The sequence below is a fragment of the Amblyomma mixtum genome, chromosome 8 (assembly GCF_055824585.1).
Source record: "Amblyomma mixtum isolate Tamu chromosome 8, ASM5582458v1, whole genome shotgun sequence".
Taxonomy (NCBI): Eukaryota; Metazoa; Arthropoda; class Arachnida; order Ixodida; family Ixodidae; genus Amblyomma; species Amblyomma mixtum.
Genome location: NC_143019.1, coordinates 40,066,043 through 40,187,938, shown reverse-complemented (window position 1 = coordinate 40,187,938; position 121,896 = coordinate 40,066,043). Strand labels below are relative to the sequence as shown.

Here is a 121,896-nt window from a genome sequence, read left to right as displayed (position 1 = left end):
ACTAGGTCGCCACTGCGTTGGGAAGAGATAATCTAAAGTTAATCCATCACCAAAATTATGTCCCGCTCGTTGGCTCTGCTGTACACCTCCCGATTCTTGGCCGACCCCCAGTGTGGGTTACGTGCCGCCATAGACGAGTGGGAAAACAATCCCAAAAAAAGCAGAAAGGAAAGAAATTAAAAACTGCAGAAGCAGATTGGACGAAGATCAAGAAAATGGGAAAATAAGAAAGAAAGAAAGAAAGAAAGAAAGAAAGAAAGAAAGAAAGAAAGAAAGAAAGAAAGAAAGAAAGAAAGAAAGAAAGAAAGAAAGGGAAGTCTGCGCGGTTGCCACCCATCGATACCACATCACGGTGTCTACATGGTTGACACCAATAGATGCCACTTGACGACGGAGGCCCTCGTAATAGGAACTCCCACCATTACTCAACTCTCCAAACGCGCTCGCCCGACGTTGCGCAACCACGCCGGCAAACGTGTCCCTGTATGTTTCTGCGTTTCTGCGCCCGTGCATTCAGGATGGCCGACCGGCGAACCCGTTCCTAGGAGCACTCGAGCAAACCACCACCTGCAACACAGTTGGCCCCCCAAAGCGCTCCAACGGTGCCCGGGGCACGCAGTGGGCGAGGGGGAGGCATGCAGTGCTGCTTCCGGCCATGCCCTCCAGCAGCTAGCTCTCGCAGTGAGTGGAGTACGAGCGTCACGCGGTTTGAAGAATGCAAGCATCATCTTCCCCCTCCCCCACGACCCCTCCGCCTGGTGGTGCTGCTGATCTGGGCTGTCCCAGTGCGGAAAAAGACGCGGCGTCTGCGGCGCAGCAACCGGTTTGTTGCTTTCCTGCCCTTGTGGCCCGGCCTTGATCGGGCCAGCTGGCCGGCCGTCCACTCGGCGACGACGACAAGCAGCACTGGAAGAGGCGGCGGCGACACCCATATGCGCCCGTCACCGCCAGGGCAAGCCGACGGTCGGTGTCAAGGTCGCGGTTCATGAGGCGGAAACGCTGCACTTGCTGCGCCCGGGTTTTATATGTGAATAACACCCGTAAACACGGCTGTTGCTTGCAAGGCCCGGCCCGTTACGCAGAAAATGCGGTGTCGGCGTTGTGAGCGATAAATATGTAGGGCGGCTCGGGCAGCCACCCCCGCAGAAGCAACCTAGCTTGGCGGCCTAGGTCACGTGACCTTGTGGGTTCATCACAACGTACCCATCGGATTGTGAGCAAACTAACCACCTTGGCAGGAGAGGTTGCCCGGGGAGAGCAACTTGGGTCGCACAAGACCCCACCGGTGGCAGCACCTGCCACCGCAGGGCGGTGGCGCATCCCTTAACCGCTGCACCATTGCGCAAGGAGTGGATGTAAAGTTGATAATCCTTCTATCCTTAATATCACCTTCGCCCGTCCAATATTTCTGCCTTTTTTTCTAATTGGTTCTTCTTAAATTTTCTCTTGGGCGTTGGCCCCTTTTATTTTCACGTTCGCCTGCGATAACCTTTGGTTTGGTGCCGGCTTCCTCTCATATTTTTTATTTGTATTTTTTTGTACTTGACAGTTTTACAATAAAGGGGGGGGGGGGGAGCATAGGGGAGCATTCACACCCAGCTTCAAACAATGTGACCTAACCGCCTCTTCTGAGTTCTTTCTTTTCTTCATGGCCGAGAGCATATTTTCAGTCCTAGCCGGTAATGAAAAAAGTATCTAAAATTGAAGCGGGAAAAAAATAAACCAGACAGACGGTGGTTCGTCTGAATTCTTTATTCGCTCGGCGGGGGCGCTCTAGGGCGCTAAAGGAGTCATCACCATTATCATCATTATCATCCGATGAGGAAGAAGAGGGACTCCAGGCTTGCAGAGAGAGAGATGCGCGCTAGCCGCGAATTTCTCTTTCGTTAATTGTTTATTCTGCGAATACCGTCTTGTTTACGCTGTGGATGTTTAACGCATTGCTCAATTCGCTACCGTTCTTAACGCCTGCGCCTGTCGTCGCTCTCATGTAGCGTTCAAAGCGGTCCCATCGCTTGACTCGCGTGTTCGCGATGCTATCGTACCGCTGCCTGATCTGCGCCTCTGGAGTGTGATCTTGCTTTGTAGCCTTACTGCGTTTCCGGGATCGAGCGTCAGCTTTCAGTTCGCTCACTTCAAAAATGAAAGGAGAAAAGAAAAAAAAAACAGGCGGATTCGATCCCCGAAACGAGAGAGGCTCGGATAACGCACCCGACGGATTCGTGCTGTGCCTCCAGTGAAGATTGCTTTCGCGAACGTGCCTGCAGATGTCTTCACGGTTCTGGGAAAAACCGGCGGCGCTTCGTCGAACAGCGAGGAGCCGCGAACCCGGACAGACGAGACTCCGCGAGATTGGGCCGGTGAGTGCGTGGTCCGACGAGACTGACTCGGTGTATATCGTCTTGCTTAAATAAAGCCTGTGAGATTCGTTTTGTCAGGGACTACCTACCCCTACATTCTCTTCGGACCCCCTTCACAATATTGAGTATGCCGGTAATGCGATAGCGTTAAAGGCCCAGTTGTCTTGAAGATCCGGTGTCGGCGTTGTCGGTGTCGGCGTTGTGAGCGAAAAATCACGGGCATGACTCTGGCAGATGGTTCCCAGAGTGCAACCTAGGAGGCAGGTGGGCCACCTAGGTCACGTGACCTTGTGACGTCATCACAACCTGCCAAGCGGGTAGTGAGCACACTACCCACCATGGCAGGTGCCACTTAAATTAATTACATGTCGATCGGGAATAGCAACCTGGGTCGCACAACTGGCCCACCGCTGGGAGCACCTGCCATCGCAGGGCAGTGGCGCATCGCTTAACCGCTGCTCCAGGAGTGGTATGAGCTCTCCCAGGGAACTATGAATGCAAAGTAGAGAATGACTTTCTGCACATGCGGGAATTCACCCATTACGCTATCGCGTCTCCTCCAATTTTTTTTTCTGCATGTGTGTGCTTGACGCGTCATTCCCTTTCTCCATCTTCATCCTAGCTTCCTTAAGTCCTTTTCTACCTATCCTGCCACCGTGTACAAAACCTCGCGTAAAAGAGAAATCCCTTTAACACAAAAGCAGGTGTTTTCACCGCTGAATAAGCGAACCTAAGCGCGTTCGAGCGAGTTGTTGCGAAGCGTGGGCTGAGGCTGGGATTGAAATAGAGATGGCAGCACTGTCGGCCCGCTGAACTGGTGCACCACGGGGTCACGCAGACTCTGCCTTCACGCCGAGACCCGAGTGCACTTCTCCGTTGTCCGTGGTGCGCTGCCCGAGGCCCCTCGCCGCTTGGATATTCTCCGGCACTAGCATCCTGGACGGAACCTGCCAAGAGTGGGAACCGCGCAGCCAGTGCCTCGAGCCGGGGGGCAACGCCTTCGCGTCCCTGGTTGAGTGCCAGAGGGAGTGCGCCAGTATGTGTGCATATACATATACCTGAACTTCTCTTGGACGTCTTGCAAACATCCCGAACATCCGCAGGACGTTCAAGAGAGTTTCAGTGCCCACTATGTTTCTCACTCTCCCTTTCCAGACGGAACGCGGGGGGAGGGTGCGAAAGACCGTTGCGGCGGGCCCGTACGTAGCCGGCACTGTCGGGACGGAGACCGCCGGCTCGAGTATGTGGTCGGCTCGGGACTGACTCCGACAGGTGCCGTCGAAGGTCAGGCGTTGGCGCAGCCGCGCTGCAGACGTCTGCCGCCTGACCTGTGCGCCAGCGATGGTCGCGGGTTCGCCTCGCTCGAGGAATGCCGGGAAACCTGCTCTGCCGCAGCTGTGAGTTGGCTGCACTGCCCGAAGTTGTTCGCGACATATGAGGCTCCAGTGGAAGAGCGGCAACGCTGCATACCATATGTTATGTTAGGAACCCAGGGCCATATTGTTTAGGGGTCCAGTTGTCTATTTTCCACTTCGGATCCATTTAGTTTCCGACATTGGCCACTGGTTCGGTGACGTAGCTTCGGTTTTCAAGGGTCCGTGGGAAGAGATCGGATCTTTAACTGATTGGTGACCGAAACTCGCCATCGGCTGCATAACGCAGCCAATGGTTAACCGGTGCGTGCGTCACCTGGTTAAGGCTAACGTCGACTGGGGACACGCTACCTTATGATTTCTATGAGTGGCAGTTTGCTGCTTTGGTATGATGCTGTGTCACGCTGAAGTCACTCCAAATGAAAGAGTTTATAAATGGATATTTATTCCAAATGAATCCTTACAGAATACGGCCGCAGGGCTGTTGAAAGTGATATTGATGGTTACCTACATTGTGCCTCTTCTTAGTCAGCCCATTAATTTTAGCACTGTTCCATTTTTAATCATTGAACATGTTAGATGATTAAATAATATTTACAAATGCGCTTCAACAAGTTATCCATTGGGCCAGGTGACCCAATCCCAAACCTAAGATAATAGACCCAACTGTGTCTGTTGTCTCATTTTTGTAACAAAAAAAATTGCCGACAATTACGTAACTTCCTAATGCGGAATTAGAGCGCAGCTCACCAGCTGTTACAACTTTTTGATAGACTGAGGCAAATAATTCGATGGCGGCGACGGTAAGCTTCTGCTTCGATGGCATGCACCTCTGGATTCTGGCGGCGACGGCGCTGGGCCTCTGCTCTGGCAGCTCGTTTAGCAGCAGCGGCAGGCGAAGGACTTCTACCGGTTGCCTCGCTCATAGCTCAGAAAGAACTGGCAGAGAATAAACTATCTATATAGGCAGGCGCTTCGCAGTGGCGAACGGCGGCGGATATGCGTTTCGGTTCGGGTGGTGCACATATCGTGATCCGCCGCCACCGATCCGGCGCTGTGATTGCCGCTGCACAGGGGTGGCATTGGAGAAGGAGCGAAGAGATCAGTTAAAAGCTATCGGGAGGTAGCGGGAGATATATGTATTCAGCCACTTTGAGTATTTCATGGTCTTGTATTGTAAGCACCTGATCAGTTGTATCATTGAAAATCATCAGACCGGAATTAATTGCGCTAAAACTGGAGCCTAGAGTGTCTCCTTCGTCTCCACAACTATTAACCAGAGTTTGAAAACATTCCTGTCTATCTGCTAACATTACAATATCGTCCATGGATGGATGGATGGATGGATGGATGGATGGATGGATGGATGGATGGATGGATGGATGGATGGATGGATGGATGGATGGATGGATGGATGGATGGATGGATGGATGGATGGATGGATGGATGGATGGATGGATGGATGGATGGATGGATGGATGGATGGATGGATGGATGGATGGATGGATGGATGGATGGATGGATGGATGGATGGATGGATGGATGGATGGATGGATGGATGGATGGATGGATGGATGGATGGATGGATGGATGGATGGATGGATGGATGGATGGATGGATGGATGGATGGATGGATGGATGGATGGATGGATGGATGGATGGATGGATGGATGGATGGATGGATGGATGGATGGATGGATGGATGGATGGATGGATGGATGGATGGATGGATGGATGGATGGATGGATGGATGGATGGATGGATGGATGGATGGATGGATGGATGGATGGATGGATGGATGGATGGATGGATGGATGGATGGATGGATGGATGGATGGATGGATGGATGGATGGATGGATGGATGGATGGATGGATGGATGGATGGATGGATGGATGGATGGATGGATGGATGGATGGATGGATGGATGGATGGATGGATGGATGGATGGATGGATGGATGGATGGATGGATGGATGGATGGATGGATGGATGGATGGATGGATGGATGGATGGATGGATGGATGGATGGATGGATGGACGGACGGACGGACGGACGGACGGACGGACGGACGGACGGACGGACGGACGGACGGACGGACGGACGGACGGACGGACGGACGGACGGACGGACGGACGGACGGACGGACGGACGGACGGACGGACGGACGGACGGACGGACGGACGGACGGACGGACGGACGGACGGACGGACGGACGGACGGACGGACGGACGGACGGACGGACGGACGGACGGACGGACGGACGGACGGACGGACGGACGGACGGACGGACGGACGGACGGACGGACGGACGGACGGACGGACGGACGGACGGACGGACGGACGGACGGACGGACGGACGGACGGACGGACGGACGGACGGACGGACGGACGGACGGACGGACGGACGGACGGACGGACGGACGGACGGACGGACGGACGGACGGACGGACGGACGGACGGACGGACGGACGGACGGACGGACGGACGGACGGACGGACGGACGGACGGACGGACGGACGGACGGACGGACGGACGGACGGACGGACGGACGGACGGACGGACGGACGGACGGACGGACGGACGGACGGACGGACGGACGGACGGACGGACGGACGGACGGACGGACGGACGGACGGACGGACGGACGGACGGACGGACGGACGGACGGACGGACGGACGGACGGACGGACGGACGGACGGACGGACGGACGGACGGACGGACGGACGGACGGACGGACGGACGGACGGACGGACGGACGGACGGACGGACGGACGGACGGACGGACGGACGGACGGACGGACGGACGGACGGACGGACGGACGGACGGACGGACGGACGGACGGACGGACGGACGGACGGACGGACGGACGGACGGACGGACGGACGGACGGACGGACGGACGGACGGACGGACGGACGGACGGACGGACGGACGGACGGACGGACGGACGGACGGACGGACGGACGGACGGACGGACGGACGGACGGACGGACGGACGGACGGACGGACGGACGGACGGACGGGAGCGCCCCCTTTGAAACGGGGTGGTGGCAATTGCCACCATTCTCAGCTTTTCTTTCTTTTTGTTCAACTGTGTTGTCAATTCTCATTAAGATTCGCCATATTCTTTACCTACGGTTTTCTACACTTCTAACCTTATGTCACATCTCTGCTTTTCAGCCACCAATCCTCCAATCGCTTTTTGCTAACATCCACTGCAGATTTATTTACGTGACCATTGTTATCTTTAAACCCTAGGGCCTCAGGAAGGGTGACTGTGCCTGCATCGACATCCGGATGGACACCGTCACATTTGATTATGAGGTGTTCAATTGTTTCCACAGATCTACCACACACTGCACACGTGTCATCTTCGTTAAATTTCTTTTTGTAGCTGCGCGTTCTAAGACACCCTGACCTAGCTTCAAAAAGTAGGGCACTGCCTCTTGAGTTATCACAGAAAAATTCTTTCCTGATCTGCCTTTTCCAGTATCGATATAGTTCTACACTATGCTTATTTTCCATTGAATTAATCCGCTCCATCCGCAGGCAGCGCCGTCTAGCGGGAGCAGCATCGACCCGCGCTGCCGCCCCGGTGCCGAGGTGGGGCGCTGCGGTTGGAAGCAGCGCCGGCTTCGCTTCTACTTCGACCAGGACGAGGCCCGGTGCCTGCCCTTCATGCAGTTCTGCCTCGCCAAGGGTGGCTTCCCCGACAAGAGCAGCTGCGTCGAGCGTTGCCTGCTGGCGCCGGCCTAACACGTCCGCTTTCGTCAAAGCACGCGCTGACTGTTGCAGACACTTCGGGTATCTTCGGGGTGCATACTGCTCAGGCAGACATTTTTGTGTCGCTGAAATTGGTGCGGGGACGATTTCTGTGTGTAAAGAAGGACCATTATTGACTTTTACAGAGTGAAGCAGGTCAAACTTTCACCTACGTTACTGAAATTGGTGCGGGAATAACTGCTATATCGTTATAGCTGATATGCATGTATCACAACGCTTTAATAGTGTTCCAATCATGTTTCGTATCCAATACAGAGCGCATACATGGCCTCGTTAATTGAACTGACTATACGGACGCAGATTCTGAAGGAAATTAAACTGCACGTGGGTGACCGAGTGAATTAATGACCTCTGTGTGTGTTTTTGTCAAACATGGTCATCTGCGTCGCGTGCGTGGCTGTATTTCCTCGGCAAAACGCGTGATGGGACAGCGAATGATACTAAGCTACCATCATGGGCATGGACATAGGTTCATGTAGGTCATGTTGCGCAGCGAACGACGTTGATTTACTCGTAATTACTGCTCCTTCCCATTATCACTCATGCCAAGAGAGTCAAATGTGTCTTCTCCTAATGACATGCACAAATACACCTCATTTTTTTCTAAAGGCATTTTTTTACGAGAATTCATGCCACTCAAGACACCAATTTTTGGAGACATCTTTCATGAAGGTATTGCGAGAAGCAATCGAAGAGAAAAGCCGTGGGAAATTTGACGACAGGTGTGTTGCTTTTTCACCACAGTGGACCAGCTCACAAGACTGTCAGATAACAAGCTACTATCAGGGCCATGCAGTCCAGACCAGGCTTCCAGTGATTTTCCTAACCTGAAGAAATTTGTGCGTGGGCAAGGATTTCCTCACGCCCATGAAGTCAGAGGCGTATACAGTGTCCCGCAGCAACAAGAAGGCTTCTTCTATTGTGAGGACATCTGTTCATTGAAAGCAAAATGAAGTGTGTTGGAGGTGGATTGCATTTGAAAAGTAGAAAGTCAAAATTTCCCAGGAATTTCATCATTCGAGTTCAGATAGATAACTTATGCAACGACCCTCGTGAAATGTTATACCGCGGATCATTACTATACCTCGCCTTTGAGTCCATCTAGAGAATTCAGAGAGAAAGATGCTTATTTTTGCGCATTATCAAGGCTCAGTAAAAGCGCACTCACACCTGCGAGCCCTGTCGTTTCACGACCTATTTCGGTCGATCTATTACTCTCCCGGAACCCAAGAAAAGCAATGAGGGACCGTAATGAATCGGCCAAAGTTAGTTTCGTGTCGTCTGCGACTCGCGGATGTGAATACGCCTGAGGTCAGTGGCTCGTCGCATTAGCGCCAACTCGTCGTCCTGTTGGACCGACGCCAGCCATGCACGCCAGGAGGATGGGGATGGTTGAGGAAAGCGGGAGATACCGTGTCCCAAGCTCCCATACAGGGAAGGGCAATTAGCACTAGAAGGGTCTCACCGGAGGCGGTGTAAGCAGAGACGCATAGAAGTTGTGACTGATGATGGCGATGATGAAAACTTTATTTGAACAAGGGGGTTTTGGACACGTTGGTCCTTGGGCCCCCGCACGGCCCCACTGCACTCAAACGTTCATGTCCCGGAGGCTCATGACGCTGGCAGCCCGGCATGTGGCGATGGTTTGCTTGGCCGGGTCCTCGGAGCGCAGTAGGGTCTCCCAAGCCCCCCAAGTGGTAAGGTGCTCCAGGCCCCGCGGGGGAGGATCCGCCGGGCAGAGGAAAAGAATATGGTCGAGGGTGGCTTTGGGGTGGTGGCAGAGGGTACAGGAAGGGTTCGTGTGGACTGGGTGATATCGCGAGCGTATATAAGGGGAGGGCAAAGTCACGCTTTGAGAACATGCAGTATAAAACGCAGCAGCAAGGAAAACAACGACTGCTCATCTACGTGATGAGCTGCACATCGGACAGCCCGGGGCCCGGTTGCCACTACTATTGCGTGAGTGACTTAACGCACGTCGGCGATGGACGCACCAGTGTTTTGAAGAAAGAGGAGAGCAACGACCCTGGGAGAGCGTACAAAATGGCGAGTGCCGGCGCCTCCAGCAGCTTTTTTCCCGCTCCAACTTCTGCCGAGACGGACACGCCGTAGGAGACATCCGAAAGCGTTCCGAAGCCTTTCGTCACAGACGAAGGAACAGCGACGGGGACGGACCACCTCCTACCGCCTTGATAGTCTTCCTACAGGCCAAGTGCCACTTCGCCCCTCAGCAGTCGCCCCTGCAAGCCGACTTCCGAGGAAAATCAGCACCTAAGCCAGCGCCGGCCGTCACTTGATTCTTGTGGCAGCTCCGAATAAGAGGCTTGTCAGCTGAATTGCCGCACCTTGTTTGGTGGGACACCAGTCGCAGTTTAAGCTAATTATTAAATTTGCTTTGCTTGTTACCGAGCCTTTTGTCTCATTTCTTATCGACTCTGCATGGACTCTCGCAAACGTGGAAAGCGGGGCTGAACCCAAGCACGGGACGTGGCACGGTGATGAGAGCGTTTGTCTGGGTATTTCGAACGATGTGGGGTTCAGATACGGTGAGTTCAGGGCTGAGCGCAGGGAGGTTGGTGAGGTACAGCCTAAAATACATGTAAGCTCCGTATGGCGCATTCGAACTCTACTCCCTCAGCCCTCGTGGGTGGACTGCTCGAGAAGATTGTTGGCACCCGTTTCTGAATGTCGCGAGCTGATTGCCACTTCATCTCCGACAATCGCTGAATGGCCGGTTATCTGCCTAGGAGTGACCGTGGCCGGACGGAGAAGTAGCGCTGTATCCTCAAGATCATTTCTTACATGTGGGGGTAGGGTATAAGTGTGGATAGAGCGGAGGGCAGCCTAGGAGTCAGTGTAGACTACGCAACTGGAATGGAGGGTCGCTGTGAGAACGTCTGGAATTGTATGGACTGGAGGAGCTCGAGGGTGATGGCACCAGGGGGATTGAGGTAGGGGGCAATGGTGTATAGGTTGGAGGAGCAAATGAGTCGGAGAGGGGGGGGGGGGGGGTATATATGGTATACGAGGCGGAACCAAGGTTCTGTGCGTGGGACGCGTCGTTATACGCCACGGTGGGCGGGGGGGGGGGAGGGGAGGGGAGGAGGAAATCGAGAGGAACAATGATGAGCCTGGGATTGTCTCCGTTCCTCGTGAAGGGCGCGGGGGACATTTTACGGGGAATTGGAGCCGATGCGGAGGTTGGAGATGAGAGGAGACGCTGGGATGTGGAGTGGAATGTCGATGCGCTTGATGCTAGCTTGTGCCAGAATCCAGCATCCTTGATGAGTGCCGGACCAGCGAACAAGTTGGCGATTCGGTAGAGGCTGATTAGGGATAGGTGAGGGAGCATTATACTAGTGTCGTGTGAGCGTTGTTTTGAGGTATGTACGGGGATCTGCAGGGCCGCCTGGTATAGAGTGTTGACTGTAGGGGTCAGCTTGCTGTGCCGTTGTTGTATTAACGTGTAGTAAGGAATACAGTGCAGAATTTTGTAAATGATGCAGTAAAGGAATACAGCAAATGATATAGATATTCCGGAAACACGAGGGTTGAATTTTAGGGTACGGGCAGTAGCTAGGCGAAAAGAAGAACATAGCGTTTTATAGAAGTGGGAACATCCAAAGATTCAGACTGGATATCTCTACGGTTGAAGGAAGAGACAAGAGGCTTGTCGGTGCTTGGGGGGGCGGGGTGCTGAATACTATGTAGTATACCTCCTCTCGATATGTGAACTTGATGAGCTTCATGCAACAAGAGGACACAGGAAAAGGAGTCCCTGGAAGGTCAGGAGTGTTTAATGGGACGGAGTTATGTTTGTCAAGAGGTCAAATACTGAGTCAAGAGGTCATGGCTCGTCAGCCGCAGCAGGAGAGACTTCGCGCTCTGGTTACGCCAACACCCATTCGATCTCCTTCATGTCGCTTCAAGACTTGGTCAATGTAGTCCGGATTCCCGTCTATGACATCTATTCAGACAGCAACGTGAGCACTACCACCCTGTCGCGAAGGCGCAAGTGACGCCGTGGTGTTGTCATCGCCCACCAAAGGCGCTGGGGGCGCCTTGCATCCTCGACTGTGCCGACGTCGTCGGGGGCCCACTGTCGTTTTCTCGCCGCGGCGTGCGTGACGCGCTCGCTTCGGTGACTGCCGACGCACGGATCCCCGCCGCGAGTAGCGGTGCTTTCACCGGACAGCGGCGCCCAGCGAGCAGGAAGCGTCCCGGTCCGCTCGCCCGGCGGCTGACCCAGCCGGGTCACCGGCAGGCGGAACTTGAACTTGCCGCCTTCTCGCCACCGTCACCCGTCTCCCGCGCGCGCGCTCTCAGCCGCCGCCGCACTCGGCCACCATGGCCCGCCTCTCCCGGTCCCCCATCGTGGGCTGCTGCTCTTCTGCGCCGCGGATGCTGCTGCTGCTGCTGATCCTGGTGCTGACCGCGCTCTCGGCGGAACCGGTGAGCGGGCCGCTATGTATGCATGCTTCGGTCTCCGCCGCCGCTCCCGTGGGCCCTGGAATTCGGCCAGTGGCGCTGTAGCGCGTACAAGTAATATGCCGGTGGTTTGTCTCCTGCCGAAGCGTGTCATGAGGGCTTCGCTCGGGGCTTTGGGACGCGCCGGTTTGTGGATAGCTCCGGATGGGCTTCGACGACTACTGCGGTTCTCAGTATTTATGTAGGGCACTGAAATTTCGGGGACACGGGGCTATTGCATTTCGACATTCAAGTGGAATCTTGCGGTCGGCCAGTAGCGACCCCCACGGCCTCGTAGTCACTACAGGAACGAAGTTGTCACTGAACCATTGTAGCCATGCAGTACGAGTATTGATTTCGTTTCAAGGTATCGACCGAGTGCGAGCCGGTCGAATACGTTTAAGTTTCTCGGAGTTCTAGAAGCGCGCTGTTCGCAGACGGTGCAGGCAGCTCTGGTAATGGAAGGGAACAGAGAGTTTTCACACAAGAACGAAATCTGGTGTCACTTCTGCATTGGCCTTGAAAATATGTCAGCGTCACTATCGGTACAGAAGAAGCACACGCTTAGAACATTGGGAAAAGTCTACTTTTCAAAAACGCATACTAATAGCGTAATTATTTGGTTGAAGATGGATTATGTGTTCTCTTTAAAATCGGAACGATTCAACTATGTGGTGGAGCTGAACGCTCATACATGAGAGAAGTGGTCGGAAAGCGTGCTCTAAATGTGCACCTCTGAGCACGTGAAGACTGCGCCAGCGCGTCCTGACCTACACCTACAGAGCGATACGTAAAATTCCTGCAAAAAAGTCCTAAAAATACTTTTTACTCAACGATTCCTTTCATCATGGCGCTGAACTTACGCAGTCTTGCGTATACATTGAATGCACTGCATTGGTAGAGACATTTATTCCTTACTGCTTTCTTGTTTTCTCCTGCCTTGCTTTGAATCTCAGTGTTCCGCCAGTGGGTATTAGCTCAGAAACTGCGCATCAGAACGCGGGCGAATCCAGTGTGATGGTAGTAGTCGTTTCATTTAGGAAATGAAATGAACATATTGATTGCCAACGAACTGAACGTGCGTAAATGCAGAACACTTCCCGACGTTTATGCGAGATTGAGCGGGTAACACCATCTTCGAAACAAAGTTAAGCTGCGTCTCGTGCAGAGAAGTAACGCTTGTGGTCCTGATCTAAGGTGTTGCAAACATCCGCAGCATACATTCACTGAGCGTACTGTGGAAAAATGTTTCCGTGCTAGCTAGAGCCTGGCGCGATGCTTCGTAGCGTCATTACGCTAACTGCTCATTCATTCTTAATGGGTCCTAATCCTTTCTCGTTCCGTGTATCCAACCATTGCTCCGCAAGACCTTTCTAGCGGTAGACTCCACCAAGATCCATGTGCAACCACTCTTACACTTAGTTCGTACATCTACGGCGTATTTATCCGCAGGCGTTAGCCGCGTTACTGAAGATACGTGTCTTACGTCTGGTCTGCAATGTTCCGTATCGCTCCCATACTGCAGACCTATTTAAAAAACGCAATATCGTTCCTATTACATCACTATACAATTACAAACTATCCCGCCTTTATAAACTGGGAATACTAAAGAATAATGTTGCATTAACTAACCTAGCAGGATTGCAGATAAACACCACCACCTATAACGTACGTTATTTGGAACCCTGGAATGTCACCAAATGCCGGACTAACTACGGGAAACAGATGAAGTACTCATTGCCGACGGTTTTAAATAATCTTTTTATTGAAACAAAGAATGACATTTCCTCACAGAAATTGCGTACCTCGTTTGCATAAGCTGTTTTTTTTTTTTTCTTCACTTGGTTTGATGTTGACGTGTACACCTTCGCCGCACGCTGCTGCGCTACTGGGTATGCTGGGAGGTCAGGACTCCTCAAGCTGTTTTTTCAGCTTTTTACCTGCCCTCCTCGCAACATTCCTTTTTTGTTGCGGAATAAATTTCAATTTCAATTTCAATTTAAAGATGCGCATTATGCTATAGAAAAGTTTTGAAAGAAGGCTAGTGTGGCTAACACCTGCACGTATAGTCGCATTTGAAAACGCCAGTTCCGTGAGGAGCAGAAAGGAAGAGCCTCCTAGAAAGCGTTCACTTTAAGCGTGACTGCGGCTGTACACCCAACCTTAGCGCAACGGCACACGGGCAACGAAAAGGACGCATTAGTGCTAGCCGGTTATTATTGTTATTATTATTATATTAGTTGCTGTTTGCTAATAAAATAACAAAGGAAGGAAAAGATTTCGCTAGCCACGGCATCTGCCATCAAAATCTGAAGCACCTGAGCTGCGGCTAGCGTGAGAAAAAGGAGAGGGAGAGGGAAAGCAAGGGGAAGCGATAGAAAGGACGGCAGTGTACACTAGTACAAATAAAAATATACAAAATAGTTTGACGTGGCGCTGTTTCACCATCATGTCAGACCAACTCGCCACCAGTTCGCGTTGCTAAATTGAAGCAAGATCGGTACTCTGCAATTCCGTAGTATTACCGGGCATCTATAGGTGGCATGGGGCGCCGGTGGTAATTTCCTTGAACGCTTATAGACATGTTGTATGACTTGATTTAATGACTGCTTAAATGCCTGGATGCGTCGGACTCTTCGACAAGCTGGATATCCGAACTTGTTTCATGCCTCGACGAGACGGATATCATTCAACTTCGCTGAGTCGCCATCGTCTGGCCTTGCCAGCGGCCAATGTAGCATGTGCGCAGACGAAATTAATCTGGAGCCCTCCGCCAGGGCTTACCTCATATAGCTTCGTTGCTACGGCGCACCTCATAGCTCACAACGGTGTGTTAACTGGCGCGCATGTATCTAACTATGCTAAACGCCTGTCCATGTTTCTATAGACGATCTTTACCACGATCGTCTTCAAGCTTGGCCGTCCTTTATGTTATGATGGCACCATGGCAGTGGTGTCACGAAATAGTGGTAGCTAAGCTTCCGTTCCAGTTTATGTTATTTAGTTAAACCGGAGTATCGCGTGAGGACGAGCATTTTGGAACGTTCTTCGTTTGTGCGGTAGAGGCAAAAAGACACGCGTTGTGCATGGGGTCCGTACAGTTGCCGCTAACTCAATTCGCATGCTCAAGCACAGGACGCGTTTGAATGCTTTTTTTTTTTAATGTGACGTCAGTTACGCTGCGCAAGTGGGCGGAACGAGGATTCTCGAGTTATTTCTTTGCATAGCAGGTCGCGTGCAGACATAGACGGAACCAGCCTGAAGCACGTCAACATTCCAATGGCCTCGTGCAACAGGCGCAGGGCGCTGAAAACTCACGCAGACGTTGTTTTTTTTTGTTTTTTTTTTAAAGAATGTGGATGTATGTGCGTACATGGTATGCGTACCGACTGTGCTGCCACTTAGGCCACTAAACAAAAGCGCGGCCTGGAGAGGAGCAAAAATTCATTTCAAACGTGTTTCGACTAAATGAGTAGGCGACTGCAGGTTTTCCGCCTCTATATAGGAAGTACACAAAAGCCGAGACGCAAATGGTCTCGCATTAGACAGGAATGTGCGTGCTGACCTGTTTGCACTGGGAACTACAAGCGTTTGACAACCTACACAGGGTGCAAACTTTGTTTTGTTTTCTTTTAACGTGGGAGCGCTAAAAGCTCCGTTACCCAGAAAATTCGGCGTTGGCGTTTTCGGCATTGTCGGCGTTGTGAGTGAAAAATCACGAGTATAACTATGGCAGGTGGTGCCCACAGAGCAACCTAGGAGGCAGGTGGGCCACCTAGGTCACGTGACCTTGTGACGTCATCATAGCCTGCCCACCGGATAGTGAGCAAACTGCCCACTGTGGCACGTGGCAGTTGAATTAACGATTGTTCGCTCGGGAAGAGCAACCTGGTGCGCACAACCTAACCTAACCTAACCTAACCTAACCTAACCTAACCTAACCTAACCTAACCTAACCTAACCTAACCTAACCTAACCTAACCTAACCTAACCTTAGCCTTAACCTAACCTAACCTAGCCTTAAGGCTCGCCTCTGGGAACACCTGCCATCGAAGGGCAGTGGCGCATCGCTTAACCGCTGCACCACTGCGCCAGGAGGGGTATAAGAACTTTCAGGGTTCTATGGATGTATAGTAGAGAATGTCCTTCTGCATATATGGGAATTAACCCATTACACTCTCGTGTCTTACCCTTAAGGCGGAGCTCAAATGTCTCCTCCATTTTTTTTCGGCACTTGTATGCTTGATGCGTGATTCCCTTTCTTTGTCTTCCTCCTAGTTTCTTAAATCTTTTTTTGTGCCTATCCTATAGCGCCGTGTAGAAAACCTCTTGTAAAAGAGAAATATCCTTAACACAAAGGCGGATGTTTTCTCCAAAATGTCAGAAGCAACCGAAAGGGCATATACTTTGCGTAGGGGAGGAAATTTAAGCAAGCAGAGGTGATATAATAAGGGTAAGAAACATTAAACCAAAATAAAAATGATTAAAATAAAATAATACGTGGATAATGGAATTTGGACGCAGACGTTTAAAACGACAATAAAAATCGGAACTTTGTTGAGGAGACATAATGCTTTGTTAATGGTAATGTTTTGATAATGCTTATTATTTTGTTTTGGCCAACAAAAAGTTAATTGAATGGCGCTGCTTTGAGGAGGAGAGCAAGGGACATAACATATAATACACGTATGTTTCATTGTCGGTGGCTTTTGCTTAAGCGCCTCTATTTTAAACATGGTAACAAGTTCCACCGTATATTTAGACAGGGAACTGTTACAAAATATGTTTCATGGTTTCAACTGAGCCCCTGCCGACACATTATGAAGTCGTGGCTTGTCCCAAGCTGTACTGATAGCTGTTCATGAATGCGGTATTCAGGCCGAGTCGATGATAGTTTTAAGGGGGTGAGGAAATCTGTGCAGAATTCTTGATTTGAGATGAGAGCCCATCGAATGTGCACGAGGCCGTGGCGATGAGAGAGTGAACTCCGAAGGGATTCTCTCCTTTTAATGGCTTGCATCTTTGACATTAATGATGAGTGAAATTTCGTAAACAATATTTTCTTGTTAACGTCACTACCCTTCTCATCTCTTATTTTTTTACTTCGCTATTCCTTTTCGCGTTTTATTGGGACGTCAGGTCTCTTAGCATAATCAAAAAGTCATTTTCGATATTTTGGATGCCCTAAATCGATCTGCGCAGCTGATATCAACTGGTCATTCAGTCGATGCCATGTATCGGACGAATTGAGATTGTATTCCTTGCAAACCGGAGAACGATTAAATGAGACAAGGCTTCCTGGATAAATATTCCTTAGGGTTTGGAACAAGAAGCCGTGTGTCATATATTCACTATGTGGCGGCGACGGCGGTGTCGCGCTCTATTCCAGAGAAGGAAGTTATGCACCATATAATAACTTGATGTACACCATTCGAGCTGCAAAAAAAAAAAGGGGGGGGGGGGGGGGGTGGCGTGACGGAAACCGAGATTGCTTTCGGGGCATATAGACACTCAAAGGTCCCAGTAAACCTGCGGGCATAAAAGAGACACCCATAAAAGAAGGTTAGCGGGTTAATGGACGAAAAGAGAAAATAGTATGGATGAAGTAAGCAACATGCCTCAGCTTGGGTGCTTACCACTTGGTGAGGTCATTAAATAACCATACCATCGCCTGGTATACCCATCGGTTGTACAAGAGGTGCAAGCTTTCCCCGATGCACTGCTCCTTCGGGGTGAAGTGCTTGGAGAATGGGTCTTTGACCCCGCCTTGCGTAAACAAAAAATACCTTGTGCCATGACATCCTTTCAAAGCTGTCTGTGTGCCATTAAACTCAACGTCGTCATAAATAACCATACGGGTCCGTTAAAGACGGAAGTCATTAAAACATCAGGATTATAGCTACGCTCAAGTTTACTGCCACTTCCGGGTCGTCGTGCCTTTGTACGAGCCTCTTTAAAAAACGTTAAGACATCGCTTCTGTGTGGTTCCGTCTCGAAGGCATGCTGCCGTCTGGGGTCATCAGGAATGACAAAGTTGTCTGGACGGGCTGCTCACATCAGCGGAAGTTATGCGCAGAGAGTTCTATCTCTGTCTCTACTTTTATGTCTGTTATATCACTGGCTTGGTCGCACACAGCTACGATTACCCGCTGCTATTGACAGAGAATGCTTATTGTTGGACCCTTTCCGACAACGAAGACCATTCTGACAAAGTACCGCCGCCATTGAAACGAAAGGGTTAAGCAGTGCGCGGCCACCACCATTATGGCTGGTCTGATTCTTATCGTCCTCGACCAGACACAAAATACGAAAGACGTCGGCTTCCATCAAAGCTCGCCAGCACAGACGGCTGTCGTGGTCCCGTGAGAGCCTTGACCTCTACGGGGATTCGCCTTGCGTGGGGCGCGCGTGCAGGACCATACGGAGACCACGAAGTGTTTCTCTAGTTCTTGGTTCCTGCAGCGTCAGCCGCTGCAGCCAGACTTCCGTCTACCCCAAATGTAGTGGTCTTCCGTACAAACTGACGTCATGGCAAGGTTATGTCGCCCATTGTCATCGGTCACATAAACCGTGGCGTGACACAAAAGCGCGACACAACCCAAGAGTGATGGGGCCAACTGATCATTAACGAGTAAATTATGAGCGTTATGAACTTTAATGCAGTCATCGATAGGTACTGTCGGGAGGAAAAGTGGTGTCTAACTCTAGCGCGTCGGTTAGACTTCGTTTCCAAGGCAATTTTAAAAGGCGTAAAACAGCCCACGAGTCATGAGACTCACTGAACATTAACGACTTAATTATGACCTTTATGTACTCTATGAAGCCATTACATGCACAGTATCACTGCATCCCCAAACACATTCTTTTATCACATTCTTCCGCATCAGCCTTACACAAACAGCCGACGCTGAAGCGCCTATCACATTACGTGAATGATCTTTCAGTTTCTTTTTACTTTTGTTTTGAAGTCATTCGTGGCTAATTCCAACTTTTACTGCTTCGCAACTCCAACGATCTCAGCGAGACAGGTCGGTCGAGCCAGCGCTGGGGTGCCTTGAGGCTCCTCGACGGAAGTGTTTTGACTCGGGCTATTGTTTAAATCTGGTAGTTTTCGAACAGCACAAACAGACAGACAGAAGTAGACAAACACGATGCTTTACAAGGAAGCCTGAACTTTAACCTTGACCTTGAATGCGCTTAGCGGAAGAAAGTACTGAAACATCACAGCAACAACAACAAAAAAAGAGGATGGAAACTCCCGTAGTTCCCGCCCATCTTTGGGACAGAGGAGTGGTGGCAGCGCGATAGAGTGATAGAAATGATAGCGAGGAACTGTATCTCTTCTTCTTGCTTTCCTTCGCTTCATGAGAGTGCGCACTCCTGAGACCTGGATCCCGTTACTACACTGTGCACCTTTCCTATGGCGTCTTCTGGATTTACACTGATGGCATCCTCACAGGCCAGCGCTGCGGGAGTTTTCGGTGACGACAGATTACGATGGCAAGGATGTTTATCCCGGATAAAACAACCTGCGTAGCTGTCGCCATGAAAGGAGTTATTTCTGAGTTGTCACAGCTGCTTTCAGTAATGCTATCGCGGGTCGAGTGGACGTGTGGATGTGGTACCCGTAACAACACGTTGTCGTCAAAACCTTCCGGGAAGGCCAACGAATCACCCTCAGTCCTGGTACGGTCTCACAAGTATTGCCCTTGCGAAGAGCCGCGTCCAAAGCACCTTCGCATTCGCGTTGGGGGCGATGTTCCGACCAGGACACTGGGCTCTTATTTTCTATGTGCTGTGACCCTGTGTACTCTACTCGGCGAAGAGGAGGAGGTCACGGTGCTAACCCTTGCGGTCTGCGCAGGCCGAGGCCACCGCCCGCTTCGAGCTGCGGCTTCGGCGCTTCGTCTCAGACGGCACCGACGCCCGGGGCGAGTGCTGCGGGGGCCTGTGCCCGGGCGCCTGTCGCGTCTTCATGCGCAGCTGCCTGGCCAGGCCAAGGGACTCCGGGTCGGCCTGCTCCATGGGGCTCCTGGTGTCCCCCGTGGTGGCCAACAACAGCATGCCGCCGGGATTCGTGCTGGCGCAGAACTTCACCTTCCGCATGCCCTGGCCCGTGAGTGTGTGGACAAGTCTATGCGAGCTGCATTTTGTTGTATTTAAATGCTGTGTTGTCGTTTCGGTACAGTGCACACGGAGCAGCTATCGGAGGCGCGAAAGGCTTGAGATACTCTCGTCTGTCAAGTTGTATGAATGAATGAATGAATGAAGTGAGTAAGCGAGCCAGCGAGGTCTGAACAAATGAGTAAATATGTGAGTGATTGGATGAGTCTCTAGTGAAGGGTACATTCCAGATAAAACGCTTACGAGATGCAGGTTTGCGGGGAAAAAAAAAAGGAAAGAAAATTATTTTGGCTCGATCCGCTAGCGAATTGTCTGAAATGCTCTCAAGTATGTGGGAACATGTATGCTTCATCTGCTTGCAAATATCAAGTGGCCTTGTCACACGGGGGCGCTGCAATAGATTTATAATCGAGCATAAACATCCCGTAAACTTTCGCTAGCATTGCACCACTGTTCGTGTTACTGTTCTAAACTAGCTCTACTACCCATCACACCTTTTTCTCTTGGAGGCGGCAGCAACAGAGACAGAATTCATACCCATTCAAGTGTCCAGTTATTCTATTTTCGAGGTCGGTTAGTACAGCCAGGTCGTTTCGGCAGAGTCGTGTGACCATCTAGGCCTTCAATGCCTTTTCGCAGGGCCGCTTCAAGCTCACTGTCGAAGCTTGGCACACCCAGAACGGCACCGTGCCTCCAGAAGGCAGTGAGTATCAAACTTCAGCTAAATATACTTTACATTTTATATATACTTTACAATATACTTTACAACGGGTATGTTCGTACCCGTGGCGATGGCTCAGTGGATTTGGCGTTCGGCTGCTGAGTCCAAGGACACGGGATTGGATCATGGCCGCGGCGGCCGCACTTCGATGGAAGCGGAACGCAAAAGGCGCCCGTGTGCTGTGCGATGTCAGTGCACATTAAAGAACCCCGGAATGACGAAATTAATTCGAAGCCGTCCACTAAGGCATCCCCATAGCCCACCTGCGGCTTTAGAACATTAAACCATACCATACCATACCATACCATACCATACCATACCATACCATACCATACCACACGAAACGTTCGAGTTACTTTTTGCACTTCGAGAAGCAGTTATTGACCCAGTAACCGTAGATGGGAACTTCATTTTCTCCAGCGTATGGCGCGAATGATAGATAACTAATAATGTTTTGGATAATTATTATGCCGGGGTTCATGTCGTGTTAGCGGAGTGCGCCGGCTGCGCCGTGACGTCACCGTGAGCTAGGAGAAACACAGCTAGCGAAAAAGTTGGCTCACAGTCTCTCGCGCACCAGTGTCGCCCCTGTCATCATATCAATGACTCAAGCTGCCACATCTATGAGGTTTGCACGCAAACGCACTAGTAAAATGAAAAGAAAATGCCTCATTGCCATTTAACCAACGATCATGAGGTGAGGAACGCTTGAAAAATGAGCCACTCGGATCGGTCTGTGACAAAACAGTTCAACCCCAAATGGACAGTGATGAACCTCAGCTTCAAAGTTGCGCCATAACCTACTCCTAATTTTTTTTTGGAAACAGTTTTGGAAACAGTTGCTCCCTGCAATACCTCAGGCACAACCCAGATTTTATTTTGTTACCGACTGGCAGTTCCACCTCGTGACCTAAAGACCTAACAAAACCTGGAACGACCCCAGCAGTAAAAAGCAATATCCTCGTAAATATCATACCCCTCTCCTATTTTTCTAGTCAACGGCTTGAAGCCTTCCTTTTCTAAAACAAGTTCATTCGGTCATTCCTTTTGCTACCGGGAGGTGACGCTGCAATCTTCTGATTTTCAATTTTGTGGGCCAGAGAGCGTGTCGGATTTTGAAACACGCTGCCTGTGGGGTGTCTTCAGATTGGTACAACTAACATTCGCGGGCGCACTTCGCCTCACTCAGTGCAGTAGCGAGGAAGTTGGGCGAGAGGGGGTTGCCCGGCGCGCATCGCTTTGCAGTCGCGCCGATCGACGCCGCAGGAGCGCGCCCGTCCCGCATGGCTGCCCCGGGCGCACTCTTCAGTCAAGTGCGCAAGAAGCTCCTTCGCCGTCTGGCAGCGTTAAATGACCCACTGCATTGCCCGGGTCAGTAACCGTAGCCCTTATAGGGTCAACGAACTGAGCTGAGCATGTAACGGGCGCAAGGACGGCTCCGAGATGAAACAGCGGGAAAGGTGGATGGGTAGCAAACAAGACGCAAGGCACCCGTGGACCGAAGACAGGTCATGTGCAGCCTCCGTCACAACACCACTCTTCCGGAGAACGCTAACCGTGCGCTAGGCGTAGAGAGCGCGGAGGCGAAATTTATCCTAGCGACGCCTGGCGGGCCGTGAGTGAGGGGGCCTTTCTGGAAGGTAGGGACATTGAGGAAAGCTGAGATTAGAGCCACCGCGCATTTCCGACCGGGCGTCGTCAGCACGCACTCGATGCACATGTGATGCAACATAGCTGTGCATTCAGTGCCGCATGCTGACCGTTTTCAAAATATCATGTTCAGCAATTTTGTATAGCGATGAACTGACTTCTTTTTTCTAGGGGTAGTGCCTTGTGCGAGTCTCGAAAACGAATCATGCTCACTTGCCCCTGCAGAGAGTGAATGACACATTCGTGCCCTCTCTTGAGATCTTTAAACTCTAAATACGAATAATTTGGGAGTAAAATGGGAGCAAGCTGTCATCTCGCGCCTTTACTTTTAGGGGCAGGTATGCTGCCAAAGTTACGGAGTAGATTTCGATCACTAAAGATACGGAGTACTTGGCGCGGCGGAGGTATAAATCCCACTGCAAGAGCATAGTAACCCGATGCAGTTAGCAATGTGAGGAGGCTCTTAAACGCGGTGCCGCAGATCTTGAGGTTAGGAGATTGAAACCTCACTTAAAAACTTCCTAACTGCTAGAACTTCGCATGTTTTGAATATGGAATTTGTTTCCATTGCAACCGTAAGTATCCCGTGATTTCAGTGATGGAAATCTACCCTTTCGCTTGGGCGGACAGCATACCTTGCCGCTTAAAGAAAGTGCACTAGAGGACAGCGTATTCCTCTTTTACTCATTTCGTGTTTAGAGTGTACAGTGTTAAGCATGAGCCGAGGCGTTTTGTCGTGGAATACCTTGGAAGTCTTCCATGCCTGAGGGCTGCACTTTGCATCAATGAGGCTTCTAGTTCTCTGCAGGACAACGGTTTGCGATACCTAATTAGCTGTATCTTGCTGGTCAGGCATGTTCTGCCGCCAGTTGCCGCTTCACTTTGCATTGCACTCTTTCCTTGAATAAACCAGTCTGTATAGTGAGCTCTCACTTTCCATGTCCCTGTCCGCGAGTTTCCGCTCCCAAACTATCTGCTTGAAATTAGCGAAAGAGCTGGCATCGTAAAGTTTATGCTTGAGCCACTGGTCTTCGGTAAGCTGCTGTTCTCGAGGACAAGCAAGAGACCAGTTAGGAAGCGAGCTGCTTCCAGATTTCACGAGTCCTCTTTCTTTACATTTTTTTTCCCACGAACAGTCTATTGTTTACAAGGGTAGACGTGCAGGCTAGTTGGTGAACCATGATTATTTAAAACAGCGCAAAAGACAGGGACACAGATAGAAAAGACACACACAGCGCTGTGTGTGTCTTTTCTATCTGTGTCCCTGTCTTTTGCGCTGTTTTAAATAGTCTATTGTTGTGAAGAATAACAGTGTTTTTCTGCTGATGAATGGGGTTTACAGCTGCGAAAGTTGCGAACATTATACGTGCTTCTCACTCCTTCTCACGATAGCGATTGGTTTTCGTAGAGAGAATGAGCACCCACACTGAAAGGCAGTAGAAGTCACCAAGCGAAGGCTGGAACACTGGTGGCGTACCCGAGAGGAATTCCGCACAGCTGAGGGTCGCAATTTGGCCTACCTAGAACAGTGACAGCTTTGCATTTTGTTTCTAATTTTTTTCCTTAGACATTTCGACCTGATCCGAACTTTCGCCGATCGCCCGTTGCAATCATCATCAGCAGCAGCAGCATCCTCGCCAGCAGCTGCGACTGTCTCGCACCCGCAGTTCCGCAGAGAAAGTATGCTCACATACCGCTGCAATGGCGACGTTCCGCATTCCGGGGCGGAAGCATTGCGACTCTTACGGTTCAGCGCGCAAATCCCCTGCGCGCCGCATTCCAAAGGGAAGCTACTCGCTATAGAAAGTGAAAACACCCTATCGTCGAACCACCTAAGCCTTCTCTTCTCAGAGCGCGGCGAAGACGTGACGCCACAGCTGTGCACATGTCGACGCATGCGCTGAGGTCCAGCTGAGTTCCTTCCACGACGTCCTGCGGCTGTGCGATTGTCTCCGCTCCGCCAGTGCACTCAGGCGTCCAGCACAGCGGAGCTTTGCGTCAGAGGCAGACGGTCGTCTCCGGCCGAGCATCCCGCGGCACGAAAGACAAACCGTGCATGCAACTGCGTAGGCGAGCCGGCTGATGGTGACCACCCGCTGATATGGCGCGACGGTCACGCCCGACGGGGACTTCTTTCTCCTTTTCCGAGTCGGATATACTCTCGCTCTACTGCCAGGCTCAGATCAGCCGTACTACGTGTCCAGGAAAGACTTCGGTTCCTTTGGTGCTTTCCTCACCTTCCGCTTTAAATGAGATTTCTTCGCGCCAAATATGGTACGATGTGGTCAAAGGCTGCGAGTACACTCTAAACACGTATGCGGCTATATGGGAGTAAAAAATGACAGTGGCCTATAGGTCAGCTAGGCCAGGATATACGTAGCGAAAGCAGTTTCGTCTACGCTCACATTTTGGCAACGACACGCCGTCGTTGTCTTTCAGCTGCCTGGCAGCGTCTCTTCGCGAGACGTTCTTCTCGTTCTTCGGGCCTCTCGGCCAGCCGCTCAGCCTTTCTCGCCTCGTTTTCACGCTGTCGGGCGGCCTTGTACCATGCAAAGACTTCTGGATCGGAAGACTCAATTTCACGCAGCCTGTACTGCTGCCATGACGAGCACGGCCGCTCTCCTTCTCCCACGGTGCACGTCTGAGGAGCGGGCGCATCGCTTCCGGCTTATATCCCAGCTGCGCGGCGCGACTTTGCGCATGCGCAGTGCAGCGCAGCGGCTGCAGCGCCATGGTTGCCATGGTACTGGTTGCCATGGTAACGGCGCATGCGCAGTAGTGGCCTTTGGCAGGCACCGCGATATGCGCTTCTGCTAGCCTAGTTTTAGCTTTCGCTACAAAACGAAGTAAGCTATCCTCTAATCACTCCCACTGTGTGCTAGAGGACTGCTTACTGCCGTTTCACTCCTTTATGTTTAGGGTGTATTTCAACCGTAGATGAGGTTCTTTCACGTACGCAGGGATATGAGTGCATAGTAGTTTTTACACTTCACCGCTGTCGAAATCTGGCGGCTCTGGCCTAGAAGCGAACTTGTGAAATCGTATAGAGCGTGAGGCCCAACTCCACAGTCGCTGCCTCAGGCTTTGCCACTGCGCCGGGCATTGTGCGTCTGAGCAAGTCGAGCGGTTCGATTAGAAATGCCGCACGACACCTTTTGGAACTATTTGAGGCCTGGGAAAGCTAAGCACGTATACGGAAGGCGCCAGTGTTTTGCAAAACCGATGGGTCACAGGTGGCTCAGCGGGTTTCGAACCAAGTACCTCGGACATACAAGCCAGGTGCTGTGCAACTTTAATATTGAAGCGTGTCTTATAAGCCAGGCTTTGGCATTTAAAAATACACGTATTCAACAATGATCGCCATCCCGGCATGTTTGATGCAACTGCACGAAGTCCCCGCGATCAGTGCCCATAAAATAAGGCTGCTTCAGTGAGCACCAAGACATGGCGGGGCGCGGTTGGATGCCACCTGAGCTGACATATGGTTTGTTGCATACGTCAGCTAGCCCTACCACGCACTTGACACTTCACTGTTTAACGGCATTTTCGGTGTCTCGGTGCTACGTTGGCCCACCTTACCAGAACAGCAGCTCCCACACCGCTTACTGCCATTCCTAATCCAACCCGTCCAGGACGTGATGAACGAGACGTCGTAGAAACATTGCTGCGCCGGTCTGCGCGTTGCAGTTATTGTTTTACCACTGTTTTTGTGCGCTACTCAGCGGGATCGCCACTCTTTGCAATCGTGTCTAAACTGATCGTAGCTCATAATCAATGACAATAAAAGTATTTACCGCTTTCAGGAGCAACTAACGTTGTATCTTACGAATAAGGTGTCAGTGCAGCTGTTCACTGAAGCGTGACTCATTTCATTTATTAGACGATAGCATAAAATCCCGATTGGGGCGAAAAGCTAGCAATACGTGTCACACACTGCCACCTGGCAGGTATCCAGAGCCACCTGCCAAGGTTGGTACGGAACAGCCGGCTGCGACCAGCTACGGTTGGCAGTTGGCGGAATGGAGAGAAGAAAACCTCCCTCTCCTTTTCTAGAGGAGAGGAGGGAAAGACCGCAAGGTGGCTGCCAAGGGGAAGAACCCAGATGGTAGGCACAGTAGAGTAATCCAGCTCATAACGAGGTTCTTATGCTATCGCATTATGTACAGCTTATCGTCATCATCAGCCTGACTACTCCCACTGCAGATCAAAGGCCTCTTCCATGTCTCTCCAATAAGCCCTGTCGTTTGCTAAGTGCGGCCACCGTATGCCCGCAAGCTTCTTGATCTAATGCCCACCTAACTTTCTACCGCCCCATGCCACGCTTGACTTCTCTAGGAATCCACTCCGTTACCCTAATAGTGCACAGCTAATGGATTACAAATACACTCTAAACAGAAATCCTCACACTACCACACTACCTTTTATAAAAGTTTGGTTTGGTTTATTGGGGTTTAAAGTCCCAAGGCAACTCAGGCTATGAGGGACACCGTAGTGAAGGGCTCCGGAAATTTCGACCACCTGGGATTCTTTCACGTGCACTGACATCGCACAGTACACGAGCCTCAAGAATTTCGCCTTCATCGAAATTCGACCGCCGCGGCCGGGATCGAACCCGCATCTTTCGGGTCAGCAGCCGAACGCCGTAACCACTGAGCCACCGCGGCGGGGCTTTTATAAAAGTGAGTGCGCTAGTGGAAAGCTTACTCTCTACACTCCCATTAGGCGTATTGGTGTTAAGAGTGTAGGTGTCCTCCAAGTTTTATTCATTGCGTTTCGTATTCTCGATTCATCCATTCCCCGCCGCGGTGGCTCAGTGGTTACGGCCCTCGGCTGCTGGGTTCGATCCCTGCCGCGGCGGCTGAATTTCTATGAAGGCGAAATTCGAGAGGCCCGTGTACTGTGCGGTGTCAGTGCACGTTAAAGAACCCCAGGTGGTCGAAATTTCCGGAGCCCTTCACTACGGCGTCCCTCATAGCCTTAGTTGCTTTGGGACGTTAAACCCCAATAAACCAAACCAAACCAATCGTCCATTCCGTCACCGACGCAGCCTTCCGGCGGGACCGCAATCGGAGGCCCCTGGTGGAGCGGTTCCGGAGCCTGGGCGCCTCCGAATGGTTCCTGGAGCTGGCCAGCCGCGTACTGGACATACCGGAGCGCTGGATCCAGCGGCGCACCGACGACCGGCGCACCTTCCCGGAACTGGGAGCCCTGGTACGGCGCTTCACCCTGCAGGAGTTTCTCACCGTTGGCACAGCGTGGCACCACCGTAGCATGCCGGGACTCGAGCTGGACTACCGCGTCATGTGCGTCGACGGGTTCGCCGGGGCCAACTGCAGCGAGCGATGTCCCGCACCCAACGAGAAAGGGGCCCGCTTCCGCTGCCTGGAGGGCGGCGGCGGGGCCAAGCAGTGCATGGACGGCTGGGCGGGCGCCGAGTGCGAGCGGCCCGTCTGTGCCGAGGGCTGCGACGCCGAGCACGGCTTTTGCGAGAGGCCCGGCGAGTGCCTCTGCCGGATGGGCTGGGAGGGAAGCCGATGCGACCGATGCACGCCGATGCCCGGATGCGTACACGGGGCGTGCAACGCAAGCTTCGAGTGCAACTGCCTGCCCGGGTGGGACGGATTCTTCTGCAACCGGCGTACGTATATGCTTGCTCTTTTTTTTTGTCTTTAACGCAACAGCGTTAAATGCCCCATTCAAGAAAATCCGATGTCGACGTTGTCGGCGTCGACGTTGTGAGCGAAAGTTTACAAGCGTGACTATGGCAGGTGGTCCCCAGAGAGCGACCTAGAAGGCAGGTGGGCCACCCAAGTAGCGTTACCTTGCGTCGTCAGCGCAACCTACCCAACTGGTAGTGAGAAAACTGCTCGCCATGGCAGGTGGCAATGAAGTTAATGACTTAGTGTCCCCTCTACCACCAGTATACCTCTACCACCTGTCTGTAATGTAATCAAACGTCGATTTATCATTGCATTCTTGACATCTGCAAAACTTATCACCAGGATCACATTACTGCTCACCAACCCATATACGACGGACGAAAGCGGCGTTTTTGTTGCGATGATGCTCTAATGCTAACGCATTATAACAAGAATTTAGAGCCGCTGTGGCGCACCTTGCGTCGAAACAAGCATTTTGTCAGCATATATCATCTGGAGAACCAATGATGGCGAACCTGGAAGGCGCGTGGACAGTCGCAAATAATGCAGACGTAATGCTGCTCGAGACAGTGCAGTGGCTGTTCTGCGTATGCGCCCTATTTTTCGACCACACCGACCACTGTGAGTCTAAATTCACTGTCATCAGAGAATTGTAGTGAGTAAGTCGATCCTGGTACGAAGGCAATCAGTGTTGATACTGCATAAGTGCACAAGTCTCGTTGAAGACGAAGGAGGAACACTTTTTTTTAGGGCGGAGCGGTTACTGAGACAAATAATTTTAATAAGAATGCATCCCGACTATTATTAAAATTGCTGCGCCGTTATTTTAAACATCATTAAAGATTCTTTCCACCTACTTTCACAACTCCTCGAAACTGTCCCATGCCACTCTGCCAGAGACATCCGACGGATTCTAAAGGAGCCCTGAAGCACCTTCTGTTGAATTCCGTCATCTGTTGAGTATAAAGGGTCGTAACTAATTTGCTGAATGGGCCGGAGAAGAAAATTTTCAAACCCGATTTTTACCGGCGGTCCTCACTGCGCCCAGTGACTGAGCTATACTTTTTTTTTTCTCGTGTGATTAAGCCGATTGCGGCCGTCTTCGGGGCATCACAAGCCGCGTTTCCTTCGTTTGCTCTCTGCCGCCCTGCTTCCATTGGCATCTGCCGTTCGTGACGATGAAGGAATCCGGTTAACCACTGTCCTCTGGCCACCGTGACGTTTGCAGCACGGAAAACGCAGTTCTATACAAGTCGAATAGGAGACGGTGGCTTGAACCAGGTGCTGGAAATGGAAATCAAACTTCGAAGAAAGGTCTGTAAGACCTATCCAACCTGGGCGCCGCCATATTGCTCAATGGGCTGCTTTTTACACCTGGCGCTACCAGTCCACCACGGCGACGTCCAAAGGAAGGAAGGGAAAACTTTATTTCTACTAATGCTTTTCCCTGCGGTTTGGGGGCATCTTCAGAGACGTCTTGGTTCTATCCCCAGGAGCCTTCTCTGTCGAAGTCGTCCGTAACCTAATCAATGGTCGGTCGCCCTCAGTCGAGGGCTCCGCTGGCCACTGCCGCCCGTTGAGCTCGCTGTACCAGACCAGACCTTGTCGGTCTCACAGCGGTCGCTGGACAGCAGAGTCTCCCATTGCTCCGCACTTGGGTTTTGCTGGAAACAGTCCAGCAAGCAAGATGGCGGCGCCCAGGTTGGAGAGGTCTGGATTCTTGGTTTGTTTATGCCTTTTGCTGCCTGCAGCACGCGCAGGGTCTTGTACCAAACTACATATAACTAGACAAGACGTGCATGCAAGGGGGGGGGGGGGGGGGGGGCACGGAAGAGGTGCCTGAAATGTGTTTGTATCGCCTCCGCTGGTTTACATGTTTTTTGCCATGTGCACTCAGGTATGGAATATAGGGGGGGGGGGGGCTCGATCCGACCTCTATGTTGAAACGTGTTTGCTACGTGGGCACATGCAGGAACATCCAGAGTGAATTGAAGCGTCTGATGCGTGGCAGCAAAGCATGTCTTTCGCTGTTCACCTCGAAGCATACGAAGCAATTTTAGCTGCACACGTTAACCACAACCTCTTCTACCCGCATTGAGAAAGACACCTCCCCCCCCCCCCTTCCTGTCAGCTTTCGCGTTAGTTTTCGCATGCTTCCCCTCAACTTTTGAGCAGTCATTTTGGCTGCCGTTGGTGAAGCAGCAGTCCACATTTTGAGCCAATTTGCGTACCATGGTTTGAGGAGCGCGGTGGCCGTACAGCTTTGCCACTGGCATGAGAGAAGAGCTCCGAGATCGCATTGTGTCCGTATCGTGAGCTCATTAGCCGTAACGCGAAAGGTCTTTAACGCAAAGGCATTCCATTTCTCCTCCAGCCATGTGCGGCCAGGGTTGCCACGCCACCAGGGGCTACTGCGAGAAGCCGGGACAGTGCAGGTACGTCAGTTCCGGTGCTTTTACTGGCGCCGTCCTCTGCTTCATAGATGTCGAAACTCGTGGTACGCGACCTGGATTTACAACTTCTGCCACAATCACCGTAACTTGCGTATAGCAGATGTTTATTAGGCCGATAAGAGCCCGCGGAGGCGGCTTCATTGCGACATGTAATTGCGTCCTGTACGCCCGTTACGACCATAGCCATGACGTATAAGCTGTCCTTGACACTGCGCCGCTAACGGCGGTCGTCTGTCATCATGCTCCCACGCAGCTGCCGGTTCGGGTGGCAGGGTGAGAAGTGCGACCAGTGCAAGCCCCTGCCGGGATGCCTGCACGGACACTGCACCAAGCCACTCGAGTGCATCTGCGAGCCGGGCTGGACGGGCATCTTCTGCCACATCCGTGAGTGCACTGCATGACGCGATATGGCTGCCTCAACAGCGCGTGTTAAAAAATTAGAGGTGTGTGCGAGATGGCTTGACGAAACACCACGGCTATGAGACAGATTGATGGATGGACGGTGTCGGTGACATATAAAAAGGACACTGCTCTTGCGGGAAGTCGTACGTACGTGAGTGTTTTAGTTTTATTTCTGAGCATTTGTAGGGCGCGAACAAATACGAAGCGAGCTGCACAAAAAGAGCGGTTGTTTTGTTACCCTATAAAACTGCGCAACGTGTCAGAAGCTATTCCAGCTGCCGTCAGCTGAGCAGCTGGCGGCCGAATTAGAAAAAAAAAGGTAGTGCGATTGATTCAGCAGGAATGCGTTAGCATTAGGCGTATTCTGTTTGCTTTGCTTCTATATAAGGTGGCATCATGGTATATATATATATATATATATATATGTGTGTGTGTGTGTGTGTGTGTGTGTGTGTGTGTGTGTGTGTGTGTGTGTGTGTGTGTGTGTGTGTGTGTGTGTGTGTGTGTGTGCGTGTGTGTGTGCGCGTGTGTGTGTGTGCGTGCGTGTGTGTGTGTGTGAGAGAGAGAGAGAGAGATATCAAAATATTCAAGGCAACTCATCAAAAATAAGTAAATTGGGGAAGTCACATGTGATGACTTCAGTGGTCTGGGCAGGGCACGCTGGCTGCGGTCATGGTCGTCAGCGAGCGTATGCATTACAGCGCGCTATCTAGCCTATCACAGAAACCAACATCCAGCCAGGCTGAGCCAATCGCGAACTTTTCATGCTTCGATTCGATTACCTGATGCCACCTTTTCATCTCGCAGCACTCTGCACCCGATCAAGGCACATCTGCTTTTTGCAGAAATATGGGTACAGTTTCAACATAACAACTGCACTCTTGTTCATTTCCTTTTCCGATTAATCTTTATCTTCTCCTTGTCTACGTTCGTGTAGCCTTCGTGTCATTACTGCATTACGGTAAGTAAACGGCTCGTTAAAACATCTAAGAAAAGAGACAGAAGTTACTGAAACCAAAAAAAAACGCAGTTGGTTTTTACTAATAGTGTTTTCAATGAAAGCAAATAATTGACATTCATGCATATATGTACCACGTATTCAATGTTATCTAAATGATAGTTACATTCTATCGAATTATTTGCTGTTATATATCTTTCATCTGTGTTGATGATAAATTCCCCTGTGCTTTCCTTAGTTTGAATGACTGTTGCCTACTGCATAACTTTTATCAAGCCGTAGTGTTCAGTGCCACCTCTTTGTCAACGAGTCCTTGTCTCCCCCATTGTTCCAGCCGTGTGCTCTCCCAAGTGCCACCCGGAACACGGGTACTGCGCGCGGCCCAACGAGTGCCGTTGCCGGGTCGGCTGGATGGGCGAGAACTGCAGCCAGTGCTGTCCCTACCCGGGCTGCCGGCACGGCTCGTGCAGCAAACCCTGGGAGTGCGCCTGCGAGCCCGGATGGGGTGGCATGCTGTGCGACAAGCCGCTGTCCGCCTGCGAGACGAGGGAGAAGCCGCCATGCGCCGAGGGCGCTTCCTGCGTGGACATGCCCGACGGAGGCTTCAAGTGCGTCTGCCCAGAGGGCGCGCAGGCGGCCAACTGCAGTACCGCGCCGCCGCCACCGCCGCAGCAGCAGCGCATGATGCGGTAGCACGCCGCAGGAGTGATGCGCGTGCCAAACCATATTTATTTCGGGGGAAAGCGATGTGTAAATACAGCAGCGATTGTCTGGCCGACTACTATAATTGTGAGATGGAAAAAGTTATCGGTCCACGAACCCATCAGTCGACGGACGACATGGTCGTCGAAAGCACTGCCACTAATCCTCCGACCAATCAGAGGCACATTAGAAAGTTATAGCAAAGCGCGATCCGCCATCGTGATCCGCTTCTGCGGCCGCCAGAGCGCGCGCTCTGATTGGTCCCGACGTGGTAGGCGTACGCGCAGCTTGCCGCCACCTGGCGCCATCTGGCGTCTTCGTGGCGATGTGAGTGCACACTGTGGCGCTCCACGGAAGCAGATTATAAAGCTTTAGCAGATCATGGTAGCGGATCCCGCTATGCTATTACTCTCTATTAATAGACAGTATACTGAGAATCCGGTACCATTAACATGGCGATAGGTAGGGGCCCGGAGACACTGCTCATGCCAATGCGAAGGTGTTTAATCGGACCTGTCAGACGTACAGTTCCGGGTAAGATGGGAAGGGGGTGTAAGGAAAGGAAAGGCGTAGTATGTGGACATTCAAATTGCCCTATTAAGGGGCGTGGAGGCAGAGCAAATGAAATAGCGAAGCGCAGGTAATTGCAGAGATGAAGGCGCTGCCTGTGAGTTCTCGTGCTCCATCACATATGGCCCTCCGAAACTTTGAAGCAATTTTGAGTAGTTCATTATACTGCTCGAAATTCACAGGGACGTACAAAACTGCAAATCTTGTACCAGTCTGCCTGTCTGATTTTGGAACGCGTGGTCTGTACTCCTAATACTGCGGGGTCTACAGCTGAAAAACCACTATGCCAGAAGAATCACAGTTAAATTGTTCTGCGCATGCGTAGTGACTCATTGCCCTTACCATGTGACATGTGGGGACCGGTGGCCCAGTCTGCTACAAACTTTAATTTTTCGCCTTGTGAAACAGACGTACCGACGAACTGGTCGCTGCGACCATTGACCTACTGGGTAATCATTTTGTCAGCGCACCGGTAGTTTAATCAGAGGGGCAAGATTCCCATAAATCACTATTTCACTCAGTATGTGTTTTCAAGCAGCGAATCTAGCCATTTATCGCACACTGCACCAGTTGCTTTGTCTATCGGTCAGCAGATCGCTCTATCGGCAGACCGTCAAACCGTGCGACAACGCCATATGTTCGAACACATTTGCATTATTTATATCCACTACACAAATTAACTTGATCTGTCTAACCAACCAGCTGAACATTTATAAGCCATCGTTGCACCTAACATTCCATTCGTTAGCATATTGGCCAATCTATAACTCCTCCATATTTTAATAGGTACCGAACCAGATGAATGGTTTCATGTTGTTGAAAAATGACAGTTGTATCAGATTTAACAATAGGGCTGCAAGTTACGGGCAGCTGAAGTTTGTTTATTAATTGATATACTTCAATCACGAAAGCAAGGTTTTTGCCTGAAGCTTGTGTTCTAGGAGCATACTCGGAATCCGCTTTTTTCACAAGTGGCGCCCTCTGGGCAGTGGCGAAAATTCGTCTGCTACGTATTGAAAACAAATGCACGTGAGGGACGTAGGCGTGATCTTGTACCGCGAATTACCAGCTGCGCCTGCTAGCGGCAAGTGTGTGCTTGGCAGCTACCGCCATATGTCGCATGCGCCGGTCACTAACATAATCTGCGCACGCGCAGTAGGAGCTAGCGGTTTTCAACCAGCGGAGCTGGAGAAGAGGCGCGCATGCGCACAGCGACCGTCTGAAAAAGGCAGAAGAAACTCGTGTTGACTGCGTCCAAAACTCAGCCATCGCGTCGAGGCACTTAAAGAGAGAAAACTTATCTTTGAAGTCGGCGTAAGTTCAAAAAAAATTGTAAACGATCAATGATGCGGCAAAGTATGCGCTAGCATTATTGTCCCCCCGCCCCCGTCCCTCCACTGGACGAAGCAGCCTTTGCCGCTGACGGGTTCAGACCATGCGAACTGGTGGCATGATCCAGTCCATCAAGCACAGTGTGACACTTCGCACCCCCTCTCCACTCTCCCTCATCCTCTCTTCGTCTTCCCTCTCCTTTGAAAGTGGCGAGGGGCACACTTTGCCACCTGCCAACCGAGGCATTCAGACGGACGGATGGTCAGATTTTTTCAACATGGGAGTTTAATGCTAACGCATTCAAAAAAACATTCGTTCGAATATTGGACGTACATTTAAAAAACCGAGTTTCATAGGCTGTGGAGAGGCTCTCTCACATTGCGTGCCAGCTCCATGGAAGCTTTTACCAAGGAACTATGGTTAACATTGCAGCTCCGTACGCAACCGAGAGACGACGAAAATGGACACTATTACGAGATTCATCTTCCTTCTAGCACCTCACTATATAATCAAATACATTGCGATTATAAGACTTTACAGTTTCCTTCTTCACCTCGTTGTCCTGCCGTTCTCGGTCCTTGCACAGACCGCTTTATTATTTTTTTGCGCCCTTGCTAACATTCCTGTACTATTGGTGGCTGCGGAAATTGTTACAGAGCTTGATATGTACCGGCGCGTACGTTACATGTCAGAGCATCGACCAGGATGCTCTCAGTGGCCACTTCCTCCGTTCTTCCTCCTGCTCGCCCAAGACCTCTCTCGTTTGTGTCTTGTAGCGAGAGCTACACTACGCCAGCTCTTCGAGCCTTCAGCGTGACACCCCTTGTGCTCCATGGCGGCGCCGTGGCCTTGAGCCGGTTGGTCACGTGGTGCGGAACAGCTGCCGGCGGCGCGCCGGCGAAACCGAGCTGCAACAGCTGTGCGCATGCGCCTTGTCGAGGTGGGGGGGGGGGGGTGTGGAGTGGGGGAGAGGTGTCGCAGCTGTATAAGTAGGCGGCTCGGCGGAGCTCTCGCGTCACTCCAGGTTTAACCAGAGCTATACCACGGTCAATTTTTTCACTACAACAATTTGCATCGCCACCTTATTCGTCAAAACTAGTCTTTTTCTTTTCATCGTCGATGCTGTATCCACCTGTTTAACTTAAACGTATTCTGTTTCATCCATCAAGCTGCACTGTAAACACGAATACGCCTATATGGGAGTAAAAAGAGAGAAACCTGTCCTCTAGCGCACTCCGCTTTGTAAAAGGGAGTGCGCTACATTCTAAACAGAAAGGAGTAAAACGGAGTGAGCTGTCCACTAGAGCACTCACATAGAAAATAAAAAAAGACGTTGCGCGGTTTCTCAACATGACTTTCACGTTCCGTCATGAATCGGTGCCAAATGAAACGAACCAACTACGTGTGCTTGGTTCGAAACTAACGCATCAAAACATTCACGATAATTCGCATTCTTTCATTTTTTTTCGTTCAGTCCCGCAGGGTATACGCATCTTGGACACATTACAGCTCTGTTATGCGCATCGCTTTTTGGAGTTTTTTGTGGCAAAATCTTTCTGTCCGGCATGTGCTCTGACAGTTGGAGAGGGAAACGTAACTTTTAACTGCGAGATGCAACGGGATGCAGCGAGAGTGGAACGCTGCTGAGCTATTCCTTCCCAATGGGCACTGAAACTCCCTTGGACGTCCCACAGATGTCCTAAACGTCCACAGTATTCCTACATATGTCCTAAACGTCCACAAAAGGCCCTACTTATGTCCTAAACGTCCACAGGACGTCTAAGGGAGTTTCAGTGTTAATTGGGTTCTGGCAGAGATAAAGGTCCAACGTCCCTTCCTTTACACTAATTATTTTGATGCTGCCAGCATAATTGATCTTACAATAGCTAACACGGGCGACTGTTGTATGGAACCCGTGTGTTCACATTCTCTGTACTAATTTATTTATTTATTGCAGTAAATAAACGCGTCTGGAGCCACTGAATTCGTTCCTTCTTCCAGCATGGGTCTCTGCAGTTTACACATGGCGGTTGATGGGCGAGCTCGGTATTTCTAAATTTCCTGTATTTATTTATTACTGACTGCAGTAAAAAAAAAATGTTGCATCTGAAGTTTCGTTTGTCCAATTTTTCACTGTCCCAGAGCCTTAGTGCTAGCGTGCCCGCTATATGGCATGAGCACGTATCGCGTTAACTATTTACACTAAACGATCTGCTCTCTCTGGACATGCTTACATACTTGGGTAAGGAGCACACACACTGCGCATACCACCGGTGAGAATAAAATACCACGCAAAGCGCGATGACATTGCGAAACCCCTGCATATAGAGGCAAGTCACCATCATCATCAACAGCCTGACTACGACCGCTGCAGGGGCAGGTATGTGCTATATAAAGGAATATTTATTTTGAGCTTCATGAATAAATATATCGTTAGTTCTCCACATAGCTTTGACTGTTCTCGAAATGCTTACTGTCCAGTTGTCCTTCATAGCCTGAGTCGCTTTGGGACGTTAAGCCCCCCTACAAACCATAAAACTTTCCTACATTCCATAAACCTTTCTACGATCTATTGTCACGCTTCCTCCTCCTCCTCACCGAAGAGTGCCAGTATTCTAGGCACTATACCGAAGAAGTGAAAGGCGTACAATCGGCGCCATCGTGTTTGCCATGAGGACATCATCATCATCATCATCATCATCATCATCATCATCATCATCATGTGGCACGTTGCCAATGTCGCTCAACCAGCGTCCGAAAGAATGCTTCCCTTCATTTTCTTTGCCATGGCCGTCTATTGCCCGCTGTTGCAAAGAAGTGTTGTCATCGCGTGCAAGGTGTACGATTTCCTCCTCTTCAGCGTGAGAAATCTTCGGAGAATTCCCTTTTTGCTCAGGGTGCCCCTTTGATATTTTGCTGTTGTCGCATGAACAAGATGCCCAGCAAAGTCATTGCGATTGGCTGTAATCACGGCGAACAGTACGTATACCTGCAATAGGTACTGATGATCCGTCAAAACAAGCCAGCCGCCTGTTCTGCACGAAGGAACGTAATTATGTAGTAGAAATATATTGTCGTTTTGCTTCACTGCCAAATACTTTGTCATACGTGAGCTCAGTCATGTCGACAGTCACAAAACCTAAGGAACCCACGGAACAGGCAAAAGTGTTTGATTCCCGACTGATTCGGCTAGACATTTTGAGCAAATACAGAAGCACGGTGTCAACACCGGTCAATAATTCAGGTAGAGCCGGACTATCGTCGCTATTGCAATAAAGTTTTTCACCGCCACCACCATCGCTATCTCGCTACGCGCCAGTAATCGCTAGCGAACGCAGCGCCAAATATGTTGAGCGGATGACAAGTCAACTCTTCAGAGACGCTTGCGTGTGCGCGAAGTGCGCGTACTACCAAGGTCAACATTCCCGTCGGCAACGTCGAGGCCACCCCGACCTATTTCGTACGTGTTTCATAGAAGCGTTTCCACTTTGGGTTTCCCCACGTTCGCGAGTTGGTCCACACCATCGTTCTGCCGGGTGAACTGTCTCGCTTGCCACCATGGGCACCCGGTCGTCGCTAATGCTCCAGGACGAGGAGATCCAAGAGATCCAGCAGGAGACGGGCTGTAAGTTTGTTTCGGGCTCGTATAACCTAGCGACTGTGAACGCTGTTGTCGCTGTCTTGGGAGACATTGCTCACCGAGGTCGTTCTCGCAGTCTCGCCCAACCAGATCGAGCGGCTGTACAGCCGATTTACCAGCCTCGACAAGACTGACAACGGCACTCTCAGGTAAGCGACGTTTGGTGCGCGCGGAAGTGTGGCTTTTGGTTTCGAAAGTACGAGAAACTAAACCGCTGAGCTTTCCGGCATGCCATGGAGTCTAGTGGGCTGCTACTAGTATACTGAGCTAGCAGTGCGCTCACAGGGATGTTGCTGTCATGCAGGTTCGGTAAACTGCACGTTTCCGAGCTGTGCTTGAAAGTAACTCCGTTAGACATGCTGTCACGTTGTGCCAGGCAACCGACAACAGTGCGTTAAGCTAGTTGAGCGCCTGTACCACCGCAGCATATAATACGCCTGTGAATTCCAGCGCGTTGCTGTCTTTTTTTTAGTTTTCAACAGCTCGCGCACGTTTTTGTTAGCTTCAGCATGCTGTACAAGGCTCAGTGTGGAGTAAGACTGCAGCTTGAACTAGCTGGTAGTTCTTCATAATGACAGGCAATCAGGACAGCGATAATTCCACTTCCAGGCTGAGTGCAAGCTTTTCTGATTACTCAAGCGTATGTATATTGCATGAGTAAGATTTTTATTCAAGTTATATAGTACAGAAAGAAACTTTTGTTATGTAACTTGAATATTATAGCACTTAAGTGTAGGTGCGACTGGTATGATACTGATGCCAGTAGCCTTACCTTGTGGATCTGATGCTTTGATAAACTTTTCTTCGAAATTCAGTGCCAATGTTCTCACCTGTACTGAGCTAGCAGTGCGCTCACAGGGGACGTGAGCGCACTGTCATACAGGTTCAGTAAACTGCCTGTTTCCGAACTGTGCTTGAAAGTAACTCCAGAGTTCTCCCTTAGATATGCTGTCAGGTTGTGCCAGGCAACTGACAACAGTGTGTTAAGCTAGTTGAGTACCTGTAGCGCTTTAGCATATAATACGCCTGTGAATTCCACCGCGTTGCTGTTTTGTTTAGTTTTCAACAGCTCGCGCACGTTTTTGTTAGCTTCAGCATGATGTGATTGTACTGAATGCACATTGACTTAATTGGCTCATGCTTAGTTTTCTCTGAACTGTTGGCTTTGCCTTTGCATTGTCAACACACCCTATTGCATGGTTTCAGTCGTGAAGACTTCTTGCGGATCCCAGAGCTAGCCATCAATCCACTGGGTGATCGCATCGTGCATGCATTCTTCATGGATGCCTACGACGACCGCATCAACTTCCGACAGTTTGTCCGAGTGCTGTCCCGCTTCAGACCCCTGAAGAAGAACAAGGAGAACAAGCTCAACAGCCGTGAGGAGAAGCTGCACTGTAAGCACGGCTAATGGAATCTTGGTTGTGACATTTGTCTCGCACCACTAACTACAAGTGACACCTTAGAAAGTAACAGAGTGCCTAAGTTCTGCTGCTGCATATATATTTGCACATTCATATCCAGGGTTCTTCACGAGGCTATAACAGTGGTGACAAACATCATCTTGAGTGTAGCTTTGCAGGCTATAGCCAAGTTGCTGGGCTACGAAGTTCTGAGAAAACTGTCATGCTGTCTCAGATCTTAGTATCAGAAGAGAATTCAACCTTTATGAACGTGAAGTTGTTGAAATGGAAGCACTGCCAAATCATGGCAGTCACTCTGCAAACTGAGCTAGCCAAGGTGGCTATCATGGCAAGACGATGCTCACATAATTAGAAACTCAGACTGGAAACCACATTGTCCCTATGTGAAAGACTTTAAATGTGACTACAGAGTAACTGTTCTGAACTAATAATAATAATTGAACTAACAATAATGTACACACGCAAGCTGTAGACATCTTGTATGTGGTTCATGTGAATCAAAAGTGCTGTAATTAGCACATGCATGCCGTGAAAACTGTTGTGGCAAGAGGTGTAGTGTGAACTATGTAAGAGTACTGACTTAGATTGGTACGTGCTAAGAAAAATTGTGTTTACAAACACAAAAAGTCTTACCTGGCACATATGACACCATTTAAGCTAGCGATGTATGTTGTGTACTGCATCAAGAAATGGGGATGCTGGTGTCTGGGCGATATACATCTGCCGTTATGTTTCGGTGAATTGAGCTTGAAGTAATATGTGTGTGATGTGGGATTGCTTTTCCGTTTCTTTTACGCTAGTTATCTTTCTTCGAAAGTTTATTGTGTAATGCCTTATAAAAACTGCACATCCTTTACAGTTCAGGCTTTTGCATGTTTTCAGTCCATTCTGAGAAGATAGCATGTTGGAGTAATGTAAACTGGCTGATACCTCTTTCACATTGCAGTGCAAATTTAATCTTATTTTCAGTAAATGACATTCGTACAAGTAGGCTTCATTATATTTTCATTGCTCGCATGCCGCAAAAATTTTCAAATGATGATAAGAACAGGGCAATGTGATGAAAATGTATGCACAGTGATTAAAAAATTTATAACCAGACAGGTTCAAAACTTACCACCAGACTCAAAACTTATAGTAAATGGATAAACCAGTTGTTGAGATATGAATAACTGAGAGAAGCAGAAGCCGGCAAAGATCATATGAAAATGAACGTAACACTATTCAGAGTGAATTACTTGTTCCCAATGCCTAGCAATGGAAGTGGGTACTGTATTATTATTGCATATATTGTGAGGGCAATAACATTTCCTCCTAAAACAATCAAATTGTAAAGAAGAAAGAGTATGTAAACTAGGCAAGATCATTAGTCTGGTAGAATTAATTTTTCGTGTTGTTAAGTTTGCTTTTCTGATTTTTTGTTTAATCATGCATTCTTGTGTACTGATAACACTACGCCACTGAGAGTACATGTTCAGTCCGGAAGTGAATGCGAGTTCCTCACATTCTATTGGTTGTGTCATTTTGGGCAAGTGTATTGGTGTGTTTGATGCGTGGTAGCCTCAGTTTCTAGTGTGCCAATGAGCCCATCACAACTAAGTAGCTAACATTCTTAACAACTGCTATCAGATTTTGCCATAGAACAGAAAATAAGTGACGTTTAGGCAAATCTAATTTTTTAGGAGTTTTATTATTAAATTTGGCACGTAGATGTAATCTGATAAATTTCTGAAGGTAAAGTGCCTAACGTGGCTGTTGCTTACTCCACGATCGAATTTGGTGTATTCAATCCTTTGCAGTTGCCTTTAAGATGTACGACCTGGACGACGACAACAAGATCTCCAGGGATGAGCTTTTGGCCGTGCTGCACATGATGGTTGGCGCAAACATCTCAGATGAGCAGGTATGGTGCCACAAACAACATTGCTACCAAATAACTGTGAATACTATTTCCCATTTGCCACAGTTCACAAAAACTGCATTTGGCGGTGACACCTGTATCATTGTCTCATATTTTCAAGCTTAGGAAAGTCCCATTTTCAGTATAAATAGCCTGTTTCTTATTTCTTATAAGAGTGCTGTAATCAATCAATGTAGACTACTGCGGCGGTTGCATTTTGGTGGAAGCGAAAATGCCTGTGTAGTGTGCGATGTCAGTACGCATTATAAAGCTCAGGTGGTCAAAATTATCCTGACCCTCCACTACGGCATCCGTTATAGTCTGAGTTGCTTTGAGGCATTAAACGCCACAAGCCAAATCACCTTCCATTTGTCCCCAACATCACTTTCAATTTTATGTTTCATAATCAACTGTTTCGGTGAACTTTACTCTTATCTCAACGACCACCGATTGTGCTTCTGGCAGTCAGATTTCTTATTGGTAATAGGGCTAACGCAGGGGCCAATTGGTTGATCATGATGAAATGTATGCATTATTTATTAGACAAGACACTAATGGACCAAGTGATGCATGTCACAAACACGAACTTACAACTGTTTATTACTCTGCAGAATATTAAGATTACAAGCAATGTCATACATGTGGTCTAGAAGTTTCATCTTACCTATCTTCTGTGCTTTGATGCAGGAAATGCTGGCGCAGTAGAAGCAGGTTGTCGAAATTTTAAATGTGTGTTCATTGTGGACTAGATTTCATATACGAGTTACCAGAAAGGTCGATGATTAGATTCGTGCCCTTCGAAATACCGGAAAGCCAAGCACACGCATGCTGATGGTACAACACTAAAAGTGAGAAAGCCTCATGAGGTATGAGTCAAGCCAGCCCAAGCTCATTTAAAGGAGTGTCGCCCACGCTTGCATGTCGGAGGGCATTTTGAAGTCCTGCAACAAATGATAGTATGAATGTGCAAATTTGGAGGTCACTTGACTGTGGCTTCTCTAATGTTATGATGTCGTCTGTGGCAGACAAACTGCTAAAGTCACTGACAAAAAGAAAATGATTTGAGTGAACCAGCAAAAAAGATTGGCCTGTGAGACCACATATTCATAAAGTAGTGCATGGAATAAAAAAATGGCGGAGGGTTTAGCATGATTAGGCCAAATGCAAATTGGGTACGCTAGTACCGGTTTTCACTTTGGTTTTGGTTCGAGGCTTGGGTTTCAAAGTCAAACAGGCTTCAGACAAAGATTGGTGAAATTGGAGGAGGAGGAGGAATATGTGTAAGCAAACCATCAATTTCATTCATCTAAAGCGAAATCGGAATGATTGTACTTGAATGGCGAGAAAATAGGCAAGATGAAACTTCCAGGTTGAATGTACGACACTGCTTGTAATCCTGAAATCCTGTACGCATAAATGTGTGTCAGCAAAGAGTAATAAACAGTGGTAAGATATCGTTTATGGTGTGCTTCGCCTTATCCACTTATGTGTTGCCTCCTAAGCATTTCATACATTCCATCATATTTCTTAGTTCTTTGTTTGGCACTCGCTGTGTACCTGACACCATATGTTAGGTTCTAACAGGTTGGATACGTGCGCTACGATGACGTGAGAAATTAACCCTTTGACATGCACGCCATTTCTTATTTCCATTGAAATGAAATATTATGCCACCTAAGTAATATGTTCAGCCTTAAGTAAGACACTTTGTTAGTTTTCCAGCGCAACATACGAGCGGTTAATGTTTTTTCAGGGATGTGCAAAATTTTACACAAAGTGTCAGAATCATTGAAAATAGCAATATTGAAATGCCGAGACTTGTCAAGTAAACAATTGAGGGATTGTAGCAATAATTTCTTTTGGGAGGCACACATTACTCTTGAAATGGTAAAATAATAAAAATGATGTTACTACTGGCCGCAAAATATGTCTGCATGAAAATGGTGGATGACATGCTATCTCGCTCACTGTTTTGCAAAATATTATTTACTATGTTCGCTATATGGCATAAAAAATCACTTATTTGCAAAGTGAAGGATGTGAAATTCACCTGAAACAAAAAAAAAAATGACTGGGAGGTGTAGCTCGCTCTCAGAAAAAGCTGCAAGTTCATCTTGTGCACAATTGTGTACATAGTGTGTTGGTCGCAGCAAATATATTAATATTTAAACATGTAAAATACTGAAAGAGAGATGGTCGGACAGAAATCGTGCACGTTGATGGGGCTTATTATAATTTCATGGGCATACATCTGCTACTGTATAGTACATATTGGCTTCATCCTTCCACTTAGTCTCCTTGTGTCATGGTTATTATAGATGGACCCTAAGGCTGCATTTCACTCACTCGCATATTTTTTTTTGTTGAATAACTATATTTCAAATCCTCTCTTTGTTGCCTGCTCTAACTTGCGACAGATTAATTTACTTGAGATAGCATTTGTTAGACACGAGTGTTTCTTTTTTGCCATGGTTCTTTATTTCTTTTACTGCTGGTTTTGCTTTAGAGACCTGTGTGAAACTAGCAGTGCTCACTAAGACCAGGCCACTGGCTGGCATGCTTGGTAACTTCACAGAGTGAATTCAGGTCATAAAAATTTTGGCATTGTATGTTCGGCATTGGCCTTGTCCTGTGTCATTATCCACACAGTCGACCTTTGCTGAGTGGCAAGCTTTGTTTTCCTTCAGTTTTTATGCACAGGAAAGTCCTTTCACATTTATAGCTGCACTAGCGAAAAAGCCATTTGTTTTTAAGGTTTAACCCTTTCGGCACAATGGTGAGGATGAAACTTTTATTAGCAGCGTCGCCAGTCACACTTCTCAGTTTTTCTTGACAGGGCTTCTGTGTCTTAGCCGATGCTGCCTCCATGCTTTGATATGAATATATGTGCTTACACCCCGTCTTGTGCAGTGAGAACCAGATCCTGAAAAAATTAACCATAATGCCTCATTCACCAGTGGTACAACATGTTACATAATTGTCAGGCAGCTGTCAAGCATGAGATTGCCTTTTGTAGCTTTAGCATGTTTTCCTAAAAAAGGTTTGTGAATGCTCCTAGGGTGCTGTCTTAGCTTTAACTTGGCAGATATTTGGGGGCAAGTAACCATCACCCTGTTCATTTTCAGAGGCTAATTCTTGTGATATTTATCTACGATGTATTGCCTTTCTCTGCTCTGTTCTGAAACTGGATTCACGGAGATCACTGGAACTGTTGCTTACATGATGCCTGTAAAAGAGACACTTTTGTGACAATGAAGTTGTCACTATCTAAGCCATAGATAAGTAACACTCTGTGTTGGCATAGGGTGCCAAAGCATCTAATCTGTTGCTACTCTCTGATCTTACAAACAGCTGCCTATTGCTGAAGGTCAGCTTGGCGAGATAAGGGGATCACAAAGGGTGGTGACCCAGAGATGCCGAAGGAGGGTATTGAACGAGGAAAAATGTGGCAAGTTTTTCGTTGTTCTGCAATTAACTTCACACTTCCAAGATTGCCTGATCCAACCCTATGGACTTCTTGTCGATGCATTAGAAAGAGTCCTGTGCGACTAAACCGTCTAATTTTAATATGTTGTCACGAGTAACAGCATTCAACCCCAGGCATTCAAATAGTTGCTGCTGCAGTCGATGAAGGGATGACTCGCAACATTTTAACAGTGGGTGGTTGCAATTTCGAGTGTGTTATGGAAGGAACAAGCTGCAAGGGTTTTCTTTTGAGCACCCTGTAATAAGTTGACTGGATTGAGAAACGAAAAAAAAATGCAATCATTGCTGTTACAACATGTGAAGCTACATTGTGGGACAATAAACAGATAGCAAGTATATTTCCCTAATCGTGTTTGATTTCTTGCAGTCATCACCAAAGTGCGCATCTCATCTGAGCGCAGTATTTTGGGTTCAGTACCGAGCTGCCGTGGCCACATTTTAGGAGTAGATAAAGGCAGAAGCGTGCCCATCATGAGATTTTGGTAGATTTTGATAACTTTATATGGTGGACATCAATCTGGAATAATTCTCCACAGCATCCTTGAAAGCGATACCTACAGGTTCCGAAACTTTGTTGAAGAAGTGAATGAAATTGAAAACAGCATGCCACAGGTAGGAAACAAAACTAAAAAGTGCAGCTTCTCTTTTGTACAAAGGCAAGTTTATTGGCCATCTGCGTCTTGCTTACATTGACTGTGTACCACAAGGCATGGAGAGCCAAATGAGATGTTCTTCATCCACCAATGCCTGTGATGTTACGCACAGGTAATTTGTTCTGTCTTTGCCAGTGGTGTGTGGTCCTTTCATCTGCTTCCTTTTACTGTATTTACAATCCACATTTCAGTGATCACAACAAAACAAACGGGGTAAAAATCCATGCACCCATTGCTGTGCTATGCTTTCCACGAGCAAGGTATTAAGCTCAAAACAAACTTTTGGTAAAACAAGCCTGAAAGTTCTAAGCTAGCACGCACTGCCTATGTGTAGATGCCAACAAATATATTTATTTGGAGCGCTTAAAGTTTATTTTTGGGTGAAATATTTGAGTACAACATGCAAACAGTGTTGGAGATGCCAAAAAGTGTACTTTTCAAAGATCAACTTTTTTTAGCGATTTTTGCGATCTCATCCCCACATCTCCCCTTAACTCCTAATTGCGTTGGCTGCACTGCTATTCAATAGCCCCACAGGTCCCAACCTGTGCTCAGCTCATTATCTGAATATATTTGGTTTCCAGCTGGCGAGCATCGCCGACAGGACCATAATGGAAGCAGACAAAGACGGGGACAACATGATTTCTTTTGAAGAGTTCTGTGCGACACTCGACAAGACAGATGTGGAAGAGAAGATGAGCATCCGGTTTCTCAACTAGGGGACTGTGCCTGCTGGCGGCAGCCTTGTACACCACCCACCCTTGTGCCCAGTTCCTGCACCATTAAGTTATAGCGGCCGCTGCCTCGTAGACCTGTTGTTTCTTGTTGCTGTTATTTCATTGTCGTGAAACTTTTACAGAGGCTTCTATATATGTGCTGGCAACCATTCCAGTATCGCTTTTACATGTACTGCTGAGAGATCAAATATGTTTCTTAAGTACACCAAACTCTCTCTGTCTCGTGTGCATTCCTTTAGGCCAAGATTTTCATTACACGTTTACATTGTTGCACCAACGCCAAGGTGAGTCTGCATGTAAACTGTTTTAGGTGATGTGCATTGCGTCCTCGAGCTGTGTGCCATGCACCATTCACCTTTACAGCCTATTCAAAACAATAGTCTGCCTCGTGAACTACATTGATCTGCCTGAATGGGTTAAGTACAGTCATGTGCAGTATTTTGATTAGCTTAGCGTTATCATACTGAGCCCTTCGCTTGAAACTTGCATCACCACAATTCATCGTCATCATCAGCCTGACTATGCCCACTGCAGGGCAAAGGCCTCTCCGAAGTCTCTCCAATTAACCCCGTCCTTTGCCAGCTGCGGCCACCGTATTTATTTATTTATTTATTTCGTTACTATCAGGGCTGTAAAGCAAGCGTTGTGAAAGTAACTGTATATTAGTTCATAATGAATGGTACAAAAACTCTGCATTCACCACTATAATGTGACGCAAGTTCGCAGTGATAGCCAGCAATGGCATGCCTCAGGCCTACTACATGCATAAGGTGGCCTGTTTCTGGGTTGTTTGAAAAAGGCCAAAATTTTTTCTCCGAGTATTGATTTCAGGAAGGAGTAATTTACCCTGAGGTAAATTACTGCGTTCTCTGCAAGTGCAGCACTCAAGGCGTTGTGAAATATAAACTGTGAATAAAATTCAGGGGGCACTTTGTCTCGGGTGCGTAGAGGCGAAAGCATTTTCCGCACTTTGACCTGTACATATGTTAATATGTAAATAGACTGATTACAGTGTACCTCTCCCCTTGTCCATTCTGCCATCCCCTCACTGCTTTCTACACACTGCCTGCTATCCTTTATTTCCCCTGCCCCAGCTCGGGTGCTTCCAGCAGGGATAGCAGATGCGCAGGCAAGCAAAAATCTTTTCCTTCCATTTAGTATCATTAAAACCACTTACTTTGCCCCTGTGGCACTGGATGATGTCACACAATTAATAATCACTAAGTAATGACACATTACTAATTAATGGATAATTACTGATTAATGTCTAACTACTAATTAGCTGCTAATTAACAACGCTTAAGCTTCGCCTTTAGGAGTGGAACGCGACAGCGTGTTGCAGCGCTCGCTGCCAGGGAGTCCACGGAACGCCACCACCCGTTTGGCGCGACGCCTTGCCCTTTGAACGCAACTCTTTTTGTGGAAAGGAAACGGCGCAGTAATTCTCCGTCATCTCGTTGGACACCCGAACAGCCCCGTACAGGCAGGGCTTGAGGAAGTGGGAGTGAAAGAAGAAAGAGGGGTCGTAATGACGAAAATGAAAATTGTATTTAAGTAAATTACGATCCCTTCACCGAGAGTTCCTCATCAGGCCGCTCCCGAGGAATATGCACCCGTCCCACAATGAGCAGCGCCGCAGAGCCCGTGCGAAGGCACTCCATCGAGCGTACGGCCCCCAGCCGGACGCCGTGTGGGTGGACGCTGCCTGCACGGGTGATGAAGCGACAGCAGCTGTGGTGGACTCCTCTTTATCCGCCCTCCTCACACTACCTCTCCCTCCAGACACGTCCCCAGAGGCTGCAGAGGAAGCCGCCATTGCCCTTGCTATAACCCGCACGGAAGCCCGGTACATTTTAAGCGATTCTAAAACTGCGATTCTAAATTTTGCTCGAGGCCGAGTCCATGTCCCTGCTTTTGACATACTGGACTCGCCCGATGCCCCCCCGCCCCGCCAAGTGGAGCTGATATGGGTGCCCGCGCACTCCGGGAATCCCGGAAACGAGGCCGCCAACCTTTTAGCCCGAGGTTCATTAAACCGGGCTCAGGTGGCCTCGGATCGGGGATTCACGAAGGATCGCATGCACTCATTCAGTGAGCTGACCCAGGCATACAGAGCCTCTCGCCAGCTCTACCCCCCGCCCCACCCCTCCCTAGATAACAGACACGCAACACTCTGGCGCAGATTACAAACACATGCTCTCCCATCGCCCCTTACCCTAACCCACTATCATCCCTCCTTCCCCACTCCTGCTTGCGCCCTATGCCCAGAACCCTTGGCTTCTTCCCTCCACATCGTTTCCCTCTGCCCGGCGGACCCTCCCCCGCGGGACCTAGAGAACCTCAAGACCTGGGAGGACTGGGAGACCCTGCTGCGCTCGGAGGACCCGGCCGTGCAGACCATCGCCACCGGCCGTGCTGCCAGTGTTATGGACCTTCGGAACATAAACACTTGAGTTCAGTGGGGTCGTGCGGGGACCCTGGGGCGTGCCCCGAATTCCTCTGTAAATAAAGTTTTCTCTCTCTCTCTCTTGTAACTGTCGCACATATCTCGGTGGACAGCCGTCATCCAGGCGCTGGATGTAACGCTGGACGGATGGGAGAATGAGCCATTAAAGGCTTTCGCCTTAAAATGCTAGGTTTTGACACTTTGTAACGAAACGCCATTCAGCACCGCTCTTGCAGTGCGCTGCGAAAACCCAAGGCTAGATGCCGTTTCCTTCGTACCGCTTGCGCGAAAAGACCAAACGCATGCGATTTTTGTTCACCCCAATGCGGATTCAACCTTGATGGGAACCTGGTTACGACGTGCGTACATTGCACAACTGAATCACACAAGCATATGTTGCTCTCAAGATCAGAGGCTTTGCTTCGAGAAGTAGTCGGCAGAGGAACGCGAAAAAATACGAAAGGAAGCCGCGGAAGAAAGTTACGCGTCTCGGCCTTGAATACGAACGCCGAAGGGCCCGTTGCCAAAACGCGCGAAACCGAGAGCCTCTCGATTAGCGTCTGTGCGAAAAATGAACAAAAACAAACTGCAAAGGGACGCCGACGCTGCCGACGTGACGACGCTACAGTCAGTGGCGGACCCTGGCGAGCGTCTTGCCAGTCTGGCCAGTCTTGCACAGTTCGAAAATGGCGTCGAGCAGCAATGGAGGTAAATTTCGAAGCTCCTCGCTTTGACGATTGTGTTTGTGTTTGCGTTCTATCGGACATTTAACATTTTCGCGCATTCATTGCTATTGAGATATCACTGCATCCAAATGTAGTACTGTTGCGAGCCTTCAGCGAAGGGCTCATGATGAGCGGGCTGTTGACGGGGCAAGTGTGTGCTGTACTGAACATTGCGTTCGCCGGGTCCGGCTGACGATAGAATATACTAATCATGCGAAGCTACGAGGGACAGCGACTGAGTGTGATTACTTCCCTTAGTTCCAGATGACTTGGACAAAGCTCTCATGAGCGAAGAGAAGCTGGATGGACGGCTGTCCCCGGAGCTGTGGCCCGAACCGAGTGAGTTGCTCACCGTGCCTACGACGTAGTGGACAGAATGAGCGTTGTTAGGAGATGCAACTGGCTTTGTGCTGAAACTGCTGTGTTGCTTGCGAGCAATTGAGAATTCTGCGACCCATGTACAAGCTTTTTTTTCTCATTTTCTCCTACAGTACCGGGAGTTACGGAATTTGCTGCCCTTCTTTCGGTGAGCGACTTTTTATGCTCTACTTTGTTAGAGTGCGCGTAGCTCTTTGGCGCCCGTTTCTAGGTCGCGGCGTCGCCGTTGTCCTTCGTAACCAGCAGCGATTTAAGCTACGTGGCGGTAGTGACAAATGTGCGCAGTATGCGTTCGCATTGACAACGTTGTGCCAGAAACGCGACGCTGAAGCCATTCGCACTTTTCAGCAACGGTGGCGCCCCCACGCGGTTCTTTTCCGAAGCGGTCTGCCGGTGATCGGCGTTCGCAGTGCAAGCAGCGCAATGGATGTGCCGGCGCGAAAAGTGTGAAGCGATCGTTTGTGTAGTGTCCCCCAGTGCAAAAATCGTGCCGGGTGAGATGAACTGAGCCTGTGCAGTTCCTCTAGGTACAAAAAATTGAAAGCACATTGAAGCTTCGAGCTGTCGGGAATAAAGTGAGTGATTCAAATTCGATGGTCGTGTACTGTGAGAAATCTAGAAAGATTTCTTCTGGCGTTATATCGGTGAGCTAGCCGCCACAGCGTGACTGGTTATGGCACTCCTCAATCTGGAGTTTCATGACTTCAATCAAGGATATTAGCCCTCTGCGACCACGGCTGACAGCCGGCACCGTGTCATCGCTACAGATTACCGAGTACTCTCACGACATGGCGTCAAGAATAAAAAAAAAACACAGGCCGGTTAGCGAGTTTGCATATATGCGTTTTAAAGGTGTGGTTTGAATGTGAACAGTTGATGTTCTGACCGTGGTGCTCATGAAACATTTAAACGTAGCGGACCCCTGTGCACAGTAATGTTTTGCGAAACGTTCTGTATTTTTCGCTCGTTAGCATGTTCACGAGTTCTGTAAATAGGGCGAGGTCAAAGCACTAGATTATTGCCGGTCGTGGCTGATTACTGTAATTTACAATACAGTCCACACGTGTCAGCAGGGCTCAATTATTTCTGAAAAACATTTTGTTCACTAGACTCTCCGCATCCGATACACAAAGCCCACAGGAGCAACGTGTGCGACCGGTGCACAAAATTTATTTGCACACACCCAGAACAATAACATTCTAATAGAGTAAGCGTACGAAATTTCAATGCATATCCGACGATATTGAAAGATACTGTACTGTCCGCGCCTATAGTTAGTGCGCCGCAAAGCGCAAAATTTCAGCTTTTTTTACATTACAGCCCGCGGACTGCATACCCGAAATTACGGTACTTTGAAGCCATTTACTTAGCCATTCATGTTAAAAAGTTTTAGCGCAAGTAAATGCAACAGAGGATCGAAAAGAGGCGCATGAAAGTGCTTCTTTAGTCCCCTACCTTCCTTTACGTAAAGTTGTATGGTTTCAAGCTGTTAACGGATCATATACATTGAAAGGTGTATCATTCCCTACGGAGCACCTCTGCATTTGTTCAGTGAGCGGCAGAATCGCTTCGACAAACGCAACAGGGTCGGGAGCTGCATATGCTCCTTCATACGCACGCGCTTCCGTGGTACCTCCATCACCGCTCCGTTCTCCATGACGGCGATGCCACCGCGCCACCTATAGGCGCTGAAAAGTGCGAATAGGCCGTCGGCTTTCGTTGTGTTCCTTGGCGTTGACGTTTTACACTCCGATCGTTTTTAGGAAAGTGAGTGCGCATAACTGGCTCCCTGGGTCAGTGGACGCCTGAATCGCGCTTATAGGTACGTGGGGTGATGAGGGAGAGATGTGGGCTGCAGCCATTGACAGCGTTGTGCCAGAAACGCGACGCTGAAGCAATAGGCCGTCGGCGTTCATTGTGTTCATTGGCGTCGGCGTTCACATCGTTCTACACTCCGATCATTTTAAGGAAATGAAGTGCGCTGGCTCCCTGGGTCAGTGGTCCCATGAACTGGCTCCCTGGGTCAGTGGACGCCTGAATCGCGCTTATACCGTAAAATTCCGAGAAAGCCCCCCCCCCCCCCCTCCCCAAAAGCAAGTCGAAATCACTGGCAAAGTAAGGGGGGGCGCTATCCCGGAACGGCACCGAAATTCAAGATGGCGGCGCCATTTTCCCGCCAGTAAAACAAGCGCAATGCACATGGATTTAAATTTTAGTTTATCTCTAGGAACATGAACTTTATTAAGCGAAAGATTTATGATTGCTGTGTCAATCACTCTCAAATTCATCAAAAAATTCCCCCGAGTCAGTCGCAAAAAAAAGTTCACAGCATTCCGCTTGAAGCCCACTCCGGTCTTCTGGCGCCACGGCTACGCAGTTTCCCAACTGTATGTTGTTGGCTATTCTGACAGCTTCTTCAGAGAGAAGCAGATTAATAACGGCACGTCTAGCTGTTCTTTCCCACTTGAAGAACTCGAGCGCATCACTGAAAACTTGGCCGCCGTTACTCAGCTTTCTTTGAAGTTTTGCTCTGCCGTAGTTACGCTGAAGCAACTTCTCAAAGTTATTGCCCCATTCCCGCATCAGTTGGTGGAGCCGCCGCGGTGGCTCAGTGGTTATGGTGCTTGGCTGCTGACCCGAAAGACGCGGGTTCGATCCCGGCCGCGGTGGTTGAATTTCTTGGGAGGAGAAATTCTAGAGGTTTGTGTACTGTGCGATGTCAGTGCATGTTAAAGAACCCCAGGTGGTCTAAATTTCCGGAGCCCTCCACTACGGCGTCTCTCATAGCCTTAGTCGCTTTGGGACGTTAAACCCCATAAACCTAACCAACTTTCTTCGCCACTGAGTACGAATGCATCGGCATCGCAAACTCTACAACGCCAAAACAAGACGACAAATGGTGCGTGCGAACGAGCACGCAAATGGCTTGAAAAGCAGGATTGGATTGTACTGGATTTTTGGAATGGACGGGGCAGACCAGTGTTGCTTGGGCACAGTGCGTAAGAAGGGCGTGGTCGTGGGGAGGGGCCGCTTTACCGGAACGGCGCGGAAATGTGAAATTGACAGTGAAGTTAGGGGGGGCCCTTGCATGGGTGGGGGTGCTTGTTAGGAATTTTACGGTAGGTACGTGGGGTGATGAGAGAGGTATGTAGCGCTGCAGGCATTCACAGCATTGTGCCAGAAACGCGACGCTGAAGCCATATGCTGTTGGCGTTCATAGTGTTGTTAGCGTCGGCGTTCACAACGTTTTACACATTGATCATTTTAAGGAAAGGAAGTGCCATAACTGGCTCCCTGGGTCAGTGGACGCCTGAATTGCACTTGTAGATAGGTGGGGTGATGAGAGAATGTGGGCTGCAGGCATTGACAACATTGTGCCAGAAAGCCAGAAATGGCACTGAAGCCATAGGTGGTCAGTGTTCATTGTGCTCATTGGTGTTGGTGTTCACATTTTACGCTCTGATCATTTTAAGGAAAGGAAGTGCAGTGCACATAACTGGCTCTCTGATGAGCGCTGATGAGCGCTTCTCTGATGAGCGCTTGCAAATTCTACTTGCTACTTCAGTAAAAACTGCTACAACGGAGAGTACCAGTCCGTCATACTATGTTTTCCCCGTCAAAGAAGATGCAAAACAGTCAGGTTAGCTTTCGCATGTGCCCAACAACGTGAGCTGAAAATTCAGGGGGCACTATGACTGTCTAAAGTGCACAGAGGCATTTTCGGCACCACTTTGACTGCCTCTGTGGCACTGGTGATGTCACCACTGGATGACATCACACATAATGACTAATTACTAATTAATGTCTAATTACAGCTTAATGACTAATTACTAATCAGCTGTTAATTAATGATGCTTAAGCTTCACCTTTAGGGTAATTGCTGATTAATGACTAAACACTAATTAACTACTAATTAATGACGCTTAAGCTTCGACTTCAGGGGTGGAACGTGACAGCGTGTTGTAGTGCTGCCAGGGAGCCCAGGGAACAGTACGTGGGGTGATGAGAGAGAGATGTGGGCTGCAGGCATTGACGACGCTGCTCCAGAAACAACCTTTTCCACTCCGGTCATTTTAAGGAAAGAAAGTGCCCATAACTGGCTCCCTGGGTCAGTGGGTGCCGGAATTGCACTTATAAGTAAGGGTAATGAGAGAGAGATGTGGGCTGCATGTAGATATAAAGACAAACAGGAAGGGAGAACGTCCTGTCTCTCTGGCTCATAACCCCCTCCCAGGGCTGTGACAACCTCCCGAAATACTTGCAATACTTGCATAGACCTCGTCTTTGAGAACCAGGCACTAGTGCAGCAAGTTGAGCATATATCCATCTATTTCTCCATCCACGAAGCTTCCTTCATGACAATCAAGAACTGTTAGTGGAGTGTTTCTTGAAGAAGGAATATGTGTGAAAAATAACAAGTTGTCTGTAATTGTACATACATGTCTTGCTCGAATTCTTCGCCTCAATCTAAGGAAAAGCTGAAAGAGCTGATGAGCTGCGCTCAATTTCGCATTAGGAAGTAACGTAATCGTCGGCAATTTTTTTTATTTTTCACCTTGACACTTAAAGGACCGTGAGGTCTGCGTTGGTTTTATGTAGAGAACTGCTATGCTTTGGTTACCAAAAAACTTCACTGCTGCACCAAATGACAGTGTTCAAAGGTGTGCAGTGAGGTGATACATCACCTGTTTTGAGTCTTACCAAATTCTAGAATTTCAAATTCGCTATAGGCGAGTATTTCTGCTAGAATTTATCTATGCACCTAGCTCATTAAGTGTGCCCAGCTGACTGAGTAAGCAATAGTTTTATTTTTTTGAAGTTCTATCGATGTAAATTATGGGTGAAGAAAGTGACCTCTCTAAAGTCAGAGGGACCCCTGAAGAAGGTACAGTCTTTGTCAAAAGTTTAGAGCCCTGGCGGTTTACTTCGTAGCCTTGCAGTGGGACTCCTAAAGCGTTCTGGGAAGTCCTACCCACTGAAGCAGGCAGAACCAGAAATCTTCTTACCCAGAGGAAATTTGGAGCGCTGGAGATGCATCGCGAACCACACAGTGAGGCTCAGAGGGAAACCCCCTGGGTTCCAAACTTTTGACAAAGGCTGTACAACATTCTTATGTGTTACGACCCTTGGTTTTATCATTTTCCATGTGACTGCATTGGTTTTGCACCTTTACACTTGGCAACCAGCATCTTCATTGTTGTGATGAATGGTTATTGTTGTTTTCTCACTGGGGAAGCCTCCACCAAATACAAGTACAAAGCCAAAGTGGGCTCTGGACGAAGAAGGCCTAGTCATGCTGCAAGGTGAGCTGCTCCATAAGGCTTTGAAAAATAACTGGCTAAACACGCACTGTTGGCTTTCTATTATTCGAACTCAAAAGGGACACGGAATTCAAATTATTCAAACGCAGCTTTTTCGGAAGCGCTAAAATCAACACGGACACAGAGAGAGACGGACAAGGGTGGGTGCTCATCCTTGTTTGTTTCTCTCTGTGTAGTGTTGATTGTAGCGCTTCCGAAAATGACGTATGTGCACCAACTGACCCGATCCATCACCCCGTTGACTCGGGTTCGGGTCGTGTACTTAAGTAGGCAGTTCGATGTGATGCTAGAGTTTGGAGTGGCCTAGTAGTCGCGGAAGCACCGAAAAAGCCGTAGGAAAAATTTGAAGAGTTTGTTAGCAGACATGAAAAACCAGGTGATTGTTGCAGAAGCAGTTCGTACTAGGAGTTTGCCCGCTTTAGGTCAGCTTTAAATTCCTGATTTGCGCTCTTTGTATGTGCTCGATGCCACTGCTCCACCGGATCTTTCCTACCGAAAGTATACAAGCATTTTCAAAAAGTGAAAGAATCCACTAGAACCACACTGCAGGAATCCATGATGCGACTGAATCCGACTGATTGACAATCATGAAACAAAACATGAAAGAGCATAAATGAATGCGCATGGGCTGGAAGTAAACCGACAGATAATGTGAGTATGTAATCAGATACCGTTTGTCAACACCACTGCGTACGGCTTACAATTCGCTGGTTCCCCCCTTTGCTATGCTCCTTTCATCACATTCACGGAGTTCCTAGATTTTCTTTCCAGTTCATTTTTTCGACTCTCTCAAGGTTTTCTATGGAAAGTGCTTGACCTTGAGCTTTGGCGTATTGTTTGAATGATCTCGTTGCCCAGTTCACCCATCGATGTCTTCCTGACATCATAGTGCCGCATATCTCTATTTCCTTGATCTGGCCATTGGTCAGATGTGGTTGTCATATGTTGTGTGTACTGTACGTCTGGCAATTATTCACTTGTTGAAAATCTTCTCTGCATTGGAAAGCTCTAAAGAAACTTAATAGCATCCAACTAAAGGTGTCTACTCTAAAGATGTCTACATATGCAGGTTTAAGAATTTCAGCATCGGGCAACCTTGTAAAAGTACTTTCTTCTACAACCTTGCTAGCTTGAAAGCCCAAGTCAGGTGTGTGTGTTTGATCAATCAGCAGAATTTGATTTGCTTTCAGAACAAGTTTTATGTTGCTTGTGCGGTAGTTCTGGAAGGAGGTAGTGTGTTATATAGGAGCCAAAACTTTTTGCATATCTGACTTTACGTGTACTTTGGAAGAGACATGACAAATATATGGATTTAGCAGTGGCAGTGTGGTTTGCTGTGGAAATGAATAATTGCATTATGGCCGGAATAAGTATGACTAGAGAAGAGGACATAGCGTGTCTGTCCTCTGCTGTTTAGACCACTTTATACCCCTGTCACACTAGCAAATTTAATGTCGGGATATTAGCATCTAATCAGATGCATCGCATCTATAATGTCATTAGCCTACTGCTACATGGAGGTATGTAATGTCATTAGGGTTGAACGAATTTGGGTAACTAATTTGCATTCGATCTTGAACTAAATGTATGCTCTGGACACCAGATAGTACACTGCAGAAATAAGCAACACACACACAAAAAAATAATGTGTTTACAGCCAAAGTTGAAAGTATTAGTTATTGAGTTTTGTTAAAGAAATGTTAAGTTTATGTGTAACTATTGGAGGCTGTTGTGGATAGCTGTTACTCGCAGTCTCAGCAGTGGTCAATAGCAGCGGATGAGCTTGAAACATGGCCGTGCCCGTGACTGCCGATCATATTGGGTCCTGTGCTCCTTGTTGGTTGGCATTCCACTTGCGTTTAGCTTGGAAGTGTTTAAGCTATTATTGAACGGATCACCTTTTCGATGTCAATTCCACGCTCCACACATCTCAGTGCTATCTGCATTTCGGCATGTCAGCCATATTGCTTGCTTACATTTATCGGATCTGTGGTTGACTTTGTACTTGGCTTGGCGTTGGGGACTAATGTGCTGCACAATAGCCGGAAGTCATATTTGAAGTCTGTAATATTGCACAGAGATGTTTCCACCCTCTTTACAAATACTGCACAACCATTTTGAACGCCTTTATGTGCACTGATGTCCCTTAATTTTACTTTTTTTCACTGATGGTCATTGCTATTATTTGTGAGTGGCATTTTTTACTGTGTAGCACCAAAAAAAGGCTGAATGATATTTGATTCATCAAATGACATTAAATCTTGCAGTGTGACAAGGGTATTTTTTATGCTTCTCTGTCCATGTCGTGTCGAAATGGGTGTTGTTAGAAGTGACAACTAAATATTTCTGGAGTGAGGTGCTATGACAACCGTCAATGTTTTTAAACCCGAGCATCCAGCCTAGAATCTAGAGAAAAACTCCATGCATATTGCACCTCTCAGTTCCTGTATGTATGCATTGACGTTTAGAGAGTTAAATTTTCTGCTCTCTAGGACACGGTGTCTTGCCTGTGTAGAGGCCAATAAAAGCTCTAGCTGAATAGACATCTATTTGGGATCAAACCCAGGCGTGCATGTTCAAAACCACATGTGCACACAACTTGGCAGATGCCGTATATAAGCAGCCACTTGGCTCCTCGCATGATAGGAGCCCAAGGGTGGGTTGGCTAGGGCTGACATCCAGTAATGTTGCAAGGTGTCCTTTTCACTAGGGCTGCTGTGGAGCATGCTAAAACAGAGCATACTCGTGTTTAATTTAGTATACATTCATCATCTACCTAGGGGTAAGACATGACAATCCACCTCATTTTTGAAGCAGTGCCAAAAGCCGAGTTTTTTTTTTTCTTCCTCGGAGCCTGTAGACCAAAAATTTTTTTGATCATATCTACAGTTCGTAAAAGGCAATCCAGTTAAGTTTTATTTATCAGCAGTGCAAACCCTAGCATTCAGTTTTACATGTGTGCCATGTGCCACCAAGGTACCCAGTATGCTTTCATCTGATTGGATTTTCATTTTTATGCTTTTGCAGTGGACTAAAAATTAGGAATAAGGTTAATTATCTGGTATGTTTTTGTGCTTGACACAAGTTTCAAAGTACCTAGATATGCTCAGTAGAGGCCATTTACGTGGATCTCGGGGATGTCTCTCAGTGTGCTAAATGGGATTGCTAGAACCATAAAATTGCATTTAATCGTAGTAGGGCTCGGGTATTTCGACAGATGAGTGCAGCTTGATGACTGGGAACTGAGTGACATAGGATGCTGTCAACTTGCTTGCAGAGCTTAGCAGTCTTACTGCTGCGGCCTTGCTTGAGAAAGTGAAGGACCTCCAAAACCTGGCGTACAAACTCGGCATTGAGGAATGTGAGTAGTTTTCTTTTCCAGCATCGCCCTTAGCCTTGCTGTTGATCGGCTGATTGATGCGTGCCGATTACACAGTGCATCACTTGCCAAAGGAGATTGCGCAGAAAAGAGTGGAGAACTGTTATGTTGCATCCTGTACACTTAAAGGTGCACTGAAGAGGATTCTGAACTTGTCTTTTTGCCGTGGGAACTCGATCTACACGTTCCGAGCTTTCTTAGAAACTGCAACTTATTACCCTGTGTGGCCGATTTCCCCAATTAAATCGAATTAACGTCCGGCTCCCGCCCTTTTTTTTTAATTCTGCCTCGTACGATGGGCGGAGTCGACCAACGCGTGAAGTTCCTTTCAGCCAGCTCCGTGGAGGCTTTGCTTTCGCTTTATTTTGTTTTTTAGGTTTCCATAAATAAATAGTTTCATTCGCAGATAATATAGCCGCAAAATAAGCCCGCAGAAATAAAAATACGCGCGGACTATTTGCTACTACGGACTACTACATATTACTCCGCCGATGGCAGAGCGGCAAGCCGCCACGGGACTGGCTGAAAGGCACTCCACGCGTTCGTCGACTCCGCCCACCGTACGAGGCAGAATTAAAGAAAAAGGGCGGGAGCCGGACGTTAATTCGATTTAATTAGGGAAATCGGCCACACAGGGCAATAAGTCGCAGTTTCTAAGAATGCTAGGAACGTGTAGATCGAGTTCCCGCGGCAAAAAGACAAGTTCAGATTCCTCTTCAGTGCACCTTTAAGCTTTGCAGCTTCTGCCCAGTGGTGTTCCATGGGGATTCTGGGGGGCATATGGGGGACAAGGATTCTGCATCAAGCGCGGTGCTTACCACGTCAGTGCTTTAGGCGTTGTTCAGTTTGTTTGGAAAGTTCATGCAGGAATTCTTGCACAAGTGTAGGCAGGAGTCTGACAGGACTGATTCAGAAATGTGCTTAGTGTAATTTATATTCCTGTGAACCTTTTGAACTGGAAAATGTATTGACACAGCATGGAAAAATGTGTCATTTCAGAAAAAGGGGAGTCATTGAAGTGAACTGAATATGTTTGGCCTACCAGAAGTTGTCAGTTGTTCTCCCACACTTGGGTTTATAAACATTTAGCATAAACTCACAGAATTTCTGCTCTTGTGCAAAGGCAATTTTACAAAGGCAGTAGCCCCATATGTGATTGTTCTTTGCGATTATACATGATCTGTTATGTTCTCTGACAGGTCTCCCTACCAGATAGGGAGCGAATGTGGCTAACACTAATGTGGTGATTGTGCCACTGGCCTGTTGTTTTGCTTCAAAACCCTCAGGAGTAGTGAGGCTACTTACTTTAGCATGTTCCTCTTTCTGATGCAGCGTGGAAGCGTGAACTGCAGAATGTTCCCCTAGTGACAAAGACATTGGGTTGAGTGTTGCAAGCATTATTTTTACTTGTATCAGTTGCAGTGGAAGGGTTGTGAGCGTCGGAGTGACTGAACTTTCCCTGCGTAGCTATGTTTGCCATGCTTGTGGAATAGCCGATAGTGAGCAACTTGGAGCTACCACGCTATGCACATTACATGCAGTGATGCAGAGTAGGAAGTACTGAGCTAGTTTTTTTGCAGCCAGTTGCGAATTCGCATTTCCAGTTCCACATATAGGCAGACTAATTGGCCAGTGTAATGCATAATTGGCATGTGCATCCAGCACGGATGAGAATGAGCACAGTATTATGTGGGTGATGCCACACTCACTGTCGCTGCCAGGTTAAAGGTGTTGAGTAATTATTGTGCCATTGCTTCCAAGCTTGCAGAAACAAATTAGCGCATTAGTTTTGCCTACAAATACTCAAGTGCTGCTACAGCTGTGGGCGTATTGAAGTGCGAAGTTTTACAACTAAGACATCATGCATGATGCAATTTGGTACTAAAGCATGCCAGTGCTGCTTCTCCACCTGAAGGATGGATGGCTTTACCTAGGCTGTAAATTTGCAGATTTAAAAAAAAAACTCACCGGTTTCTAGACGTGTTAATGCTAGCCGAGAACTGCCCTGTCAGTGGCATGTAGCTTGTCGCCTTGCTAGAGAAATGGAATTGGGCACCATCAAGAAGGTGCGAAAGCATGAACAGCCTGATGAACATTGTTGAGGAGGGCCTGAGGGTAGAGCCTGTAGCATTTGTTGCAGCATACTAAAGGTGCTCAAAGACAATTGGCTCTAGACCATCCATTGGAACATCCCCAACGACGTGCAATTCATGGATGACCCTTCCTGGTTGCATGTTCATATAGTTACCCCGTGAGTCTAAACCGGGGTGGCGGAGAAGTTCACTTAGTGTGTACAGACCTACAGGCTCATAGTGCAGGACGAATACTCTATGAAGGAGCTTCAGCCAAAGGTCCAAACTTACCGACAGTATAGAGACAGTTCTGTCCTTCACCCTTCATTGTTTCGAAAGCTGCATGCATGTGACTGTCCCCTGTTTCAAGTGCTGATGTTGAACAAGCATTTTCGAAATTGCATACTGAGGTTCCTGTAATACAGTAGTAGCACAGGTAATGACTTCCTTCTTTCTCACCCTCACCTTAAATTCTGTCTGTCGACACAAAGGACTGTGCAGGCATTGGCTGATGACATATATCTATTGGGACAAACTGCGAATGGCGTTAGCACCAGTATGGTCAACAAAAATTGGTGCCATTTGCTTCTGTAACCTTTTTTGTAGGCTTTGAAAATTTTTTTTCGTCATTAATCACCTCATTTAGCAATTTCGCCGTGCAGCTAGCTATAAAAGCAGCTTGGAAAGCACCGGAGAACAATCGCCGATATTTCTTAAATATGAGCGCCAGAAAGTCTGCGGCATACTTATACTAACACTGTAGTGAAGGGTTTTTTTTTTTTTTTTTTTGCTATGGTGAAAACAGAGTGAGAAAGTTTTGTAACTTGTTTACTCCATGGTATGCTTTGAGAATTTGGGGAAAAAAGCAACATTCATGTGTTGTTAAGGGAACAGTTGAGCAAAAATAGTGACATGGGGATGTGTGGTGCGCATTACTTTTGCCGGTCATGCTTCGTGTAAGTGAGCTCATGAAGCATAGGAACTGTGTTGGCATACTCACTTTACTGCTTTTTCTTCTTTTTCAGCTCGGGAAATGACAAGGGGCCGCTTTTTGGATATTCTTCGCAGAGACAAAGACGTCCGGCGAAAGTGAAAACAACTTTCTTGTTTTGCTGAACAAACATCTGAACATCACATAGTGTGCAAAATGTGGGCAGGGGAAAGAAGCGATAAGTTTGGTGCAAATTGGAAATGGGGAGCTTTCTAAAGTGATTATTTTTTTTTTTTTTGTGCGCTCATGTTGTGGCACATTCTGTCAGTGGACTTTATGTTGTGTAATGAGTATCCATCAAAGCAGATCTTTTCCAGGTTGACAGCTTTTGCTAGTTTGAATGATTAGATGTTCATGTTTGTTAGTCAGCCCTTCATGAATGTAAACACTCTATGGTCATCTGTGCAATGTTGCTACAGCAGTACATAGATAAGTGTGCACACTTGAGGTACACAGTGTAGATGGGAAGGCATAATTAGGCATGTAAATACTACTGAAGCAAAAGTGGGAGAGAGCTCAGAGGTACAAGTAAATTTGAATTTACATATGTTAGTGAAAATGAGGCTTTTGCAGCTGTAACCCTTCAAATGATTGTTTCTTGGATATTCTTCGCAGGGAAAGTGAAAATAACTTTCTTGTTTTGCTGTTCTGAACATCACATAGTGTGCAAAATGGGGGCAGGGGAAAAAAGCGATAAGTTTGGTGCAAATTGGAAATGGGGAGCTTTCTATAGTGATGCTTTTTTTTTTTGTGCCCTCATGTTGTGGCGCATTCTGTCAGTGGACCTTATGTTGTGTAATGAGTGTATCCGTCAAGAGCAGATCTTTTCCAGGTTTACAGCTTTTGCAAGTTTGAATGATTAGATGTTCATGTTTGTTTGTCAGCCCTTCATGTGCAATGCTGCTACAGCAGTACATAGCTAAGTGTGCACACTTGAGGTGCACAGTGTAGATGGGAAAGCATTGTTGTGCATATAAATGCTTCTGAAGCAAAAGTTGAAGAGAAACTCGGAGGTGCGGATTTAGTTAAGTAAATTTGAATTTACCTATGTTAGTGAAAATGAGACTTTTGTAGCTGTAACCCATCAAATGATTGGCATTGGCAATTAATAAAGGTAAATGCCCCTAGATATACTTTGTTGTGCAGAATTATGGTGTACACTATCACCATAATACTTACTGCACATTACTCTGTCGAAAAAATCCTCTTACACCACATCGTTATTTTTTAGATGCTACTGGCAGTCGGCTTGGAACAGTGAAGTAAAAAATAAACTGCACTTGGTAAAACCAGTTTTAGGTGAATTTAAGTCGTGTGTGCACCAGGAACGTTTTAAAGAAGTTATCTTATGCCGTCTCCGAATAGGCCACACGCACCTTACACACAACTTTCTCCTTACAAAAAAAGACAAACCTGTTTGCGAAGAATGCGGAGACGAACTTACGGTTAACCATATTTTAATCTCTTGTGTTAAACTTGAAAAACTGAGAAAAAAGTACTTTAGTCAATTTTATAGAGAATGCATTCCTTTTCATCCAGCACTGCTCTTAGACGATAATGCCATTGTTAACATTCCTTCTATATTTAGCTTTTTAAAAGAAGCAGGCGTACTGGAAAAACTATATTTATTGAACCACTGGCTCACTCTGTTGCATGATACACCTCAGCCACTTTCTCATTCATGTGAAGAAGGCTGAGGTTTTTATTTTATCGGTTGGGATCCTCGACATCCTTGGCAAGCCAAGGATTGCCGCTGAGGCTACCCGACCTTTTTAAAGCTTTTACCATTAGCCATTGCTAGATCTCGTCTTCTCCGTTATTACTAGGTAGTTAAACTTTTTAGGCCCTTTACACCACTGATCACGTTCCACATTTTTATTAAATCCCGCAGAAAACATTTTCCATACCTTGTGCTTGGCGCATGATGGCCTTGGCTGCCTATGTGCCATAAAACCCAACACAACACATTTTAGATGCTACTGCACTTCTTAAACACTCCACGGCATATGAAACTGACCTCTCTCCCACAGCAAATGCTGTTTCTTTGTCAAAGAACTGCTTCAAACTAGCACCCATTGATCATCGCAGTGCTGCCTGTGAAAATGTGTGTACTTTCTCTGATCAGCCCTGTGTAAGATGTGCGCCTGCAGCGAGTCATGGCAGTGGAAACATATACACTGATAAAGGGTGCACAAATGATGTTCGTTGCACAAAGCTTTGGGGCCATGGAGAGCTGTGCCGCTAAGATTACAAAGAACTACATGACACTTCCTATTAATCTCCGCAGTGAAAAACAGTGCATCGATGATGTCCTGACCTTCCAGTTGAAGGCGGCTTCAATAAAGCAGCTCTGCATTAGGGCTTTTTTACAAATGTGCTACAGGTGACGTTTCAGAACATACACAAGCACTTGCGGTTGTCTTTGGAGCTTTTTTTTTTTTTATATCAACAATTTGCAAATAGTTGACCATAGCAATGGCAGTGAATAAGTACAGCCTTTGTCAAAAGTAACCAGGCTCCATGATTTGATTCTCATTCGTATAGCAGAGCCCTCACGGCTTCCCTAAAGATCCAAAAGTTCTTTGAAGGTGAGAACAGGGGTTCTTCTTACCATACAGAGATTTAGAGCTTGAGGGCTGGCATAATAGCTTTAATATACGACTGAGAAGAAAAACATGCAGACTGGTTACTTTTGACAAAGACTGTACCTTGCGTTTGGCATTATGGCCTGAGCTGCCACTGCATCACTAAACCCCAAAACTATTAGTACGAAACTCATCATTTAAGCTTTAGTCGTTAGCCTGCTATGCAGAGGAACCATCTTCATTTACATAAATCTGTGCCATCTATGACACTTATTGAGTACTGTCCCGGTGCTTACACAGAGGTTAGTTCCTTTGATAAAGTGTCTGTTCCATACAGACTGGAGTCTAACCAAAGTCTACTTGACAAATCCTATTGAACAATTTATTTAAGGCTGAATGACCCTGTGTGAGGTATCTTGTGTTTTAGTGGGACCAGGCATGTTTCCAAAGTGAGTCTCGGCAACGGGAACGCGCCTCGTTTCTGCAGCGACGAGCTCAGCAACATTTCCGCCATGTACGCCGAAATGTGGGGCAAAGAAGAGCTGCGCCAGGCAGTCGGCAAGGAGGTTGAGAAGCGCGGCCAAGGCTATGCCGACCCTGAGCAGGACCGTGTCCCTGTCCCTCGGCCATCGGGGAAGGCCAAGAGCAAGCGACGCCGAGGTGGCCCAGGGAAGCATGAGGACCGTGGTCACAACAAGGGGCAGGGCGCAAGCGGCGATCACGGGCCCGAGCCTGGTGGCACCGTGAAATGTGGCCAGCTGTAGTGCCAGCAGCGGCAGCTGGTAAGAGGCTAGCAGGAACAACACGCTGGCGTCTAGCCGCCGCTGTAGGCGCTCTGAGAGGCGTGCGTACCAAGCTCTGCAGTGGAGGAAGATGGACAGTGGACACTTAAAAAAGGGGCAAAGCGATAGGCAGGGAAAATAGTTTATGAAAGGAGCTGTTCGACTTTCTGCACGGGAAGTCTTTTTTCGTATTTCGGGTGGCCTCTATTGTAGTGTCCATTGTGAACAATCTCTAACGACCCGTTTCTCGCAGACGTAATGGCTCATCAAGTATGGAGACTGATTAAGAGCCTGGGGTAGGGTGCCTCGATTCAGTGGAAGCTGCATCGAGGCACGCTAGCCTAGGGATGAACGCGGCGCCCTTCGTTATTGGGCACTGAGTTCGATGCCTACGTACTGCATGTCTTTCATCGTAACCATGTGTAGACAAGTCTGCACTGTCTCATCTCCTCCTGTCCCCTTAACGGACGCCTTATGACCGTGACCTGTTCGCGGCCTTTGAGACTTGGTAATAAAGTTGAACCGAAGTGATGTTCAAAATAGGTCCATAAGGCAGAACTGGGGCGCTCGCTCCACACATGGTACCTACATGCGGCTGCCACCTTCCATTAACTCCATAATTCTGGCTGTGCTTGTAAGTAGGAAGATTTGTGCTCACCTGCAGTGGAGCTGCCCGAGTATGGCGACTTGGGCAGCAAGCCAGCACAGTCCATGCAGCACGAACGCCGCCGCGTCTTGTCTAGGAGGAGGGCGGTCATGAGAACGGCCTGAAATAGCCAGGGCCAGCGTGGGCCCTCCACACGCCACAGCCTCGAGGTAGACATACATGCGGTCAGTGAAAGTGGCGCGCTGTGCGTACAGCACCAACAGGGCGCACGCCTGCAGACATACGCTTGTCGCCACGTAGTCTAGTGTTAGGCCTCGAGATCCCAGCACTTGACGAGCGGCCACTGCCATGCGAGGAACGTCCGCGATGGAGCTGCAAGCCAGAGAAGCCCATGGGGCGTGATCCACGACGATGCTGCCTCCGGGTTTTCTCGCCGCTGCTAAGCCTAACGTGGCGCCTCCTGCGCAGATGGTCTCGATGCCAAGTTCATTCAACATGGCGACAGCCTTGCGGGCTGGCAAGCCACCCAGCACGGACACGCAGCTCCGCACCGAAGCCAGCAGTCCTGGAAAGTGCTTGCATAGGATGACTAGTGTGTCGTAACTCAGGGCGTAGTGGAGCCGGTCAACATGCCGACCACTCTCTTCCTGCAGTGAGATAAGATAAAGACGTAATAATTTCCTTACTGAGATTTATTCTTGCCTTTAAACTACATTTCCATCGGTTTACCACCGCCAGGAAAGCTTCTTGGAGCCTACTGTACATATTGTCTATGACATCTGGAGCTGTGTATGCAACTAAAGCACCTATTAAGCGTGTTTTTGTTTACTCTTCCTAAAGCATCATTGGTACAAAGGAAGCGTGGTGCATGTGTTAGACAATGATGTTCCATGCCGTAACCACCCCAGTTTGACCCCAACATTTCATCACGCCTTTTTTCTTTGCTGCGTCTTGAAAACTTTGCTAATTTGGTAAAAGTGCGTCAATTCTCTTTTCGACGACTTATTTTACCCTTAAAATTTCCTGGAAAACATCACTGGTATTTATGCACACAGCCCGTGTTCACTGCATAACGCTGGCAGTCGCAGGTCAGTCTGGTACAGCTCGGTAACGAAGTGGCATATAGATGCCCCTCAAATTAAGCCCTCCATTCGATGGCATCGACCAGTTTTAATGATGCCGCTGTTAAACCGATTAAGCCGTGGTCGGGTTCTTGTACCACACCCTGTGACGTCACCCTAGCAGGTAAAAAAAAAGATTAACAACGACGTCGTGAGTACTGATCAGCACCATTGGTTGGGCCGCCGCGGTGGCTCAGCGGTTATGGTGCTCGGCTGTTGACCCGAAAGACGCGGGTTCGATCCCGGCCGCGGCGGCTAGAATTTCTTTGGAGGAGAAATTCTAGAGGCCCGTGTACTGTGCGATGTCAGTGCACGTTAAAGAACCCCAGGTGGTCGAAATTTCCGGAGCCCTCCACTACGGCGTCTCTCATAGCCTTAGTCGCTTTGGGACGTTAAACCCCATAAACCAACCAACCATTGGTTGGAGGACCCCCTTAAGGGAAATTTGCACTTCATTCTTGAGTCTTATCCGACTATAGACTGTTACCCATTAGATTAAGACCTCGCAATGGATTACGTTACTTTTTGTTCGGGCGTCTGCAGCTGGAACAGCGAGGGCGTCTCGAGGGTGCGAACGTCGACGGCAGGACCTCCGAACGCCGTCTTGCGGGCCGCAACCAGCAAGACTGGCTCATCGGGCAGCACGATGCCCGTCGCGCGGGCTACAGCAATGCAACGGAAGACGTTCGCTTCGTCGACGACCACGGGGCGCAGACCAACGCACCTTAGTTCCTCGACTGCCTGGGCTGCACTCGGATTCACGACGGGTTCAAAGAAAAAAAGTCCTTCGAAGTTTACGTGTTTTTCTCCGCACTCTGCCGCCTGAAAGAGGCATAAAGAAATTATTGCATTTTCTCCTTCGGGCTGATGCATATGCAACTGGTTGGTGGTTGCGCTACGGAGCAGGCTGAGTTAGCCTTGTAGTATTGATGTAGGAAATTGGTACGCCTGACCTGCATCGTAAAAAAAAGGCTGTAGATAATCAATGAGAGATTGATTCAGCAGAAATAAGTTAGCATTAGGTACATTCTCTCTGCGCAGCTGATATGTTTGTGTTCTCTTTATGCAGCGAATGAGTGGGACATTAATTTTAGTTTAGGTTTCCATCCTCCCCTCCCCCCGGTCGCCTCCAACGATTTTTCCTTAGTTCTGAAAAAAGAGGAAAAAGGAGAGAACCGCCGTGGTGGCTCAGTGGTTATGGTGCTCGGCTGCTCACCCCAAAGACGCGGGTTCGATCACGGCCGCGGCGGTTGAATTTCTTTGGAGGAGAAATTCGAGGACCGTGTACTGTGCGATGCCAGTGCACGTTAAAGAACCCCAGGTGGTCGAAATTTCCGGAGCCCTTCACTACGGCGTCTCTCATAGCGTGAGTCTCTTACCAACCAAAGAGGAGAGAGGAATTTCCCTCCACTTTGCCAGCCTTCGCCTTCCACCCTCTCTTCAGTTTCCCTCCCTCTTATTAACGCGCGCTTCCTAGTTCGAGTAAATTCATGAGGCACCTAGCGACGCAGTCCAGAGACATGTCCCACCTCTGGCTGTGCAGTAAAAAGCCTCGCTGATGCGAAAAATGGACACACTAGCACAGTGTGCCCGGTACTAGTGCTAGGGGGTCAGGCAGGGGAGACAGCTCTCCAATGCTGTTTGCCGTAGGTATCCCGAGGCCTGAATTGGGAACAGTTGGGGATAAGAGTTAATGGAGAATACGTAATCTGCAATTAGCTGATGACGTCGCTCAAGACAAACTGCAAAGCATGATCAGTGAGTTAGGTGTAGCAGATTTGATTTATTATTGGGGTTTAACGTCCCACAGCGACTCGGGCTATGAGGGACGCCGTAGTGAAGGGCTCCGGAAATTTGGACCACCTAGGATTCTTTAACCTGCACTGACAAGGCATAGCAGAACGATCGGTCCAAGAATTAGCATGCAGAAAACCAAAGTAGTGTTCAACAGTCTAGCAAGGGAGCAGCAGTTCGCAATTGGTAGCCGGGTGCTGGAAGTAGTAAGAGAATATGTCTACTTAGGGCAGCCAGTGACCGCTGATCTGGGTAGTGAGGGGGAAATAACGAAGAGTAAAAAATGGGGTGGAGCGCATATGGCAGGTTCTCTCGGATCATGAACGGCAGTTTGCCAATATCCCTCGAGAGGAAAGTATACAACAGCTGTATCTTACCGGTATTCACGTATGGGGCAGAAACGTAAAGGCTAACGAAAAGGGTTTAGCTTAAGGACAACACAGCGAGCTACGGAAAGAATACCAAAAGCGGGCAGAATGGGTGAGGGAACAAACTCAGGTTAATGACATCCTAGTCGAAATCAGGAGGAAGAAATGGGCTTGGGCAGGGCATGTGATGCGAAGGCAAGATAACCGGTGGTCCTTAAGGGTAAAGACTAGATTCCAAGAGAAGGCAAGCATAGCAGGGGGCGGCAGAAAGGTGGGCGGATGAGATTAAGAAGTTTGCGGGGATACAGTGGCTGCAGCTGGCAAAGGACAGGGTCAATCGGAGAGACATGGGAGAGGCATTTGCACTGCAGTGGGCGTAGTCAGGCTGATGACGACGAGCGCAAAATTTGTCACCCTCAACGGCCTGCGACCAAGTTCCGTCCGGTTGGAATTCAGTCGCAGCGTTGGTGTGCGCTCTGCGACTGACCAATGGGCAGCGCCGAGACGGCGCGTGACGTGACGTCACGCTGGAGCTGTTGCCGCGGCGCAAGCAAAACTGTTTATTCTAATCAAAAGATACGAAATATTGCGTTGCATCTAAGAACACGCTGGTCATAACATCAACACATTCCGTAAAGCGTTTCTGTCGCGTTTAATCGTGGGTTGCCCATGCGAACATCGAGCAACCTTGCGTGTCCCTCCGACCGAATTCGCTGGGTACGCGTTGCATGTGAAAGCACTGCGCGAAAATCGCACTAGGTATTTTCGTTCTAGTCGCAGCATGTGAAACGGCCCGAAAGGCGTAGAGCCAGTTGAAGCGAAGCAAAATGTTAATCACACATGCACTTAATCGCGAGGTGCAATGTCGTGTATCTGCGAATGCACATTATTAAAGTTAATACTTAGCGCATTTAAAAAGATATTGTGGAAGTCAAACCTAGTGCAAAGATCATAGCGTCGCAGGCTGGGTACGGAAAGCTCCACTGGGGCGCATAAAATGAGTTCCTGTACGGAGAACTTGGCGAAAGAATGCTCTCATTGTGGCCCGAAGAATATGCATGATTTGCGCTGTGGCACATCTCCGATCTCGCCACCTCTGGGCTGTGACGTCATGACGTCTACCTACAGAATAGTAAGTAAAAATCTGAAGGAACAAACCTATATTTGATATAATATTGCGTTATTGGTAATCAGATTATTTCGCCCTAGGAAACAAAATGTCTATCATGATCATATTTTGGTGCCATACCCCTTCGAGACAGCTTCGCCCAGCAACCGCAGCTACGCCGAAGCCACGCTCATGAAACGACGCTGCGACAGCGTCGGCGTTAGGCGGCGCCTTGTGAGGGCCCCGGCACAAAGGGAAGATGTCCGCCGGTCTGCCAACGTGGACGACCTCTTCATGGTTTCTGGTCCTGAAGTGGACCGTGGTCCAACCTCGGCCCGGGCACCGCGGCTGGCATTCAAGCACGCGTAGTCTTCGGCACTCGCCTCTTTCGTGCAGCAAGTCCTCTGGTCGTGCCTGTCGTTCTTCGGTCACAGGCGGTGCCTCTTGATGCATCGCTGGTTCTGGTAACAATCCTGGTGTTTGGCATTCCGAAGGCATGGGTGTTAGGGAGGCTCTTTGTTTGATACACATGGGGCAGCTGTTAGCCATTCGCCCTGACAAGCGACAAACAGCCCGCAAGCCAGCCAGTAGAACGGGACACGGAGAAAGGTGATTGTTGGGCGCTTGTACTCGTACCTGTGGAACTTCTAAGGGCGCCTCCTGTTCAACGCTTGGCGTCTCACTGCAGCGAGTTTCGGTTGAAGTGGAAGGAGGCGTTTCGTCGCCTTTGTCTCCCTCCCCATTTTCTACCCAAGGTGGTTCGTAGCTGCCAACTGGCTCCACGACGCTAGAAGACACAATGTCTTGCGGGTCTTTTGTCTCCCTCAAATCCTGGTCAAGGCGCTGGGTGCTCCAGAAAGGGTTCACGTAAGGGGCCAACCTCAGCTGAGGGCCTGACGGTTCAGGGGGTGTATCCAAGGCGTAGTCTCTGCCGTCGCCTTCCTTACATTGTCCGGAACCTGCACTCGCGAACATTGCCACCTCGTGCGGATGACCCATTGCTTCGCTTCCGTCATGCCAAAGCGCTGCGCCCACCGCCGCCGCTGCCCAGCGAAGGGGGTGTCCCCTTGGCAAGTGAAACAGCCCGCGCTCTACAACGGGCGCGAATCCTTGGCACCCTGATGGAAGAACCCCGGTCAACTTCTCTTCGCTCTCGCACAAAACACCTGTGCAGTCGATGGCTACGGAGGTTGTCCGCCCCCAGCGGGACACAGACACGAGTGCGCCTGGCGCGCTCTTGGCGCCCGCCGAAGCTAGTTCCGATGCTGCAATCTCTTCCAGAAGCCAGTTCGTTAGAAGCGCTCGAGGCGGGAAAAGCAGCAAGTGAACACTGAGCGCTCGCAGCAGGACCTCGTCCCAGGTGAAGCGGTCCCGGCCCAGCCAGAATAGTAGCGAGAGCAGGAACGCGACGGCCGCGACCGCCCACTGAGCCGGACCCAGTTCCTCTTGGTCCTGGACGGACTGGACGTCGGGTCTTGTGAGCAGCATGACGCTCTCTGTCGCCGCGCCCGTCCTCAGAACAACGGCGCGAAGCTCTCCTCGCGAGGACACTATTCTTGAAGGGCGAAGAATGACGCTGGTCCGGTGTTTGTAAGCGCAGAAGAGCTCGCTCTCCGGCTGTCGTAACGGCCATTTGGCGGCCATGCGAGGGAGTGTCACGTCGCCTTGGTCAACGACGCAGTCGCCGCTTAACAAAACCACATCGCAGGGCACTCTGTCGCCCTGCTTAAGTTCTATAACGTCACCGGGGACTAAAAAACTTGACTGTACTTCCTCGGCAGCAGGTAGAGCCAGTGTAGCGGGCGGATACGAAACGTACGTTCTGATACGAGTTGCGAAGCTCTTGCACGATTTCAGAAGCCATAGGACGGCTACAACGACGGCTGCGACGCCAGCGGTGAGGTAGTGGCTGCGCAGAAGCCACAGGAAGGATCCTACGGCCAGCCATCGTGTTCTTGGAATCCGGGAGTCCCGCGTTGCAAAGCGGTACTCGTTCAAGCCATGCCGCAGCAGCAGACTCGACCTCCGGTCCGACTTCACGCCAGGGCTGGCCAGGAGCTGGCCGCAAGTCAGTCGGCCATCGTCCAAGCCTCGCTCTTCCTGAAGCAGGGACACAGCGGTCCAAGAATTAGTTATATCTCCCTGAGAGCGTTTGGCTCAAAACATACGTCGAGCGATAAGCGGGCGACTTCTGCAGATGTCCTTCGCGCACTATAAATAGCCCGCACGAAGCGATAACATAGATAAGCAGGCATCGGCAGTGTATTTATCGCTGCGTTGTTGATTTTTAGATGCCTATAGGTCTCTTCAGTGCAGCTTCCATCGTAACTCGTTCGAGAAAGCGACCTTAATTCTATGGACGACACTCGACATCACGACAGGGAAACGGCCTCCATGTTCAGAATTTCGAAACGAATCGAATATGTCAAAGTTTTTGAATACTTTTGGAATCGACGAAGTTCAAATATGCACATAGTAATTTACTTCGACGCCTATTTCAAAAAGAGGGTCTAGTCCGACGCCGCAGAATGTCAGAATGTTGCCGCGAGCGCTATGTGGGGTAAGAAAGGTTCATCTGAGTGACGAAGCCCATTTGTGTGGCGCCACTCGTGACGCTTATGCATGGCTTCGAAGATTGGGCGAAGTAGTAGGGCTAAGACAGATTTAGGAAACGCTCTCTCTCGCCCCTCTTATCTGTGACTGAGATGTGGCACTAATTTATTCGTTGGCGTCAACAGCAAAATGTAAACTTGCATTTACGTAAACGTGACGTTTATAAGGTAATATACTGACTTCTCAATGTGTACCCTGTTGTTGAGATTAGCGTTGCGCCTTTTGACAGTTGTAGCTGCAACCCCATAAGTTATAGCGTCGTACAGCAATGCCGCCGCGAGCGCTTCGCCTGAGTCCTTCAATAGTGCTTCGCTCTTTTGCAATATTAATCGCTTCTTACGACTATTCGCTACTAGTGCGAGTATTCGTAAAAATATTAGATTTGTGTTCGATCGATTCTATCATATCCTTTTCGTATTCTATTTCTGGCTACACTATTCATATTAGACTCTACAGCAAAGCTACATTATTCGTATTCGAATGTTTTCTGAAAACTTAGTAAATATTTACATACCCCATAGCTGAATGTCATTTAGCCCAGCCAGCTGAATGTTCTAACTACAGGCATATGCTTCCGATGAGAAGTTGGTAATGAAAGCAGGCATATGTTTCACTTTCAGTGTTCAAACATCTCAATGAACTCGTGGTACGTTTGAGTTACTCTGTGCGAACCTGTGCACACTTCGTCAAAAGTCTTCAGGTTTTGTTTTTCAGCCATGGAGCAGGAACTTTACGGCCCCCTGAAGCCGTAAATACCTGCACGATGAGAATTCTCGTCCTTACATCTTAATACCTTTCGGTGTTTAGGGCTGTCATAAGTGACCCACTGTACCGCTCAAAGGCAAACCGTAAGTGGCCTGATGAGTTTTGACCAAGGACGTACCTTTGATATTCTACAGTTGGCTCCGATATTAAAGGGAACAGGCAGTTTGCACACAAGAACTAGTTCATTGGTTACTTCTGCGCTTAATCTGAAAATGCCTCATGAGTATGATACGTCTTGAGTAAGAGTATTAGAACAAAGATAAAAGTGCGCTTCTCAGTCACACCTATAGAGTAATCACTGATCGAGCATTGACAGCGCGCACACTCACACGAAAGGCGGTGCCATTCCAGCAGAACCGAACCCCGCGGTGTTTGAAGGTCCCGTCGCTGGCGACCCTTCGTACCGCCAGGCAGCGTCCCACTCCGTCGTGCACGCTGACCAGCGACGCTCGCGCCAGTGGACACCGAGTGGCCGCCAAGTGAAGTACCCACGCTTTGGGCAGGAGCCATCGTGAGCACAGGCAGCAGCGAAGGATTTCGTACCAGGGGCCGGGCTGCCAGCCGCGCAGCAAGGAGCTGTCTTCTTCTTCTTCGCCCATCTCGCTGCTGTTCTTTGTCGCGCAGTCTTGACCAGTCTCCGGCAATGGGTACGCGCCATTTGCCATTTTGGGTCAACATCTTCGAGACCCGCCCTATGGGAGGAAGATATTATGTGAGCTTGTGTTGTCCACTGTACCGAACGATCGTACTTATTCTTGGAACACCTTTACCATCTGGTAGCCATCACGGGGGGGGGGGGGGGGGGGGGGGGGGTCCTTTTACCCTCACACCAATGGACGTGGACCGAGACATGCGTAATTAAATAAATGTTTATTTTCTCACTCTCTTGATGGTGTGGATTTAAAATGAAGGTGACCCCAGTTTGACTGGACACCGTTGTCTGAAGGCCCGAGCGGAAATGGCGAGAGTGTCTAGCGACCTGGAAAACGTGGCATTGTCAGGGGATTTTTTGAGAAAATAGAGAAATCAGGATATTGTCAGGGATAGCGTCAGAAAGTTGGCCAAATCGGGAAAAACCGACTCAAATTTAAATTATGGTCTCCAGTGATCTGTGACGCTACAGCGAGTTCCCAGCGCGTTTTCCGTGATTTCCATTGCATCTTGTTGCCTCGTACACATACAAGGCGTGGCTCTTGTTCGCATAGCTCGATAGCTTGATTTTATGTCTCTTTCTTGTTGTCCATGATCAAGCACTACGTACGCTGTTCTGTGCTCGTTCCTGCACTCCTCACTAAGCTCTCGAAACAAAGCACACGAATAGCACAGAGGATGGGAAAAGACAGGGGCACGGCAACTCCGTCCTGCCTACCATTATTTCGGAAGGGGGGGGGGGGGGGGGGGGTCGAAAAGTTATGCACTAACTCGCCCACCAGTCAATTCATCACTAAGTTTGGACTGGTGCCGATCAAGAAACAATGTTACATTCAAAAGTATTTTCTGTGGAAGAATCGAGGAAGTAGAAGAATTAACTTTAGGTTTTACATTCTTACTGCAAACATTGCATATTTTCACATGGTGGTGATTCCATTTCCGTTGTCAGGAAGGCACGGAAAGGCTTCCAAAGAAAAACTTTATTGGGCTGACTTGCACCCACAAAGAACTGGTCCACTCGGCCGCGGAGATGGCAACAAACATTCTCGGAGGCCGCCGAAGAACACAATCACTATCGCTTTCGGCCGTGCTCCATATATAAGCTGACAAGGAATCTTGAGATAAGGAGCCAAAAGCAACTGCAACAATATCGAACAACGTATAGGGTCAGCTGCGCGTGGCTGCGGTCATTCGAGATAAACCTCCCAGCTGGTCGCATATCTCGCCAAAAACAAAGTGATAAAGCCGCTTGCCGGTGGTCTTGAGCGCGAACCAACAACAGTGCGAAATTCCGCGCCAGTATGCTCGGAAGAAAAAATGGCTGGGGTTCAACGTGGCTTGAACCTAGTTATACAAGAAAAAGCTACTTTCTCAGATCGAATGCCAAAGTCATGGTCAGTTACCCAGTGGTCATAGTCGTATCACGTGGTCATACTACCATATCTTGGGTCATACCACCACGCATTTAAGTTGGTTTTGACCTTGTGAGGCCTTGAAGGTCACTGTCTATGTGGTGTCTACTGTCTCAAATCAAATTCCAAGGTCAAGGTCAGGCACCCAATGGTCAAATGACCGCTGGATACCTGTGAAGATGATGCGTGCGTTTAATTTTTTTTCGCCTTGTCTAGCTTAAGAAAACTCCTCTTTCACGGTAAGTAACGTCTTTGCAAATAAACGAGGTTATCGCCCGGTACAGGCCAGCTTCAATTCGTCCTCTGTATTTCTTTGAAGAGATGGAAGAGAATAAGCAGCGGTCGCTTCATAAGTCGGTGCTTGAAGCTGTACTGATTTCAGGAAAAAATAAGCTCTGTAAAATAGGTAAAACGCGCTTTCAGTGCAGCGTTTACAGTTTTCGTAGATAGTTTTCTTGTGTTAACGGTTCATGTATACTATACTGTCCATTATCATCAGCCACTACGTGTTTCCGCCTCTCCTGTGGTCAAGAAATTTCGCCTCAAATAGGGGAAACGTGTAAAAGTCGGGGATCATGAAAAGAGTACCTCGCTGGACACCCTGCATGAGGGACCCCGGCCAATACTACAAATCACAGTGTGCTATATATGTGGTAGGCGTAAGCACCTGCCATCATTTTCTGGCATACGAGAATGTTGTACAGGTAGCTGAGTGAAAGAGAGATGGAGGAAAAAAAACTTCCTTATTAATTATGCGAGGTTGGAGGGGGGACCCCAGAAATGGTGCCCTTAGTTCAGGGCCCAATTTGCCGTAGCAATCAGGGTGGCCCGGACGATCAGATCACACTGATCGTCCAGTGCTGTGCTTAACAGGGCGGCTTCCCACTGGAACGGGAGGTGTGGGGTATACGGTGAGTATTGAGGGAGGATTAGGATATTCCCTTGTGGTATGGTAGGGGGTTGGATGTGCTCCGCAAAAAAAGGTGATTGGTTTAGGTTTATGGAGGTTTAACGTCCCAAACCTAATCAGTCTATGATGGAGGCCGTAGTGGAGGGCTCCGGAAATTTCTGCCACCTGGGGTTTCTTGACGTCCACTGACATCACACAGTGCACGGGCCTCTAGAATTTAAAATTGGTAAATTGGTAAATTGTTTTTTGAGGAAAGGAAATGGCGCAGTGTCTGTCTCACATATCTCGGCGGACACCTGAATCGCGCCGAAAGGGAAGGGAGGAAGTTGGGAGTGAAAGAAGAAAGAGAGAAAGAGGTGCCGTAGTGGAGGTCTCCGGAATAATTTCGACCACCTGGGGTTCTGTAACGTGCACTGACATCGCACAGCACACGGGCGCCTCTTGCGTTTCGTCTCCATCGAAACGCGGCCGCCGCGGTCGGGTTCGAACCCGGGTACTCCGGCTCGGTAGTCGGGCGCCTTACCACTGAGCCACCGCGGCGGGGTAGCCTCCATCGAAATTCGACCGCCTCGGCTGGGTCGAATCCGCGTCTTTCGGGTCAGGAGCCGAGTGCAACAACCACTGAGTCACCGCGGCGGCCTCCGCCAAAAAATGGCAATTGGGCTCAGCAGTGGGTGTTCTAGAAGACGCTGTCATTTGATCCATGTATATAAACGGCCTATTTTGGCTTTGAAGTGAGTACCCGATTGGGTGGGGAATTGAGTGAGTGGAACATTTTATTGCATGACCCACATCCGGATTTTGAAGAGATGTCCTGCGGTGCTACTCAGGAGACTGCGAGGCCGCAGTGGCGGTCCTGTTTCCTCGCTCGTGGGAGGTGTGCTGTTGTTCGAGTGCACATGAGGTCAGAGAACGGTGCGAGGGTCCGGTGGTGAAGCAGACCAGCTGCCCCTTTAAAATGAGCATAGAGAAGAAGGAGGTGTGGGAGGGGTTGGGTTGGGTTTTATGTAGCGTAAGTTTGTCGTTTAGCGCGAGGGCAACATCAGTATGTTTCCATTTTCTGGAGATGCCCCAATTTTGAAGAAGTGTCCTGATCACATGCAGCTAAAATGTATGATTTTGCAATGTTCGGAATGCTGAATTTTGCCTGAAGTGAGACAAATGAGGTGCCCTTTAAAAATTACTGCATTACTCAGTCTTTCCATGAGTTCTCATGAATCTGGCTACATAACGTGACCTTTGTGAGCCTGATCGCCCAGTATTGTTTCGTGAACTGCTACAGACCAGGCTGTTCTGCAGCCAGGCTTTGTGTATAGCCTGTCTACGCGGTCCATTTGGATCGTTTGCCTTGTTTGCAACTATTTATTCGTTTTAGTTCCGCTGTTCGCTTAGTCCTTGTCGAATGGGCATGTGATTTGGTTCATTGCGTAGTTCATGGACACGGGCTTTTGGACGCGACTGTAAGTCATACCAAGCATGGCTCGCTGCATTGTCGGGATGTGTTGTACAACTGGCCGTTCTTTCTTGCCGGAATGAGTGCGCGGCTTAGGCTACAAAAAATAAAAACGCATAGTTCCTGCCCTTCACATTACTTAATTCCCTTTACTGTTATTTGATAGGTGTCTTTAGGGCGAACAAATCGTTTGACACCTGCTCTGTTTGGTGGTGCTCAGGACTTTCTTCGTGCATTTTTGGTGTCATTCGGCAGTCAACGTTTTTCTTCAGCATTTTTCTTCTGCAAAGCTTTTAATGAACGTCACAAATGTCTGGTTATTACGCATTAAACACCGCTGAAGAATGAGATGCGTTTTTTTAGACAAGCCAGGGATCTTCATGGAGCACGCATGCTGGGCTTATCACCAGCGTGCGAACAGAGCTAACTCGTCCCGCTCCATAAAAGAGAGCCATTGTTCTGCTCTGCATGGAGCCAGAGCTTCGAAAGTCGTGTCCTTAATAAATGCACTGTAGCTTTGACGGTAAGCCGGCTTTTGTCAGCAGGCTTCCCTTGTTTGGCCTTGCCCGAATTAACCTACACGATCCTTCAGAAACCGAAATTTGGAGCACAACGAAAAATGGCAGTAACTGAACGCGCCGCCAAGTCGAAACTTGAGGTGATGCTTCATTAACACAAGGTCTCGCATAACCCCAAAAAAAGTGGCCAAGCAGGCATAGCATGCATCTTGCATTTTTCAGCTCCAAACAAGCTGGGGAAACTGTGCCCTCGCATCTGCGGTGATGGTGAAGTGGCTTCCGAAAGAAACGTGAATAATTCTTCGTCGTCTGTGCGACGGGAGTGGTTTGCATAACCCCCTGTCCTGTGGAAGCTGCTGTATAAATTGAGCAGGCGGGACATTGCATTAACGACCGCTTAAAAGGGACCATATGCAAAACTTCACGTAACATGACTAGCTTGCGAAATTAGTTTCGCACGTAACATATATTGCAAGCGTGTGCCACGATTTGGAGATGCGAACGTTCTGGACAGAAGCGCAAATTAAAAATCCAGAGTTAGGTTGGAACTCTGGAAGCTTATCGCATACATAAGACAGCAAGAAAGTGCTTCTGCTTCGTTGTATTCGGCAGATCGCGAATTCCTTGAGACGTGTTTGCAATAGAACTGATCACATTTCGGCTCCTGACGACAAAGGACTAGAAAAATAGAAAAGAAATAGGGGAGTTATGGCCGCCAGGTTATGCACATGCGGTTTGTAAGTGCACATATGTACGAGTTCTCGAGCGATAAACAAAAACCAGTTGATATACGATATAGCAGCCTTGCTCTGAATTGTGTCTTCTCCTCGTCGTCGTGTGGTCGTTCGTGTCGCGCTATTTCAGTTTTAAAGTACTCTCTTCGAACCTGTTCATTGTCCTGTACGCTGAGACTCGGCTCTGTGGCTCAATGACCATTGTGTTCGGCTTCTAAGCCCAAGGTCACGGGATCGAATCCCTACAGCGGCTGCGGCATTTCAATAGACATGTAATGCAAGATCACCTGTGTGCTGTGCTATGTTAATGCACGCTAAAGAAAGGTGGTAGAAATCAATCCGCAGTCCACCACTACGGCGTCTATGACAGAATGCTATGCAGCATTGGGACGCTAAACGCGCACACCATCAATACCACCTAGCATGCGTAGTGTTTACTTCCGCCATGCCAACAACGCAGAGTTGTGCGACCTTTTACGCGTGCGAGATTTGAGTGCTGTTTTTTTTTCCCTGTTTCAGCGCAAATGTTATTCCGGTGTTTCCTCCGCGATACTCGCGGTGAATCACGCCGTTCGCGCGCGGTGAGCAAACAGGACACGGCGCTCCCACAAGCGTGGGAACGGAGCAGCACACAGATAACGATAAGCCAGCTAAAACAGGCGCCTACCTTGACATCGAACTGAGGACGGAGTTCGTAGAAGAATGTTTACCAGAAGTTCGTTTACAGGGATGGCATTTTAATCCACATGCAAAATTCCAGCCTAGATTATTTGCGTTATATGTCACGAACGCCTTAAGAACTATGAATATATCCTTAAAGGTGTTTAATTATGGGCCCACAACACTGGAGCTTCATAAACTAATCAAGGAGTAATTACTCATTGACCAACACTGTTCCAACACTGACACTGGCCAATACTGACCAACACTGTTCCTAAATTAAATTCAAGATGCGAGCCTCTAGATGGGTCACAAATGATGTCACAATCGCGATGGTGTAGTACTAGGCGTATACAGGGTGTTTCACCTAAGACATTACACAATTTTTAATGATAGGCTTTCCGAGTTAGGGGAGCGCTTTTTCGGCTTAGCATTGTCAGCGGTGAAGCAAATCAGTATACAGCTAAGGCACGCTAACAGCATCCCCGTTAATTAATATTGAATAGTTAACTTCTTAACTATTACTGTTAGGCTCCTTTATTATGCAGAGGGAGGCGTGTAGCCCACCGTAAGTAATACCCATATCAGTTTTAGAATTTCGAAAATGCGGTTACCCTCGGCGCTGTGGCCCAAAAATTCTGGCTACACCGCGCCAAAATACATGCGCTTTCGAGAAGCCTGCAGGCAAAGCAACCTCTCGAGTGCACGTAAGTCATCGAAGTAGCCAAAATATGCTCGGCCGCAGCGCCGAGGGTAACCGCATTTTCGAAATTCTAAAAACTGATATGGGTATTATAGTAACAATCAAAAGTTAAGGAGCCTAAAAGTAATGGTTATAAAGTTAATGATTCAATATTAGTTAACCAGCCTGCTGTTGGCACGTCTTAGCTGTATTCTGATGTACTACACCGCTGAAAATGCTATACATAAACAAGCGCTCTTTTAACTCACAAAGCTTATTTCTAAAAATTGTGTAAAGCCTTAAGTGAGACACCCTGTATAGCTTCAACAGTGCAAGTAGGTGTAGTCGGCCACAAGCGGATTAGACAATGAGCAGGTTTTCTCTCTGCACATTTTTTTCTTCTAAAATGGCGGCCACTATAGCGTCAGTGAAAACGATCTGTAATGTTGGCTCTTATTGACACCGAGAGCAGCCCTAGCTCCTTGGGGACCATCGGTCGCCTGGACGCCAGCCCTCCCTTCGGGACCTTGAAGAGTGGCATATCGGTCAACCCGAGCGCACAGATAAGACCCGTATCCTGTTTCCGTATGAAAACAGCCTAGGCGCTCGCCTCTAACGCTGTTTATAAAGGTGTTCGCATGCGATGTGTGCGGCATTTATGTGTGTGCGGTTTGTCTCAAACACTCATCCCATCATCTTACTACCATTTCCCCTTTCAGCTTTCTCTGTTGTGGTGTCCCTGAAAACATAGTATAATATACCCACGAGTGGGATTCGCTCACAAACCTCACCTGTCCAAGATTCAGTAGTTTATGTCCCTCGGGACAACCTTTACATATCTGCTCACACTAAAAAATCGTTGTCTTTCCCTCTACCTAAATTAACCTTCTTTTTATTTTTATATTTTCTATTAGATACCGCAGACCAAACGTGACCGATGCAGGAGAGGGCAGATAAAAGAAATAGTGCAATAAACTGAAACCTTGAAAAAGGGAATTCATAAAAACAGACACTGAAATAGAAAACGCATGCTTATGCGGAACTAGAGAGACAGTCGCACGCGCTGCACGCAACTGCTTCATTCGTCCAAGAATCACAACATCGCTTATGCGGAACTAAAGAAGATATTGCTATGCATAAGGAAACGACAGAAGAAAAAGATCAATGTCAACGTAAGGCGGTACCATTTCACAAGAGATTCACATCACACACCGGAATCAAGCAGAGAAGAACCGTGCGGCACTGCGTTCCATTCTATGGTCGTGTTAAGGAAAAGTGATTAGTGCGTTCGTTGGAGTACCCGGGTTCGAACCCGACCGCGGCGGCCGCGTTTCGATGGAGGCGAAACGCAAGATGCGCCCGTGTGCTGTGCGATGTCAGTGCACGTTAAAGATCCCCAGGTGGTCGAAATTATTCGGGAGACCTCCACTACGGCACCTCTTCCTTCCTACCCTTACGCCGTGGTTCGGGAGCAAGACCTACTGAACTACAGACCTGCACATTTGGCGGGGTCCTATGGGACTGCGTGCGCCAACTTTCGTTAGCTTATTGGCCGTTGAGGGCGCTCGGTTGACCTGTTCGTCTGCTGTCATCATCATCATCGTTTGCCAATTTGAGCAAGATATTTAATACATTTGTTTCGTCTTCTTCTGCTATCTTAACATCAACGATAAAAATATCCACAATAACGACTTTTTTCGCTCTGGATGAGTATAAAAAACGTCTTTCTTTTTATCCGCTTTCTTTTCGTCAGCACCACCGTGCCTAGCATAGATAAATGGATGTTAATGATTACGTGGACCATAGAGTTTCTTACTAAGAAACTCTATGACGTGGACAAACGACGAAACTGCCTTGTTTGAAATAAAATGATGGAGGAGGCCATCTTGTTCAACAGGTATAATGCAGCGCCACGCTTCCTGTAGGTGCCTTTTCCTAGCGGCAAAAGGCATGAACTAGAACATGCGCGCTGGAGCAGTGCCAAATGTGCAGGTCTGTAGTTCAGTAGGTCTTGTTCGGGAGTGCATCGAGATGTGAGACAATTACTGCACTTCATCATTCCATAGGTTACATCAATACTCGCAATTGCATCCTTAGTACCCATTTCATGCCGCATTTTACCTTCGTTTTTTTTTACCTCTTCCACGCTGCTCTCCTTCTGTCTTTATCTCCCAAATTCCCCTCCCTACGCAGAGTAGCATGCCAGCGATTTTTAAACGCCGGCTAAATTCTCTGTATTTCATTAAAGAGTCTCTCTCTCTTTCTTTCACTGCGCCATTTGCTTTCCTCAAAGACCAATTTTCGTTTTAATTTTACAGCCGTTCGAACGAGAAAAATAGGTTACTATAGTTGGACAGGTGGTCAGGAAGGTCATTAACAGATACTGAAAAGGAGAGGATACAGAACAGATCCAACGGGGTGAGTTTTTGACAATAATTGTGAGGCAACTCTGGAATAAGATGTTATGAACATTACAGGAACGGTGTAATCTTCCGTTGGGTAGCAATATCTCCCTTTCAAAGTTTCTACTGCGCTCGCAGCAACTCGTTAAGACTGCCTTAAAAAGCAATGGGGTGCGTTTTTGAGGAGAAATTCTAGAGGCCCGTGTACTGTGCGATGTCAGTGCACGTTAAAGAACCCCAGGTGGTTGAAATTTCCGGAGCCCTTCACTACGGCGTCTCTCGTAGCCTTAGTCGCTTTGGGACGTTAAACCCCATAAACCAACCAAACCAACCAACCGTTTTTGATAATAGATAACAGAAAACTATACAAGCGTCCCGAGGAGATCGGCGGACGTATTGATTGACTTGTTGCAATCTTAGGGTATGCGAAAAACTGCGTTCATAAACAACTTCCCGTTGAGAAAATACGCTTGTCCAAAATTTCTGGGTATGAAATGTGTATAAATCCTTTCGTAGTTGTGGCATCTGTTCCCTTGCAGAATCCATAGGTCATTCAGCAGACTTTCTTACCGGCTCACCGGGATTGCTGGCTTCTACCGCCGCGGCCGTTTCACACGTGGCAGTTTGTGCGTACTGTTGTCACTGCAAGTCAGCAAACGGCATAGCGGTTTACTTTTGGATATAAAACAATTGTTAGTGGGCCCGTTAGTTCAGACCCAGCATGTACTTTGCGAATTTCGGTGAAACTGGCTCTATAAAGTTTCGAGCAGTAATTCAAGCAACTTACGCAGAAACAAGGATGCAGGAGAGTTGAAGTCTGGGTTAGTTGGTACATACTTAAGAAAAAACCAGCCAAAAAGACGGGGACAAAGGAGAGACGAGGCACACACAACGACTGGACTATCAACTGTGCTTTATTGAAAAAACAGCCAGTCTCCCAGGAAACCTAACAGAGCATGCGCAGCTCAATGGCACCGCGAAACTAGCACAAAAGACCGCGATGCTCGTAAGATAGTCAAGCTGCAGTGTCAACGGGACAGGTAACCTATTTCTTTCTGCATCAACATGATAGACGCCGTGCTAATACAGTTATCTCCATGATTACTAATGTGAAATGCTTACCCTTGCCTCTACCGAGAAAAGTGATATTCGAAACGTGTCGCGCGTGGCAGAACTAGACCCCCTGTTTGTTCGACGCGGCATCAAAACTGCTATGTTCCTTGTGCGACACGGGTGGTTTATAAGATTCCGCTAACATGCGAAAAAGTTTACATCGGCCAAACCGGCCGGTGTATGAATGAAAGGATACGAGAGCGCCATAACTCTCTGACTCCGGCTGACGGAGCAAACTTGCCTCGCCATTGCCGCGATTGCGGGTGCTACCCGTTGTTTTCGAATGTCACTTTTCTCGGTAGAGGCAAGGGTAAGGTTGAGCGTGAAATCCTCGAAGCATTTCACATTAGTAATCATGGAGATAACTGTATTAGCACGGCGTCTATCATGTTGATGCAGAAAGAAATAGGTTACCTGTCCCGTTGACACTGCAGCTTGACTATCTTACGAGCATCGCGGTCTTTTGTGCTGGTTTCGCGGCGCCATTGAGCTGCGCATGGGTTTCCTGGGAGACTGGCTGTTTTTCAATAAAGCACAGTTGATAGTCCAGTCGTTGTGTGTGCCTCGTCTCTCCTTTGTCCCCGTCTTTTTGGCTGGTTTTTTCTTAGGTAAAAAAAAAAAAAAACAAGGATGGTGTCTTTGCAAACGGGGTTACTGTAAAACGGATTGCGCTATAGACGCAAAGGCGAAACGTGGCAGGTTTTAACTGGCGACCGATGAAGTTCGAAACGAATTTCGACCCCATATTCGCAAGTCATTTCGAATCGAACGTCGATGCTGATTTCGATGGACAGCGCAGACATCGCTATAGGTGGAAGCATGTACATTTCGAGGTCTTTGTCGTGTTGGTTGGTTTATGGGGTTTAACGTCCCAAAGCGACTGAGGCTATGAGAGACGCCGTAGTGAAGGGCTCCGGAAATTTCGACCACCTGGGGTTCTTTAACGTGCACTGACATCGCACAGTACACGGGCCTCTAGAATTTCTCCTCCAAAGAAATTCCAGCCGCTGCGGCCGGGATCGAACCCGCGTCTTTCGGGTCAGCAGCCGAGCACCATAGCCACTGAGCCACCGCGGCGGCTCTTTGTCGTGTGGTTTTATTCTTTCCCGAATTCGAGGGTGAAACTCGGGTGATATTTCGTGAGCTTAAATTCGGGTATGCAAATGGGGTTAGTTATCGGTTTATTCGTTGGTTTATTGGGGTTTAACGTCCCGAAGCAACCCAGGCTATGAGGGACGCCGTAGTGAAGGACTCCGGAAATTTCGACCACCTGGGTTTCTTTAACGTGCACTGACATCGCACAGCACATTGGCCCCTAGAATTTCGCCTTCATCGAAATGGGGTTATTTAACAAAAATTTTGACTATTCGGGCTTTTTCGGGTTATTTGTTGCAGCAAAAGACAATTAACAAGAAACACTCGTTTTTTGTAGGTGGTCATGAAATGCTATTTTTTTTTCAGATTATTTCTTCAACAATATGGAAATGACAGCTTTTCGAAAAAAAAAAAAAACGTTTACTGAACCTAATACTTTTATATATTACAATTATTTCGTGGTGTACATTTTACTGTTCTCCGCGCAGCACTATCGCGTCCGTGCAAGACCTGCCTGCCATTGTATTACTACAAAAATATTGATTCAACATCACACCGACTATTTTAAAACGATACGCAGGTAAGCCTTGGAGTCGTATAGAGCAACGTAAGCGTGGAAGCACTTTATACAATGATGCCAGTGGGACAGCTGGTGTGTATCCGTGTGTTTGCCTTCCGCTTCTAGAACGTACTTTCCGAATTAGTCTTGAAATTAAGCTGCATCATGAATAGCAAGCATTAAATGTGGTTTAAAATCACCGTTCAATTGAAAACATCCTTCATGAATGAGCCCAAAATATCCGCTAATTTTTGTACGGTGTTTTCTGATTCGTGCACTGGAAAACTTAAGTTCTCTAGCACGGTGCATTTCCGGGTTGAAATTGGGTTATCCTGACTTTCAAAAGATCTGTTCGAGTGTGAGAATGGGGCAAAATTTGGTTTTACACGAAAACAAACTGCCTTGTTTGCAAACAGTGAATGCCATACTTAAAGAGCGCAACTTGCGCGTCAAACACTACTCGGCGATCCTAGCCTGCTGGGATACGATACACTGTCGACCGGCGTCGGTTTGCAAGTCCACCTGTGACGAGCGCGCGCTTGCAGAAATACGGCGCATTGTGGCGGGCGAGTCATCGCTGGAGTCAGATTTCGTCATCACCTGGGAAGGAGTCGTTTCGCTGTCACGTGCAAGAGAGGATCTTAACGTCGATGCAGGATAGGTTGCAGCCGTACTTGGGGATCGTAACCTGAATGTGTTTTTCTGTTCGATTTACACGTACGTTGAGTTGTTCACAAGATGCGGTATAAATTATAAAATGAGCTCCAGAAGTCGAAGCCCATGATGGGATCTGTGGCTAGGTGAACACTAGAAGGCGATAAACACATGCGAACTAGGTTGTACAATGGCTAACTCAATGGCCGTTGAAACTGGCCGTGTGGCAGGGGTATAAAATATGTAGGAGAATCGAAAATTGCGCGTCCTAGCTACGATGCGGTCACTTATTTACAACATACAGAAATACACAGTCAAAAAAGAAAAAGCAACTGCGGTTTAAGGACGACGTTAGAAAGAATTTCGAGTTTAAATCTGTGAAATGTTGAGACAGCCGCCGCGGTGGCTCAGTGGTTATGGCACTCGGCTGCTGACCCGAAAGATGCGTGTTCGATCTAGACCGCGGCGGTCGTATATCGATGGAGGCGAAATGCTTGAGGCCCGTGTACTGTGCGACGCCAGTGCACGTTCTTCACTACGGCGTCCCTTATAGCCTGAGTCGCTTTGACACGTTAAACCCCATGGCACCGCTATGAGACCCCGAAAGACGCGGATTCGATACCGGCCTTGGTGGTCGCATTTCAGTGGAGGCGAAATGCTAGAGGCTCCTGTACTATGCGACGTCAGCGCACGTTAAGGAACAGCTAGTGGTAGCAATTATCAGGAGTCCTCCACTACGTCGCCCGTCATAGAAGAAGTCGCTTTGGGACGCTAAACCGCATAAACGTAAACATAAGTGTTCAGGTTTTAAGACTCATACTGTGACGTATTCCGAACTGAAACCGTTTGAAAATGGACGACCTGCTCGCATATACTGCCTGCACAAGTTAAACAAGATTATTGTTGAGTGCAGACAATAATATTAGTAACATGCTACGTAGTAATATTAGCGGATGACTTCTGAATGCTCTAACTATGGACCAGATTATTTGTGTGAATAAGAAAAAGCGTACAAAAGTTATAGTGTATGTCACCAGTTCTGATACCAAAAGATTACCTCCTTTGGTATGCGGAAGAGATTTAGCTTCACTGTAAAGGCTAGTACTAGTCTAATATCATCATTTTGGATAGCTTTCAATGAATGTGAGCTGCAAATGCGTTGCTTGTGCGTACAACGAAATAATTATGAGCGAAGAAATTAATATGTTGTACAATTAGAGTAATTTTCCTGTTGCGGTTAAATTTGGAACGCGCGTTTATAATTTCATATTCAAGGTGTCGATCAAGTAATCGTGTTCAGTACTAGCTACGTGTGGTTCATAATTTTTATCGCTCGAGCTGTGCGCCCAAATAGTTACAGGATGGAAGGGCAGCGCCATTTCCGAGATAGACGGGAAGGGTGGACTCCGCCGGAAGTTTTCGCTGCGCCCTAAAAATAATATCCACTCATCTTCCCCCTTTCCTTTCCTTTCATTTCCTCGTTTACGGACGCTTATCAACGATGTCAGCCAACTAGATCAGTTTCAACCTCCGCTGATAGAAAGTCGGCTCTAGATGCTGTGCGCTGCTGTTTGTTTCAAACTAGCCATTGCCATGGACGTAAAAAAAAAAGAACTTTCATTTCACAGAGGGCAGAAAAAGGAAGTACTTTCTGGAGATAAATACATCATAGCGCTAAACAACAAAGACAACAGAGAAGAGGACAATACAGGCGCTAACTACGAGTAGAAACTTCGAGGTCAGCGCTCCCACGTTATAAGTTGTACTCAAGAGACGTCATTGGCAAAGCTTGTTTATGGTAATTATTCATGGGCATCCATAAAGAAAAAAACGCTGCTGCTACCGTCACTACAGCGTAGTAGAGGGGTCCAGTAGAGGCATGGAATTAAATTACTATAATGCAATTTGCAATTACGGCAGTTTAATCACTTTCATAGGCAATTTGTGATGCAATGAATAGCTTTCCTGGTCTAGTAATTTAGTATTGTGATGAATTCCTTTTGGGCAGTAACTTTGGAGCGATAGTACTGCCGGAATTACTTTTATTACGAATGCACCGCATCCCTTTGTGTCGGCAAAGACCTGCTCTCTCGTTCGCCGGGTCGGACACCTTGAAAGCAGGAACAACGCGCGAAAAGCCTGGATTGGCAAGGCAGTTAAACACACGGGCGAGTGGCATATATGCTCGCGTCCTCAGCCGCCACCTTGGAACTGGGAAAAGAAGCTACAAAGCTTCGGGCGTTTCTAATGAACACAGACATACCGACACGCGATATTACCGCTTATTTTAGTTTGATCAAGACTGAAAGTTTTTCATAATGCCCAAGACAGAGTTGCCGTAATATGCATCAGTAGAATGGCTGTTTAGCATGGCGAAGGATAGCCTATCTACGAAGCAGGGTTACAATTTCGACGCCCACATTGAAGCCCAGCTCCTCATGCGGTGCAGTGAGATGAGGAGGAGGAGGAAGATGTAGAAGAGGAAAGGCAGGGAGGTTAACCGGAATAATAATTGGTTTGCTGCCCTACACAGGGGGAAAGGAGTGAGGGGATAAAAGAAAGAAAGAGAAAGGAGAGTAACAGAAAATTGAAAACACTCTAAAAAGTGAGATGAGAAATATGAAAGGATTGTAGGAGTTGCGTGCAGTGTTTCTGTGTTTGTGGAAATTAAGAAGCAATTTGAAAGTAATCGCAATTACTTTCTGAAAGTGATTGTATTGTAATGTAATTACCTTTTGTGAGCAGTAATTGGTGATGTAATTGATTTACATTTTCGCAGTTTTAATGAAAGTAGTTGGTAATGTTTAATTACTCCTCAAAAGTAATTTTGCCATGTGTGCTCGAACACGCTCTATCATTTCTATGAACTGGCTGTCGACAAGCACGGCGCGGTATATTCTTGTCGTCACGTGCTCAGACAAGTGCTGGGGTCACTGCCATCTACTGGTGGACCCGAGTGGAGTCAGAAAGGGGGCTCTCCGGTTGACCTCGCAGTACTTAGGAAGTCACGGGACTTTCTGTCGTCCCTCTCCGAGAAAATGAGGGGTCCGACGAACGGAGGAGGCGCGTGACCTCGGTCCTCTGGCTTCGGCCTCGCGAGGGACTGGCTCATAGCAACACGTCAAGGCGCCGTTTTGCGGTAGCTTTTCAACGCACGGTGGGGAACCTGTATTCCCTCTCTTCCCTTCGACAAGTGCTCCCGTAGTGGTGCACGTGCGAAAGCGGGAGAGAACGGAAGGAGCAGTGCGATGGATGTTCCGCCCCTCAAAAAAAGAAAAGAAACGCTTTCATGACTCATGCATGGACATGTGCATAGGTACGACGACCAAGGGTCTTTGAACTACCGCGGTGCCCGGTCGTGGTCACTGACATTGTTCCTCGCGGTGTTGCTATGCCATCAGATTTCCTTTTGGCAGCACCTCTTCCCAGGTTTTTAATGGGAAGAGTTCTTTCCGGAATGAGTGAACTCCAGAAACGGAAACTAAGACAAATTTTGCTCGAATTGGAAGCTCATTCTTAAATCTTACTTTCGGAAAAGCTGTGTGCACGAAAGATATACCCAATAACGCCCAGAAAATCTGCGCGCAAATCATATGTCAAATTAAAACTGAGCGAGATGCTGCTGCCGTCGAGTCGGGGACTAAAGTCTGTGGACCAAATGTTCCTCAAACGAAGCCTATAGCTCTACTGTTAGCCGGTGATTGGAGACAACACTTCTAGAGGTGAAAGTGCAAATTTTATTCTTTCATCTCCAGAAGTTTGGTCTCCAGCCGCCGCCTAATAGTAGAGCTATAGGCTTCGTTTGAGGAACATTTGGTCCACAGACTTTTGTCTCCGACTGTACGGATCAAAATGAACCAAATTTCACTCGTGGCACCTTTTGTTGTCAGTTTGAGCGGCATAGGTGAGATTGTTTCCAGCGTGGTTTCATTTATTCCTTCCCAAGCGCTAGTTCTTCAGATGATAACGATGAGGTCATTAACCTCTTCGCTGATGCAGCAAGGTTGCTACAGTGAACGTGAAAACGTTTAGTTGATATAGTTAGCAATGGCTTTTCCTATTCATTACCACGTGCGAAATAGCAGAGACAGGCAGGAAACGACTGAACTACCCGTTGTACTGACGATTTGCATCCTGTACGCGTCTACCATTTCGCTGCTATCCGTGAATTCAGAAGGCTACAATGAGGTAAAATGTATTCTATCTCATGCATTCTAATTATAGTTTACATTTCTGCTTCCGAAGTGTTAACACTAGAAAGTAAGTTTGTCACGTCAGTGCTTGCGACACAAGCATGCTATTCGCATTTACTTGCTTGTGTTGAAGTGCCCCTGACTGCACACAATGAATGTTCGAATTGTTTTTCTGTTACATTCACAGCATTATAATTTTAAGCATTACTTTGATGAACAAAGCTTGAAAACAGATGTAGAAGAACAGTTTTCTGAACAAAACAGGGTCAAATCCACGTCTTCACATCACAAAGGTGGTTTGTTTGGTTTGTGGGGATTTAACGTCCCAAAGCGACTCAGGCTATGAGAGACGCCGTAGTGAAGGACTCCGGAAATTTCGGCCACCAGGGGTTCTTTCCACGTGCACTGACATCGCACAGCACACGGGCCTCTAGCATTTAGCCGCCATCGAAGTTCGACCGCCGCGCGGCTGGGATCGAACCCGCGTCTTTCGGGTCAGCAGCCGAGCGCCATAACCACTGAGCCATGCACCGTGGCGGCTTCACATCAAAAAGAGTCAAGCCCAAAGTTTACATTCTGATACTGATCTAGTTACTTGCATAATTTTTTCATTACATAAAGGTGTTGCTGCAAATAACATAAAAAACACATAATATGACAGTTTGGATAGCGCTGCGAAACGTGCGGATAACAAACTTTCGCGTTTTTCTCGGTTTTCATTTAAGTGCATTTGGTGCATTTCGAAAAAAAAAAAACTTCATATATCGCTTTGTCTTCGCTGCTTCCTTTCATCCAGTTTTGGTAATGCTGAAGACTACGCTAGCGCACCGGCAGATGTAATTAGCATCACGCCGAAGGCAGATTAAGAGGTGCCATATTGTCGATTTTATTTCGGATGGGATGAAATATGGGGCAGGTCTGGAACCATATCTGACCCCACGCCACTTCGGCTGCGCACCTGTCTGTGATGTCAAAAAGGGTAGGGCTCAGTTGAATAACCAGGCAGATAGCTGAAATGAAACCATGTACGAATTCGAAAATTTGTTAACTATTTGAATAGTCGTATTTCGATTTTTTTTTGTTTCAGGTGCTTAACTAAAGAATTGCTTACAGGTCGACGGTTGGTTCGTCAGTGAAAAGCAACTGCCTTTCTTAAAATTTGACACGTTTCGTTGTCTTTAGCGATTATTTAAGAAGGTTTGGTTTGGTTTATGGGGTTTAACGTCCCAAAGCGACTCAGGCTATGAGAGACGCCGTAGTGGAGGGCTCCGGAAATTTCGACCACCCGGGGTTCTTTAACGCGCGCCGACATCACACAGTACACGAGCCTACAGAATTTCGCCTCCAACGAAATTCGACCGCCGCGGCCGGTATCGAACCGGCGTCTTTCGGGTCAGCAGCCGAGCGCCATAACCACTGAGCCACCGCGACGGACTCTTTAAGAAGGATTATGGATTTGAACAGCAACAATATGAACAAGGGCACCACAGATTAGATATGCTCTAATGCTATGTGCCCTGGACTGATGCTGTCTGTACCAGCGCTGGCTATTTTAGGTCATGACTGAACCTATTCCAAGTGTGGCTCGAAACAAAAGAAACTAGTGTGGTAAGTGGTTTGCTCGAGGGTTACATTTTATGGACAGATATGAGCAGAATTTGTGTTCATAAGCTATATTAAAGCAATACAGCTCTGCCGAGGCCAGCAGCTTCAATCAAATCAATCATTAAGTGAATCAGTCAATCGTCTGTTTATCCACTTCATTTCGGCTTCAAAGCCACTGGAATGGACGCAGACAGAATGGTTCTTATAACGCTAGACAAGGTCACTAGAGCCGCACCACCGGCAACGCCCAAGACGACGCCTCGACAGAAACGCCTGAAAGCCAGTAACACGGCACGCCAACGAGTTATAAGCCAGTGGAAACCGAGCTCCACGTCTAACTTGCACCCATAAGTGGAGCAATTACATTAAATGCTTCCATTTTTTTTTTCTCTGAACGCGCTTTCTGAGTCATGAGTCAAATTACTTCAATAAAATTTCGCTCTGGTTGCCTCTTTTCACGGCTTGTTCTTGCTTTTAGGACGATGAGTCTATAGGCTACGCACAGCAGGTTCCGGACCGCAGCAGCACAGCTTATTTGGTACAATATTGGAAATGCACTGGTAAATGCCGGTCCTACAAATGACCATAGTGAAACCAGCCATTTGCAATATTGGGCCAATTACCTCTGCTGCTTGGGAAGTAACTGTTGGCATGCTTTAGAATCAAAATGGCAGTGGAAAAGAAAACAAAGCATTATCTGCCAATTAAGAACCCGCAAGAACGAGCGACTTAATATTTTCAAAGTTATGACTTTGTATACGCGGTATAATCGAGCTTACTGCAGCGAGCATCCAGTAACAGTGCATGTCAAAATTTTAGGGACCAAGGGGGTTTGCTTGTGAGTCGCACCGTATGGCTCTTCATGCATCTCCGGGGTTCTAAATCTTCTGAAGATATGAGAGGAGCTCTAGTCCTCCGCTCTCCGAGAGTGAGGACATCCACACGATGCTAGAAGAATCCAACTACACGGCTTTGGAGAAACCACCCTCTTGGGCTCTAAACTTTTGACAAAGGCTGCCCATTCATTTTGATAGAAAAAAAAGAGCTTTAAAACGCTGTATGAGACGCGAGTGATGAGTTTCTAATACTGAGCTCATGCTCTTCTTTTGTACATTTCATCTTGATGCGAACCGAAAATGAACGTTTGCGTTTCGGTCATACTGAAAAATAACCACGAATAACATGAGCATAAACATTTCTTTACCGATTGTTCGCTATGATTGAGATCAGGCGTGTCGTCAAAGAACAGCATTATGAACCAAAAAATAACTCCCAAAACCGTCCAAAGTTAAAGCTGTTTATCGCTTCCTGCAAGAAAAGTTTATGTTCTCGTGAAACACAGTATACATACCTAGTCGTGTGCTACATCATTTTCTATTTTTTCCCTCTAAATGTCATCGTTAGTCACTCTACACCATCATCTGATATCGCTTTGTTTGCTGCGATACTTGATACATGGGCCTACATTTGTTTAGGACATTGACCCCACTGTTGTCGGGACGTTATCGTTGAATCTCATCAAGTGCTAAAAAAAGACAGTACCTGCATCACGCCCTTCGTTTGGCACGTGTCTATGTTGCGATCATGCGATCATACCAGCGACTGCTATGGTCTGCCCTCGAAGCCTTCTCAAGTAAAGCAAATATGTGCCTGGCTTTGCTCTGGTTTTACGCAAAGGCGAGTAGATTAATGCAAAAGAGTTAGTAAAAAAAATTAGGTACACTCTTCGTTCTACAATTTATTTACACGAATGTAGGTGCGCAGTATGTACAGCATTTGTCAAAAATATACAGCCCAGGGGGTTTGCTTCCAGACCCTGTAGCGGGCTCTTAATTAAGCAAATTTGACAGTCCTAAGCTTGGGAGGTTTGAGTTCCTCCCGTCTTCGTGAGATTAGGGTGCCTGAGCATGCAAGAGGAACCACGCTGCAGGGCTCACAAGCAGATCCCTTGGGCTGTACACTTTTGACAAAGACTGTACATATCCTTTCTACGTGGTCTCCTCCATTTCCAATGCGCTTGGGCCATTGGACCACAAGCTTACGTATTTCTTCCAAGAAGAGGGTTTTCAGTTGGTCGTGAAGCCACTTTTTCAATATTACGTATAGAGGGAAAGTTGGCGCCACCGTCTATGCGAATTTCTTAAAGACCACTTTATCCACCGCGGGAATGCTGGGAAGACGGGATTTCGTTTTTGAATTGGCTATATAGTGTTAGGCCGAAAACCAGGATTCTGCCCACGATAGGCACGAAGCTGCGCCGCGATTAGTTGTTAGTGGCTATTTATTCATCAAAATAAAAATGGAAGGAACAGGTGTTGCTAGCCGGGGCATCTGCCATCGAAAACTGAAGCAGCTGAGCTGCGGCTAGCGGGAATAAAATGGCAGGGAGAGAAAGAAAGAAAGGAAGACAGAAAGAAAGAAAGGAAGAAAGATAGAAGGACAGAAAGAAAGAAATAAATAAATAAAGAAAGAAAGAGAGTGGAAGCGATAGTAAGAAAAGGATAGCAGTAAGGCCGCGATATGGAAGCGATGGTGTTTTCTGCACGAAGATGAAATTTTAATAGTGAATTTCTTAATTTCTTGTTTCCTCCGCCTTCAATTTTCATTGCCTTTTCGTGGACATATAATTCATGCCCGGGAACAATAATATGGCTATGCTCCACATAGCAACTCTTGGAAGAAATAGCGCCAAGAACGGTGCGAGTTGTTTAGCATGCACCTGCAAAAGTACCTGCACGTGAGGAGAAGCGTAGGTGTTTTGTGTGCTTCCAGTGGCGGTGCGAGCAAGGGTGCTGGGGAGGGGTTGCAGTAAAAAAAAAAAAAAAAAAAACCCTCACGTGGCACCGACTGGTCTCGGTTCCTGTGCGCGTTGCTATGGGACCCTCACCGAGAACAACGAAGCCTTGGTCGTGCTGTGCCTTACCCGCCCCCTGCAGCTCCGTGAGTTCTGCTGTACCGCAGGAGGCGCACAGTGCTGCGAGGGCAGGGGCTGGGGCAGGGGTCACGTGGCTTCGGTCGGTCTGTGTTTGTAAACACCCGAAGCGGGCCAAACATGTCCGGGCAAAACAATGGACGCCCTTTTTTTTGGTAGATTATTGCCTGGTTTATCCTATTGCTATCGGAGACCTTCCTTCTCCACAGCTTCGCCGCGATATGGCCGCGCTGTTATCTTGTGCAAGCAGATGAAATTTTGATAGTGCGTTTTTCACTTCTTCAGTAACTTTTATTTATTTATTTATTTATACGTACTGCAGCGCAATTATATGCGCTATGGCAGGAGTGGGAAAAACACAAAATGCAGCAGAATGTACAAAGTGAGAAATACAAAAAGTTAAAATCACAAATGAAATATCAAACAAGAAAGGAACTGTTAACGACAGGGTAAGAATACACAGCTATTATGCGTCTCCAACGGCAGTTACAAAGTTTTGAAATGGACAAGAACGAATGGACCCAGGTAGAGAATTCCAGGCTTCTATTGAACGGGGAAAAAAACTGAATTTGAACAAATTAGCATGCGCAAAATACGGTATCAAATTAAGCTCGTGATGACTTCTTGTAGATGATAATGGTGCAAAGTTAATGTAGTGGTTAGCTGAGAGCCTTACTGAGGAATTGACGACACAATGTAAGAATTTTAATGATTCAGTGTGGCGACGGGCAGACAGCGTGGTTAAATTCAATGAGAGAAGTGTAGAAGAGGGTGAGAAATCGCGATCATAACGATGACATATAAAACGCACAGCTTTCTCCTGGACTGCTTCTAACATGTTAATTTCGAATTGCTTGTACGGGTTCCACACTATAGCTGCGTAATCAAGAACAGGGCGGATTAGAGATTTATACAACAGTAGCTTTGTGTCTTTTGGTGAATTGGGTAGCGTGCGTCGTAGATAACCTAGTTTTTTTAGTGCTTTATTACATACGTGATCAAGGTGTTTAGACCAAGACATGTTATGCGTGAATATGACACCTAGATATTTGTACTGAGAGACCCTATCCACCACACGGCCATTGAAAGAGTAACTAAAATGGGAAACGGAAGATTTGTTACAAAAAGACATGAGGACGGTTTTGTCGAAATTAATTCTCATTTGCCAGGTACTACACCAACTACAAAATATAGCAAATGACTCTTGGAGGTGACGATGATCATTAGGGCCATTAATTACTTCGTATAAAACGCAGTCATCAGCGTAAAGACGAATGTTAACGCGAGTGTTTGACTGGTATGCAAGCTTTCATAACATTTGTTCGAGGTTTGCAACGAGAAGAGCCGTATACAGAAGTTAAAAAAAATAATGCGCAAAATCCAGCGGCGTTCTTTGTGGAACTTTGTAACACCTTACGCACGGCTCATTTGCGCGGGTGTGGTCTCCTACTAAAGTATACACAGCACCGCTGACTTCGCTGTTTCAGCTATCAGCACCGTCAGATCTGTCAGAAGGCGCTCCGCATCTGCTCATTTTTGTGTTGCCGCTCAGGATCGGACATTTGCAGTCTCATAAGAACCGATGGAGAAGTAAGGACTAGAGCACTGCACGAGCCTCAATCTGAGGCCCGAGCCCGGCCCGGGCCCGAGACCTCAAGCCCGAGCCCGGCCCAGGCCCGCGGCTTCAAGCCCGGGCCCGGCCCGGGCCCGCTAAATTATCGCTCTAGCGAGCCCGGCCCGTGAATCCCGGAGTGAAGCCCAGCCCGGGCCCGCGGCCCGGCCCGTTTCACAGTAACTCTTCAGGTATACTGCTCACTCTGAGCAAGTAGACCGCTACTACACCGATAAGAAACTGGCCGACAAAGGTTCTGAAACCGCAGTTTGGCTTTCAGAAAGTGCGTTCTTTTTAACCCAGAAGGAACTGACGAAGAGTAGTGCTCGAGGCCCGTCTTTTGGACAGTGATCTCGTGTAGGTGGGCAAAGATAAACTCGGAAGTACCGAGAACTAAATAAAAAGGGCTGCATACACTCGTAGTAGTGTACTTTGCGTTCCCCCATGATTTTAATCAGTTATAGTCTGCCGCCCTCGAAGTATAGATATTAAAGCTGCCTAACAAGCAGTGGGATGACATTTCTTTCAGTGAACGCGATCTCACAGGTTGAGCTCATAGCCGAACTGGTCGCTTTTCAGCAGAAACGAAAAGCTGAAGGGCTTGAGTATTTCACGGTATGTGCTCCTAAGCGTCCTAAGCGGTATGTGCTCCTGAGGTATACAAGCGTCCTAAACTGATATGTTCTTCCCGAATGCATTTCTAGTAGTGTATACGTATGTTTTGGGATGATGAACGATCAATGGCCAATTAAGGCCGGTTAAATTTTACTCGTAATGCCCCGCGGCGTAGAAATAAGGAAATAAATAAGTCAATGAATAAAGCTTAGTTTTTTTTTCTCGGCGCGTACTATAACCCCTAACTCATCCGTGTCGCTGCTTCAATGCCTCAGTTGTACACTTCACTCTGCAATAGCGAATGAACAGTCGGACACCAGCCGTTTCTGTACGGACCCAAGCCCGACTCGGGCCCGCAGCTTTAAGCCCGAGCCCGGCCCGGGCCCGCAACTTCAGGCCAGGGCCCGGCCCAGGCCCGGCAATATAAATCACGTCCCGGGCTTTCGGGCTGGCCCGAGCCCATGCAGTGCACTAGTAAGGACCTTCATTACACTATCGAAGGACAGCTGTCTGTTCCAAGATCGTCTGTCTTCGCTTCCCAAAATATACGCTACGAGAAACGCTGTTGGAGAAGAGGATAATGGTTTCGGGCACATCGGGTCATCAAACACCTACTACGCAACAAACAGGCGTTATTATTACTTTCCGTCTCCATAGAAACGCGCCTAGTGAGGTCATAGATCAACAGGCGAAATCGTGCTCATTTTAAAAAAAAAGGAAATCTCATTGCTGCGGCTTTGAGGATGTTTTCTTATTTATACATCGGAGGGCAGTTAAAAATGACTGATTAAAACTCTAGACGTAACGCAAAGCTTATTACCCGTTATGCTACCGTTTTCATTTGGCTCTCGAAAGTTCGCGGCTATTCACAGACAAGATCACTTTTCAAAACGCTAAGCGGGTGAATCCACCTTATGTCCTCTTCTCTTTGTGTTTACGAAACCAGTTTGTTCCAGTGTAACTGTGATTTGAGCGGCTTTGCCGGCAACTTGTTTACTTGTGTAGCATAAGAATACTTGCACTCAGTAAACAACATTTTTTGAACAGCAGCGGTAAGAGACCCAGGATTGGGTAGGTCCGGGCCCCACGTCGGGCCTGGCGGGCCGGGCTCGGTAAAGTGACAGTGTAGAGGGCCTGGCTCGGGCTTTGAGTATCGGGCTCGACTCGGGCCTCAGAATGCGGCCCATGCAGTGTTCTAAGGGACACTACCATCAACAGCGCGAGGTACAGTGAAAACGCACGCCTGTGCGCGGCTCGCCACATCTTTAAAACCATCAATAAGTTAGGTTTAGAGGTACTGGAGCACCCTCCCTAAAGTCCAGATCTCGCTCCATCCCGTGTTCATCTGTTCGGGCGCCCAAGGATGCCTTGCGAGGTCGTCTATTGTCAACAAACCTAGCCGTGTGGCAAGAGGGGCGCCTTTATGGGTCACTCTTGGAGGGGTCGATTGAGGATAGGGGGTGGGAGGGGGGGGGGAGCATAAATCCGCCCCAGTGTGGGCAGCGATGCCAAAGTGGCTTCACGACCAAACAAAAACTTTCACCTTGGAAGGAATAGGCAAGCTTGTAGCGCCCAGTGGATCAAGTGCGTTGTAAAGTGAGGAGATGATCTAGAAAAATGATTTACATGTACACCTACATTTGTGTAAACAAACTGTAGAGCGTAAAATGTACATTTTTTAATTACCATTGTGAATAACAAAGAAAAAAAAAACATTAAACTGAATATTTCTTTTCCCACATGCCTAGGGACAGCCTGATGCTGCATCGACATTTTAATCCGCGGTCTCCCACCTGGAATCGCTGATTTTGATTCGCCTTTTGTTTTCCGGAGAAAGTAGCTCTCTCTTGTCTTGTCTTTAAAACACACTGCTTCCTAAGCTTGCTGACTTTAATTACATACTCTAGTCTCCGGTATATTGCCGCCTTTTCCTCCGTTTTGCTTAATTTGTTATTTCCTTCGCTTTCAATTTTCATTCCCGTTTCGCGGACGTATAATTCACGCCCGAGAACAATTAATGTGGCCATGCGCCGCATAGCCTCTCTTCAAAAAAAAAAAAAAAAAAAAAGAGCGCCAAGTACGGTGCGAGTTAGAAAGGCTGATTTAGAGTCAAGTTTAGGATGCACCTGCAAAAGTACCTGCACGTGAGGAGAAGCGCAGGCGTATTGTGAGCATGGCTTTGTCTCTTCTTTTTTCGGGTAGCGGTGCGAGGGAGTTGGGGCGGGGTTGTGGTGAAAAAAAAAAAGGAATAGACCTTCAGGCGGCACAAATTGGTCTCTGGCCCTGTGCATGTTGCTATGGGATCCCCACAATGAACAACGAAGCCTTCGTGCGTTCTGCTGCACTACTACAAGAGGCGCACAGTGTCACGTGCTGTATCGTCACGTGACTTCGGCCGGCCTGTGTTTATAAACACCCGAAGCGGGCCAAACGTGCCCGGGCAAAACATTCGACGCTCTTTGTTCGGTAGATTATTGTCTGGTTTGGCCGATTGCTATCGCAGATCCTCCTCTCCACACCCGTGACTATTTTCGGACTGTCCGAGACCAACAAACCACTCTCAAAAGGCACGTTAAAGAAAAATCAGCAACAAAAGGATCTGTTGTTACTGCCACCTGCTACTTTCCCCCACCATCAGCTGGTTCGGCACCAACCAGTCTGTCGCCACTGTGGTGTCGTTGGGCAGTCGGCTCTGTTTGTCCACGGCGACCCACAGCAACCCCGGTTGGCCGAACGCTATCAGCTGCAGGTCCCATGCAGAAGCAGTGCCATATGTGCACGTGTCCGAAAAAGGAGCGGGGTCCCAAGGACAACAGCTGACGACTATCGGGAGAAGAGAACAGCAGGAGACGTTGAGGGGAAGAAGTACTTTTGTTCGTTTCGGCTTTTGTAAGTTGTTCGCTGTCGTCATGCCCCCTTAAGCCAGCGGACGAACGGAGCGGGCCACCGCGCTACAGACCCAGCCTAAGGTCTGCTAGCCCGGCAGGACGGCAGCGATCGGTTCTTTCCAGTGGCGCTGCGCTGTCCGATGCGGGGAGGGGCGCGCGCCGTGAAAGCGCTCGCTCTTCGAGCCCTGCTGAGGCTCCCCCGCGCCCTCCCTCCCCTCCCCCCCCCCCCCAGCACAAGCCGCCACCGCCCTCTCCGACGCCCGAGGGCGTGGGGGAGAGTTGACGAGATGACCGCGACAGGGGCTGCACCTGGCACTGGCCCTGGCATCGCTTTTTGGCGCGCTGCACAGCGCAGCTCTCTCGATGCCCTGCAGAAACCAGTTACACGGGGGCTGCAGGGGCGGGAAGGGCGAGGGGCCTCGGAAGACCGGAGGGGAGACACTCAGCTGAAAGCGACAAGGAGTAGCGCCTTAGCGCGCGCGCAGCGGGAGGGTAGTAGCAGGAAGAGGCGTAGAGAAGAAAGAGAACGAAGGGGCAGGTTCGTCACGTGACTATGGACGGCGCCGCGCCGACTCGGACGCGTCACGTGATGTTTGCGTCACGTGTCGTCCGCGTGGGGGAACGCCCGCGCGCGCTGCATGCAGCGACGGGAGAGCTCTCGCTGGAGAAGCCTGCCTGTATACATCGTGCTAGGTAAAGGGGCGCTCGCTTTGGTAGGGGCAGCCCCCCCCCACCACCACCACAACATGGGGGACGAGACGGCATCTGAAGAGTTCGGCTCCGCATGGCCACTGATACGCAGCGAGTCATTCCCTTCGGACGCAGACTCGGGCTACGAGCCATCGCCAGCCTTCACTTCCGTGCAAGCGTCGTTCGAGTGGCCGACCGCGGGCGAAGACGACGCCACAGCACCGTCGACTAGCGCTGACTGCCCCTCCGCGCCTAACGAGATGCGCTCAGCCGCCATCCCGATTCCGAGGCGGCGGCCGCAGGAGTCCCGCTGGCCCAACAACAGCAACGACGACGCGGTGGTGGACGTTGCGACGCAGACTTCCCTTCCGCTCGGTGAGTGGCCCGCGCCGCCGCCGCCGCAGAGCTTGGAGGACGCTCACCCCGATCCCCGGACGACCCCTGACCTGCTGTTGCCCCCTCCCCCTCTGTTCGCCTCTGCGCCCGCCGTGGTCATGGTAGCGGCGGCGACCGCGCTGCCGCCCGACCTGGTGCCCAGGATCGAGGAGCAGCGGGTGCCGACCCAGCGGCTGCGTTGGGTGCTGGCGGGCGTGCAGCTGCGTCGTATGAGCGACGACTTCGCGCGCGGCGTGGCCCCGCCTGCTGCCAACGGCCGCCGGAGGCGCTCTTTTCCTCCAGCGCTTCTCCGCTTCGATTAGCAGCCTTTCATCATCTCCTCCTGCGTGCGAGTAGCCCGCTGCTCAAAATGCGCCCTGCTCAACGAGTGCTTCCTTCACTTGCCTTCGGCCGGGGTGTGGGGTCCACACAACAAAGAACTCGAAAGGGGCCAGACATGTTCCGACTTGCCCGTTGCATTTGCGGCGCTGAGAAGCGGGCCCGGGATAATGTAAGTGAAACCAGACACGAGTATGTGTTAAAAGTCGCAGACACGCTCTGAAATCGGGCTAATGAGTCGCATGGGCCTTCAGAGTAGCGTGACAGTAGGTGTTACAAAAGTATTCAGTACTAACTTTTCATGACCACGCGTTAACAGGACGTGTTTCGTTTTTTGCCTAGCGTGTATTCATTTCGATGAAACTCGCGTTCAAATGTGTGGCATCTAGAAACTTCTAACCGCGCAGTGATTCACTCCCGAAACGTCGTCCCGAAACGTCGTGTTTTTCCTGTATTTTACTTGGTTGGCGTCACTTACCTTCTCCTAACATTCACTGTTTACGTTTGCAAGATGTTTCGAAACTTCGCTTGTGCCGGAAGACGAATGTTCTCCGCCAATGATAGTCTCGAGAAAGAAAAGTACGCATTTGTTTACTCACAAAAACATATTCGATGTCTGTACTCCCGCGCCTGCTTCTCTGCGCCGTAAACGTCACAGCAACGTGTGGCTCGTGAAGTGCCTGTTATCCAATCAATTTTACAAGTGCCTTTGTGGAACTCTCCACGCCGCTCAGAAGTCGATGATGCTCACCTCTGACGGACTCTCTTCATCTCCAACAAGCGCTGGCCGTGTTGTTTATTGTGTGCCTTTCACCCGGCGTCGCTTATAGGCTGCGGCGCCGTGGACGATCTTCGGAATTCATTGTCACATTATTTTTGTGTGCGCATGTTTTTGTGCTCGGTGATGGTGATCTAGAACGTAGCCCAGCGCGCTGACCGAAGTTGTGCGCCCGATGTAAAACTGTGGCGCCAAAAACACTCTTACGTAATCCATGTAGGCGGATGCTCAGACGAGCCCCTTCGCGTTAATCGCGTTATCGTCTTTCGCGCCCCCTGTGAGTAATGTCGCAAAACGTCGGCGCCATCGCTCGGCCCCCGAGATCAGCAACGGGCGGCGCGCCAAGCGAATGACGTGTAGCTGAAACCGGCTCTTTACGGTAGCGGCTACTCCCTTCTCGAAAAGCGGAAGAGGAGCCCGTGCCTCACGGTCAGCGCACTGGGGTGTGTTTTGGGTGGCCGACGCCCTCCTCTGATTACTGGCAGTCCGTAAACGCTGCGGCATTTCGAGAAGCCTTTCCTCTTTTATAGATGCCGGTGCGCGAGCACCTCACACTGCCGAAACGTCCGCGTGCTTCCGAGTTTTATGCAAAGAATACCGGTGTGCATTTGCGGCCAAAGTAAAAAGGAAAGCTCGTTGGTCTATACTCTCCCCTCTTGCGTTATTCTAAAGTGGTTTGCTGCTCATGTGAGTTAGTGCACAAAGGGCGCTTACTTGAATAATTTGTATAATTACCAAACGCCCCATAGATTCCGAAAGGTAACCACGAAAGGAGTTTTGATCACTGAGGCATTCTTCATATTTTGGCCATCATTAAACAGTCTGATGCTGTAGCCATTCAGTCACCTTGGGAATGATGGAAAGTGCATCGATCTTGATAAGTAGCAATAGCAGCAAAATGTCTTTACAAATTCTTTTGAACATTCTTGTCATTAGTTCAATCAGTTCAATATTGAAGCACCCTTGCCTTCATGCACTTGCAACTATCTACGCAGTGCCAGGTGCTACAGAGTTTGTTTTATTTACAGGCAACTTGACATACTCCATGATCTTGCCATTTTATTGGTAATCTACATATATTTTTGTTATTTAGGCCATATTTTGAGAATGCCAGTTGCCATTTCTTCAAGCACGAAGACCTGTTTCATGCTTTATAAGCAAGAAAACAGTGCTGTAGTAAGGGTAAGTGGAATGAATTTTGAATATTGTGGTGGTAGGTTAGGCCTGAACATTTTTTTTAAGTGATACAAGGACCTTTGAAGTCTATTCTGTCAAGATCTTTGCATTTCCTATTGTTCCAGTACTGAATGAGCTGCCACATTGGTTACCTTTTTCCACAAAATTTCCTAAGAGGAAAAAGGTGCCAGCATCTCTGTGTGCAAGTTCCTTGAAAAGTGCTTCTTCCATGATGGCAATGCAAAAAAGTGCACACTTGTATTTGGTATGGCCAGTTTGCCTGAAGTAATGCGTTCAGCAGAAGAGTGCAAATTAGGTCATTATGCATGTTAACCAGTTTAGGTTGAAATTTCTGCTTCTGAGGCAATATCTTTGACAATTACTAGCCAAACCGACACAAAGTGCACACTTAGTGGCATTTCCATGGTAGATGAATGATCTCAGTGCCACTTTTCTCTCTAAATAATTGTGAAGAACTCATGTGATTGGATGAACCCACAGACAGTGGTGTCGGACTTCCGTCTAGTATTTTTTGTATAAACTCTAAGCCACGATCTTCCTGACTGCGAGCGGGGGCGGGCAGATATAACTCTTTAAGCCTTTCCTAAGAGGTATTTTTTATCCTTTATACATATATCAGGGATGTGCAACAATTTATTGTGGTGCAGTTATCTGAATGCTGATTGTGTTTATGCTGGCCACACCTGACTTAGCCTTTTCAGAGCTCTTTGACCATACCATTAGCAGAACTCCCTGTAGGGCGTATGTTCATTAAAATATATGCACTGATTAATTTAAATTTTGGTATATTTGATCTGTCGTGTCACCTGTTGGTAGCCAGGCAAACTAATAAATGTCTGAAATTTCGCTACCGAACTGACTGCTTAAACCTATTGTAGAGGAAAAATCGAGCTCAGCCATATTAATGCTGTATTATGTTTTATGGGGAGGCTTGTCTTTCTCCATCTGTCAAAATGTAATACAGTCTTTCTGAGACAATTCAATCTCATTTGGCCTCCATTTTTACGTTATGATTCCTGTGTTGTCAAACCTGTCTTGCATTTGTGCTCTACCTCCTGTTAAGTTAGATGCCAGACCTTATTGGGAGTTTCGCTGGCCGTATTATTAAGGAACTCAGATTTTCTTTCAGCGTTTGCACTTGTTCCTCCATTGAGAAAGAAAGTGTGGTCACATGTACGGTGCCAACAATGTGTTTCGGTATTGCATGCATCTCGCTCTGAATGATAGGTGCAGTGAAATATGCAGGGAGGTTTGTGCCTTGCGTTGTTGTGCTCTATCTCCTGTAAGCAGTGGGGCGTTTAGCTTCACAGGAATGGAGTCTTCTTGTGTGAACCAATATATGAAACATTCTACTTAATGTGTTTAATTGAAACATGTTGACTAGCGGATGCTGCGTCATCCTCACACTTTGTCATGTATTACGGATTGTGGCAGCGCTAGCCACGTGGGCACTGTGAACGCCCACGGTTCATTCACTGAAACTCTGTGAACCGCCAGTTGCACATCCCTGCACTTTATATTGCCTAAATGTATTTTTGAAAAGTTGTATGGGCGGCCGCCATAATATATATGTATTTGCCGCTCTGATCTCATTGCCTGTGTGATAGCAAATAAATGCGAAGCTTTTCTTTTCTGGCCTTTTTGCCTCTTGCCTTTAGAAATGCACTTCACAGTAGTGCACATGATTAGAGTGAGCACTGAAGTTGCATTTATCACAGAAATGCATTCCAGTTTTCCTATGGTTATCAAGACCAGTGTTGGGGTATTAAATTAATACTTTAAATGGCAGTTGTGCGCCAGTCAGATTTTCAGTGGTGCTCACCACTGCGCATTGTCCCTACCTATCACATATCTCCATTTATGTATATGGTGCAATGTTCAGAGTTCTTTTATTATTTAGAATACCATTAAAAAGCGGGTTAGCTGCTACCTGAGAGCATTATTTGATCTTAATCGTTTTAAGTGCTCAAGGCAGAAGGACACTGTCACTTGCTTTATAAATCATCCAGCAAGATACTAGAAGAAATTAAACTTAGATTAACGGAAAGTTAGGTTTGTCGGATTGAACTGCATACATCATAGCGCTATACAACGAAAACAAGGGAGAAGCGAACAAGACAGGCACTACCAATTGATGGTTTATTCACGCGAAAAAGGAAATATATACAAGCAGCAATACAGGAAAAGAAACAAAAGCAAGCTCAGGCAAGACTATCTAATATTGGAATTTCGCTCTCTTGTAGTGTGATAGATCTGTGGTAGTAGAAGAGAGCGAAATTCCAATATTAGGTAGTCTTGCCTGAGCTTGCCTTCGTTTCTTTTTCCTGTATTCCTGCTTGTATATATTTGAATTTCGCTCTCTTGTAGTGCGCTAGATCTGTGGTAGTGCCTCCGCGGTGGCTCAGTGGTTATGGTGGTTGGCTGCTGACCCGGAAGACGCGGGTTCCATCCCGGCTGTGGCAGTTGAATTTCTTTGGAGGAGAAATTCTAGAGACCCGTGTACTGTGCGATGTCAGTGCACGTTAAAGAACCCCAGGTGGTCGAAATTTCCGGAGCCCTCCACTACGGCGTCTCTCATAGCCTGAGTCGCTTTGGGACGTTAAACCCCCTAAACCAAACCAAGATCTGTGGTAGTGCCTGTCTTGTCCTCTTCTCCCTTGTCTTCGTCGTTTAGCGGTATGAAGTAAAGAAAATAAAGTATGAATTATTTAGCTGTCGTAGGCGAATTCCACGAGGTGATCCATGTATTCTAACGTCTAACGCATCATTTGTAAGAAGTAAACACGCAATAAAATTAGGTGTCTATAGTCCTTTAACGCGTCACCCAAGATGCTTGTGAAGGCGTGTATACGTCTCGACCGGTAGTCCGCGTCGAGGCGTCGGTCGAACGGGAGCGACGACTTGCGCGTTATCGTTCCGGGTGAGTGGGGGAAACCGCAACTGCGCCAGCGGCGGCGTCGGAGGCGGGTCGTTTTCGGAACGGAAGTTCGGCGCGTGCGTTCAAGGGCGATGGGGGTCAACCCCGCCCCCTCTCCGATTTTTCCTTCGTGTCGGACCATCCGCCGCATGTAGCGAGCCGCTTGTGAGGTCGGCGCCCATTTTGGCGCGCTGCTGGAGGGCATGTTGGGACACGCTGGCAACGTGTTGGCTGCTTTGCGTCTCGGCAGGTGGGCGCGCGCTGTTGCTGTGATTCCGGTCTCTTACTGGAACCACTTCCGAGAAGAAAAACGAAGAAAAACGGAAGCATCCTGTGTGTCACTCCTTGGTGTTGTATAAACGGTTTGTGATTATGAACCACGGCGTCATTGCAACTAGCCAGTGGAGAAGAAAGTTACAGTTCCCACGTTCAAAGGGAGAAAGCAGCAGGGGTTTGGGAACTAAGGCGAGTTGATGGAGCTTCAGGCGAAATTAAAAGGATCTAATGAACATGCCCTGTCTCAGAGATGGACAGAGAAAGGATGCTGCGCATGACTGCTATTATAGAGTTAATATAACAGGATTTCGCACCTGTCCTTTGCTTATCTTTTTTTTCTTCTTCTGTACAACAGGCATGAAGTGAAGTGTTTCTTTAATTCACAGTTCATTACCTGTCAGGAAATCGCACGTCCGCCAAGACTGAACTCAAATCATGTTTCAACTGTAGCCAAGTGCAATCTATATGTAATTACTCAACCGCGGTGGTTTAAATTTAGAGATATATACACAGTATCAAAGCATGACCCTTCAAATCCACGCTGGCAACAGCTGATCTTGAATACAAAGGCGTATACGGTGAGGCGCAGTGGTTGTTTCGCCTGTTTCTATACACCTTGAATATATCCTTGCTTAGAGCTTCTCATATCCATTGTTCGCAAGAAAATAAAACACGTAAATACAGAAGCGAGCTGCTTATTTTCTCATTATGCTACGCCGTGCATAATTGCGCATGAAGCCGTCAGCATTTCCTCATTTTCGCTCCGTTCAACTATATACGCCATATTCAGTGTGCTTTCAATTTGCCACGATGGCGCGTGTAGGAAGGATGTGAGGTGTGTTTTTTTTTTATTCCCTTTTCTTTTTTTCTTTGCGTTTTTCGCTGCGCCCAGTCTGTCGACTCTCCGACGAGCGAAATAGGGCCAAGGGCGAGCGGCCGACAATTTGCTTTCGCCCGCGCTCTGCACACAAAAGGGGTTCGCGGAAATCAGGTGCACTTGGAGCGGAGGGAAGGATCAGCTGTACGTACGCTTCCGTTCGCACGTCCGCCCGTCTCTGGGCAACACCTTGTCGCAATTTGTCTAGACGGTGTTGCTGTGGGCCCTTATAAAAATGGTCTATAGACAGTCTATAGACTTATAGAATCTATTGCCTTCCTACAGGTATCTGTAGTAATGCGAAATCGTAGTAATGCCCCTCGAATCTGTAGTAATGCACCTCTGTAATGCGAAAGCCCTGAGGGTAAAATAAATGAAATGAAATGAAATCTCTTTTTGTCTATCCATAGTCTATATACTGCATACAGGTAAAAGTCTATTAAGAGTGTACGGCCATAAATCTATAGATTGACGTGTATACTGTCTATAGCATTTGTATCGCCTATAGACTGTTCTCTAGGATTTCTCTCTAGAGAGTCTATAGACTTTATAGACACAAGTCTATGGACAGTCTATGACTGTCTAAAAAAAACTGTGAGGGGGGTGACGCTGGACTCCCATGACACTCTCATCGACTGAGGATGGGAAACAGTTTATTTACAATTTCGTCCGGGAAACCCACATAGGTGCGATGTTTGGTATATACTAGGTCGCAGATGAGAGGTGTGGAAATTAAGCATACGTATTACGAACGTCGCGCAAGAGAAATGAGTAGAAAAGCAAGCCAATTACGAGATTAAAGCGTACGTACACATCATCATCATGATCAATCCGGCTACGTCCATTTAAGGACAAAGATGGCTGTCTACTGCGCAAGCTGTAAAATCACCATATTCCAGCAGTCTCCAATACCTCGTCTTCCCACCTGATTCTGTGGCGGTCTCTGCTGCGTAAGTATACCTTTTATGCTGTGTGTGCATGACTTGTTGCTTTTTGTAAACACTCACAGCCAGTCCTTTCTCAGAACGATCACCAACAAACTCACCCAGCAACACATCTTTTATTCTGCCGTGCAGCAGGCTGTAAATTCTTTCTGTAAAGGCCATAACAATAGGCCTTTCAACTTTGAAAAATTGTAATCGATGATGAGAAGCCGGCTACCTCTTTTCCCGTTGTTGTCTGTTGCGAAAATCCTCAAAAACAGTCAAAAATTGAGTGACGTAAAAATTATCGCCATGTACAGCTGGCAGACTAGCAAAATAAATGAAAAAAATGGCCGCGATACCGCATTGCCTCACTTTCCTGTACAACGTACCTCACAAAGCGTATGAAGCATGCCATGAATATGACGTTTTCTGCTTCGGAAAAGCTGTCCGAGAGCTGTACTTGTTTCAGTTCTCGTGACAACATAGTAAGCATGTGTACAAGGGATCATCGCACGCAGATCGTGTCATGCGTTATGGAAGTATCGCATATTATTCCCTTGAGCTGTGGCTAACATCTAGAAGAAGAAGAATTAGAAGTTTATTCATTTACTTATTTTACTCAGTCAAGACACGGGGTTTTCCGCGGAAAAAAGCTGCGAAAGCAGCTGCGAAAGCGCCTTTTTGGATTCGTTAGCTCCTTTCATACAGGCAGCAGTCGGCAGAAAACTCATGCAACACACAGAACATCAACCTTGTTATTATAAAATTTGGTATGTGGAAACATTATGCGCTGGAGAAGTAAAGCATGTTGAAACAAATACAGAGACCGATATATATGCAAACTTATACTTATTGCATACATAATACATGCATACAGTTGTTCAGATGCCAAAAGATAAATAGGAAAAAAAAATGTTCGAGAATTAAAAGGAGCAAAGCATAAATAAAATGAATTAATAAGCCAAATTCGCACGCAGCCGCATGTATACAAATGACGCACGATACATTCAACAGCTTATAAAAACTAAAAGGTTTGGTTTGGTTTGCGGGCTTTAACGTCCCAAAGCGACTCAGGCTATGAGGGACGCCGTAGTGAAGGGCTCCGGAAATTTCGACCACCTGGGATGTTAGTCGCTTTAGGATGTTAATTAAATCCCATAAAACCAAAAACAATTCCTTTACAACTTTTCAATGTTGTCAGAATGCGTCGTTGGTCATAAAAATAGCCCAGTGGCCGAAGGGAAGTGACGTCATTAAACCGGAAGTGATATCACTTCCGGTGAAGGCATTACCTCCTGCTAACGCTATCACGCTGCCAGTACATAATGAAATTAGGTGCTCGCATTATTTTATTAGGAATGCTAGGGTCTGAGTCCTGTATACTTGACGGTGTCGTCATTCACCAACGTGTTCACGTGTACGACCTCTTCAAAGTCAGCTGGTTCGCCTTCCGGACGAGTACGTCGAAAACGCGTATACGTCACTGTGACCGTGAAGACTTCGCATAAACCTCCGGCCTTCGATAGCCTCGACCTGCATTCGGTTGCACTTCCTGCCGGAATTTGCACTCACGTGCAGCCGCACGTGCAGAGTTCCAGCTAAACGCTCTGATAAAGGACGGACGCCTCGGTTTCTGCTTTCTCCTAAAAGAAGATGCGGAAGGTCGCGAAAAGATCCGCTATACGCTTCGTGCTTCCGGTCGTTCTTCGCGGTGAAGAACAAAGCATGCATTTCCAAATGCAATGAACCAATATTCAGGCTTCGAAACAAGTTGGTAACATGCTAGCCGCTTAGTTCTTATAAGCATTCGTGATTCCTCATCCAGTACAGTACCGAAAGCCAGTATCATATATTGTCGTGTCTTCGCAATTCCGCACAAATATTTTTCGCCTCTGCCGACGCCACCACCACGACAATCTACCTGTACAACCCTGTTCTTAAACAAAAGGCCTTACTGCCTGTGCCTATTAGTACTGGTACGTGGGGATTTATAAGAGCCGAAACGACACAAGGGCTATGAGAAACGCCGGATTAATTTAGACCAAATACGGTTATTTAAGATGCCTTGACATCGCACAGCACATGGGCGTTTTTGCATTATACCTCCATCGAAACGCGGCCCTCTTGGCCGGGACTCGATACTGCGGACTTAGGATCAGCATCACCACCAGCATCGTCATCATCAGCCTGAGTGCGCCCACTGCAGAGCAAAGGCCTCTCCTATGTATCTCCAATTAACCCGGTCCTTTGCCAGCTGCGCCCACCGTGTCCCCGCAAGCGTCTTGATCTCATCCGCCCACCTAACTTTCTGCCACCCCCTGCTATACGCTTGCCTTCTCTTGGAATCCACTCAGTTACCCTTAAAGGGCCACTGACCAGGGTCCGGACATTTTTGAAAAACAAGCCCACTGCATAGATGAGGCATCGAAGATAACCTCTGCAAAATACTAGAGCCATGCGCGCCCCGAAAAGCTGCGAAAATTCAAATCAAAGCCCGTTCGTTCTTTCCTTCCTTCAAAAACGGGCCCGGCCCACTACTCTGCACCCCGCTGACGTCAGGGGGGGCTACTTTCGCTAAAGGCACTCCATTGGTGCATCGTTCTGACTGACGGGAGAAGGTTGGGCGTAGCCTTGGCGTCGCGTCGTCTGCACAACGCTTTCCGCAGCGCCTTCTGTTCTGGCTCATGCCTACAAACCCGCATGAAGGAACAAAAAAAAAAAAAACTGCGGAGGGAGCGTGCGGCGACAGCCTTGAACCCTAGCCATAAAAAGTAAAAAAACAGTAAAACTGAGGGAGTTGGCTCGCCCCCCCCCCTCCCCCCCCCCCCCCCCCCCCCCGCCGTGATCCCGTCACGAGACGCTCTGCGTGCGCGCTCCCTTCTCAGTTTCTTTTCTTCTATGCGAGCCCCCCAAAACAAGGTTTTAATTAGTAGTGCAGCAGAGCCTTTCCCTCGCTCGCCCACTTTACCGCTCCGCACACATACCGCTTATCTTTCGTGCATCTTGCGTACGCCTTGACTCCAATGAATGACATATGCTTTGGAGCGGAGAAAAGACACAAACACACAGAACACAAACACGCATGGAGAAAAGCAAACGGGCGGTTCCGGGTCCGCGCTTCGCCGTGTGTTTCGAACACAACCGACTTCCGCCCCTCCGCTCGTGAAACGGTGGGGAGGCCTAAAAGAAAATGAAAAGGTGGCTCGTTAACTGGGAATGACAAACAGATGTATGAAAGGATGCGCTCGCTAACAAGTCTAGGTGGTCGAGCCGATCGCGCCTCTCGATCGTTCAGTGTGCGGAGAAAATGCAAAAACCAAGAAAAGAATTCTATTGAAGGCGGGGCCATGACGTCGCCCTGTGACGCACTCCACAGACACCACGCCTCCGGCTTACACCGGAGAAGGAAGGGGTGATTTTGCCTTGCCGAGCCTACTCGACGAGGAGCGGGAGAGAAAAATTTCGAGGAGGGAGTGGAAGGAGAGGAGGCTCGCTGAAAGAGAGGTAGAGAGTGTCTGCTGAGCTGGGGTGGTCCGTGGCCCTTTAAGGACCAGCGGTCATCTTGCCTTCGCAATACATGTCCTGCCCACTTTCAGCAGCTGAACACCAAAGCCACTGAGCCATCGCCGCGGGTCTAACGTTCTATAGAGACGATCTAACCATCGACAAGGCGCATACCCTGTTAACTTAAAACCTTCTAGAATACAACGACTTGCGCAAGACAGGTTTGTAGGGTCAACTGAAAGATCTAAGCGGCCCCGCTACGATGCCTCGACGGCTGTGCGCAAAGCCAGTCCTTATTTAGAATTTTCAGCATCCTGTGAAGGAACTGCAAATCAAGTTTCAATAAGGGCTGCAGCGCTGGAGAATAAATTAAATACAGCTAACCGCTTTGATCATCATGATGAATTGTAATGCCGCAAGGGCAGCTTTAACCTGAGAGCACAACGGCACACGGTATATTTTGTGTACACAAGGTGGGATCAAAGACCCATTTTCTAAGCATTTCACCCCGAAGAAACCGATCACCAAGCCAAGGGAAAGCTTATATACTTATTTTATTGCCGATGGGTATCCAGCGGTACTGGGAATCGAACCCCGCACCTTCCGTATGTGAGGCGGATAATCAATCGGTTTCCGCATAAACTAGTGGTACATTCTACAGTGAGTGCTCTTTCCCACGCCATCACGCATACCGTTCTCATTGGCTTTCCAGTGGCCGTGGGAACTTCAGAGCGAAAGCTCTACTCTTCCCATGCTGAGCCTGAAGGTCAACTGGCTCTTGGATTTGACCTCTAACGGGAGGCGCGCCGCATGTGCAACATCGCGCGTGGCAGGTGCCTCGATCTTCTTCATCGATGCCATAGCTGTGCGCTTGGCAGTCACGTCCACCGCTGCGCTTAATGCCGCTCGTTCCACTCCTCGAAAGTTGTGGCATGTGATGTGTCACGTGATTCGCTCTTGCGCTTGGCAGTCACGTCCGCCGCTGCTCCGACCGCCGCTCTTGCACTTTTGGCACGTGATGCATCACGTGATTTGCTTTCGCTGAAGTCTTGATAAAATAAAGATGAACCAAAGCTATACCGTGTCCAACCATAACTGACAGAGCTCTCGCTCTGTATATCGTGGCTCCGCTTAGTTGAGCCACAGGCACTTTTTTCGTTAGAGCTTACATGCTCTTGTTGGGGGGCCGACTGGCAAAGGGCATTTAATAGTAATGATTAAATTACGTGGTACACAATCCTCTAATGAATGAAGGGCTATGAACCTGGAGCGGAAGGTGGCGCTGCGGTAGTTGATCCGCCATAGAGAGGCGCAGGAATGCTGGGAAGTGGAGGTTTCATGTTTGGTTGCGCAAAATATGGATTCAGCCGTAGCAACACGACTTTTCTCGTGACAAACGTTCAAGAAACGCTTTGAGTGTTTTAATATCAGCCTAGCAACGAAATTTCGCTAACGTTAAATGTATTCAACTGAAAAAAAAGCACTACAGTCAAATGATGCTATAACAAAACGGTTTTGACAAAGTAATGGAAGTAACAAAGAATATTAGCCGCCGCGATGTCTCAGTGGTTATGGTGCTCAGCTGCTGCCCCGAAAGACGCGGGTTCAATCCCGGCCACGGCGGTCGCATTTTGATGGAGGAGAAATGCTTGAGGCGCGTGTAGTGCGCGTTAAAGATCCCCGGAACCCTCCACTACGGAACCTCATTCTCTCTTTCTTCTTTCACTCCAACCTTCCTTCCTTTCCTTACGGTACGGTTCGGGTGTCCGCCGAGATGTGAGACAACTACTGCGCCGTTTCCTTTCTTCAACAACCAAGTTTCAATTTTTTTAGCGAAAAAAATATTCGCGTCCTTGTAAGTTCCGAAAGAAATAAGCCCACGTATTTGGCATTTCATTTTTACACAGTAAAATTTTCGTACGGGGTGGGTGGGGGGGGGAGGGGAATAGCGAACGTCCAAATAATTATCCCCATTGACCATTTCGCGCTCACTGTGTAGAATTTTGACGGTTTCCAACACTTCCGAATCGATGCGATGTCGTAGGTTGAAATCACCGCGCATCACCTATCCTGCCGGAAGATGTGCGGAAAACTTTCAAGCGAGACCTTCATGCTGTGTTTGTCTGACTATTCTTCTGTTATGTATCCTCATCCCCCCCCCCCCCCCCTGCAATAATGCCTACGGGCGCTGCAGGTATTTCCAATAAATAAATAAATAAATAAATAAATAAATAAATCTCAGCTTGGCCACGTGGTTTGACGCTGGCGAACCCTTCGCCGTTAATTGGATAAGCTACCCGCTGAACGGTGCCGCGCTGCGCTGTGCGCACGGCTCAGTTGCCAAGGCCATTGCAGAGTTTGCCAAGGACATTGTATCGTTTGCCAAGGTCACCGCGCCGTGCACACGGCTCAATTGCCAAGGTCATTGCAGAGTTGCCAAGGTCACTGCGCCGTGCCCACGGCTCAGTTGGTAAGGTCATTGCATAGCTGCCAAGGTCATTGCAAAGTTGCCAAGGTCATTGCAGTTCTCTCGTTCTCCAACCTCCCGCTGCGCATATTCCGTTGCGAGCGCGCTCTGCTCTTCTGGTTCCGTATTTACACTTCAGCTCCCTTTTTTCCTGCATGGTCAAAATCGTTTGGAAGTACGCTTCGTATGTCTGACGGTGTTGAGGTTCCCGTTTGTTCTGCAGCGTCGAGTGGTGGCAAACGAGAGCGCAAAACGGTTTCCGCTTACCGCTAGGTGGCCATCCTCAAAGCCCCCAATCGATCGTACGCATTCCCCACAAGACACTTGAGCCTTGCGGCGAAGTGTTGGAGCCAGCGTACTTTTAGCAGTACGGGAAAGCCGACATAAATGGGTACTTGCCACGAAACCGCCCCCCCCCCCCCCCTTTTTTTTTTAGCAAGAAAGAATCTTGCTAGGTCCCTTCCTGTCGTGTGCTACATTATTGTTCCAAGATCTGTTTTTTAGACAATGAAGTCCGTGTGAACCGCGGAAGACCTGGGCGCACGTTGGCATATTAAACACACACACACACACACCTGCATACATACATACATACATACATACATACATACATACATACACACATACATACATACATACATACATACATACATACATACATACATACATACATGCATGCATACATACATACATACATACATACATACATACATACATACATACATACATACATACATGCATACATACATACATACGTACATACATACATACATACATACATACATACATACATACATACATACATGCATGCATGCATGCATACATACATACATACATACATACATACATACATACATACATACATGCGCTCATACATACATACATACATACATACATACATACATACATACATACATACATACATACATACATGCATGCGTACATACATACATACATGCATGCGTACATACATACATACATACATACATACATACATACATACATACATACATATATACATGCGCTCATACATACGTACATACATACATACATACATACATACATACATGCATGCATACATACATGCATACATACATACATACATACATACATACATACATACATACATACATATATACATGCGCTCATACATACATACATACATACATACATACATACCCCCTTTGTCAAAAGTAACCGGGCTCCTCAGGTGGTTTGTTTCTTAGCCGCGTAGCGAAGCACTACGGCAGCCCCTTAAGCTACGAATCTGTATAGAGTGAGGTGAGCCCCTGTCCTCAAGTTCTGACACCTTTAGGTCCTGAGGGGTGCCTTAAAGGCTCCGTTATACGGTTGAGAAGCAAACACCTGCTGCTCGGTTACTTTTGACAAATGGGGTACGTACGAGAGTGCCCACCAGGAAGCTGATTTCGTAGATGTCTACAAAAAGCTAACGTGATCTAAATGATCTAAAGCTACACATAGCATGCATAAGACATTTTTGGCTGACGTCCACACAACATTCATATCACACCTACGTATACATGCGTCTGCTTTGCCCATACAAGAACATTTCATTTCTATTTTATTTGTTCAGGCAGGAATCGAAACTTTTAACAGAAGTTGCCAGTGACAGTGGCGGCGCCCACGTTTATGAAGATGAACACTGAAAATCGGCTGATTCTAATACTAGCACTTCTAAGGGTCGCGTTATTATGAAACACAAGGTGGGACCAGTGGGTGGTGCCATTGGTACACAGATTATGGACCACCTAATTGGCGTAGTATGTTCGGAATGGTATCAAACGATTCAGCGCGCTACGCAGCATATGATTACTAGTCGAATAAAAGCGTAGCTTATGATACAGATTCGCACCGACGACCTTTGGTTCCCCAAACTGTGACTTCTTGAAACTTGAAACGTCCATTACCGCCAGACTAACTGACGCAGGGAGATAGAGAGAGAGAGAGAGAGAGAGAGAGAGAGAAACTTTATTTCAACAGGAATTCGGGACACGCCCCAGGGTCCCCGCACGACCCCACTGCACTGAAGTGTTTATGTTCCTAAGGTCCATAACACTGACAGCACGGCCGGTAGCGATGGTCTGCACGGCCGGGTCCTTCGAGCGCAGCAGGGTCTCCCAGTCCTCCCAGGTCTTGAGGTTCTCTAGGTCCCGCGGAGGAGGGTCCGCCGGGCAGAGGGAAAGGATGTGGCGGGAAGAAGCGAAGGGTTCTGGGCATAGGGCACATGCGGAAGTGGGGAAGGAGTGATGATAGTGGGCTAGGGTAAGGGGTGAGGGGAGAGTGTGTGTCTGTAGTCTGCGCCAGAGTGTTGCGTGTCTGTTATCTAGGGAGGGGTGGGGCGGGGGGTAGAGCTGGCGTGAGGCTCTGTATGCCTGGGTCATCTCACTGAATGTGTGCATGCGCTCCTTCGTGAATCCCCGATCCGAGGCCTCCTGAGCCCGGTTTAAAGAACCTCGGGCTAAAAGGTTGGCGGCCTCGTTTCCGGGATTCCCGGAGTGCGCGGGCACCCATATCAGCTCCACATGGCGGGGCGGGGGTGCATCGGGCGAGTCCAGTATGTCAAAAGCAGGGACATGAACTCGGCCTCGAGCAAAATTTAGAATCGCTGTTGTTGAGTCACTTAAAATATACCGGGCTTCCGTGCGAGTGATAGCAAGTGCAATGGCGGCTTCCTCTGCAGCCTCTGGGGACGTGTCTGGAGGGAGAGGTAGTGTGAGGAGGGTGGATGAAGAGGAGTCCACCGCAGCTGCTGTCGCTTCATCACCCGTGCAGGCAGCGTCCACCCATACGGCATTCTAAGTGGTGTCAAACGATTAGACTTCTTGCGCTGTATACGTTGGAATCAAAAAGTAGACATCCGGACATAACCAAAAATTTCTACCTGATATAGCGAAGGTGGCTAGTAACGCAATATCCGTGCGATATTGCTAACGCTCGGTACTCATACGCTGCCTCAGTGTTTAGCTCATTTCTCTGAGGAAAGGAAATGGCGCAGTATATCTGTCTCACATATCTCGGCGGACACCTGTACCGCGCCGTAAGCGAAGTGAGGAAGATGGGAGCGGAAGAAAAAGGTGCCGTAGTGGAGGTCTCCTGAATAATTTCGACCACCTGGGGATCCTTAACGTGCACTGACATCGCGCAGCACACGGGCGCCTTTTGCGTTTCGCCTCCATCGACACCTTTATTTTTTTTTTTTCACTGTTTACACCACGCAAATCATTTGTCATTATTCCCTGGGGGTGATATTGCCTTTTAGGTAGTATTCTGAGATTCGAACGAAAATCGCTGTTTAGGGCACTCAATAAAAAGCAATTTTACTCGTCTTTTTCTTTATTTGAACAAACATCGCAAACAATTTGCCATTTCTCGACGCGGTGTGTGTTACCTCGTATACAGGTAGCATTATGAGGGCGTTTGGAGCAAAATATCGCCATTTAAAAAGCTTTCCGACCAGCGAGGAGATCAGACCAGGAGTTGGTAGCGAATTAGTATAACCTCCGTGAATTCGTGAATTGCATGGCAGGAGACTTCTGCAGCAAGCTTTATGCCCGGTATAAACCCCTGCCGAATTGGTAAATACCGCCTTTTAATCGCATAAAAGACCACTATCACCGAAAGTGTAGTTTTTGTAAGCTAGAAAAGGTTGGTTTATGGTTTATGGGGTTTAACGTCCCAAAGCGACTCAGGCTATGAGGGACGCCGTAGTGGAGGGCTCCGGAAATTTCGACCACCTGGGGTTCTTTAACGTGCACTGACATCGCACAGTACACGGGCCTCTAGAATTTCTCCTCCAAAGAAATTCAACCGCCGCGGCCGGGATCGAACCCGCGTCTTTCGGGACAGCAGCCAAGCACCATAGCCACTGAGCCACCGCGGCGGCTGTAAGCTAGAAAAAAAAGCCAAGAAACGAAATGCAGATGTGGCCATCATCGGCACATTTCGCAAGTAAAATGTATGCGTCGGCACTGACGTTCCAACCCGGATCCCAGAGTCTAAGCCATACTGTATTTCTTTTCGGTAAGGACGTCACGAGCTCGAGTGGACAGGCTGGAAGATTTTGAAATACTCTTTTCTGTTGTTGTTGTGACTGAGAGAAGGATGAAAAGGAAATTGCACGGGCCTGCTACTGGCTCTAGCCAAGCCACCACCGCTGCCACGTGCAGCTAGAGGAGAGGTAAGAGATCAGAGGAGAGAGAAAAAGGCAAGAAAAGACGCACGTCGCAGCAACAACCAACAACTGCGTCCGCCGGAGCGGACGCTGCTGAAAAAATCAGATAAGCGGCCGAAGCCGCGCTCGCCATACTCTTTTCTCGCCCCACGCTGGTCTTATACTGCCGGACAAACGCCAACGAAGTCAATTTTTTTCTGCGAACGATAATTAAATGGGGTCCTTAGTGTCCCTTTAATCCCTCCACGGCGACTACAGCGCGCGTCAGAAACGTACACGAAGAACGCGCGGCATTAGTCTGGCTCTAGTAGTCACCAGCGCTGCATCTGATCTCTTCTTTTGAAGGACAGGCCGCATCTCCATGGTGAGGGAGCTCCCGCCGAACAGGGAAATTGACTTCGGAGCTTTGCAACGCGTTTGTCCAATTCTCCTGACTCATTTCATAAAACGGAGTGTCTATCGTTCCGTCCATACGGAACATTTGCTGCTGCTGCAGTTCCTTCCAGACGGAATATTTACTGCAGCTATAGAGTTCCGTCCATACAATAGACAGTTTTAGTTTCACTTACGTAGAAACTTCACGTAAGTAGAGCGCTTACGGGTCACCAGTGCGCATGCGGAGAACGTGAAGTGTCTGCGTGGGTCGCATAGACGTACGTGAGATTGGGACCTTTGCATTGCGGTCTTCACGTTGCTTGCGTACATGGCGTCGGCAAGATGGCGGCGCCCTGCCCGCCCGCTTCACAACGATAACAGCTTCGTCGCTAATCCCTCGACGTGGTATCGTGCTGTAAACTCCTGTATTTGCCTTCAGTAGGTCCATTCTTGCTCTCGCACGAAGTTTTAGGTGAGAACTAGCTTTTGTTTTCCAGATAGAAATCCGTTTCAGCAGCTCCTAAGCCTGAAGGAGAAGCGCTTGTGGACGTTATAGCAAAGAGTGTGCCGACGGTCTCGCGAGACCACGCGAAGCTCAAAACCTCGCGGGATATCGCGAGACCCTCGGGCCTCGGCACAGTCAGCGGGAAAAGCAAAATGGTGCACGTTTTGGCTCCTTACGCACTCGTCGTCAACATGAGTGGGACACAAGCGCGCCTTCGCTTCTCGAAAAGCGATTTAAATATGCTGCGGGACGTGAAGGAATGCAATCCCTTTGAAGATAACATGCAACATACAGTTCGGGGAAATGAAATCGCTCAACGTTTGTCAGAAGAAAGGGGGAAAGTATTTACCCCCACACTGTGGCTTGGCCTGGCTCCGCTCCAACCAGCTCGCCTAAACAAAATTAGTTTTCTTTATCTGTACTAGATGGCACGGCACAACATGCTAGCGCATTTTTCTAGGTTCTATGGTAGATCTACACAGTTTGTGTTCCGTACGTGTAGCTAAAACTGCACGAAGCGACACGAGCGTACGCTACGTAGACTGCTCACGTTTACGTGCGTGAAGGTTTTACGTATGTAAAACTAAAACTGTCTAATGTCCGTACTGGCCATACTATAAAAAAGGGGTGATTTCTACCCACATAAAGCATTTCTTTGCCTCTGGAATACCCAGTTGACAAAGATTTATCCGTGCATGCATGCATGAGCGGGAAAATGACACTGCTAGAAGCAGAGCGCAGAAACTCTTCGCGAAGTGATGTGAAGCCTTGTTGCTATTTGTGCTGCAAAATGACGTAGCGCGAAAAAGACTAAGACGTACAGAAACAGTCAACAAGCATTATGCAAACGCACCAACAAACCCAAGCCAAAACTCGTTCTATTGCCATTTCTCACTGACTGCTTGGAAAATAAAATGATGCAGCAGAATAGCCTGTTACACATTACGCGGAACAGACTGCCAGTTTTTTAAATGCACATGCAAAAGTCGGCAAGCAAACTGGTTTCCCAATCCCTAACGCCAGCTTTGATTCCGTCTTGACATAACTCTTGTGGCAGGTAATGATGGACGGAACTGTATGGTGTCAGATACAGTTCCGTCTGGACGGAACTTTAGCGCAAATTGTAGTTCTGTCTAGACGGAACTCTAGCGCAAATTGTAGTTCCGTCCGGACGGAACTCTAGCGCAAATTGTAGTTCCGTCTGGACGGAACTCTAGCGAAAATTGTAGCTCCGTCTGGACGGAACTCTAGCGCAAATTGTAGTTCTGTCTAGACCATGGTCTAGACGGAACTCTAGCGCAAATTGTAGTTCCGTCCGGACGGAACTCTAGCGCAAATTGTAGTTCCGTCCGGGCGGAACTCTAGCGCAAATTGTAGCTCCGTCCGGACGGAACTCTAGCGCAAATTGTAGCTCCGTCTGGACGGAACTCTAGCGCAAATTGTAGCTCCGTCTGGACGGAACTCTAGCGCAAATTGTAGTTCTTTCTAGACCATGGTCTAGACGGAACTCTAGCGCAAATTGTAGCTCCGTCCGGACGGAACTCTAGCGCAAATTGTAGCTCCGTCTGGACGGAACTCTAGCGCAAATTCTAGTTCTGTCTAGACCATGGTCTAGACGGAACTCTAGCGCAAATTGTAGCTCCGTCCGGACGGAACTCTAGCGCAAATTGTAGTTCCGTCTGGACGGAACTCTAGCCACAGCCTTCATAAAACTGTAACGGAGTCTACACCGCCCGCGGAGGAAGGAAAGCTCATGAGAGGCCCTCGCTATTCCAGCTGGACGCCAAAAAGTGTGCCGGAAGTCACGTGGTTTCGCAAGGACTACTGGGAGTTTTTGGCCGACGGCGCAGCCAATAGGAACGCTGGGTGCAGCGGCGTCGTCTGCTACATTGTCTGCTGCGCATGAGCTAGCGCGCCGAGACGGCGGCCAAGTAACGGGAGAAGCGGGGGGTGCGGCTGCAAAAAAAAAAAAAATGTGACGTAACCGCCTCTCCTGAGTTTTTTCCCTCCTCCGTGACACCGCTGATGGGCGTTGCAAACCAGAGCATCGCTCAGCCACGCATTTCAAGCGTAGCAAAGGCGACAGGATTGCACATACGCATATTGGCACGCTTGGACCAATATTTGCCGACTGGAGCGCGGCCTTGCGGCCGTCAACGCATGCCTCGAATAACGACTCATCAGCGAGATCAACATCCTGCGCTCCCCACTATGCTGCGTTCATCTACTGACTCTCTTGGTTCCGCTGCTGCGGGTTTGGCTGCGCCGAGGGCGACGGGGCGTACACGAAGAGGCTTGTGTTAACTCTCGCGCGTAGCGTCCTTGGCTGAAAACGAC

At 48.2% G+C, this 121,896-nt stretch overlaps 5 protein-coding genes across 7 annotated transcripts; 4 read left to right on the top strand and 1 right to left on the bottom strand.

Moving 5' to 3' along the window:
- The first annotated feature begins 368 nt into the window (after positions 1–368).
- LOC149332171 (uncharacterized) lies at positions 369–7,492 on the top strand. The gene is made up of 5 exons (XM_089557482.1): positions 369–681; positions 2,268–2,360; positions 3,199–3,396; positions 3,516–3,835; positions 7,286–7,492. Exons 1-5 carry the CDS (start codon positions 636–638, stop codon positions 7,490–7,492), a joined length of 864 nt encoding a protein of 287 aa, XP_089413608.1. The 5' UTR covers positions 369–635.
- Positions 7,493–11,168: 3,676 nt separating this feature from the next.
- On the top strand, positions 11,169–35,510 carry LOC149332170 (uncharacterized). Its single transcript, XM_089557117.1, has 7 exons — positions 11,169–11,971; positions 19,851–20,102; positions 20,750–20,813; positions 27,529–28,119; positions 30,516–30,576; positions 30,848–30,978; positions 32,289–35,510. The coding sequence occupies exons 1-7, from the start codon at positions 11,867–11,869 to the stop codon at positions 32,645–32,647; spliced, it is 1,563 nt and encodes a 520-aa protein (XP_089413243.1). The 5' UTR covers positions 11,169–11,866; the 3' UTR covers positions 32,648–35,510.
- A 2,424-nt stretch (positions 35,511–37,934) lies between these two features.
- Positions 37,935–46,608, top strand: elm (calcineurin like EF-hand protein 1 elm). Its single transcript, XM_089557116.1, has 5 exons — positions 37,935–38,183; positions 38,275–38,347; positions 39,405–39,595; positions 41,422–41,525; positions 46,246–46,608. Exons 1-5 carry the CDS (start codon positions 38,117–38,119, stop codon positions 46,378–46,380), a joined length of 570 nt encoding a protein of 189 aa, XP_089413242.1. The 5' UTR covers positions 37,935–38,116; the 3' UTR covers positions 46,381–46,608.
- Positions 46,609–49,407: 2,799 nt separating this feature from the next.
- LOC149332168 (protein lin-52 homolog) lies at positions 49,408–64,112 on the top strand. 3 transcript variants are annotated; one of them, XM_089557112.1, is made up of 7 exons: positions 49,408–49,552; positions 49,828–49,908; positions 50,061–50,095; positions 55,184–55,250; positions 58,546–58,629; positions 61,745–61,808; positions 63,998–64,112. In XM_089557112.1, the coding sequence occupies exons 1-7, from the start codon at positions 49,531–49,533 to the stop codon at positions 64,095–64,097; spliced, it is 453 nt and encodes a 150-aa protein (XP_089413238.1). In that variant the 5' UTR covers positions 49,408–49,530; the 3' UTR covers positions 64,098–64,112. The 3 variants fall into 3 exon arrangements, with proteins under 3 accessions (XP_089413238.1, XP_089413241.1, XP_089413240.1); XM_089557115.1 differs by lacking the exon at positions 63,998–64,112 and adding an exon at positions 62,338–62,839 and having other exon boundaries at positions 49,411–49,552; positions 61,745–61,815; XM_089557114.1 differs by lacking the exon at positions 63,998–64,112 and having other exon boundaries at positions 49,412–49,552; positions 61,745–62,839.
- A 569-nt stretch (positions 64,113–64,681) lies between these two features.
- On the bottom strand, positions 64,682–74,118 carry LOC149332167 (uncharacterized). Its single transcript, XM_089557481.1, has 5 exons — positions 73,783–74,118; positions 70,217–72,175; positions 67,323–67,627; positions 65,736–66,323; positions 64,682–65,153 (listed from the first exon to the last, which is right to left on the bottom strand). Exons 1-5 carry the CDS (start codon positions 74,116–74,118, stop codon positions 64,682–64,684), a joined length of 3,660 nt encoding a protein of 1,219 aa, XP_089413607.1.
- Positions 74,119–121,896: the final 47,778 nt, after the last annotated feature.

Coding starts and splice junctions, on each gene's coding strand:
- LOC149332171 (XM_089557482.1), top strand. CDS start 636: ATGCAGTGCTGCTTCCGGCCATGCCCTCCAGCAGCTAGCTCTCGCA. Junction 3,397..3,515: donor GTGCCAGAGGGAGTGCGCCA/GTATGTGTGCAT, acceptor CTCCCTTTCCAG/ACGGAACGCGGGGGGAGGGT. Junction 3,836..7,285: donor GGCAACGCTGCATACCATAT/GTTATGTTAGGA, acceptor CTCCATCCGCAG/GCAGCGCCGTCTAGCGGGAG.
- LOC149332170 (XM_089557117.1), top strand. CDS start 11,867: ATGGCCCGCCTCTCCCGGTCCCCCATCGTGGGCTGCTGCTCTTCTGCG. Junction 20,814..27,528: donor CACCGTGCCTCCAGAAGGCA/GTGAGTATCAAA, acceptor TCACCGACGCAG/CCTTCCGGCGGGACCGCAAT. Junction 28,120..30,515: donor CGGATTCTTCTGCAACCGGC/GTACGTATATGC, acceptor TTTCTCCTCCAG/CCATGTGCGGCCAGGGTTGC.
- elm (XM_089557116.1), top strand. CDS start 38,117: ATGGGCACCCGGTCGTCGCTAATGCTCCAGGACGAGGAGATCCAAGAG. Junction 39,596..41,421: donor CCGTGAGGAGAAGCTGCACT/GTAAGCACGGCT, acceptor AATCCTTTGCAG/TTGCCTTTAAGATGTACGAC. Junction 41,526..46,245: donor CAAACATCTCAGATGAGCAG/GTATGGTGCCAC, acceptor TTTGGTTTCCAG/CTGGCGAGCATCGCCGACAG.
- LOC149332168 (XM_089557112.1), top strand. CDS start 49,531: ATGGCGTCGAGCAGCAATGGAG. Junction 55,251..58,545: donor AGGCCTAGTCATGCTGCAAG/GTGAGCTGCTCC, acceptor ACTTGCTTGCAG/AGCTTAGCAGTCTTACTGCT. Junction 61,809..63,997: donor GACAAAGACGTCCGGCGAAA/GTGAAAACAACT, acceptor TAATCTCCGCAG/TGAAAAACAGTGCATCGATG.
- LOC149332167 (XM_089557481.1), bottom strand. CDS start 74,118: ATGGCAAATGGCGCGTACCCATTGCCGGAGACTGGTCAAGACTGCGCG. Junction 72,176..73,782: donor GGAATGGCACCGCCTTTCGT/GTGAGTGTGCGC, acceptor TCCCTGCTTCAG/GAAGAGCGAGGCTTGGACGA. Junction 65,154..65,735: donor CTCGGGCAGCTCCACTGCAG/GTGAGCACAAAT, acceptor CCTCCACTGCAG/AGCTTGGTACGCACGCCTCT.